The sequence below is a fragment of the Serpula lacrymans genome (genome assembly GCF_000218685.1).
Source record: "Serpula lacrymans var. lacrymans S7.9 unplaced genomic scaffold SERLAscaffold_1, whole genome shotgun sequence".
In the NCBI taxonomy this organism is placed as follows: domain Eukaryota; kingdom Fungi; phylum Basidiomycota; class Agaricomycetes; order Boletales; family Serpulaceae; genus Serpula; species Serpula lacrymans.
Window position 1 is genome coordinate 2,424,461 of NW_006763290.1, and position 142,766 is coordinate 2,567,226.

A 142,766-nucleotide genomic window follows, 5' to 3' on the forward strand; every position below is an offset into this window, starting at 1 on the left:
TATGCATGACCTGAATGGGAGATTCTTATGCAACCATGTCCAATATTTGAAAAAACAAGAGATTGAGACCACTGCTAGTGACAACGGTGATGAGGTAAAATTTTGCTTTTATCATTTATTTTAATGGAATACTCAATTGCTTGTGGTATCCTTATAGTTTAATGGCTATGATCTTGATGGACTGGCTGAAGTCCTTAATAGAAATGAGGACGGAAACAGTATGGATGAAGATGAGCCCCAGGATGAAGAGATTACTAGAAAGGAAAGATCTCTGGTAAGTAGTGCGCTAGCATACAATAGTGGCAGGTCAGCTGATGCCTGTCTGCAGGTTCCTGCAGGCAGCCAAAAACCTATGGCATATAAGGTAAAGCTGTCTAATGTTTTAGCCTTACACCTGATTCAGCAGCCATCCCACAGGAACCAGCCACAATAGTCCAGAAATCCAAACAGAAAACTCATACTATTGGTGAGAAGCGTAAGGCTGAGAAAATAGATAATGAACCTCCGAGTCCTGTTATTGGCAGATGGAAGTGTCACCATGTGATAGTAAGTTCATTTCTAGGCCTGTGTTCCATAACAGAACTGACTACCACTATATATCTCTAACCAGGAATCAGATAACGAGGATGAAGACTTGGGTATCAATAATCTTGCCTCTCAGTCCTCGGTCAGAGTTCCTGATGACTTAACAGCCACTACAGTGTCAAAAAAAAAAGTCAAAGACTCGGATGATGCTGTTCAAGTCAGTAATGGTGTTTCAGATGTATCTGAAATACCCATAGTCTGTCCACTAGATGGATGCAAGTATATTGTACCCGCTAACCCACCTCAGGAACTGGTCAACAAATTTAGCAAGTATGGAGAGCTGAAATGTACTAGAAAGTCTAATACTACTGGGTTTCTACAACTCAAACTAGAGCTTTGTGGGGATATCAAGCGTGCACAAGACCAGCAATATCACATTTGTCTGTGCACATATCAAAACTGGCCGCTGGTAGTTGACTGGCATGCTTTTTGTTGTCAAATCATTGCTATGAGGGATGAACTCGAACAGGTCACTCTTAGCCAAAAAAAACAGGTAGGGAATGTTGTTTACAAGTACCTCTTGGATAACCTTGAGGCTGTAGGCCTTGGATGTGATTTTAAGAAGCTTGCATCTGTGCCTACACTTCAGGTGTGTATGAATTCACGGTCTGACTAGTAAGTAATATAAATATATATTTCCGCACTGACATCCTGCCAGCATATTGACAACTATTTCTAACACAATTATGGTGCCAAAGGCAGCTCAATAATTGAATCAGTTCTAGTGCGGATCATAGACCTCAAAACTACTCTAATTCACAGCTTTCAGCCACTCAGTCTCTCACTGTTCACCCACTACTTTCTTGTTCCCTTTGTTGCTTGTACAGGCCAAAACATTCATCCATATGAAGGAGAGAATGATAAGCAACTAGACAAAATCTCCAGGGCCGAGTTTGACATAATGATGAAAGAACATACTGAGATTATTAGCATGCGCCGGAAGGAGCTCGAGGACATTGCTGAGGACTGTTTTTTGGAAGAGGCCACAAAGGAAAAGGTGGGTAAAAGTTTGCATTATGTCTTAAAATGAAAGACTGACGCACTGGGTCATACTATGGAGACTCGGACCACACCACAAGGCTCGGACACAGCAAAGCTGTCAAAGGTCAAACCCAAGGTGAACATAGGTTATCCATACCTGCCCTGTATACTATTTACTTATGCTTCTTGAGGCTCGGATGGTTAAAAAAGCAGAGGTTACTCTAGTGCATCACATATTGTACAGATTGTCATCTGGCTTCATATCTCATACAAAGGAGCCTGACATCGAGGTTACAACAAGTACTAGGCCACACAGAAGTTCAACAGCAAAAATAGTTTGTGCCTGTGTTGCTTATTGTCTAAATCTATAATTTATATACTAACCCAAACCCAAACATGTGGTACGCACAACTAGAAAGCAGAGCCACTCACAAAGAAACCAAAAGTAAGTCTGAATTCATCTCCGAGTCCATGACACAACTCACAAGACTGCAAGTTCGCATCAAAAGCCAAAACCACAAAAAAGAAAAGCAATATCCCAGGCCCTCCTATCGCTGATCCCTCAAAATTCTCTGGTGCATTGGCGGTGAGTCCCACACATATGTGTACTATCTTATGTAAAAACACCTCACGACACTCAGCTTAAATTGGCTGACGACATAATTCCACCCAAATTGCGACTACACAAGAAAATTTGAAAGACCTTCTCACTCAGACTTGCCTTTATTTTTTTGTTGTCGCATTCTTCTCAACTAGCCTGTTAATATTCCAAATTCCTACTCTTTGCTCTTTGTCCATCAATGTGGTCCCAGGTCTCATTTTTGCTTATCAAGTTCATATTGCTATATTCATGTTGTGCTTGCTTGTGACTACATTATGTACCACACTGCTTATTTTGATACTAGTTGCTAATAAAACAGTGTATTTGGCAAGTGATTGTGATACTACTAATCAGTGAGATTCTTCAAAAGTAGTCGGTGTATAGTGCACTGAAAGTCAAAATATAATGCACTAATGCTCAGATGGGGAATAGTCGGTTTCATTGATTTATATCACTGAGATTTTCATTGGCAATTCGCTCATTTACAGTGCATCTGCCTCCTAAAATACAGTGATTTTGATCACTATATTACAGTGACAGTACTACCCACAGTGTTAAGATTTGTTTGTGTTTACCCCAGAGTCGGGGATTGGCGCTAGGCGCCGCTACGATTAGCTGTAACGCTGGTGTTGAACAAACCCGTTGTCTGAGTTTAAGTAAAGTGACTGACACGTCGCGTCACACTGTGGACTTATATAAGCCCAGCTTATATGCTGAAAATATTCAATTTTAGCAGCCAATCAGAATGCAGATATCCAATATCTTCAGCATATAAGCTGAGCTCATATAAGTCGATCCCCACAGTGTCAGCCACTTTACCTAGACTCGGGATAGCCAGGTGGCAGAACCATTCCAAAAGGTGTGTCGTCGTTTCGGTTTCGTTCCGCTGCCCTAACGCCTCAAATTCTTGCTTATTCTTCTACATAGACAGCTAGAAAACTAAAAATTCTATCTACTGGTCAAGTTCCGACGGTCTCAAGCTCAACGACTGGTGAGTCATTCAACTTCTCCCCAGACCAATTGCACCTATTGTCCAACGATAGTATGTGGGGATTTTCGGGACATTGCGACGTTGCATAATCCGAATTTTTTTTGCAGTTCCAGAACTGTTTAGAGCAAGAGTAGCATTGACCCTGGTTTTGCCTCGCGTTTTCTTTGACCACGTTCATTTTTACCCTTTTCACTCTCAGTTGAAGGATACATAGCGAAGTTCGTTTTTTCACTGTTAATTCAGGGTGCGTGCCAACATTTGACTTTTCTCTCTTTCATTATTGGCTGACTTATTTTTCCTTGTTCGTACTAACAACCGCCTCGACACTGCTCTCGTATTTACGGCTGCCCCACTCCTTCTCCTGTCTTGCCTTTCATTCTTGTCTGTCGTCCGCGTCTCCATTTTACGAATCCAGCCCTTCTAGGTCTTCACCTCTTCGCTGATCCCGCTTTTACAGAAAAAACGGAAGCAATGATCGTCGCCAAACATCGCCTCACATTCTTTTTCTCTTTTGCACTCTTTCTCGCATTCACCGTCGTTGCAGATGCCAAAACACTCGACCAATCCGCACCATTGCGTCGCGATCATACTAGGATCAACCGTATTGTCAAGAAGCGTTCCCCAGTCCCACAAGGTTTAGGCGGGCTCTTTGGGGGTGATGGTAGTGGTGTTGTTAACGCTGGAGCAAACCCCCCTACGGTGACTCCGACGAGCTCAACAGCAACTACTTCAAGCACCATTGCGCCCTCGACCGATAAATCTACAGACACGGCATCATCTGCAACTCCTAGTAGTCCCTCCGCTTCAACAACCGCTTCCATATCCCTATCGGTATGTCTTTTTCTGATATATTCTTGTCTTATGTGCTGATCATGTTTTACTTTATTTTACAATCAGAGTTCTGCTTCTGCAACTAGTAACAACCCACTGGGAGGCTTTGTCAGTTCACTATTCTCGCCTGCTAGTAGCACTGCTTCTGCTAGCACAAATTCCCCATCGTCAGCCTCTTCCAGTCCTACAACCGCTTCCGAGTCTGAAACGTCTACCACACCAACCCCGACACCAACCACGCCGCCAGCTGTGTCTCAATCGGTCAGTAGGGATGGGTCATCGGGTGTTACAGTTGTTGTCACAGGTTCACCTACATCAAGTACCGCTTCGTCTACTTCTACTTCCACATCATCAGGCACAATAGCACATACCACGGAAGTTGCCTTGATCATCATTGGCGCCTGCATTGTCGGTGCTGGCATCATCTGGACCATAATTCGCAAGTGGAAATTCAGACCGTCCGCGAATTTTGAAGACCGCATGCAGCCTATTGACTGGCAACCCACCACAGACAGTGGTTTACCGGCACACCGTCGCAACTCCAACGCCTCGTCCTTCCACTCTGGACACTCCGAGACTAACTATGCTGGACGCGGCGGTGGAGGCAGTTATGGATCTGACCACGGCCATGGTGTCGCACCTCTTAACCCAATTCCCGATCATGACTTCACTGCTGGAACTGGTGGTCTTGCATCTGCTGGCGGATATGCTGACCTTGTACGTGGTCCTAGCCCCCAGCCCCAGATGCAGGAGGCTCTTTCCCATGGCCCAAGCATGGCTAGACCTGAGTACGACCAATATGGTGTCCCCCTTCATCATGCCGGTTATAGTTCCCAGGATCCTTATGCGAGATATTAGAAACAAATGCTGAGCGCTGAGGGCAGTGGAACTATTGAGTTTGAAGTCTTGGTTGTATCGTGGTAGCGTAAAGTTTCTAAACTATACAGTTTACTCACTTTTTTATTTTGTTTTTATTGGAATAAATACATTTACTTGCCGCTGGACGATGATGCATTTTCCGAGCTTTTTGGCTACTACGTTGTTTCTTCCCCTGCGTGTGATACTAGTTCGATCTCGTTTCCCTTACCCTTGAGGAGCTCAGTGCATTGTCAGTCACTTATCTCCCTTTGTAGATATTGACTACAATTATCTTGTAGACGCACGTCTTGTTGTATTTAAGCTATGACCTGTAATTGTGTCGAGGATGATTGGATGAACCCGAGGTCAGCTGCCTTTATTGTATGCGTGCATAGGTTAGACAGCAATTACTACAAGTGGGTCAACTCTGTAAATAGGTCTGAACGAGGTCTTTACTACTACAAGATTTGATAGCAATACCAACGATAGATAGGCACTAGCAGGGGAAGTAAACCTGCCCACCACCAAACGCGCGCATGCGACACGATCCACTTCCGCGGCGCGAGGGATAAGCCGTCAGTTTTCTGAAACGGTATTTCGTCGACTAATTTGGTATTTGCAAACAGAGTTTCGAGGCCTGTAGGATGTTCTGGAGGGAAAAATTGTTGGGGGCGCAACCACGATCCGTCGTCCTCGTCTTGAATGACTATTTTCTTTGGCTTCATAGGTAGAGAGAAAGATGGGTTGATAGAAGTCCAGTCCATTGCGTCTGCATCAGCCTCTTCACCGTCGTCATCCATCTTTTGGGGCGAATTTATAGGCTTGGTAGAAGAAGATAGAAGAGATGGCAGACCAAATATTGGGTTAATACTTGGCGAGAGCACTGGTTTGGAAGAAAGAGACAGGGAAGAGAAGAGATCAGGCCCACTTAAAGCAGCAGCGGCAGAAGTGTGTAGGGAGCGAGAGTGAGCGTCTCGGAAAATAGATTCCGGGGTGGCACGGGCAAAAGAGGGCTGATGGCTGGAAATATCAAGTAGTCTGATGGGAGGTGGCTTCTGGATATGCAATACGGCGAAGGAGGCGAAAAATACCTGGTCGATGTTATGGGGTAAGCACTGAAACAACATGTCAAACCATCACGTACAGATAACTCAAATATTAATGATATCGAACAGTACAGTTGAAGTCTGGATGATGGATAGCTTGTGATATGCAAATAGTCCCAAGACGGGTAATACCATGGGATAGTGAGAAGCAGAGCTGTGATGGACCTAGAGAGCCATGCTAGTATTTGCAGCACCTAATAGGAACACGTTACAATGAATTTTCTACGGGATCTTCACTGTACGGCTCACATTGTACTGTTTCTTTCCTTTCACACGTAGATCACGGCCTTGAATATATGCTTTCCGAAGTGAATGATAAGTCGGATCCCACACAGTCCATAGTAGAGAGAACAAAGTCAAAACCAGAAGGGCAGGTTGCAGCATTTGCACAAAAGCTGACATTTGCCAGTTCCATATACCTAACCATCAAAGAGCGGTAAGAGTCGCACGAGATCTAACTAAAGTGGATAGGACGGACCAGCAGAGTAAGAAACCCAAGTAGACATCAGCGTTATAGCCCACAGACAGCCCCGTATTTTCCATGCCATAAATTCTATCTTCAGTTTTTCTCTTTCCTCGCCAGTTTCATATACCTGTCTCCGTTTATCTTTGCCTTTAGTTTCCTTCAGCCACCCACCTAGAGCCTGAATCCGGGCCATGTGATCCTTCTGCTTAATCTCGTCTTCAACTATAGGAAGGCAATTGGTGCAAACAGGTGGATAGCGGGCATGTAGCGAATTCCTATATTCTGGAAGCAACTCTACTCGTTTCGCGTATTCTGGGTGCTGCGAAGGTGACCCAAAAATTTACGGGAGAGAAACCTGTTGAATGAGAAAAAGATGCAAAATAAGATAAACGCACTTCGGGTGGAGGAAGATAGTTTGACATGAGTTGTACGACGAGCGTCTGGTTGGTTCGACACGTGTGGCAGAATGGCCCTCTGTTGTATATGGAAGGTAGGCGGTCCTTGCTGGGAGAGGCTGTTCATACGTTGTGAGTCAATTGCAGGCAGGTAAAATATATTAGAACAGTTACCTCGCCTGGAAAAGGACCTTTTATTTAGGTTCTCGTCGTGCATTGCAGGCTCATCTGACATGATCTGACCACTCGCATCGTAACGATTCCAGCAGTTGCAGTGCGGACACCGGAAGTTCTTCAGATTTGTAGGCAAAGGGTTCACTGAACTTTGGCAGAAGAAGCAGTTGACGCAACTAAGCCTACAAAAGAGAGCAGGCATGTTCAAAGTCCAGGTGGAAACACGGGCAGAGAGAAACTAGACGATGTTTTTCATGGACACAAACAAGGAAAAATCGGCACCTATTACTCCCACACTCTGGCCTTATCATAGCGGCGCTTTGCACCAGCATAGCGCCGCATAATAAAGCCCTAAAGCCATAACCTTGTCTTATGTAAGCACGCAGAGGATGTGAACTATACCAACACAAACAGTTTGTGGAAACTATATATGAGCCTCTCATATAGTTCCAGGAAACCATACCAAGGTAAGTTAGTTTGTAGAAACTATATTATACTTTTCATACAATCATGCATTAATCATGAATCATTGTGAAAAATATCTCCAAAATGTTGCTGAAAGTACTGGTGGATATCCCCCTTCAAGGGGAATCGAACTGTTACAATACACAATTTTCGGACCTTTGAATTTCATTCTCCACTGTAACTTTCTTTCGTAGTTTTCACACACTGTGCTATGTGGCACTTTCCATTTTGTTCAATCTCCACTTTCTCGCGCTATGCTGCTTTTCTTCATTCTTAGCTACAAGTCTCTCACACAGTGGAGCTGACCACACGGGCTGTGCCCTATAACATCATCAGCCACTGCCTTCATCAACTATATAGTACACATGTATAAATAGTCTGTAGATGTATATAAACCCCAATAGACCAAGGAGACTCCTCAGCGAGTCCTCCTGTTGTTTACCCACAACTAACTTGGTCCTATCATAAGGGGTAACCACTCCCACTCACTTCAACTGTAGCTTGTCTGAGTTGTGTGCCAGAGTATACAAACTCTTGGTTGTTACATTAGGACTTGCTCTTGTTACTCTCTCACACTTTTGTGCAAACCCGGACCACAGGGTTAAGTGGAGTCTTTCGAACAGTAAGACTTTGGTGCCAGACGGTGTTGAGCATTTGCTAGCGGCGGAAACAAAGTGTGTGCCCCAATCCTGCAGGCGAGCTCCCCAGGACAAGGTATTAGAGAGAATCAAACTAAACCATACACGGCCCCAGTGTTAAGGGGAGTACTTGAGCAGTTGGTGTGGAACCACTGTTGATTAGATTTAGATACAAAAATTTCTTCTTTGCTTTCCTCTGACCAGGCCGGGCACTTGCCTGAGCCAGTCTGGAGAAGGGTTGACAGCTTTACAAGCGGACCACCCCCTGACAACTGTTCGTACCAGGGTTTCTTACATTTACATTTTATATACTTTTAAATACTATAGTATGGGTAGTCAGGGATTGAGACCTGTTACTCAGCTGGGAAGAGGTAAGTCTGCAGATAGCAAGCTGGGATCCCCACTTATGTTTTTTTTTACATTTACATAGAGAACAAGTCGATATGTCGTCGCAACCACAACCCGATGTCAACACTCTGTTGCACAACATGCATGCACAGATTTTGTTATTAATCACACAGCTTAGTGAGCTTCAGACAAACCCCCCTGAAGCAGTTGAGCAAAAATTCAACAAGAAAGTCGAGATCGTTGCTGACCGGGCTTGGTTTGCCAAATGGTGGATCAAGCTCCAGATTTGGATCAAGGTGAACTGGGACACATTCACCGATGACTTTGAGATAGCAACAGCTATGCTATCAATACTAAAAGGACCTGTGGTGAGTCGATATGCCCAAGTACAACTCCAGGAGCGCTACACTGCTAATCACTGGCTTACCTGGGACAATCTTAAGGGGGTAGGTCGAAAAATATTTCAAACCCCAAGCTGAGCATGACTGGGCGCGCTAGCAAATCTGTTCCTTCAAACAGGGAAACATGAGGACAGATGATTTTGTAACCCAGCTCCTGGCCCTCTCCATCCAAGGGGGTCTAGGTAATGGACACACAGTAGAGCTGCTAGAACACAATGTGAACTCCCACATTACAGAACAGCTTTATCTGCAGGATATGAGAAACAAGAACCTCTCACAAGCCGCAGAAGAGGTCCGCAAGATTGGTAGGGCTGTGGAGCTCTACACTATGTAATTTGGTGGTGGGTCCACCACTAAAAACAACTATTCCCAGAGGTGCCCTGGGTCATCAAACCAAGATAACAATCATTCTCACGGGTTCAAGCTATTCAGGCTGCAACCAGGGCAGGGAGCCCCTATGGATATTGGTGCAGTCCAAGGCGGACAGATGCGTAGATTCAAAGGGAACTGCTACAATTGCGGCCATGAGGGACACATGTCCCGAGACTGTAGAAACAGGGTGCAGGCTGCCCAATAAAAAAATAATCAAGGGCGCCAGGCGCGCCAATTAGAAACAGAAAAGCCAGATAATCAGCTCAGAAATACTCAGGCCAGTTGTTTGTACAACGTAATTTGAGCCTTCTTTTACAACCAACAGGCTGCTGAAATGAAAGCTCAGGGAAAAGACTTCAGAGCTTAGGTTTCTTGGGTGCCTTCACTCCTCTTAACAATGAAGTAAACCACGACAAGGTGGCCTCTGCTCTGGGGTGTTGCACAAGCAATAAAGGAAAGGGGGTGGCTCCCCAATTTGTAAATAAATTTCTAAATTTGTTATCTGAAGTGTATACTTGTATAAAATATTTATGACACTACCACTGCACCAGCATCCCCCTTGGAGCGTGGCCCCAGCAAGACAACTACTAGGGTGCTTAATTCTGGTAAAAATAAAAGAATTATAGAGAATCGTAAAATAGAAAAACAAGTTTCTCTTAACATTCAAGTTTCTTCTTCATTGGAGCTACTTCTCACAGAAATCCCAAGGTGTGTGTTGATGTGCACATATTTACTCCAAAAGGAGATCTGTTTAGACATTGGTGTAGAAAACCTTGCCCGGGGCATAGTACACCCAACCAGTGCACTGCTTGATTCAGGTGCTAATGGCATCTTCATAAATCAGGTCTGGGCGGAGCAAATTGGACTCCCCCTTGTAAAATTAGATATATCTATTCCTGTCTATAATGTTGACAGTACACTTAATGCTGGTGGCTACATTACGCACAAATGTTCTTTTGTTGTTGAGTACCAAGGACACAGAGAATAAGTCACTGCCGAAGCTACCCAACTAGGGAATATTAATTTAATCATAGGCTGGACCTGGCTATTTAAACACAATCCTAAGATCGACTGGCAGACAAGGGTTGTCACATTATCACATTGCCCTCAGGAGTGTGATAACTTGGGTAAGCCGAGTCATGCCCATCAAACTGAGCTTAATGACAGGATAAACACTGGTCACGTTTATGCCAAGCTCAGATCTTTAGATAAGATTGACAATGACAATGACAAGGTAAAACCTGAGGAAGAGATTAAGAGGCTGGTACCTCTAGAGTACCATGACTTCTGGAAAGTCTTTTCAAAACATAAATCAGAGCACTTCCCAGAGGCTAAGCCTTGGGACCATGCTATAGATTTGAAGGACACATTTAAACCTAGAAAAGGACACATGATTCCCTTCTCTGCTCCAGAAAGAGATGAGGTTTCAAGTTTCATAGATGAACAGCTCAGGAAGGGTTACATCAGACCTTCCAAATGCCCTATGATGTCCCTGGTATTCTTCATTCCTAAAAAGGATGGTAAGATGCATATTATTATGGACTATTGTTACTTGAATGAGTACACAGTCAAAAATGCGTATCCGCTGCCTTTGATCAGTCAGCTAGTAGACAAATTGGCTGGCACCAAGATCTTGACAAAGATGGATCTCAGATGGGGGTACAATAATGTATGCATCAAAGAAGAAGATGCTTGGAAGGCTGTATTTATGTGCCACCGAGGATCCTTCAAGCCCCTTGTCATGTTGTTTGGGTTGACCAATTCATTGGCAACCTTCCAAAGCATGATGAACGAGATATGGAAAACTGTGTCATCATTTACATTGATGATTTACTCTGTTGTTACATATCTGTCCAAGCTAATAAGGTTTGAGCCTCATGCACTATAGCTCTCTACCACCACTTCCAGTGGTGGCTGAGAGCCAATTTCCTATTTAGTTATCAGACATTTAACTACTATAGAAATTGTTGATTCACACTTTCTGGATACCTCAGTCCTCGTACAAGAGACTGAGTATCACTTTGTTACAGATACAAAAACCACATATTCATATTTACAAAGTCAGACGATGAGGCTGAGCATGACAAGATTGTGCAACCGTTGAGCAATCTCACTAAAAAGGACATTGTCTGGCACTGAAGTGCCAAAAAACAAGGAGCTTTTGATAAGCTTAAACAGGCATTTACAACAGTGCCCATATTAGCATTTCCCAAATTAGACAAAGAGTCCCGGCTTAGAAACCGACTCTTTTGATTTTGCTACTGGGGCTGTTTTGTTAATCAAATGCCCTGACAATCTTTGGAGGCCTTGTGCCTATTTATTACATAGTTTGTTGCCCACAGAGCACAACTATCAAATTTACGACAAGGAGATGCTGGCCATCATTAGAGCTCTAGAGCACTGGCAGCACTACTTAGAAGGTGCTAGGCACCAATTTGGAATTTGGACCAATCATAAAAATCTGGAGTATTTTATGACGGCCCAAGAATTGAACCAAAGACAGGCCCACTATGTGGTATACCTATCAAGGTTTAATTATAAATTAATTCATAAGTCTGGTACTTCTATGGGAAAAGCGGATACTTTATCTAGAAGAGGGACCAATGTGTGGAGATACTGAGGGGGAAGTAGTGAGTGAAACAGATGCAATAAAGGAGGGAAATAAAGCCGGGCATAACTTCCACATCCCCTTCTTAGTGTCATCACACAGTTTGGTGGAGGAGAAAATGAGGGAGGGCCAGTTGATCCCTCCATGATTAGCTGGGAAGATGATATAGTGGAAGCATTTGTCTGGTTTGATCCCAGGAGACAGACTCCTGAGAGGAAGGAGGCCCTTGATAATAGGTGGTGGTTGCAAAGTAAATTTGTATCTTTTTATTCTTTTTCAATTACTTACTAACTTTTTCTGTTCACAGTGGTTCCATCTCATCTGTTTACCACCCATACACCCCTGGGAGGTAAGCTCCCCATTGTCATTACTCCTCAAAGTGATGGCCAGGACCTCATAGACTTCAGTTTTATGTCCCTGGTTCCCAGCCATGTACAATGGTTGTCACCGGCCCAGCAGTGGGGTCCTCCTCCTTTCTTAGAAGAAATGGTAGCAAGGATGGAGCAAAGACAGGGGATTATTGGGTATCTTTATGGCAAGCTGGAAGATAAGGTAGTAGAGTTGAAAGTGAAGGAGGGAGAATATAATTAGAGTAGATTAGTGTTGAAGGGACTTGTATTATAAATCTCAAATTTTCTTTCTTTCTTTCAACTAGATTTTATTTGTATATACTTAGTTTCTCCTCACTCACCACTCAGTGTACAATTACTTATTTGATTCATATAAATTTGGGTTACATACATTGCGATCTCAGTGTGATAATATGTGATAAGAATAAGTCTGAGAACTCTACCCAGGGACCCATCAACATGGCCTGCTAACTTCAACTGATCAATAAGCTATCTGTAAGTGATGCCCGGAAACATGGGAACATTGCCCAGGAATGGTCTATAGCCAAGTAATCTATGATCTGCTTGTGAGTGATGCCTGGCAACATGGGTTCTAAGATTATGTAACCCTGGATGATTATAACACACACATCCTGGGGTATGCATTGTGAACATGGGGCCATCATATACATTTATTTTATTACTGTACAAGAGGTACCCTGAGGATTGACCCTGAGGATTGTAACTACCTATTATTTAATGTTAGAATATACTCTGACATACCAATACTCCATAGGATAATACCTCTGATTTGTAAGCCAGCCCAGTATGCAGCAGCTATTCTGTGTAAGACGTCCGTGGTTGCATGTCATGTTTAAGATCCTACATTGTATAACCTTGGCCATATAGCTCAATTGGTAGAGCAGCTGGCATATATCCAGAAGGTTCCAGGTTCAATCCCTGGTCTGGTCAATATCCAATTTTATCATATTCAATTGAGAACTTCTGGGAAGTGTCTAGCCATTTGCTGAGAGCTAACAGGGACAGAACTAGAGTCCAGTATGAGTAACTATATTATCAGAGAGTACAGAATGTGTACAGTACCCAGAGTCCAGTATGAGTAACTAAAGAATAGAAATACTGGACTCTGCAATACTAGTCCGAAGTTTTGTAAACAAAGGTAAAAAAATCAGCCACAAAGGCGAAATTATAGAATACTCAGTGAATACTGAACAATACAGCAAAAAGAATAAAGAGGAAAGTGATTTAGAAAGAAGGGAAAATAGATAGCACAACTAGGTGCAGAATCACCAAAACTAACATTTAACACTTCCTGGGTTTCTTTACCTTTAGCTTCTGATCTACCTTGATTATTAAGAACAAAGCTTGAAGGAAGTGTCTAGCCACTTGCTGAGAGCAATCAGGGACTGGAAACTAGAGTCTAATGTGAGTAACTTTATTATTAGAGAGTATGACAGGTATACAGTACCTAGAGTCCAATGTGAGTAACTAGAGAATAGGAAGCATTGGACTCTGCAGTACTGGCCGAAGTTTTGTAAACAAAGGTAAACAAAGGAGCCACAGAGGCGAAATAATAGAGGACACAATCACTACTGAATGATAGAGGAATAGATAAGGAAAGGAATAGAAATATATGGGTAGCACAAAGGTGCAGAATCACCAAAACTAACATTGATGTTCTTGCCTTGTTGAAGCTGCTTTACTGGACTATTACCTGACCTTGCCTCTGTGCAATGTTCCCAGGTTCATCATCTACCTCCTTATGTCCACACTTGGTGGGACTCTGCATTGCCCTCATCACCATCCTGGGTAGTGTTCTTGCCTTTTCAGGGAAGGTGGATTCCATGTTGTGTATTGCAGTGGTCATGTCCCTGTAGAATGGGAGGATAATGTCACCCACCATGACAAACTCAATGTATGATCATATCAGGTTGTCATCCTTGTCAGCAAATTAGATTGTATGAAGGTCCTGGAGCAACATTCATACCACCAAACATATCAGGGCCATAGCAGTATGGCCCTTGACACCTGTGTGGTTGTCCCAGCACCCCAGGTAATGTAAATAAGACTGCATATGGAGCCACCTCAACATTTTTTGGCTTCCATTACCTTGGTGAATTTACAATGGAATCATGCTGTGGGCATAGCCCCATGAGGCCCATGACAGCCAGTAGTCCAAGTAATCCTCTGGCTGGCCATTACTCTGGGAGCTGGGCTTGTCCTTTGGTAGTTGGTACACTGTGTCCACCAACTTCAGGTATTCCTCCTCAGTACATAATCTGGAAAGGAACCTCCTCTGAGACTTGTGTGTAATAGAAGCATGCCAGGGACTGTCCTTGTCCACTTCTTCTACACCTACAGATTGCTGCCCCGAGATAGAAGGAGCCAGGACAGGGTTGGGCATCAGTTTGGAGGGCCTGGGCCTGATTGTTGATTCCTAGAAGGCTACCGTTTGTCACTTTACAGCTGGTTCTGCATGTCAACACTGCTTTCATCATCACTTAAAATTTTATCAAGCACCTCAATCTCCTCTTGTTCCTTGTCGGTGGATTTGCTACTTGGTGCAACCATTCTCGCTCTGGGAAGGACTCTCTTCATTGCTGCTGTCTCTTTACCCTTTCCTTTATTGGCTACCAGGTGAAGACTAGATTTGAACCTGAAGGTAACTTTGGCATTTATATTGTTCTGCCAGTTGTACCAATGGTCCAACAGACCTCAGACCTCCTCCTTTGTCATATATGATAGTTCCCAGAACTTGTACCCTGGAGGTATGTATCCCTTTGACAAGTCAATATAGTTGTGCAGGCACTTTGCAAGGCTGGTCTAAGGTACTGAAGCCTTCATGTTTCCAGTGGAAATCTGGTAATATGTTGTCAGGAAACACCTGATGGTAGCCTGTAGGTCTGAAAAGGTTACCGGGGGTGACAGATCCTCATCTACAAGGATGGGATATCCATTATTGTTGAGTGGAAGCTTGACCTTTTCTTTATGCTTGTCTGGTAGGCTCTCCTTTGGCACAGATCCATCTATATCAACCACATACATTTATTAATTAAGATAGAAACTTACTAAATTGACTTTGTACATACTTACCCCAAGCCTCCCATATCTTTACATTTTGCCAGTTGGGTTGTACCTTGCTAAAAAGCTCAAACACAGCTTTGTCATTTTGCTCATGACTGCAATTAAAGCAATCAGTTTCAGTAACAACACACCCAGTTTGAGAACTGGGGTCTGTAGACTACTTACAAGGACATAGATGGTTCTATTTGTATATTTATGGGTAGTGAGCACAAAACTCAATGTTCCTAGATCCTAGCTAGCTTGCACCTGAAAGTCCTTCACTACTTTCCTACCCTTCATTTTAGCAGATCTTGAGTCACTATTTTTCTCGGGTGAGTAAAGGACATCATACTCACTTTGGTATCACTTCTTCTGATGGCCTGTCAGTATACCACTCCTTATGCTTCTCTTTGAATTTAGCCAGCTCCTCCTCACTGAGCTCAGTCAACATTACCTTCAGGACACTCTGCAGTTTACCAATATAATCTGACTGCCCTGGCTTTACTCTGTAAAGGTCCCTTATCCTTTTCTCTATCTCCTTCTTCTTGACTATATTGAGCACTTGGGTCAGACCTAAATACTTTCCATGTTCAGCAACCTTGTTCCCAGGCTCTTTGTTACCACTGTGGTTGTACAACCAACACCTGACCCACTGTAATTTTAATTGCAAACATGATGATATACTTTGACAGTTAAAAGTTATCATACCTCTTTTATGTCTGTTAATTCCTTGATGTTGGTTAGTACATGTTCCCCCAAATTTTCCCTGACTTCATTGCAGGTATCATTAAGTACTTGTCCCCATTGTAGAGAATTTGCACCCCATAACTCTTCCAAATGTGTATTGTGTAATCCAATTTGGGCATCATTAAAAGTACTTCAGGCATGATTAAATGTGGTACGAGTTAAAAAGTGAGGTGTGTGTTTGAAGATGAGCGCTTTTTTTCTCTTTTCTGTTCAAGTTCAGTTAATTGAATACCACATTCATCCATTCCAAGCAAATATTTGGCTCTTCAATCAGATCTGAGCAATAATATCATCAACTTAACTCCATACCGGGCCTTCAGCTAAGGCCCGGAATGTGTCAGGTACCTCCCAGCAAACATTTTCCCTAATATATTGCTTCCATATACAGAAATTTAGTGCCAGATTCATCAATTTAATTAGCTCCGTGAGGCCTGGGTGTCATAGAAGCTAACATAAATTAGAAGCATAGGCTCCATATCAATTACTGCCTTCTATCATAAATATCCTGTATGAGCAAACTCAAACTGGCATCTGGTTTAACAACGTCATCTTTTTTCCACAGAATTATTTAGCATGGGCTGCAGCTCCTCTTGGTGTTTGGCTCTAGTATTATAAAGAGTAGATTGGAAGGAGTTCAAAATAAGCAAAGGTGTGAGTACAAAACAAATAAGTATGAAAGACCACATATCCCAATCAACTTTGTCAATACCCCATAAAACTCCTCATAAACATGATTTGTTCCCCATCCAAGACATTGACCATCCTATCCTTGAGCCATTAGTTATACCTCCAAGGAAGGCAAGTCTATTGAGTAAGTACGTCCATCATTACTTGTCTGACATTGGTTTAGTCACAAAACAATTACATGAAACAATAGCTGGACCATTGTTCAGAGTATCTGCAAGTCCTTTTGCAGGAAGAGGGGTGGTTCCCGGGACAAACTTGCAGCCTTTGTTTAGTGAGAGAAGGAACTTGGCAATGCACAGAATGTTTGGGGAAACCAGAGTATTGCATGTTATGCTGCAGGGATGCTCACCAGAGGTTACCATCTCATAGAGTTGAGCAATGGGTGGGCACATATTTCAAGACTTCTTGGATTGATTTATAGAGCTAGCTTGGTAATTCATCTGGGCCACACTGGTAAAACATGCCCACGACACAATGATAACTATATTCTTGCAAAGAACAACTTGCCAGAGGGTGATTCCTGGGGGGACAGTACCTGCGGCAATTTTCCAGGTGCCCCATCAGGCAATGAGAAAGGAGAATTATGGGAAGATGAAGAAATAATCACAATGGGTGACATGCCCAGGACTGGCTCCATTGACATCAATGGCAACACAATAATACTTCTTATAGACAGATCTGGTGTGTATCACTTGTCTGTGAGATGGTGTAGTTTGTTTTGGCAGTGGAAAAACTTGAAATATATGTGTTGGCATGGATTTGCACATCAACACAGCTGTCACCCTTCCCTGGGGTCTCTAGCATTGTTCTGCCCAGCTTGCCCTCAGCAGGGTATCAATGTCTCACTTGATTGGAATCAACACCCCTCAGGCAGTATCAATTGGGGACTTTTGATATGGACGGAAACTTTAATGCAGAGCACATGAAGTCAAAGAACCCCTATGATAATATCCCATTTGCTGTAGACACAGCATTGTTGACAGCAAATTGACCATATATAGAGCACCTCAAAATTTCCAAAGCAAATAAAGTAGGGTTTACTTGTAATAGCCACAGAGTTGTAAGCCTGGCAAACAAGAACTGGCACGGAGTATTTTTCCCAGGTGCCATAGTGGATTTATGGAAAGGTGAACGGTGAGTGGTCCACAAATCTGAGATTGCGGCAATTGCTCACTCTTTATTGTTATTAGAGTATACTCTGACATACCAATGCTCCATAGGATAATACCTCTAATTTGTAAGCCAGCCCAGCATGCAGCAGCTATACTGTATTAGATATCTGCGGTTGCATATGATGTTTCAAGATCATATATTGTATAACCTTGGCCATATAGTTCAACTGGTAGAGCAGCTGGCATGTATCCAGAAGGTTGCAGGTTCAATCCATGGTCAATATCCAATTTTATCATTCATAGCCAAACGAACATAGACTATTTACTACGTCAGGCCGGGATTAACTCGGTCATAGTCCTCTACAATATAATGTGCCAATACAATAAACACTTCTTGAAGAGGATCCTTGAAAGTACATATCATCAAGTCCCCAGTGGTGTATCCATGTACAAGGGCATTAGATTATTTCATGTGCATGGACATCAAGACATCTGCTTCCCAAGATACGCCCCTAACTTCATCCTTGGGGCCGGGCAGGTTGATGGTGAGATATTAAAAATGCTTTGGGCTCCCCTCAATTAAGTCTCTCAAAGCACCCGTGCTATGAGCAAGTCACATAGGCAAGCTTGCATTCAAAAACATTGATTCCACTGCGTCCTCTGAGGACACAGAGCCTGGATTGCACAGAAAAAAAAGGCACAGCAAAACTGGCTGCATAAAGAAGATGCTATGGATATATACAAAGTCTCTATAGCAAAATTAAAATTATCCAGCAAAGCAGAAATCCAGCTGCATTTATTGCAACAGGAATCATGAAATGGAGTGGTCTGAGGAACCGCTATTTGGTTATCGGTGGGTCTGAAGTTGGAAGAGACTCAGTAAGTCCCCGGGATCCCAGGAATACATACCTTTTGAATACTGATTAACTCTACCAAACAGGATACAGCTGCAAATGTATGCAAAACAAATCAACAGAAAGGGAACAACCGCAGAACATCTGGAGTTAGAGGAAAGGTGTTAATGCCTGCTCTACTGTGTAGATGCTTTCAACCTCAAGGTTGAAAGGTATCTAGGCAATATTGATGTCACCAAGTTGCTTGAGGAGGTCCCGGGGTGGCAAAACTCCGATAAAGACCATGATGCAGAAGACATAAATCTGTCTGACCTCCTGGGTTCCTTTGATGGCAATGATGAGCCTATTGAGAGGAGAAAATTGGTGTTACCCTTTAACTCAGGAAAAAGCACTTGCAAAATTGAAGGCCTACACCATCTAGTAAGTCAGAAGCTTATACTCTGGGAAGGTCAGGCCAACGATGCCTTGCATCAGATACATATACTACTGGGTCAAAAGTCATTTCTGTTCAGGACAAAGGTGAGAGTGGCCTGGGGCTCTCAAAAGAAAAAGTTGAAGGCCTGGGCAGAGGTTACCCATGTGAAAGCCGACGTCAAAGTCCACTCAGCCATATATAAGAGAGCCTGGCATGCAATCATATCTCTTGGGAGCTGGGCAGAAATATTACAAAAATATCAAGAGCTCAAACCAGACCACCTCAAAACATAAGCCACAAAGCATTACAGAATAATACAGAAAAAAACAGTGACAGTAGAAAGAATGACATGTACTAGTAAAACAAGAAACAATGTAATGGTGAACGGGTAGTATGACTCTATTGTGCTGCAGCTTCAGCCTAAAAGGATATAAAAAACAGTTAGCAGCATCAAGAGAATGATAGAATAGACCTTTACCTTTTAGCTTCTGTTACAACCAAGAGTTTAGTTACTCTGGCGCACAACTCAGACAACGCTGTAAAGGTAGTAAGGGGAGTGGTTACCCTTAGGATAGGACCAAGTTAGTTGTGGGTAAACAACAGGAGGACTTGCTGAGGAGTCTTCTTGATCTATTGGGTATTTATACTAATACAGGTTGTTTGTACATGTGCACTATACAGTTGATGAAGGTAGTGGCTGATGATGTTATGGGGCACAGCCCATGTGACCAGCTCCACTGTGTGAGATACTTGTAGCTAAAAATAAAAAAAGGCAGCGCAGTGCAAGAAGGTGGAGTTTGAATAAAATGGAAAGTGCCACCTGGCACAATGTGTGAAAACTACGAAAGAAAGTTAGAGTAGAGAATGAAATTTAAAGGTCCAAAAATTTTGTATTGTAACACTACCCCCCTTCTAAGGCTCGACTTCCAGGCTCGACCAAATATCAGAGGTAGCAGTTGAATTTTTGGGCATAGGTTGAAAAAGGGAATTAAAAAGGTTTGAATCCATGCCTCTAAGCTTCCTAGGAGCCAAGGGATTCTTAGAATAAAATTCACAAACAGCATTGCGGGAATTGTCCAGATGGGCTTCTGGTTCCCATGTTCTGTCCTTGTCTCCATAGCCCTTCCATAGGACTAGGAACTCTAACTTTCCAAGCCTCAAGTGTGCATCCACCGCCCGTTCGACTTCAAATTCTTCTTCACCTTCTTGGGTGACTACAACTGGTCCAGGCCGGTCTACGCGCTGTCCCAGCAGCAGCCCTTTATAGGGTTTCACACGGCTAATATTGACTGTGGGTACTACTCATTCATTTTGGGAGTTTTACCTCCACTGCATTTGGTTTGATTTCTTTAATCTGGTAAGGGCTAATCCACTTTTTGGTCAGTTTTCTAGACTGCTGATCTTTTAATTTTAAGTGGTCGGTATCTAACCAGACCTGGTTGCCAAACTTGTAGTTAGGGGCCTTAGAGTGTCTACACTCTGCCCTGTTTTTCATCTGCTCTGCAGTTTTGAATAATGCCTTGCTTGTTTGTCTCAGACAGATTTTATGTGTTTGACCATAGTTCCCACAGCCTCACTTTTACTTTTTCTAGGTTCTACACCCATTCTAGGGAGGTATGATCTTGTAATCTCAAATAGTGCCTTCCCTGTAGCTGACAACTGTTTGATATTATAGGAGAACTGGGCTATCTTTAGCTACTTGGCCCTATCTGTCTGCCTATTATTTATAAATATACAGAGGTATTGGTATTGTTTCAACTCCTGCTGTTTGCAGATGGAACACTGTTGATGATTTAGGTTTGATGCCTAGTATCTGGCAAAGTTCTTTCATGAATTTGCTAGCAAATTGAGGTGCCCTATCAGAGATAACTGTTTCTGTTAACCTGTGGATAGACCATAGAAAATCTTTAAATAAGTCTGCCGTACCAGTGGCTGTAATAATTTTATTGATGGGAATAAATACCACTTCCTTGGAGAAGCGATCTACTACCACTATTACCGAATCATACAAGATGGATGGCCACCAAGCCAGTTGTTTACAGGGCCAGGCATGGGGCTGGGGATGGGAATGCTACCAACAAGTATGCTTTCAGGCCTTTCCATAGTAGTGGTATTTTCTGCGTACAAGACAGTATCTAGGCTACCAGGAATGACAGGAACTGTGGGGCTGTGAGAAGGAGGCTATGGAGGAAGTGGTCACAGTGGAACTCTGAGAAATGCAGGAGGTTTATTTTATAGGTTTTGGGCCGTTTGGAGTACAAAAAAAAATTTACCCTTTGGCCGGAATATCTTCCAGCAGAAGAGGATCACTTTGATCAAAGAGAGACAGACAATGAGAATGTAAGCAGTGGTGTATCAATCCAGCTTGTCACTGAGGAATTACTGCTTATGTTCATTAACAGCTTTTATATCTAGATAGGAGAACAAAAAGTATATTCAAGAGAATATCATAACACAAGAAACTTCCCACTACCACACATTATACCAGAAAAAAGCCTACCACCACAAACACCCCCACTTGCCCCAATTGAGGATGTTGAATTTTGATTACCAAGATCAGCATGCAGAATCCAGCAGCACAGAAAGCACATTCTTGAATGAAATGATGGATACTCTTCTGAGAATAGTCACACCTCACCCAAAAGAGGAGGAAATAGAGAAATATGAAAGCAGACTGAGAAGACAGTCCAAGAAACATGCCTCATATACCAGAACCAACTTGAGAGGTACTTGAAGAAGTGAGCATCTTATAGACAAGGCTAAAAGAAGTTATAAAAAATGCTTCACCACTTCCAGAAAAGGTGGAAAGAAGTAGAACAACTATGGAAAAACCAGAAAACTTTGATGGAGATAAAACAAAATCAGGCTTTTAAAAAATTCCTTTTACTCCATTTTGAAGATGATCAGGTCTATTTCAAAAAAGACAGAAGAAAACCATCTTTTGTTTTATCTTTTATGAAGAAAAAAAAGCAGCAGCTTTTCATACAGATTAGCTAGAGAACAGAGTAAATACCCAGTAATTAGGGCTAGATATGAAAGGCACATACAGGAGCTAACCTTATTTTGCAAATAAGATGGAAGAACAACTTAAGGACAGTTTTGGAAAGGAGAATGGAAAAAACAAAATTCTGACTCTCGAATAGGGAGCAAAAACAGCACAAGCTTTTTTTGAAAGGTTTGAAGAAAAAATGAGATAGACTGGTTATACCAGCAGAGGTAATGAAGAGTTCTTGGTATCTTTGTTATAATAAAACATGAACAAACCACTTATAGGCAGGATCATCTACGGTGGGCATATCCCTTGCAATCACCAAGAATAAAAACATGAACTTGTAACAACCAAGAGTTTGTTACTCTGGCGCACAACTCAGACAAAGCTATTAAGGTAGTGAGGGGAGTGGTTACCCTTAGGATAGGACCGAGTTAGTTGTGGGTAAACAACAGGAGAACTCGCTGAGGAGTCTCCTTGATCTATTGGGGTATATATACTACTACAGTTTGTTTGTACATATGTACTGTACAGTTGATGGAGGCAGTGGCTGATGATGTCATGGGGCACAGCCCGTGTGACCAGCTCCACTGTGTGAGAGACTTGTAGCTAAAATAAAAAAAAGGCAGTGCAGCGTGAGAATGTGGAGTTTGAACAAAATGGAAAATGCTGCATGGCAGTGTGTGAAAACTACAGAAGAAAGTTGAAGAGGAGAATGAAATTTAAAGGTCCAAAAATTTTGTATTGTAACAGAACTTATCCAGATTGACAATATCTGGAGAGAAAGGGAAAAGGAGAAGAAGGTGAGTAGATGACTGGCAAAGGAAAACAGCTGGAATGAAGTGAAAAGAGAGTTGAAGCTTGCTAGGATGGTACATGATATACCTATATTGGGAGTGGGGGAAAATGGAAGTAGATAAAGCAAAGTTTCACACTGAAGGTTAGTATTACCGGTGTGGAGAAAAAGAACACAAAAGCTTTGAATGCAAAGAAACAAGAGAAAAAAAGCCTCAATTGAAAATTAGGAAGCTTCTAGAAAAATGACAAGTGAAGAGAGAGAAGGTCTCAGAAAACCAAATTCAAAATTGTTTTTCTATTCTTCCTGTTGAAACCTCTAAATTACCAGAAGGTCATATAACAGAGAACAAAAACAATTTACAGTTTAATAACAAAGAAAGAAAAACAAACTGAATTCAAGGATGCAAAACAAATAAGGACATATCATCCAAAGTGCAAATGGAAGGAGAATCATTGGAAATCACAGCAAAAGCAACAAACACTGAGATACCCATACCCGATGTGGCATGCCCTATGGAGAAAAGTGCAGTAGAGATTATGGGAGACAGGTCAGGAACCCCTATACAAAACCTAGAAAAAACAACTGCCTAGACTCCAAAATTGGTAGCAGAAAGGCTTTGAGATCAAAATAAAGAACAATTGACCAGAATCTTGAATGCCTGGACACATCCCAAAAGGAGCAAAGAAGTCACAAAAGATATGATCAAAGAAATTAACGAACTGTAAATTAAAGATGTAACCCTAGTAGTTGTAGAAATAAGTTGCCCCAAAAAATACATCAGAGGAACATAACACAATCAAATGAATATCACATGTAGATGAACAACCCTAGATACTCAATAATTAACAACAATTGAAGCATTTTTGGATAGCAGATGCACAGGGAGTTTTATCAACCCCAAATTTGCGACAGATTAACAATACAAAAGGAAAAAAATACCGAGATCAATCCCTGTCTATAATGCAGACAGAACTCTAAACAAAGACAAATCAATTAAAGAATTTGTAGAGTTACTATTAAAAATCAACAGCCATTTTGAATGAATCCACTTTTCCACCACTAATCTAGGCAATGGAAGAATGTTCTTAGGACAGAAATGGCTAAAGAAACACAACCCAATAATTAACTAGAAGGAATCACAGATATCCATTGAAAGATGTCCCGAAGAATATAAACCAAGGATCCAACTCTCTGACTCAGAAAGAATTGATTTATCAGAAGAAAATCAATTGATCCAAGTCAATCTGATAGACACCATAATAAACAATCAATATTACTGCATAAAAGCCCAAGGCAAAACAGTATGATGATTAGCTAAAGCCACAAGTAAAGATAATAAAAAATGTGGATTTGAAGAAAAATTGTCCCCAGACACCTACATGAATACAAAGACATATTTGATAAAAAGGTGTTTGATATTTTACCAGAAAGAATAGAATTATGCATTTGAACTAATACCAGGAAACCATTCCCTTGATTGCAATATTTACCTATTAGCCTTAGTTAATCAAGAATAATTAGATGCATTCCTAAAAGAGAATCTTGAATCAAGACAGATCAGATCATCCAAAGCTCAATTTTCATCTCCATTTTTTTTCATTAAGAAGAAAGACAGAAAATTCCAACCAGTGTAGGATTACCAAAGGCTAAATAAAATCATAATAAAGAACCAATACCTATTACCATTCAATGAATTAGTTGACAAACTTAGTGGAGCTAAATATGTACTTCACAAAGTTAGATGACATCCCGACCTTCACAAAAATATTGAATTTGGAATGTCCTAGGATAATCCTACCTTGTAATAATATGGGATATTTTGTTAGTTTTGGTGATTCTGCACCTAGTTGTGCTATCTATTTTTCCTTCTTTCTAAATCACTTTCCTCTTTATTCTTTTTTCTCTATTGTTCAGTATTCACTGAGCATTCTATAATTTTGCCTTTGTGGCTGATTTGTTTACCTTTGTTTACAAAACTTCGGACTAGTATTGCAGGGTCCAGTATCCCTATTCTTTAGTTACTCATACTGGACTCTAGGTACTGTATGACAAAACTGGATAAACCCGGTCTCTGCCAAAGCAGCCATTGTTCTCCATGGAGCATAGCCACCACTGCATGGAGTCACCATTGTTCTCCTAGGAGCACAATTGCACTCCTAGGAGTCATTATACTGTAGCGAGTAGCACCTCCGACTATAAGTAGTAGGGGGTTTAGTATAGGAATACCTCAGTCATTTCTATAGCCTCTTGGGCAGCGGCTGAATTTCACTTATTTTTTTTAGGTTATGAGGCCGGGTGTGCAAAAGCTATGCAGAAAATGATTCTTATTTTGAAATGGCAACCTCGGAACCATGACCACAGCACACAATACATCTGCATGTCCAGTTCTCACTGGACCCAACAATTTTCAGATATGGAAACTCCAGATCATCTCAAAGCTACGTTGGGAAAAAGTTCTCCAGGTTGTTACTGGAGAGGAGCTTAAGCCCTCACCAGGAAAACCTACCTCCTCGGAGGATCCTGAGATCACCTGGATACTTAAGGATGAGAAGGCACATGAAATCATCCAGGACCACATCTCTGATGCCCTCCTAATAAGGACTGGAGACCTCACCAGCTCCAAAGAGTTATTTGATAAACTTGTCTCACTCCATCAGACGTCCAACATTGCCTCAGCCTTCTATTCATTCCAGCAACTCACCAAATTGTCGTGGGATACGACATCACCTATCCAGGACCACATTGCAAAAATCTGGACAATTGATTCACACCTCTCCGGAATGAAACTAGGAGTTGATACCAAACTCATGGCCTTTGCTCTTCTCCAATCTCTCCCATGCACTCCTGAATGGCAAATATTTCAGTCATTGGTAATCAACACGATTGAAGAAAATAAACTTATCTTTGATGCAGTTGAGATCCGGATCACTGCAGAAGTTGCACGACAGTCAGGGAAGGCCCCTGGAAGTTCCGAATCAGCACTCAAACCTGAGGAGAAGTGATGTGACTTCCACAAAGCCAAATCACATAACACCTTGGAGTGTTGAACACTTCAGTCAGCTGGAAAAGGTCAAAAGAAGAAGGGAAAGGAAAGACACAAGGATAAAGGAAAAGAGAAGGAAAAGGCAAATACGGCGGAGCAATCATCTGGATCTGACTCCGAGGAGGAACAGAGTCATATTGCATTGGATCATGTACATATTTCCAAGCCCCTTGCTAAACACATTCAAGCTTACCTTGTGTTGGAACCCAATAAGACCAAAACAACAATCATCATTGACTCCGGAGCAACATCCCACATGGTCCCTCACCGCTCCTGGTTTGAGCCAGCAACATACCATGTTCTGCATCCTCTGAGGACAATCAGTTTTGGGGATGAATCCTGTGTAAATGCCATTGGAATTGGAACAGTAATCCTACAAGCAACTGTTGGCAAAAATGACTACAGTATTGCACTTTCAAATGTCTTACTTGTGCCAAACTTTACTTTAGCAGTCGTCTCTGTCCACAAATTGTCCAAAACAGGGTTGTCAACACTTTTTCCAGCAGGGTCAAATGCTTGTGAAGTTCGGAAAAAGGAGGAACTTATCCTCACTGCCTTACACAAGCAAGGACTTTATCACATCCAAGCAAAACCCAAAATCAACCCGGAGTCAGCTTTTGCAACAGTAGATGTAAATTTATTGCACACATTGGAATAGACCACTTGCAACAAATTGTTACAAAAGGACAGCTCCAGGACATAGACACCCTTACCGGAACCCCAGAGTTTTGTGAACCTTGTGCTTTAGGAAAGATGAACTCATTTGGGAGAAGAACACTTCACACCACTGTACACAGAATTCCTCCGGAGCAATGGGGGAGGAGAATATACTGGCAATGCATTCAAAAATCAACTCCGAGAAGATGGTGTCATCCAAAAAACTACAGCTGCAGATACTCCGGAACAAAATGGCATTGCAGAACACATGAATCAGACATTGGCTACATTAGCAACCACTATGCTCTATGATTCCAAGCTCCCAAAGTCATTTTGGGTAGATGCCATGCAAACAGCTGCATATATCACAGCACGCAGCCCAGCATCAGGACTCCATGGGAAGACCCCATATGAAGTACTGTCTAAAAGGAGAGTTGATCCAACTTTGTTTCGCCCTTTCGGATGCCAAGAATATGCCTTGATTCCGATATACAAAAGGCAAGGGAAGTTTTACTCCAAGGGGCGCAAAGCCATAATGATTGGCTACACACATGGAAAGCAAGCCTACAAACTCCTAGACACTGAAAAACGGACTGTGTTTTCCAGTCGGCATGTCATATTCAATGAATCCGGAAAGGTACAAAAAGATGACACTGCTCCCTGGAACACAGACACTAGCACAGATCAGTGGGAGGGACTCATTCCAGAGAATGCTCACTATCCAGACCAAAAAACATTGGAGGAGGATGATCCTGACCCTCTGATCCGAGATCCAAATGAATTGCAAATGGAACCACATCTCCAAGGAGATGTTCCACAAGCAATGGAACCATATCAGCATGAAGATGTTCCGAGAGCAGTGGGAGCACCTGATCAGCTAAAACACCCTCCACAACAGTCTCTACAACCAAGGCCTGAACACTGGCCATCTTCAGAACGGAAAGCCAAAGTAGAGTTACAGTCAGTGGGAGGACAGCCCCTCAACATACAGCCAGCTGATGTGGAAAAAGTCCGAATTCAGCTAGACAGCCTGTCCATTGGATCAGCTTCTGGAAAGGCATACAACACCTCCGAGGAGTAATTCAACACCTCCGAGGAGTAATTCAACACCTTCAGGAGTGAGTGGGGCAACAAATACACAAATGCTGCTACTCCCTGGAGTACCTGCACAAGTCCCTAAAAGAGCAGTCATGCCTGCTGAAGTCCTAGGAGTACGCAGAAGCAGTCACCAGACCCGTCCTGCAGACAAAAACCAAGATTATCAAAGGACTCTAGATGAGGAACAGTCTCGAAAAGAGCAGCATGACAACTCCATGGAGAAACCTAACACTCCTGAGGTTCATGAAGAAACATCTGATACAGAGGAGACATTCTTTGCTGGAATAGCAAGTACTGGTCCATCTAACACAGACCTTCCAAGGACACTAAAGGAAGCCGTATCACGTCCGGATGGTGAATTATGGAAGTCTGCCTTGGAGGAGGAACTCCTAAGTCTCGATACTAATGCAGTATATGATACTGTTCCACTTCCGAAGGGAGTAAAACCCATCACATCAAAACCTGTGTTCCGGATCAAGTTTGATCAAAACGGAAACATTGAGAGATACAAACTCCGGATTGTTGCACAAGGTTTTACTCAAAGGGAGGGGATTGATTACCAGGAGGTTTTTGCTCCGGTTGCAAACTTAGAGACAATCCGAATTATTCTAGCCCTGGCAGCAAAGTACAACCTAGAACTTGATCAAATGGACATATCCACAGCTTATCTCAATGGAGAACTTGAAGAAGAACTGTACATGCTTCCTCCAGGGGGTGTTCCTATCCAACCTGGATACCGCTGGAGATTGAAGAAATCCATCTACGGATTAAAACAAGCTGGTCATACATGGAACAAAACCTTTGATTGCAAGCTCCAGGAGTTCGGTTTCACAAGACTAAATGCAGAAATATGTCTCTATGTATTCCGGGACAACAAACAAATATGCTTTGTTGTTGTCTATGTAGATGACCTCCTCCTAGGAGCTTCATCCTGAAAATTCATGGATATCACAAAAGCCAAACTCGAATCCATATTCAAAATGCGGGACCTTGGAGAAGCAAAATACATCCTCAGAATAGAAATCCAACGTGATCGTTCAAACAAAACAATATTCCTGTTGCGGCGCCAATACATTGACACAGTCCTGGAGCGTACTGGAATGAAGAACTGCAAATCAGTATGGACACCAATGGCCCATGGATCAAAACTCCTTGTAAATGCTCCAGGGGAAGATATTGTGCAACACAGGATGCATATTGAAGGGCGTCAAGTGTCATACCTCTCAATTGTAGGCTCCCTCATGTATGCCATGCTCGGAACCCGCCCAGACATTGCCTACGTTGTTGGAATACTAAGCAGGCATAGCTCAGCTCCAAGGAGCCATCACTGGGTGAGACCTAATTGTAACAGGAAAAATGTCTTCAATATTGGGGTGCCCTCCAGGAGACCTAAGACCAACCCTGGGAAAAACATTTTTGATATTGGGGTGCCATGCAAGAGGCCTAATGGCCACCATCTTTACGAAACTGGATCTACGTTGGGGATACAACAACGTAAGGATAAAAGAAGGAGACAAATGGAAAGCTGCGTTTAAAACCAGCAAAGGAGTGTTCGAACCAACGGTCATGTTCTTTGGCATGTGCAACTCACCGGCAACATTCCAAAGGCTGATGAACCACAAATTCAAAGACTACATCAATGAAGGTTGGATGATCATATACATGGATGACATCCTCATCTTTGACACCAACATCGAAAGACTCCAAATCCGAACGAAACAGGTTCTACAAAGACTACGCAATAACAACCTATTCCTAAAACTAGAAAAATGCACCTTCGAAGCAGAAACCATTGAATACTTGGGAATGATTGTTTCCCACAATCAGGTATTGATGGATCCAGCCAAACTTGCTGGGATCCGCTATTGGCCAATCCCGAAAGACACCAAAGGCGTAAGGAAGTTCTTAGGTTATGGAAACTTCTACAGGAAGTTTATCGGTCATTACTCTGACCTTTCCAGACCCTTGAATGCCTTACTAGAAAAGGATAGGAAGTAGAACTGGACCCAAACTGAAGACAACACTTTCAAATTGATGAAACAAAAATTCCTCGAATCCCCCGTAACACAAATTCCCAACTCCTCAAAACCGTCAAAGATTGCTGCAGACGCCAGCAAACACGCCACAGGAGCTGTATTAATGCAACCCGATGACCAAGGACAATGGCACCCATGTGCATTTTTCTCCAAAACTCCATCCCCCGCTGAAAAGAACTACCAGATCTACGACAAGGAGTTATTAGTGGTAATGAGAGCTTTAAAAGAGTGGAAACACTTACTTTTGGGAAGCCCCCACACAATCCAAATCCTGACAGATCACAAGAACCTGACGTACTGGCAAGAAGCCAGGAAACTCACACCGCGACAAAGAAAATGGCAGATGGGATTGTCACAATACAAGTACACCTTGGAGCACGTACCAGGAACCCACATGGTGGTACCCGATGCACTCTCAAGAAGACCTGATTTATACGTCAAAACAGAAGGAGATGACAATGACACACCAATGATACCCGCTTCAGCGTTTCTGTATCACACACGAACAATTAAAAACACAATCGAGCAAGCCATGCTCACAAACAATAATTCTCCAGGAAGAACAAAAAAAGACGATTGGAGAAAAGAAGAAGGACAGTTCTTTTATCAGAATAAATTACTGATTGACGAAGTAGAAGAACAAAAGACGATCATCAAAGATCACCACAATTCCCTGTCCGCAGGACACCCAGGAAGGCTCAAAACCTACCAGTTGATCAAAAAGGCCTATTGGTGGCCAGGAATGATGAAACAAGTGGAAGAATACGTGAAAGGATGTGCAACTTGTCAACAAGCAAAAGTAAACATGCATCCCACCACTGTACCATTAATCCCAAACCAGACCCCAAAAACCACTGAACCGATGAAGTACCTATCCGTAGACTTCATAACTGATTTACCAGAATCTTCAGGATACGACAGTATAATGGTCGTGGTAGACCAAGGACTTAGTAAGGGGGTAATCCTCTCACCTTGTCATAAAACCATCGACGTGCTCAAAACCGCACGAATCTTTCACAATTCCATCTTCAAACGATTCGGATTGCACGATAAACTCATATCCGACAGGGGACCGCAGTTCACCTCTGAAGTATCCAAAGAACTCCACAAACTCCTGAACATTGAAACCGCACTCTCCTCTGCGTATCATCCCCAGACGGATGGACAAACAGAACAATCCAATCAAGAACTGGAGATCTACCTCCGCATATTTTGCCAGAACCAACCACACAGCTGGGCAAAATACCTTACAACCGCCGAATTCTGTCACAACCAAAGACCACACTCCACAAACAACCAATCACCATTCTACCTCCTCATGGGATATGAACCCCGAGGAATCCCGACTAAACACAGATCCACGAATATCCCATCAGTGGAAAAACAATTATCTGAACTGCTTAGGGCAAGGGAAAACACCCTAAAAGCACACAAACTTGTGAGAAAAGATGATGAAACAAAACAACGGAAAGTTCACGCGATTCTCCGAAGGACAAAAGGTGTGGTTAGAGAACACCAACCTGCGAGAAAAAGCTACCAAATACAAGAAGTTCAACATGAAACGCATTGGACCTTTTTATCCAAGAAAAGATTTCCCCAGTAAACTACCAACTATCCCTGCCTCCCCATTGGAGGATACACAACATTTTCCACACATCCCTTCTCACCCCGTATATGGAGACCAATACTCACGGCCCGAACTTTATCCGACCACCACCTGACCTTATCAACGGAGAAGAAGAATACGAAGTAGAAAGTATTCTTAAACACAAACGCTGGAAACGCGGGCACCGCTACCTGATTAAATAGCGCCATTACCCTCATTCCAAAAACTCATGGGAACCGGAAGAACATTTAACCAATGCTGCGGAGATACTGGAAGCCTATAAAAAGGACCACAAGCTGCGTTGAAGAGACAACCACCCCACTACCAACAATCTGCTCTCTCTCAACACAAAAAAAAAACATGTCTACTTCCCACTCTACCGGCTTCCCTATCACCACTTATTCCGTACCCGGCAAAGCCAACATGCTAGCCAATGAACAAGTGTCCTTTGCCCGAGGGCAACAACACAACCAAGCTGACGTCTCTGACGCTATAGAGCTAATGTCAGCCAAAAACGCCTAAGTCTATTTATTTTATGAAACAGAAAAATGCTGCCCCCATGCGTACCACGCACTCTCTTCCATGCATAACTTCCTTGCCATAGACCTTGTAGCTGATGAACTGCTAAAAGCCATAGACTCACTACATTCATAGGAAAACGAGCATTTGCAGCTCTGCAGTCAGGACTCGAGTATTTGTCGGGTACTCCGGATGGAAAAATTAGTTTTGTAATCTTTGGAACAACACTTGAGGATGAACTCCTTGAATGGGCAGACGGACACGGCAAAGGCATATTTGGAATTAGGCGGGAGGACCTTGCTAACAGAGACGTGCATGCGGATAGAGTGAGACAGCTATATGCGTACTCCTCCACCCGGTTTGTCCCACCAGTCCCTATTGTACCCAGAACAGACCAGTGTTACCCCGGAGCGCACCTACCACATCGTCACCCAACATCCTCCGCCCACCCAGTCGGTGGAAAAATATATTCCAACCATCCCAACCAGCCTGATCTTGCAAGAGTCGAGCCCCTCCAGTCCCTGTCCCATTGGGTCAAACCCAAAACCACTGTCTCCCCCGTCATCTCCACCTCGACCAGTACCAAACACCCAAACCTGTCATCTGACGAACCGGCGAGGAGCCCGACGCGGCCAACAAGAAGTGATACTCCAGATCCCCGCCGCCAGAACTCCATCGGAACGGCAATCTCGTATGTCAAAGGGTCAGAAAGGCAGTCCGCCTGGCGCAACGCGCAGGCCTGAGACTGGTTCTCCCTCCAACCCAATCAATGTAGATGATGATGCAGCCATGATCGATCAGTTGTACGCAGGAACGTACACCTTAGGAGATGATGATCCAACCACTCCCCAATCCGACACCTCATCCAACACCCGACGAAAATACCACAAAGGTGTTCGTAACAACGCTCCATACTGCCAATACTGCGGTTGGAGCGATCATCGCACATACTATTGCGAAGCCTACTATTGCCCCGACTGTGACCGTCGTGCACCGGGACATAGTTTTAATTGGTGTCCCATCCGCAGGGAAGACGAGGATAGGATTCTGATGGAAAGATTACATGGAGATGTCAGCTACGACAACAGTTACAATATTGATGGCGAAGGTACTGAATTTTGGTGAAACTTGGAGCAAGTAAGGGGGTAATGTTATGATCTCTATTGGACATTTAAGGACTACTCATTTCTTTTTACTCATCGGTTATACCATCAGACCAAAGACTCATTTCCTTCACGTACACTTCCGTTCCTCTCGCATTTGCAGTACATATTATAGTATTTAGTCCTCAACGGATGGACCTGCCCTAGATAGGACCTAACTCCTTTCACTGATTCATTTTCATTATAAATACCATGTAATAGCAGTAGTATTCTCTAATACAATTCTACGCAGTTTACGCTTACAAAGCTAGACTCCTAAGATCAGACTTCTACTCAGAAGAAGACCAACTCTCGTTGGAAGAACTCCACTCAGAACTATGTTCTCGAACTTGTCTTTGGATAAGTCTCTTTACAAACCTCGACGAACCCTCAGACTTTGTTAAGCACTTTGTGCGTAACACATACTCTGCAAGCCTCCTCTTGAGACAACTCTACCCATGTTCAATAGGATTAAGATAAGGAGACTGTGCAGGCCACACCATAGTTCTAAACTCCTCCTCATCTAGCCACTCCTTGACCTTTTTGCAGGAATGCTCGGGGTCATTGCCTTGCTGAAAGATGATTTCAGGAGGATTGAAACCATAATACTGTAGGGTGTTTAGCAGCTCATCCTTAAAAATCTGAAGGTCAAGGTCCCCATCCATCCTACCATCAATTCTAGCAGCATACCCAACTCCCTCCCAAGTCATACAGCCCCAGATTATCATGGAACCTCCTCCAGACTTGACAGTTCCCTGTACCAATCTATCACTGAGCCCCTCACCTGGCTTTTTTCCACACCCACTTGTGTCCATCTGACCCCAGGCGATTGATTTTGGTCTCATCAGACCATACAACCTTCTTCCAATCCTTTTCCACTTGACCACAGCCTTCATGCCAGCATTTTTCAAGTGCTGGCAGACAGTGTTTGGGGAGAGAGGTTGGTTGATGATGTTGGTAAGAGCTTTGGTGATCTGGACAGTATTTTCTGCCTTGCGAGTGGAGATGAGATGCATGGCATGGCAGACATTGGCAGGAGAAAGCTTAGATGGACGACCTCCAACAGACTTTTGGAGCTTAGAACACTCCTTGGAGCAAAGTCTAGAGATGGTAGAGACATGGACACCAGTGGTAGAGGCAAATGAGTGAGCAGTTTGACCTGCATCAAGGAGGTTAATAATACAGTTCTTTTGAGCAGGAGAGAGGGATTTCATGATGATGGTGGCTGAGAATACAGAAGCGTGCAAACTTTTTTAAACTCAGAAACAATGGCTATACATGTATTTTTGTTTGTGGGACCAAACAAAGCCAGATATTCTATCATATTATTGTATCTCTGCTTCCAACTCAAAAGTAAAAAAACTGTTACAATGGTATTGCTCTTTTGAAATGGACATATCTTCACAGCTGCTGGGCCAAATCATATAACCTAGGAACCATTTTGTAGCCAAGACCAAGTACTTTTGTCAACCCCACCAAAGCTGAGCAAAGTTCCTACACCTGTTGGCAGTGCACTTTGCACACCACATTTAGGCCAAACATTGCAATAGTTTTTGCACTGTACATGCTGAATACCGCCATCAAGCCCCAAAAGACTTGGGAAATCTCTTCAAGCTGGTAAATCTGACAAGTGCACCTAAAGTTTTTGACAAAAAATCCCTACCAAAAGGCACACCATCAACACTCCTACCTGATCAAATTCCAAAATGATTGGGCAACCGCAGAGCTTGTCAAGCAATATTTAAGTAACCGTCACAAAAGTGAATCCTGGAAGACGAGAAATCTCCTGCCAACCAATGAATATTCCAAGAAAGCTCAGTGTATGGAGGACCTGCAAGCTGACAAGTGTGATAATGAGGACATGGGATATGATTGCAATGAAAGATATGAGGAGGATGAGGATGTAAATCACTGAAACTAAGTACTCATAGCACGAATCATTATCCCAAGGGTGTACAATTCATATACATCAACATGGACATAATTCTTATTTAACTCACTTCACTCATATATGTTTAGCCATTGCAATCCAGGCAACGTGGGCAAATAATAAATAATCACATGATGCACTACAATCTCCAATTGTTAGACACAAATAAACTGACAATGAGGTTCAACAACGGTAAAAAAAATAGGTTAAATGTGAATAAGGATAGTGTGTGTCCAACAAAGATAAAATCTTAATAGCAGACAGACATGTTCAATAAACTGCTGGAAAAGAGAAGAAAATGCTTACTTCTTATTGATACATCTAGCAACCTACACATTTCTGACTAATGCAGTCTGCATCAAGGGCCCACTAAGCATATGAGATCCAGTGTAAGGCATGTTGGAATTGTACATATTTTGTCCAGTGGGAGGCTTGCTTAATGTGTATTGTTGTCCAGCACTATGCACCATAAAGGCGGGATCTTCCCATCTTCCAGGATACAGGCACAGTGTGTGAGATGGCATAGTCTACTGACTTTACTGACCTGGTCAAGCTCCTGACAGGCTACCATCAAACAGGCCCAAAAGTTGTTGGCACAAATAAGATGGCAGCAACAGTTTCTTTCTGCACTAAGTGCAACTGCTTGCAGAGTTGTGCGTGACTGATAAGTGGCGGGTGCCAGACTTTGTTTTGTTGCACACAAAGAATTGCTATGGTCTGATGATGAGAGATGTGACCACATCAACAATACACAGTCTTGGGGCACTGGAGCATAATGAAAACAACACTCAAAAGAAGAGGAAGAGGTGGGAGTGGTTACCCATTTGGTAGGAGCAAGTTAGTTGTTGGTAGACAACAGGAGGACTCACTGAGTCCTTCCCCATGTATTGCTCCTGTATATATACTAAAATACATGAGGTACTGTACAGTTTTGAATAGAGTTTTAAAGTCCAATGTTTAGCATGTGACCGGTCACATGATGAGTCTAGACATTGGTCAGGTGTTGTGTCACATGACTGGTCATGTGACTTGGAAAATGAAAAGTCAAAGTACAAAAAGTGAAGCGTAAGTAGGTGCTGGTATGTCAATTGTAACAAGAGACAGATCTGAAGCAAATATGTTCAAGTGATGATGAACTAAAAACTCAAAAACTGAGCTTACCTTCCTCACAACATCTGTAGAGTGCCTCATTAATATAACAGAAAATGATTGATCACTTGAGGAAAATGTGCAATTGCATGGTGAGAAAATAGAAGGTGAGGACTTATCAACTGTATGCACCCATCTGTTCATGTTGATCCTTCCAGTATCCTTGACATAAGACATGTGATGATCAGATCTAGAGTGAGTAATGGACATTCTCTTTCAGTTTGTAAACATCAGAGACTGCTAGGGTAAACTGCAATTGGTGGGATCTGTTGAGTCTGCAGGGAACTTGTCTTCTTGTATGTAAAAGTCAATATGTGGGAGTGAGCCTTGGTGGTGGGATGAGAGCTAGACAAGACCCCTTTGAACATGGTTGGGGTCCTACAGCCAGAATCCTAATTTATTACAATATGTGCACGCTACCACCACATCCATGGTATCATGGTCAATATTAATATTGTTAATGTTGATGGTTAATATTTTGATCAGTACTCCTTAGATGGCATATCAGGTTTAGGACTGGTGTTTGCATTTTCAGGCTGTAGGCAAGTAAGTGTCCATCAAATCCAACCAATTGATAATTAATATTACCATAAACTGATAGATTATACTCTCCTATCCAGGGATTCTCTTGGGAGTGTTAATATAGCTAGCTATAGCTATAGGTTTGTCTTTGTCTTTGAATTCAGATCACTGATGGAAATACCACTCTAACTCAGTCTAAGAACTTCCTTTACGCATGTAGGTGTATGGATGTGGTAACAGACAATGAAGAAGATAAGTTTTTGGGTCATGTCCGTCATGGGTATTTTATGAACACATCAATAGGTGATGATAATCTTCTATTAATCTATTGATCATCCAGCTATAGGTTTAGAACTTTGAATTCTCAACAAAGATTATGCTGTGTGCTAAACTACATCAATTGGTATGTAAGTTTACCTCGTGCACAAGTGCTCTAAGGTAGCTCGATAAATCAAATGACCACTCTGTATCCCTTAATCTAGGTTCAGATCTTCACGCTCTCAAAAGACATCACTCAGTGTGTCACTTTATCCTCGTCTTCGATATATAGGCTGTTAATACAATGTTAGGGGGTGCCCATTTTCCATCATCAATTACTCATTCATCTAGATTTTTCACAGCACACATGTCACTCAGTGAGCTAATATATGTTATCTGGTGACTCAATTCGCTCAAATTAGCGAAATTGAGGGACAATGGTAGGATTGTGCAGTTTGAGAGTGAGTTGTTGAGGCTGGAAATGCTGTATGCATGCTTTAGCATATATATACATATATACCAAGCGAGTAGATTATGTCTTTGGGATTGGTAGTCTCATCTTCTCAATGCTGAACTCAAAAATGCTTGCCAGTGTTTGGTTGGTTTTTTTTCATGATACAGTCTTTGTTTGCTGCAAAATCATTTTGTACCTTTGGCCCTGACCAGAATCATGAATATGAAGAAATCACTCAAGCTTTGGGTGCCAGTCTGAGTGACAAAAAAATACAGGCTTCTATTCATGCCAAAAATCTACACTGGGGATTTTGTGACAACACCAGCGCTCGCATCTTATCATCCCAGCTTGTGGGTAGCATCTATGCTATACATTACTTGTTTACTAATAGTTTTTATGTACACTATGAGGAGGATCTACCTGTTGCTTCTGGTTTACAGCAAATATGTGGCCGGAATGATGTTTTTCTTCAAAATGACCCGTATTTTAGTCATGGAGAATGGAACTTTACAGGCTTTCACCCTGAAACATTATCCCAGCCAACTCTGATTTTGGATCACCACATATCTGGTGTTAGCGAGGGCTCCAGTTTTGATCCCAATGGCAATAATGTGTATCCAGATCATGGCTTTCACTATTCTGGCCACCATTCTGGTGAAGGTTCAGAGGCAGTTAGCCAGGGCTCTACATTTTATACTGGAAGCCATCAATCAGAACATTCCCGCTGCCAACCTCAGTGTTCTCATCAACAATTTCAGCATTCAGGTTGACCATCTCAACAATCAGATTATTGTTCTTAATATTCAGCTGCAGATTTGAGCTCTCAAGCCAACAAGGAAATAACTCCTGAACCACATAATGCTGACACTCACATAGATCTACCGCAGTGCTTGCATACTTTGGACTAGTACCGTACACAATTTTCTGACTACAATCACCACATCATCAAAGACACCCTCTTGCATGCTCAGGCAGATGACTTGCTCAATATCTTCAACCCATTCGATGGAGATTTCGCAGACAATTATGTCTATGAAGCAAACAGGCAGTGGATAGAAAGGCATCCGGGTTCAAATAGCATAGGTCCATCTTCACCTTCAATATGTTCTATTATATCTACTTATGCAATTAATTTCTTAGCTCAGGACAACACCCCCCCCTCATACAATTCATTTTGGTCTGAAAATGGCAGGCATAGGGGTAATTCAAGCATTAAATTGGTATCTGCAAACCGGCCTGGAAGGGTTCAATTTTGCTCACATATTGGATGAATTTGTATGTTTATTCACGTTTTTGGTCACGACACTGATTGTCTTTACGATGGGCAATATACTCATGCCTCTGCAGCATCCTGCATTTGAGGAGGCTATTCAAGTTATTGTTATCTTGTTCTCTGGCCTACCAATTTGGAGGGCTGCTAAACATGTTCCATTGGCTTTCAGGCCACGGGCCTCTGGGACTTGCTCCCCAGGCTTGCAGTGTTGTCCCAGATGCACTTGTACTTCTCCTAGCTGCACTTGTCACAGGATGTCCTCCACTTCTTTGTCTGCTTACTTTTGCTGATGGTGCAGGCAGGATTGTCCAGCCTGCACTGCTTGCACCCCTCCTCCATGCTCTTCCTCTGCAGATCCTCTACACCCCTGGTAATCTCTACCACCACCTTTCCCTTGGAGGTTGGAGGTGCTACAGGGTCTGGGCACTGACCACTAGATGTCCCGGGGCGTGGGCGGGTGTGCTGGGGGCGAGATGGCTTTCAGGGCCCGGGACCAGGGGGTGGGGGTGGGGAGCGCTGGGACAGAGTTGCCCTCTTTGCCCTCTTTGAACGCACCACTGTCATGCAAGCAAAGTTGCACTTTTTTTTGCCAGTGGTGGGTGCCAGGGGGCTTTCAGAACGCATGGTGGCAAAAGTACAAGGATAAGGTGGAATCATTGTGAAAAGAAACACTCAGTAAGTAATTGAAAAAGGATGAAAAAATAAAAAACTTACTTTGCAACCACCACCTATTGTCCAGAGCCTCCCTCCTCTAAGGAGTCTGTCTCCTGGACTCAAACCAGATTGATTCCTGCACTGTCTCATTTTCCCAGGTGATCAACAATGGATCTACTGCCCTTCTCTCATTCTCTGCTCTGCCAAACTGCATGATGGCAGTCAAAAAGATTTGGAGCCAGGGGGCGTGGAAGTCGTGCCCAGTCCCTGTATTGGACAAAAACCAAGGGCCAGTACATCACTGCCTTCCTGACACACTTGTTGGCCTTGTAGATCTTTTTTTGGGTGGCAGAAGACATTACAATGGTGTTGTTGGTTGGGGAGGGGTTGAAAGTCTGGTGTAAAGTGTTATGTCTGAGTGACTGAGATGTTAAAGGGTTCAGACGTGCTATACATGGATCTGGTGCCACAAATTGTGCCCATGGGAATTTTGAGAAAAATGCACATGATAAAAGCTGAACTTGGTATTTTTCACAATCAAACACCAGAAATGTTGCAAATACCAACTCCACAGTACAAATCCAGTGCCTGGGAACCATCCCCAGGTATGTCCCATCATCTCAAATATTACTCCACCACCATCTTGAAATACTTTTCTTCAGATTTACCCATGTTACCCACCATGTTACCCACTATATATGACCCAACAACCATAAATTGTAAGTTCATACATTTAATTGTACTTAAAAGGTCTGATATACATTTCATCAGCAATTTCAAGTGAGTCAACTGGCTTGTCAGACAATTTTCCATCCCCAGGGGGGTCTGACTCATCTGAATGCTCCCTGGATTCCTCCGAATGCTCCCCAGCACCCACTCTTATAAACAATATCTTTGATATTGGGGTGCCATGCAAGAGACCTAACTGTAATGGGAAAAATGTCTTTGATATTGGGGTGCCATCCAGGAGACCTAATAGTAACCCCAGGAAAAACATATTCAATATTGGGTTCTGATTGGCTAGAAAAAGCTAGAATTGAATATTTTCAGCATATAAGCTGGGCTTAAATAAGCCAAAGCCTGTAGTGTGAAGCTTGTTTCTAGCAAGAAAAAAGGCTGCATTAGCCTCAAAAGCTGAGGCAGAGAAATTTGGTACATGATGTGACTCTTAAGGGCACAAAAACCAAATACCTGTTTACAGCCACATGTAAGAGAGCAGCAACAATGTGGGCTGATGAAGAAGATTCTGACAAAGACAACTTACATGACAAGGGATTAAATTTGAATGATAATGACAATGATGCTGATAATGGCAAGAATATAATAGATCATATTTTGGATTATGCAAAAAAAATTTAGTTATGCTTAGAAATAATTATGTAGTACCTCTTTTGAAACCTTTATCAGATAAGGAGGAGGACAGTCACCCAAAATGAGTTGGGGATGATAATGAGGTAAGAATATTACTGTCTTGAGAAGCCTCTGTTTCACCAAACAAAGCATATAGGTATGAGAAATAACTATATACCTAGCTGGAAATAGCATCTCTGTGAACTCAATGGTACTGTTAGTCTTGTGACCAGAGCTAAAAGGGAACATCCTAGCATCTGGTGACTCTTGATAGGTGATGAGTGCATCGAGTCACACCTGTCGGCTGCGTTCGGCACCGTTGTTACAAGAACCGAGCAGTAGCTTACAAATCTTAGCTTATCTTATCTTTCAAACCATGATCAATCCCACTGAACGTGAGAGCCTGTCTAATTGCAATAGCGGTGAGGCTTTTGAGGACGACAACAATCCATCCGCCCCCTCAGCGGTCAATAATACACACAATTCATTATCATCCACCGATACAGAGCCCAGTAGTGACCCAGAGAACTTAAATATACACCCTGTCCAGCTACAATACACATCTCAACTCAAAACACAACTCACCGGCACTCCTGCTTCCAAAGTTTGCTTGATGCTGGAATACATGAACATGCTTGGGCTCAATCTTCCCTTATTCTTAGATTATCTCAGCTGGGGCAACTACAACTGCATCATGGACCCCAAGGTCCGCTATGAAAGGACAGCTCTCATGGTAAGTGATGAGCTTCCAGTGATACTGGCCCGCTGGCATAAACCACCCCAGACTAAGGGCACTCACAATGCACGTGCAAGTGGGGGAAAGGATGTACTCGAGGTGTTTGCCTTCTCATGTGTTAGGGAAGCTATTGAAAGAGAGTTAAATAGCATACAGGAGTTAGCAAAGTGCCCGCCCAAAGATGTCAGTGAAGAGGGTTTTACCAGCCTGCTAATTGACGACTTGGTCCTCAAACTTGATATGTAGCTTTGACCAAACATCAGCGAGAATATTAGGAATCATTGTGGCTGAAGTTGCATATACAGGGATATTGAGTGGTAGAAAGGATCACAATTGGTTGACCTGGGAATATGTAGGGCAGAAATCCCCTCCCCACTGTGAGACGCAGTGGGCCTCGTCAATGATATAGTCAAGCATGTGTCGCTGGAATGCAGGTGAGCATAACAAGCCTTTTAAACGAGGATTTTTTATAACTATTTCTGGCATTATATTTTTGCTCGTTGAGCTCCTTGTGTAAGTGCTCGTTATATGTGTCTTTGTTGACATCTGCAAACTGTATTCCCCACTGACGGAACTGTGCAGCCTGGATTAATATGAAGCAAAGGTAAGCGACTGAGATATGTTACAAAAAACTCACCTGGTCTTCCTCCAGACTTTTCAAAGGCGAGATGATGACAAGTATACACTCTTGTGAAGTAACAAAGGCATAGCAAAGGCAAGTGTCTTACCCGTGCCAGTACCCGCTATTATTATACAGTCTAATCCCAGTGTAAATGCCTCAGAGGCATCCAGCTGCCATCCATAAGGTGTCCGGTTATTGCATTGTGCTCCGACAGACTGAATCAACTTTGCGCAAGTTTCCTGCGAGGAGTAGTTGGTTTTTGCCCTTTAGGCTCCAGTGAGGAGCTTGTAGGAGTGTTTTATAGCCTCAGCATGTGATGAAGGACATGACAAGGCTGGCATTGACTTGTCGTTCACTGAAAATTGTCTCTGTTGCTTATACTACAACTCAGAGTCACGGATCATATTCTATTTGGTGTCCTAATAAGCATGATGACGAGAATCTAAAACTTCAACCCAAAAAGAGCAAAAAGCGTGACAGTGTGACTCGATGCACTCGTCCTGAGATGAAAGTCACCAGACATTTTGGGAATGCATTTGAGTTTGACTGCTTCCCAAAACACCTGGGTTTGAGACTATGGTACTGTACTCATCGGCAAACATTCAACCTAGAAGTAGAAAATGGTTGGTAATATAGACAGAAAAAAAATGAGTTCTTACTGAGCATGTCACAAGACTGAAAAATCACATCAAAAGCCAAAACCACATAAAAAAAAACCAATGTCACAAGCTCACCTATTGTTAGTCCCTCAAAGTTTTAATTTTTTGGTGCATTAGGGGTGAGTTTCACACATACATGTACTATTATATACAAGAACACCCCACAGTACTCAGCTTAAATTTGCTAATGATATAATTCACTAATGCTCAGACAGGGAATAGTTGGTTTCATTGATTTATAATCTACAAACACACTCAACATTCATTCAAACTTTTCAGATATGGATTTTCTAGCCCAATTGTTGACAAGTCTCAGTTATGAGTGTTATATTAATGACTTAACACATATTAAAACACAAACCAAAGTAAGAGGAGCTGCTGCAGATGGCTGTTTATATATACTACTGAAAGATACATAAAAACTAATAATGGATGGTTTCCGGGTACTGAATCTGCACTGGGGAGTTGGCATTTGCAACATTGCCGGTATTTAATTGTGAAAAATACAAGTCCAACTTTCATCACATGCAATCACAAGTATTTTTCTTAAAATTCCCATGGGCACAATCTGTGGCACCAGATCCATGTATAGCGTGTCTGAACCCTTTAACATCTCAGTCACTCAGGCAATACTACCTACACCACACCTTCCATCACATCCCCAACCAAAAATACCACTCCCAGTGTCTTTTGTCACCCAAGAAAAAATCTATAAAGCCAACGGGTGCAAAGGCCCTTATGCACTAGCCCCAGGTTCTTTTTCAATACAAAAACCAGTATGTGGAGATGCTGAGGGAGGAAGTAGTGAGTGGGACAGACACAATAAAGGAGGGAAATGATGCCAGACATGACTTCCACATCCCCAAACTCCTTCTCAGTGCCATCACATAGTTTGGCAGAGGAGAGAATGAGGGAGGGGCAGTTGATCCCTCCATGATCAGCCAGGAAAATGAGACGGTGGATGGATTTGTCTGGTTTGATCCTGGGAGGATAGAGGCTCTTGATAATAGGTGGTGATTGCAAAGTAAGTTTGTTTCTTTTTATTCTTTTTCAATTATCTACTGACTGTTTCTTTTCACAGTGATCCCATCTTGTGGGTTTACCACCCTCCCCATTGCAACAATAGCAGCATAGCCAGAGAGCCTCCTAGCACCCACCACTGGCAAAAAAAAACACAACTTTGCTTGCATAACAACAGTGTTGTTGAAGAGGGCGAAGACGGCAGCTCTGCCCTGGTGTTCCTTATCCCTACTCCCTGTTCCCAGGCCCTCAAGGCCATCCACACCCCAGGACATCTACTGGTCAGCACCCCAACCCCCCAGCTTTGAATCCCATAGACACAGTAGCACCTCCAGCTGACAAGTGAAAGTGAAAGGTAAGGGTGGTGGTAGAGATTACCAGGGGTATAGAGGATTTAGAGAGGAAGTGTATGGAGGAGGGATGCAAGTGGTGCAAGTTGGACAAGTCCGCCTGCACCATAAGTAGGAGTAAGCAGACAAAGAAGTGGAGGATGTCCTGCAACAAGTGCAGCCATGAGAAGTACAAGTGTGTGTGGGACAACAATGCAAGCCTGGGGTGCAAGTTCTGGAAGCCAATGGCCTCAAATCCAGAAGCATCAGAGGCTCTGGTTACTGCTCCTGACCATCCCATTAAGATTGGGCCACCACATGGAGCACACAAGCTGGTTTACCAGCCCCATGCCACAGCTGGGACCTTCACAAGCAGGATCCCCCCACCTTCATGAGCAGCCATCCCAGCTCTTGCTTAAAAACCTGGGGTCCATTATACTATGTAATAGTAGTCCAGTAATCCCTGGCTTTGTAGCAATCCACTACTCCCCAGGCTTTGTAGTAATATTCCCGGGGTTTTACTCACTCCTGGTATTCAACAACAGTGTGCCAGGTTTCACCCTTTTCATTGAGCTACTACACATAGCTACAAACTTGCAACAGTGATATACCCAGATCAAGACAGTTCTGCTACTACTCCACATTTATAACAGCATAACATATTCTCTCACCACTGCAAGACAAAACCCCATGATTCAAAAACTTCCCACTCAATGCAGCAATAGTCCCACTATCACATTTGAAGCAAAAAACCACCCCAGTGAGCTCTAATAGCCTCATTATTGTCTCCAATGCTTGCCAACATATTATATAAATTCAACTCTAATGGTGACTGAGCTGACAAATGACATCAAAACTAGATATATAACATAAATGCGACTATATTTACTGCCTGCTGGTGCTGTGCTGACAGGCAGCCCAACATGTTGGGTGGCGTTGATGGATGTTAAAATCTGATTTAATGCTGAGTAGTGGTGAGTGGAGGGAAAATTGTTGGCAATATTATTTGACTTACATCACATCACATCAACATTATCCTCCATAATAACATTATGCAAGTCTGCAGGTTCTTGGGTCCCGGGTACTGATAGGACGGCCGTGCTCACTCAGGCTCAGTATAGCATCTGTAACAAGCTTTGTAAATCACAACAAATTAGATGATGTTAGACTTACATATTTGTGGAACCTGGTCAGCAGTAAAGTTGTCCTCCATCTGAGTGAACATGATCGTTGGCAGGCCTACAAAGAAATACTCTGAGTTGCCACTGAAGTAGAAAGTGGGAAATCTGACATTCAGACATAATTTCTGTCGGATTTTTGCAAAATACACAGAGCTGGAGAATTCCTTTGAGAAAATGACATAGTGCTGCTTTCCATGTTACTGTACTAGCAATGGGGGCAAAAAGCTTAATTAACGGCAATATTGACACTAAGTCTGTTGTATGCCAAGTCGCTGCATAAATTTTGTGAATTCTTTATTTTTAGGTACAAGTATCTCACACAGTGGAGCTGGTCACACGAGCCATCATTAACTGTATAGTACACAAGTACAAACAACCTGTAGTAGTATATATACCCCAATAGATCAAGGAGACTCCTCAGCGAGTCCTTTTGTTGTTTACCCACAACTAACTTGGTCCTATCTTAAGGGGTAACCACTCCCACTCACTTCACTACTGCTTGTCTGAGTTGTGCGCCAGAGTATACAAACTCTTGGTTGTTACAAACACTGGTACCACATGTTATGTACACCCATTGATATCAATCCCAACACAATACTACTATGCTTGCAATTGCATAATCAGATCAATATTTACTTCCCATGCAAGCATCCTGAGTAACCTGCACATTAACTTTGGCAGCTTTGAGAGCAGCTTGGTGTTCCTTGATACATGAGAGGGCATTATTGTTTGAGACAGGGTAGTCGGGCATTGCTGTTGCTTGGTAGGGAAATATTTGGCTATATAACTGTGAGTTGTGGAGAACCAAATTGTCAAAAAGTAATTCCAACACTTCTTCAATTTTGTCCGGATCATTAAAGAGATTGAGAATAAAGTTATAGAAGCTTTCAGAATCAGTTACTGTATCACTTTTCATAAAAACAGGCAAGGAAGTGAGAGAAAATCTGACCTTCAGTCTCAAATTAACAATAGCAGTGAGTGACTAATCAGGAAGGTACTTACTTGAGTGTCCATGTAGGCAATTAAAGCAGATGTAGCTTTGATCATTCCATGAATTTTTGGGGCTCTTTTCTATCGACTGAACTTGGAGATGTGAAGATGTATTTATAAGCCTGTGATAATCAAGCAACCATTTAACTAGAAAGCAAATGAACACCTACTGATAAAAGCAAACAACTTTGAAAAACACCGCTCCAGGGATTATCTAGATTGTAACTGTAGCCTTGATAGATAAAAACCAGCCATTGATCACCCTGCACTGTAAGTTTGCCATGTCTGAGTTTTTCTCTAGTCAAACCCCCAATCAAGCAGAATAAATTTTACTTATCATTTGACCACTCCAGTCCAGCAGGACACAGAAGAGCTCTAATATGCTCCCGGAAGAAACCTTGGTCAGTCTTGATGTTTCTCGGTAATGGTGGATTAAGTATTTGCCCACAAGGAGTTATCCAATCTAGAATAGATTACTTCAGGCCTTTCGTGTCATCTGAGTGTGCACTTAATGCACCTTGTTGGATCTGTTTGAAAAAACTATCAGCTGATGAGAAAGGAAAGTATCATATAATCTACCAAACTGGCCACTAAGTCTGTTTCCTCACTTGAACTCTGCTGCAGACAAGCCTGCAGGCCAAGCACCAATTACAGTAAATTCTTGAAGACTGCATGCTCCCTCATTTCCCTGAGAAACGGATTAGTGTTATACACACGTGTCTCATATGAATGATACAATTTTACTTACTCAGCTGTGAGCATATTAGCATCTTGGGTATTAGTAAGTTCCTCCAAGTGTTGCATATCATTGTCAAGTAATATCAAGATGTTGTGTAAGACATGCACAGTTCTACCAAAGTGCCTCCCATGACGTACCAGAGGATTGGCAACACTGATGAGAAGAGAGGTAGGTGTCAGCTGGTTAGCAGAAAATCATGATCAGTGTTAGCCCTCACGGTCTATGTCTTGGTCACAGTTAAAGGGCATTCTCTCTATCTTGTTGGCTTGATCTAAGCTGTGGGGGATTATGCTCAACAGGAATAGTGAGCAGACAACTGTTATAAATGTACATGCTGTACACACATGTAGGCTTTTTACTGTTATGGAATTTAAACCAAGGAGCTTGCTTGCTTACACATCATCTTTTTAAGGCAATGACCATAGATGGTCGGTCCCTACTTTGTACTTAATGTTACAATTGATCTCTATTGCACACCTCTTGATCAATGTTTGGTATCTTTGGATTCAAGATTAGTTGTGCATTTGTAGATAGTTAATTAACCACCCTGACCTTGAGCTTGATCAACCAAATTCAGTGGCTAATGCGCTAATGCCAATGCTGTATCCAGCATATAAAACCTAGGTCAGTTTGCATGTACTAGAAATTAATTAGCCCCGATTTATTAGTCAAATGCTAGAGACCATACCCTCAAGCTCACCAAGCTGTTTAGAATTCAAAATGCTGTTCAACACCATCCTGCGGCCCTATCTTTGACAGATCTGCAAGCAAGAAGTCCTATCCAACGGACTGTTCCTTCACTTTGATGCTAAAGCAGGCAACCTGTGGCCTTGGTTGTGGTAAGTCCAACCACAGTATGGCCTAGAGCTACATCATTCAAACTCTATACCTTCTTTCCTCGGCCCATCTTACTTATGTGCCATGAACTCCACCAGTGCTTCTTTTCCAATGAGGACAGGCATGCTGACCAGTCCCATAGGCAAAGCCAAAGGTTGTACATTACCATCAAACATGGTGTACTCACTCCTGGATCAAATGGTTCCTGGTGCATCAAACAAATAAAGCCAGGACAGTGCATCAGGAAGAATGTTATGAGTCCAGGTAAGTACTCCACTCAAAAGTCAAACTCTCTGAGCTTGGATTGATTACCAGGAGGTTTTTGCTCTGGTTGCAAACTTAGAGTCAATCTGAATTATTCTAGCCCTGGCAGCAAAGTACGACCTAGAACATGATCAAATAGACATATCCACAGCTTACCTCAATGGAGAACTTGAAGAAAAACTGTACATACTTCCTCTAGGGGGTGTTCCTATCTAACCTGGATACTGCTGGAGGTTGGTTGAAGAGATCCATCTATGCATTAAAACAAGCTGGTCATACATGGAACAAAACTTTTGATTGCAAACTCCAGGAGCTTGGTTTCACAAGACGAAATGCAGAAACATGTCTTTATGTATTCCAGGACAACGGACAAATATGTTTTGTTGTTGTCTATGTAGATGACCTCCTCCTAGGAGCTTTATTCCCAAAATTCATGGATATCACAAAAGCCAAACTTGAATCCATATTTAAAATGTGGGACCTTGGAGAAGCAAAATACATACTTGGAATAGAAATCTGACGTGATTGTTCAAACAAAACAATCTCCCTATTGCAATATCAATATATTGACACAGTCCTGGAACATACTGTAATGAAGAACTGCAAACCAGTATGGATCAAAACTCCTCGCAAATGCTCCAGGAGAAGATATTGTAGAACACAAGATGCATATCAAAGGGTGTCAAGTATCATACCTCTCAATTGTAGGCTCCCTCATGTATGCCATACTCGAAACCCACCCAGACATTGCCTATGTTGTTGGAATGTTAAGCAGACACAGCTCAGCTCTAAGGAGCCATCACTGGGAAGCTGCCAAACATGTTTTCCAATATCTGAAAGCAACCAGGGACATAGAACTATGTTATTATGGCACAAATATTTCCATGGACATGTATTTCTATGGATATTCAGATGTAGATTGGTCTGGAGACCCAGACACGTCCTAATCAACATCAGGGTTTGTTTTTATCACTATTTGAGGAGCAATCTCCTGGACAAGCAAAAGACAAAGTATGGTAGCTTTATCTTCCACGGAGTCAAAGTATGTTGTACTGAGCAATGCTGGACAACACCTTGCATGGCTTCAGACATTTTTTGAAGAGATTGGACATGCTCAAAATGGACCTACAACATTGTACAAGATCCGCAGTTCCGTGCTCACACAAAATATATTCAATAGAAATATCATTTTATCCAAGATGACTTAGTATCAAAGGGAGAGGCAGTAATCAGATATGTTCAATCGGGAGATATGGTTGCCAACATTCTTACTAAACTGCTCACTCACAAGAAACACTGGAAATTCTCTAAAGCTATGGTACTATGGTTACACTCAAGTGGGAGTGACAAAACCAGATAAACTTGGTTTTTGCTAAAATATCCATTGCCCTCCATGGAGCACAGCCTCCACTCCATAGAGTTGCCATTGTTCTCCTAGGAGTCATTATACCTTAGCAAGTAGCACCTCCAACTATAAGTAGTAAGGGGTTTAGTATAGAAATACCTTAGTCATTTCTATAGCCTCTTGGGCAGCGGCTGAGGAATGTTACATTACATTTATTAGAGATCACCTTAAACTGACATCTACTGTAGTCTCTCTTAGGTAAATAATAGCAGCCTCTCGGGCAGTGGCTGAGTCTCTCTTACATTTATTAGAGGTAGATTATATGTTATAGTACAAACCCTGAAACACTCTGTACGCTCCGGTTACAAGAACTTAAACTCTAATTCTGGTCATGCTTTGTACATGCTGATCCAAAGTGGTTGTTGCTGTTTGGCAGTCACTGACTTAGACATATGTTTGAAATTTGAAAGAGGACATGGATTTGAAAGCACGGAGAAGAGAAATGAAGACATCTTACAAACTCTGGCAATTTTGAAGAACATCAGCCCTGATCTCATAATTAATAAATAACATTCTACTTGGTACAAGTGGTGACATCTTCAAGTTCATTGACTGTTGATTGATTGAGACTGTCAAGCAGTTGAATTTGTTGGTGCTGTAGAGCTTGTTTAGTTGCATTGCCAGGAAACTGCCAGGAAATTGCCGACATTTGGCTAGAGTTCAAGTCACCAGGATGCCAAAAAAAGCTGCCAAAATGCCATTTTCCTCACTGGGTAGGTGTGCGTCAATAAGGAGTGAGGGGATGATGTCCAAGATAGGATTGATCCATATCTCATCTTCCCGTACACCTTGAGGCATCCAAACTTTATGGCTCAATGCTCCACTCAAAGGAAGATGTCGACTAGTGGCACTGGGAAAGGTAAGAAGGCGGTAGCTACAGGGGGAAAGGAGAAAAGGGAAAAATGTGCTTGGCCTATTGAAGACACAACTGAATTCCTGAACCTCATAAAGGCCAACAAGAAGCTAGGAGGCCTGAAGATGAGCTACAAGCCAGAATTCTGGACTATGATAGCCAAGGAAATGGAGCAGCACACAACAAAAGGTGCTTGAAAGAGTGCAAGAGCATGTAAGGATAAGTGGCATAAGGTATTGAATAAGTATAGTATTATGAGGCACTCACAATTACAACAGCTCAAAACTGATTTCAAGAACATTGGATACCTCAAATCAGTGTTTGGGTTCACTTACAGTGAGAAGAAGGGTGTTAATGTAAATGAGGCATCCCAGGTTGTTTGGAATGATACTGTTGAGGTCTTTACCTTTATTTAACTGTTGATTCACACTAACTGTTGTCTTTTTGCCCTAGGGAAACCTAAAGAAGGACATCAACCAATTTAAAAATAGTGGATGGGTGTACTTTGACTTGATGCAGGAAATGATGCCGGAGCATGTAACAGGTGCATATGCCTTCAGGGCAAAGTCTTCAAGGGGGTGGCATTGAAAGAGGCCTAGTTAGTGATGAGGACAATAATGGTGCAATGGAAGGAGACAGTGATGAGGAAGTTGCCAATTCAATAGATATCAATTAGGCCAGTAGCAAGGACTCACCAGCGACTACTTGCAGTAATGAGTTTACCCTTGTCACTACCCAAAAATCCAGTCCATCTGTTAAATCCAGCACAGTCCGCCCCCCCATTAGCTTAGCTTCAAATAAACTGGTGAGAAGAGAAATATTGCATCAGTGGAAGGTTTTGCAATGGCAGATTTGGTAGTTACTGACACATCTTGTTCAAAATCTGCTCGCTTATCTGGTGCAGCTGCTCTCAATGGCCTCAAGGAGCAAATACAACATAATAATGACATCTAGGAGTCCCAGGGCATGCAATTCATCTCGATCATCAAGCAAATGACCTCAAATAGGACCATCACTCCTGCTGCCCCCGCCGCTCCCACCCCCGGCACTCATGCCCATACGAATGACAACAACCGCCCATCTATCCAAAAGAACACATGAAGCCTCTCAACAAAGTGTGCTCAGCACCTTGAGCAATGGCTTGATGATGAGCACCTGGTAGCATTCCTTGACCTGTTGCGTCTGAAGCCAGACATTGTTAAAGGATATATGGACCTTGAGGAGGGCCCAGAGTACGAGTCATTCCTTTGTTTTTGGGTGATGGAGCGTCTTCAGGAGGAAGGGTATCCTGCAGTCAAGTTAACAATGGACTAAATTCATCTGTAGTTGCCTCTTAACATTTATATCTGCCATGTATATCTTGTTGCTTGTGTTTTGTTCTGTATGAAATGTAGCATGTTGTATTTCATTAGCTCCCACTTGTGTGATCAAAAAAGTGAACAAAAAAAATGTTTACTGAGCCTCAAAATGATTATACATCCATGCTGTTCTCTATGCTAAAATCTAAGGTATGTAGTTCCCCCCTTATTCTTAACTCACACTGATAGCCATCCCACATATTTTCCGCTATCACCTCACATTTAGCGGCTCCTTGTTGTTGATCTGATTTGTTGAGAAAAGTGGTAGCAAGTGTACCACTGGTACAGATATCTAATAAAGAGTCGTTGTCAGCAAGAAGGTTCTCAATTTTCTCTGCATTGTGGGTTCAAATAAAGTTGTGGACCATGCAGAGAGCTGCGGGGATGCAAGCTTGCACATCCAGGCTGTATTTGGGGAAACTTGAAAAAATGCAAAACTATTGCTTGAGGACACCAAAAATCTGCTCAACACAGATTAAATAGTTCCTTTGGGTTTTGAGGCCTGTAAAATAATTAGAAATCGTAATAAATCAAATTAAAGAGCTTACCTTTGGCCCACTCTGCCCCACACTGCTAGATAGTACCAAACTCCATGGTAATAAACAAGCAACTGGCAGCAAGACCTGAATCTGGCATCAGCCAGATAATACTTCCCCTTTGGAATGTGTAAGTTGTGTTTGCGTGCATCATTGAACAGTGTGGTGCCATGTGCAGAGCCCTCCCAACCTGTGAGGACATATAAGTAATGCAGATTGAAAGAGCAGCATGCCAGGCAATTTTGCGAGACATTGCCCTTTTTATTGTGTGAGTTTTTGTGTTTGGCTGATGGCACATAGCATGCAATATGAGTACCGTCAATTGCACTGATAGTGTTAGAAAAAAAGGGGTAGAATCAGAATCTTGGGTTAGAGAGGATTTTGGGTGGCATAGCATCATCTTCTGTTGGAAGGTGGACATATTTTGGGTAGATGGGGGCTGAGGAGAGAGCAACAAGAATTTTCTTAAAGTACCTGTAATTGTGGTTAGTTTATATGTACAGTCTGCCAAGACCAAATTTTTCCTATAATAATGAGCCAAAAGCAGTATGTATGTAACGGGGTACCAAATATTGCCACTTTGGTTCAATATTTATGGTGTCTCATAGTCAACTGTGATGTTAGGTTCTAGGTTTGAATGGTTTGAATCTTGATGATGTAATTCTTGACCCAGTGAAAATTTCAGAAACTGGTTCCTGCTTTTGGGGTTCAAAGTAATGAAGAAATCAAAACCATATTGATTGACTATGTACATATTTCCACCTCCAATAATGTTGTACTAATCAAGTATCTTGTTGCTAGGTTTGGTCTGCTGTTGCCCAGGTTCAAGGAGAAATTGTTGCCAAAGCACGCATCATAATCAATGGTGCTTATCAAATTCCTGGTGATATAGCCCCAGTTCAAATCAAGCAGGCTGTAACGTGGCTTTTAGAGACTGGTGCATTTGCTGATGGTGATCTTGATATCAAAGTGAGCTATCATTCTCCCATGTTTATTCCCATGTTTACGCCAAATTGAACTATCTTTTCAAGGCCAGGACATCCAACAAGCAGAAGCCATTTTATCTTCAGATTTTCAAGGACTTGATTCATAATCAATAGTATGGGTGTAAGGGTGAGGGAGTACATTATCCTGAACATATCAAAGGCATTCATCCCTTTAGCTCTACCCTTGCTTGCAAAACATGCATGCATATTGACTCAACTGACCACCAAAGCAGCTGACATTGCCTTCCCAGCTTGGTCCCCGGCCCATCAGCAGGCCTTCCAAGCAATCAAGGATCTTGTTGTTAGCCCAGCTTGTCTTACGTCGATTGGCCATGATAACCCCGGTGAGAATTGCATTTTCGTCACCACAGACACTAGTGAGTTTTGCACAGGTGCACTCCTCTCTTGGGGCCCTACACAAGAAATCGCCTAACCAGTTGCATTTGATTCCATGCAGCTCAATTATCCAGTTCACAAAAAAAACTCCTCGCCATCATTCATGCACTTAAAAAATGGCCAATTGAGCTCTTAGGTGCCCCCATAACTATTTATACCAATCATTGTACACTTGATAGCTTTTCCACTCAGCGTGACCTATCCCAAAGACAGGCTTGTTGGGCAGAATTCCTGTCTCAGTATGATTTCACAATTGTTTACTTAAAAGGTGAAGAAAACACCATTGCTGATGCCCTATTGCGCTTTCCAAGACTGGATTCATGTCCTTCCACTCTCATGGCACCCGTTCTCACTATTTCTTCCGCCAACACTCTCCTTCCCTGCATCAAGCAGGGTTATTATAACGACCCTTTCTGCACAAGGCTGTTTTCTGATCCCACTTCCTTGCTGGGCGTCCATATTCAAAAAGGACTTCTCTACCTCAACAACCGGCTTATCCTTCCTCGTGTTGACAACTTAAAAGAGACTTTATTCCAGTTAGTGCATGACTCTCTTGATTATTTTGGACCTGACAAGTCTTACACACACCTCAAAGACTCTTATTATTAGCCAAAAATGTGTCACGACTTGGTAAACTCCTATTTACCATTCTGCTCAGACTGCACACGAAAAAAAGATTGCACAACACAGCCCACTGGCCCTCTTCACCCTCTACCTGTCCCTCACAATTGCTGTGATTCAGTCATAATTGATTTTGTCGGACCACTTCTGAAAGACTCTGGATTCAACATGCTGTGCACCATGACCAATATATTGAATTCCAATGTTTGTATCATTCCCTGTCATGACAACATCACTACTGAACAGATTGCTTCCCTCTTCTTCAATCACTGGTTTTGCAAGAATGAAAGAATGACTTCCCTTGGAAAGTATCTCCGACCACAATAAGATCTTTGGGCCGTGCCTCATCAACTAACCAGTGTCAAATTGAAAATGTCTTCCACCTTCCATCCTCAAACCGATAGTGCAAGTGAATGCTCCAACAAGATCATCATACAATGTCTCCGTTTTCATGTTGGGCGTAATCAAAAAAGGTGGGTCAAAGTGCTACCTTTTGTACATTTCCACATCATGTGTTCAGTCAACAAAAGTACTGGGTTTTCCTCCTTTCAGTTATGCATGGGCCGCACTCCTAGATTAATTCCCCCCATCATTTAGGATGGTGTTCCCCCGCCTGCAGAATCTGATGAAGAAGCTGCCTGCCTCTTAATAGCTCAAATGGAGTTGGATCTTTCCAAAGCTAGAGACAATTTCTTCCAAGCTAAAGCTGCCCAAGCTCTTGCAACAAACAAGTCCCATTCAAAGGACCCTTTATTTGCCATCAGTGACTATGTTATGCTCTTCACAAAAAACAGGAGACATGATTACATGCCAAAAAAGGAAGGCTGTGTTGCCAAATTCATGCCATATTTTGATGGCCTATACCGCGTCACTGCCATCAACCATGCTGCCTCAACCTACACCTTAGACCTCCCAAACTCACCATCCACCTTCCCTATCTTCCATGTCTGTCGTCTCCAAAAAGACATCCCTAACGACCCTCTTCTCTTCCCATCACACAAATGTTCCCACCCTGGAACAGTCATGACAGCTGATAGTCAACAAGAATCTTTCATTGATTCCCCAACAAGACCTTGAGGATTGTCAAGCCTTGGATGATTGGCTGGTGAGAGACAAACTTCAAAACCCGGTTACTGGGAGGGTGTAAGCCTACGTAGGCTTACTACAATTGCTCAATGCTCATTGGACACTCTTCTTTGTTTATACATCATTGCTGATGTAGATACATTGTTTGTACAGAGTAGTACTTAAGCCCCTGTTGTTTAGTTATTGCCAGTTTTCCCCCTTGTTATACATGCTCCCGTCTATTTTCTGTTCTGTTTGATCATCTTAGGGCTCGTGCGGAAACTCTGTTTTTCCTGAAACTTTTTTTTTTTCAGCCACAATCTGCCAGAATGCCGTCGGAGAGACACATAGGCATCCATCCCATGAGCTATGAATGGGTAGGTATCATACTTCCATCAACCTCATGTCTAGAGCAAAAAAATACAGGGCCTCCAGCCCAACCCTAGTCCCAGTTCCTTCACCAAAACGACTGCAATATTCTACCAGGATGAATTAAGACCTCCAGCCTGCTCAGGATGTGTTTACCAAGGTTGCAATGGACATTGAAGAAGGCAATGGCACAGGCGCCCAAGATAACAGTAGCAACAATGTCATTTAGAGTGAAGCAGAGACATTGGCTCTTATCCAGTTCATCACCACCAACAGCGCAGAGGGTGGGGACAGTTTGAATTTCAAGACTGCATTCTGGCCTAAGGTTGTGTTACATTTAGTTCCTCTTTTTACTAAGGGACCAGCAAAGAACGCCACTTGCTACAGCTCAAAGTGGGGCAGGGTACATTATCCAATCTGTTATCAATCGCTAAATATCAACCTCAAGGTTTACAGCTTCATACAAAGTACAATTTAGTGAAGCCTATCACCAACTTGTCAGGCATTCCTTGGGATGATGAGCTAGGTCTTAACATACTTGACAAAGGAGAAATAGTCTGGAAGGAACTCATTATGGTATGATGATACATTTTGCCTTTATAACTGATAGCTAATCACTACACAGAAAAATCTGGTAGCAAAGAGCTTTTGGAAGAAGGGCTTGACCCATTTTTCCACCATGCATGCCTTGTTGGGTGGAGTCCCAGCCAAGGGTACCAATGTATTTCATGTCCCCAAAGTCCCGAAGCATGCTAAGGCCCCCAAAGCCCCCAAAGCCCCCAAACTACCACCTTCCGTCAATATTCGCTCCAATCAGCCTAACACTGGTGCCTCTGTAACAAATACCATTACCACCAGCCCTGAATCATTTGGCGGCGTAAAAAGTTGGCTTGGTGGTGTTGAGTCTCCAACATCTATCCGTGCTCCCACCACCTCATCTATAACAACCATCAGCAGCAAGCGCTCAGCACGAGATGCCACACTCTCAGATGATGACGTGGAGGATGGCGCTACCATCATATCTCGCACCAAGAGTGCAGGCAACCGCAGCAGACACTCTAACAAAGCCCCACGCAACACCGCTGCCAATACTCTCAGTGGGTTGAACAACTGGTTGGGGGAAATCATCCCTATCTTCAAGGACTTCAACTCAAAACTCGACATTGGCCTTGCTCCACCTGCCTCCCCAGTTATTGCTCCTTTGCAAACGGCTTTGGTGGAAAACCGCTCCACCATGTCTACCACTGTGCCACCCATCACCACTACCTCTATTACTCCCCCTACTGCAACTGATGCCTTACAAGGCAGCTTGTCTATGCAGCCAGCCCATGCTCATTGTCGTGCCGCTATCACCCCCATGATGCAACACAACAAATATCTGGGAGTTAACAGCTCTGTTAAGTTATTACATTTATTTGAGCAAGATGTCATAGCCATGGACATGTACCTCAGTCTCCTAGAATCCGACAAACTTCGCAAGGCATATGTAAAGTCAAAGCTGGAGTAAGATAGACGATGTGAATCGACTTTAGCGTACTATATTGCATACCTGTGTTTTTGTTGTATCGTTTATCTTGTTATGTTGTAGTACTGTGTGTCTTTAATGAATCTAACATTTTGTTTTTGTTGACTGAATCTGAATGCATTCTCGGTAACAAATCACATTGTAAGGATGCGAAAACATGTAAACTAAAGTAGGCCCCTTCTACCTAGCTCCTGCTGATAATCAATCCACATAGTGCGAGCAATCTGATCACGGCAATTATTGGCGGCAGTACGGTTTGCCTCCGTTGGTGGTGTGTGAGAAAGCTCACCATTGTCGACCTCGGGAGTAGGGTTGAGGAGCTTGATGTCATTGGGAGTGTCAATGTCAGAGGGATCATGGGTCTTGATGAAATTGTGCAGTATACAGACTGCAGGTGGAACCTTGGCTTGGATGGACATGTCGTACTCTATAGTGACCCTCAAAATCCCAATTTGGCCCTTCAAAGCACCAAATATTCGCTCCACAATATTTAGGGCAGATGCATGGCGTAGATTAAAATATTCCTTGGGATTTTGAGGTCTAAAAAATGATTTTTAGTCTACTGTAACATAGTAAATAGATGCTGTACATTACCTGCAATTTCCCCGAGCATATTTGGCCAAATGATAGCGGACACCTCTGTAGGGGACCAGCAATTGTCACATGAAGGAAATCCCACATCAGCGAGATAGTAGCGATGATGAGGGATGTACAGGTCATGGGTTTGAGCGTCATGGAACAGGCTGGCATCTGCAACTGACCCTTCCTAGCTGCTAAGCACGTATATGAACTTCATATCAAAGTCATAGCACATCAAGCAGTTCTGGGTGACTGAACCCTTCCGATTGCGAGAGGCTGCACGTTCTGCGGCGGAAGGACTGCAAACAATGTGGGTGCCATCAATTGCACCAATGGCACCCACAAAATGTCAAAGCTTCGGGTTATTGCTGATGGCAAATGGCATAGGGGCATTGGCATCTGGTAGATGTACATACACATTGTAGATATTAGGGCAAGTGAAAACTTCAAGCATTCTCTTGAAGTATATAGAGACTGTGTCATTGGATTGTTGGAAATGTTCAGTGATGTGGCGGATGGACAATCCTGTCACACAAGTGTACAGAAAAATGGCAAGTTGTTCTTCAATCAACACATGCTTTGAATCTGAGTATCCATTGGCCTGCAATAAATCTAACAACTTCAAGAAAACTTCCTGCCGCACCCCAAGCTCCATCCTGATACAACGGGATGCCCATCTATCAATTCCCTGACCCATCCATAGCCTGTCAGGACCGAGTAATAAAACTAAGTGAAACTCAGCCGCTGCCCGAGAGGCTATAGAAACGACTGAGGTATTTCTATACTAAACCCCCTACAACTTATAGTTGGAGGTGCTACTCGCTACAGTATAATGACTCCTAGGAGAACAATGGTGACTCCATGGAGAACAATGGCTGCTTTGGCAGAGACCGGGTTTATCCGGTTTTGTCACCGAGTTGTGGTATGGTCTTGGTTTGGGGTGTTGCACTTGTTCTTCCACTATAGCCCGAGTAGCGTGTGCAATTGATTCAATGATGATAGAAGCTAGCTTTGACATCTGTAAATGGGCCAAGTACATCCGCTGTTGGGTGGGCATTAGCTGGTCATTAGCTACAATGTTCAAACCATCTTGCCCCTCTGAATCGAAGTATCATCTCCCTCTGTATGAGTGGCAGGGATTGGTGGCTGGGGTTCCATATAGGTGGTACAGCTGATAGCTGATGACATGGGGGTCCCTAGCCTGAGTACTATCTTATTGATGGGTCACAGAACTTTACAATCGTGTCTTTGCTAGAATGGCAAGGCTTTGGCCAGGGAGAAAAATCTCAAAAAAAGAAGAAAAAAGAAAAAAAACCTGATCCTGTACAAGCCCTTAGTGTTCCACCCCACAGTGGCTTTAGCTGAGACCAGGTTTTTGTGTTTTGTGATTTGCTTACAACAAAAATTTCCCTTCTGGCATGTACTGTACTACTGCTGCTCTTGCATTGTTACAAAGACCATGTGAGTGAACCTAAGCAAAATAACTGACACAAGGTGGCCCACACAACTTTTGGGACCACCGTCCCTTTGTTTTAGGTATGATGATATGACAAGAAAACCATAGCAAGAGTGTAGTGAGAATATTTGTCACATAATTACCATTTTGGATCTGGCTGCCATGATTCCCCCAATTGGCGGTGTAGGTAAAGCAACGGTTTTCAAGTGTGGCAGAATCTGGGAAAACACTCTGACCGCCACATCTGCCGGTCACGCCGGCCACCGCCGATATCATTTCACTGTAACTATACGCAGTACGACAATTCTGTTCCTTTCAATCTGCCGTTACAATCTTGTCTGCTTTTAAGCTTCGACGCCCTCTTCTGAACTCTTTTACGACCTATCCACGAATCTACACGACTTATTTTCGGTCTAACATTGTTCATACGTTTCTCGTGTCAACGTACAAATCAGACCGCTGCAGACTCCAACATTGTTTTTATTTCACTGCGTGGGTGAGCATGAATCCAAATTCACGATATCGTGCAGTCACTTATGCTAAATGCACGCAGTTCTCATCTTGAACACCACTAAGGTATATATATATACCTTTAATTTGTCGCTGTTCGCCCTTTCTGATAGGTGATGCCTAGTCATGGACAGTTGGAGAGTAGCAGTCCTTGGAGATGGTGGTGTAGGCAAAACTGCTTTAGCTGTACAAGTCAGTCGTGTGTGGTCTTAAGGCAGCATATTCGTTAACTGACAGAATTCCTTTTGTCAAGTTCACCCTAAACTGCTTTGTTGGTAAGTCAAATTAAATCTTCTTTTTGCCACTATACAACTCACTGGTGTTATTTATTCTTCCCAGAGGTAAATCTTATTTGCCTGTTACCCCTGAATGTTACTAATGTCTTGTTAGACTTACGACCCGACAATCGAGGATGCCTATCGAAAGCAGCTGATAGTGGACAATCGCATGTGCTTTGTGGAGGTCATCGATACCGCAGGCCAAGGTGGGTGATCAATTCTATGATCACTTTTCCAGCTCTGACACATGGACACTCCGAAGAGGAATATGCGACTCTACGTGATCAATGGGTACGGTAAGTATATTTGCTTTCGATTAGGTCGCACACTGATCCTAGATCTACAAGTGAGGGCCAAGGGTTCATATTGGTTTACTCCATTGCATCTCGATCAACGTTTGAACGTCTTGAAGTTTTCCGTCAATCGATGTTACGTGTCAAGCGACAGAAGCCAATATTCATGTTGGTTGGAAACAAATGCGATAAGACTTATGAGCGAGAGGTTTCACGGGAAGAGGGTGTTGCACTTGCCCGAACCTTTGGGTGTGAATTTATGGAAACGTCTGCCAGAACAGCCTACAATGTGGAGCGCCTATTTACAAATCTCGTTCGAGCTCTCAGGCAAACTCGACAGGCTGATGTTAGCGGGATAGCAGCAGCTAGACCTGAAAGGACACCTGGGCGGAGGTGTGTCGTAATGTGACAGACTCCGTTTCTGGATTGCGATTTAGAATTACCTCGTCTACACTTCCATGATACCTCCCTTCCCTTCCCTTGCACCGCTCGCTCTGTTCCCATGAGCGCCGTTGATTTTACAAGCTCATTCATTTATTTACGTCATTACGCATGATGTCACTTTGACATGCTTTAGGTCAAGTTGTGTACCGGGCAAAACAGAAGGAATTTATATCCCGCACTCTTCCAAGAGATTATACCATTTTCTTGAAGTATTTAACGGTGAGGAAACTTTTGGTGTTCCCAAATGTTTTGAGTCAACGCACCGCACCCTTGACAGCTCTTTGTGTAAGCTAACTAGTTTTTCACAATGACATCACCACATTGCATCATTGTGCCGTATATTGGAATCATTTACTAACTACTATATAATCCTGTTGTTCGCTGCTCTGTTTAGTAGACTAGCCATTTCTCCCTTTCTCCCAATTCCTATTACATCCTGATTCCAATTCTGCCGCTCTCCGCATAACTCAATGTTTCTACACCTCATGATGGCCTTACACCTTTTTTTTTGGAATTGCTAATCACAATCTAAATCCACCAAACTGTCCCGCCTTCCATCTGTACCCATGTTGCTTGCAACAAGAAGCTGTACCTGCCAAAATCAACAACCCATCAAAACTGTACTAACCGCCACCACATCCAAATCAGATTCTTCATCAGACTATCTAACTTGCACAACACAACATTGCCAACATGGACCCAAACAGGATACAGGCTACTATTTTAATAATCCGCAGTGGACTCAGAGAGTACAGAAAAGCAAATTGGACCAGCCGGGGATTGAACCTAGGACCTCTGCCTATATATGGTGGTGCTCTAACCAACCTACCAGCCCTTGGATACCAACACTCAATTGCACAATGTTGTCTAACAAGGCCCAGGCTTTGACCTTGACAATTCCAACGACTATTTCAAAGAGATTTAATATAAACCAAATACTCAGACTTTATGGGCAAAGCTTTGAAAATGTATTTGTGTACCTAATATAAACCAAATGCTACGTACAAAGTAAGTACATCACTAAAAACAAAGAAGGGATAAGATCCTCACCTCAGATGTTGTGGGTGAAACTCTGAGGTGGGCAATTGTTGATACAAGGGTTTTAATACACTTTCCTAGTATGGTGCCCTGCTGTAAGGCATAGATTAGATTTGATAATCATACCGTACAATTAAGGCAATTGAATCACAAACTCTTTTACATACCATTGAATATAACCAAGGTTAAATTTGGTACTGTGTGAATTGAGGAAGTGTGTGATAACCCAGAGTGAATCAATAATGTCAACATTGAGACACCCCTAACTTTCAAAAGAAAGCTTTACAGTTTTTGAATTTCATTGTATAGTGACTCCAAAAACCGTTGCAATGTTTGAGCTAAATGTGGTGCATGAAGTGCACCGCCAACAAGTGTGGGAATCTCGCTCAGCTCTGGTGGTGTCGACAGACGTACTTGGTCTTGGCTACAAAATGGTTCCTGGGTCATGTGATTTGGCCCAGTGACTGTGAAGATATGTCCATTTCAAAACAGTAATATCATTGCAACAGTTATTTCACTTTAGGTATCAAGGGAGATATCTAGGGAATATCAGTACTTGGTATAGCCTCTTTTTGCCTTGAGCACTGCCTGAATCCTCATAGGCATGCTTTCAATTAAGTTGTGACACTCTGCAACTGCTAACTTCTCCCACTCCACTTGAATCCTCTTCCACAACTCCTCCATCCCATTAGGAGGGTGTTTATACTCTGCAAGCTTCCTCTTGAGACAACCCCACCCATGTTCAATAGAATTAAGGTCAGGAGACTGTGCAGGCCACACCATAGTTCTAAACTCCTCCTCATCTAGCCACTCCTTGACCTTTTTGCAGGTATGCTCGGGGTCATTGTCTTGCTGAGAGGGATTTTGATTGAGAATAAAGAAGCATGTGAACTTTTTTAAACTCACATACAATGTTTATATCTGTATTTTTGATTTTTAGGACCAAAAAAAAGCAAATATTCTATGATATTACTGTGATCTCTGCTTCCAACTCAAAAGTGAAAAAACTGTTGCAATGGTATTACTGTTTTGAAATGGACATATATTCACACCACTGGGCCAAATCACATGACCCAAGAACTGTTTTGTAGCCAAGACCAAGTACTTTTGTCAACCCCATTGGAGCTGAGCAAAATTCCCATGCCTGTTGGTGGTGCACTTTGCACACCGTGTTTAGGCCAAATATTGCAACGGTTTTAGAGTCACTGTATGTGGTCTGATTTGGCCCATCTATTTTTGAATTTTACTGCCCCCTTTTGGCTGTAATCAAAGAATTCTGATTGTGTTACATTAATATCTATACACCATTACATGCTGTGCATAACAATATCTGAATGAGGTGAAAACATAAGCAGCTATGATATAAGTGGTTTCTATTTCACAATTATATACATATGGACCCCTAACACCTGTTATATGTGATATTACTGGGATGTCCCAGTGTATTTGTATTTGGGCTTTTGTCACTGGGATTGTCCCAAATATGGGATATCACTTGGATTTCAGGGCTATTAGCTATATAGCAATATAAAAGATATTACAGCTAGTAGCCAGGGACTGGGGGGTGACTGAAGTGGATGTATAGTCAAAAAGATTTTCTTCAAGAACAACTTTTAACACTGAGGTCCACATGTAAATGGTAATTCCACTTAACCCTGTGGTCTGGGTTTGCATAGTGTGCATGAGAGTGATGAGAGCGAGTCCTAGTGTGACAATGCCCCAAAATTGTTATACTTTGGTGCACACAGCAAGGCACTCAAAAGAAGTAGTGATGGTAAAAGTGGGTTGGTAGACTCAAAAGTAGGAGCTAGTTGATTGATGGTATTCAACGGGAGGACTCACTGAGGAGTTTCCAAGAATTGCAAGGGTATGTATACTAATAAGTAAAGTGTCTGATGTCATAGCATGTCACCTGTCATGTATCAAGTCTAGACACCAGTCAGGTGATGTGTTATGTGATCAGTCACATGACTTTTAAAAGTCAAAGTCCAAAATAAAAGAAAAAACAAAGGAAAATAACAATGGAAGTAAATGCCAAAAATACTGTTGCAATGATCACCATGATCGACCATCTGCCATCCACACCAAAAGTCACTTGCAACAATATTACAATGTTTGCAACAGATCAAATGAGCTGCAAACTTCAGTATTTTGCTGTTGACATGGCTTGCATGGCTATTTGTGCAGCCACCACCTGTGTAAATGCTACTTTCTTGATTAGCAGTGGTTTGGTTGCTGGAATTAGATATTTCAGGCTTACCTACAATGGTTTTTTTTTGTCATCCTGGCAATTTCAAAATCTTATCAACTGTAAGTGACATATATTTTCAGCAAGGTTACTATACTAATAACTACCCTAGTGTACTACTAGAAATAAAAAGGTAAGTTGTTTATGTGGCCCATATCTACTGTTTCAATAATTTCCTTATACCAGACTGACAGGCTGGCTGGCTTGCACATGGTTGCTATCAGTGTCTTCAATAATATTGAAATAACCAATATAATATTACCATCAAGAAAAACCACTGCTGCTGCTGTAGCCTCCAGGATTCATGCTGCTGTTGATTCAGTAGTACCGGGCACAATGAAGCAATGAAATAATGAGGAGAAGGGAAGGTAGTGTACATATATATAACAGCTACATTTACATACAAGAGAATTACAATGCCAGTACAAAAATATTTGTTGAGGACTTTTCATTGGTAAGTCACATCACAACCCACTGACTGCATATTGTGAAAATTAAATGGATGTCAGTTCCAATCAGTTTCTCAAGTTCTGCAGGGAATGCTACAGTATATTTTTCTTTTTTCAGTTATAGACCTTTTTCTCATACATTTTGGCACATCTAAGAGGCAGGCACCATACAGTACATTATTTTGATGAAGGCATATTCACATTTCAGGTTCTTACATTTGCTACTACATATGTTACTGTTTCATTCCATTTTATTTTCCTCACTCTAGATTGAAAATACGCTATACAAAATTCATCGCAAAATGCTATCAACAGCTTCAAAAACCCTCAAGGAACATGTTTTCAGCCTCCTACAATGACCATGTAGTTACTATAAATGGGTCAAGTAATTGCATGCAATGCAGATGGGAGCGAGAAGTTTGAGCCCATTTACATTGGGAAGTCAAGAAGGCCATACTGCTTTAAAAAGCAATCACCAGAGCAGCTTGGGATTTATTACCGGAATAATAAGAAGGCCTGGATGACTACTGCACTGTTTGAAGAGTAAGACATGCCCACATTTAGTGTCATGAGAGTGCTAATTGCAGTATACAGATGGATGAAGCATTTTGATGGAGGTTTTCAAAGCAAATATGACTTTGTTTGTGCAGCCATGTGATGCAGGCATCATCCGCTGCTTCAAGGCTGGATATAGGAAGACTTACTGCACAAAAGAACTTGACCTTGATGAAGCTGGCGAGAGGGACATTTATTCAATCAATTTACTTGCAGGTATTTTGATGGCAAAGGCTGCTTGGGAAGCAGTTACATCGACTACTATCCATCACTGCTGGGATTACAGTCAAATTCAACCGTATGTCAAGATCTGATTTTAATTGCTCTCGTTTTCAAGTTTTAACTTTTCTTTGCACAGAAATCCCTCCATTCCAACAACTATCCCATACAATAATGTACAAGCACACGCAAATCCTATTGCGTGGGGTGTTATGCGAGAATTTGCAGTCAGTGACTCTATGACATTACCAATTGCTAAAGTTTGCATCAAACAGGCCTTATCTGGGCGATATACAGATAGAGACTGGAGGCCAGCATTGAACAATGTTATGGATGCTGAAGGTGACACAGAAGCTGTGATTGCCGCAGTTCAAAGTCTTGCAAATGCAGCTGCCAGTCAAACAGGCCTCAAGATACAAATACCTGCACTTCCAAAACTGCTGCTGCAGCTCAGTAATATTAAAGATCAGCTAGAAAATGCAATTGGGGAACTCAAATCTTGAAACCGCATCTTTGGCAAGCCTCTGACAGTCAATGAATTCGTCAATCCAGCTGCAGAGAGGTTGATTGATGAAGAGTTTGCACTTGATGATAGAGAGATTGTTGCTGAGGTTGAGGTCTGAGGGTCAATGGCTAGTGAAGAGGACATGATTAGTGTGGAGCCGGACAATGAAGACAAAACACCATCACAATCATGGACTCGCGCCAAGATCATGAGCCTGTGGCAGGATCTTGAACAAGGCTATATCCAACAGGCAGGTTGGGGGGGATTGCTGGACTTGATGGGGCAGCTTTGTCACTATAGAGTAGGAGAGGACTTGTTGAGTCCTTTCCCATACATTGCTCTAGTATATGTACTACAATACATGAGGTATTATACAGTTGGTAAATAAAGTTTAAAGTCCAATATCCAGCATGTGACCAGCCACATGGTGAGTCTAGACACTGGTCAGGTGATGCATAACATGATTGGCGTTGTGACTATGAAAAGTCTGAAAAGTAAAGTACAGTGACTCCAAAAACCCTTTCCATGTCGACTCTGGGTGTCATTCATGAAGCATACCATCAAACAGCTAGAGTATTACATTTAGCTTTGGTGGAGTTATAGATAATACAATAATACATACTCTTGGCTATTAAATTGCCCCATAGGTTATGTGATTTGGTTCACATGCTATGGAGATATGGTTGATTTAAAACAGCAACACTATGGAATGGGTTTTTCACTTTTGAATTGAAAAGGGTATTTAGATATTATCAGTACTTTTTATAGCCTCCCTTTGCCCTAAACACTGCCTGAATCCTTCTAGGCATACTTTCAACCAATTTCTGGCACTCCTCAACTGGTATCTTTTTCTACTCCACTTAAGTCCTTTCCAACAATTCATGAATCACATTGAAGAGGTTTTCATACCCTGAAAGCTTCCTCTTGAGATGTTCAATAGGATTTAGGTCAGGGGATTGTGCAGGCCAAACCATAGTGTTGAATGCTTGTTCCTCTAGCCAGTCCTTGACCTTACTGCAGGTGTGCTTGGGGTCATTATCCTATTAAAAGATACTTTTAGAAGGATTGAGACTATAATACTCTAGGGCTTGCTGGAGCTCATCCTTCAAAATCTGAGGGTAAATGTCCCCATCCATTCTACTATGAATCTTGGTAGAAAATCCAAAAATCTAACTACTTTCCAAATCATACAGCCCCACATCATTAAGGAACCTCCTCCAAACTTGAGGGTTCCATCTACTGGCCTATTACTATGCCCCTTATCTGCTTATTTCCATGCCCATTTGTGTCCATCTGACCCTATGGGATTGATTTTAGTCTCAACATATCATATTACTCTTTTCCAGTCCTCCAGAGTCCAATCCTTGTGAGCATAGGCAAAAATCCAAATGAGCTTTGTGATGCCTAGTAGAGAGAAGGGGGTGTTTGGACTTTACCACATCCTTCATACTAGATTTCTTCAAATGAAGACAAACAGTATTGGATGAGAGGGGCTGCTTGATGATGCTGATAAGGGCTTTGGTCACTTTAACAGATTTTCAGCTTTGTCAGAGATAATAAGATGTTGGGCATGTCAGATATTAGTAGGTGAAAGCTTGGAAGGACGACCTCTAATAGCTTTAGGCAGGGTAAAGCACTCTTTGGAGTGAAGTTTGGATATAGTAGATGGGCTAACACCAGTCTGCTTGGCAATGGCTTCACCAGAGTAGCCAGCATCAAATAATGAAAGGACAGAGCTTTTTTGAGTAAAAGGGAGGGATTTGACCATGATGGTGGTTAAGAATCAGAAGTGTGTGAACTATTTTAAGCTCAGACATACGATTTGTATATATATCTTTGTTTGTACTAACATATAATGGCAAATATTCAATGTTTTAACTAAGGTTCTAGTCATCAGTTCAAAAGTGAAAAAACCCTTTCTGTAACAACCAAGAGTTAGTTACTCTGGCGCACAACTAGAACCAACTATAGAGATGATGATGAGGGAGTGGTTACCCTTTAAGCTTCAACAAGTTAGTTGTGAGGATACATATGTACTATATAGTTGATGAAGGCAGTGGCTGATGATGTCAGAGGGCACAGCCCGTGTGACCAGCTCCACTGCGTGAGAGACTTGTATCTAAAATAGAAAAAAAGGCAGTGCAGCACGAGAAAGTGGAGTTTGAACAAAGGGAAAGTGCCGCATGGCTCGGAGTGTGAAAACTATAGTAAAAGGTTAAAGAGGAGTATGAAAAATAAAAGGTCCAAAAATATGTTATTGTAACACTTTCCATGGTGTTTCTGTTTTGAATCAACCATATCTCCATAGCATGTGAACCAAATCACATGACCTATGGGACAATTTTATAGCCAAGAGTATGTATTATTTATAATTACACCAAAGCTAAATGTAATACTCAAGCTGTTTGATGGTATGCTTCATGAATGACACCCAGAGTCGACATGGAAAGGGTTTTTGGAGTCACTGTAAAATCAATAGTCTCGTGATTAGTCACATCACTTAGAAAATGAAAAGTAAAAGTACAGAAAATGTAAAATGTAAAATGTAAAATAGGTACTGGGGTGCCTATTGTAACAATAGTAGAGGAATTGGCATTGTTGGGTAAAGATTTTGGCTGCTAAAAGTTATACTAAGCATATCTGGAGCCTGCCTGAGCTTTATTTTTGTGCTTGAAGCAATTCTGAACACCCTCTACCGCCTTTTTGCAACTAGCAATATATTTATGGCATTTATCCTGGGTATAACTAAGTAAACCACAGAAATCACATTAAACACGAGTAAAGGTGGTGGATTGATTGCAATGATAGCAGTTAGGATGAGTGCAGGCACTATTGACAGTGATAGGCAAAAAATGCAAGACAAAATCAATTTTAGCACAATGACAACAATTGATCTCTTCAGCATGGAAAGCATTCCTAAGCTGGGTTTTATCTAAAGTGCACAGAAGCAGTAAAAACAAAGTGAAGTGGACATACTGATCAGCAAGCACCCTAATTATGGCTATGCATGTCAGCCCATTGTCCAATTTAGCTAATGTGAAGCCAGTAGGATGGAGATTTTGAATCAGATGCTGTGTTCGTCAATTCTGGTCTTAAAACTGCATGGATTCATCCTCCTCTGATGGAGAAGAAGTTGTCATAGGCATTGAATCTTGTCCCAGGCTTTTTAATAATGTGCACAGCGGCTGGTTTTTCCCAGATCTTGACAGGATCATGAATAATGCCATCAAAATAGATACACTGCTCTTTGGTGACATTAAATTATAATGCACCAGCAGCCTTTTCAGCTCTCAACTCTCATATTTCTTGTGCTTCAAAGTCAGTCACAGGGCGCTATTCAGCACCAGAGACAAGCCTCCACAGTCCCTTGGTCATCAAGCAAATTTGCATTTCACCATTCCACTGAGAGTAATTAGTGCCAGATAAGGAATTGAACTTGGGATTAGAGTCAGACATGATGGATGCTGTATAAGACAATAGAGTAAAGATAAATAATGTGGGAGACAACTATAGGCAAAGAAACTGTGGAAAAAACAATAAACAACAGTAGAAGGCGAGCAGATACAATGCTGAGGCAGTAGATTGGGGATATGGAAAGGGTCCAAAAGCACAAGGTTTGGTCCAAATAGGGTCCAAATTATGTCCAAAATGTGATCCAGGAGAGTGCTAATGCTTTCTAGTGCCGCTACAGGGTTACACCTTTGTTCCCCTTTTAATACTACACCAATATTAACAGAGAGATCACCTCAAGACAGTGTTGGTTAATAGGGCTTGTATATGAGTCAACAAAGTGGGTCTAGACATTGATCAGGTGATGTGTCACAAGATCAATCATGTGAAGCAGTTATATAACTTGAAAAATAAAAAGTAAAAGTAAAGCGTAAAAGTAGGTGCTGGTGTGTCTATTGTAACACCATGTATTGCATGATGCAATTATTGAAAGTTGGATCATCTAAGCTCATCACACCAATAGGCAAAAACAAGTGGAGGACATTCTGACAGAAAAAACTCTAGTGTACTTATTAACAGAGAATCCAGCCCTCCCAAAGTACACCGGCCCCTTTGAAATACTGGAAAGTCACAAAATATTGATGCTACTGGTAGGACTTTGTGAAATAATACTGACTCCAGCGGTCATCTTGCCTGGCCTCCCAAAGCACACAACCGGTTATCTAAAATGAAGGGGACAGTGGTCCCAAATACTGCCTGCAAGCCATATTGCATCAATTATTTCACTTAGTTTTGCTCACATGGTTTTTGTGGCAACACAGGAGCAGCAACAGGAGCAGCAGTATAGTAGTAGTGAATGCAGTGAAAATCATAGCCACACTGAAAAACTCTCATGCTTATAAGAACATTCAACAATTGTAGTGAAAATTGTGGCCATATTGAAAATTCTCACACTTAATTGTTTTTACTATGATATAGTGGATACCAAAATATTAAGAACAAAGCTTGAAGGAAGTGTCTAGCCACTTGCTGAGAGCAATCAGGGACTGAAACTAGAGTCCAATGTGAGTAACTATATTATTAGAGAGTATGACAGGTATACAGTATCTAGAGTCCAATGTGAGTAACTAGAGAATAGGAAGCATTGGACTCTGCAGTACTGTCCGAAGTTTTGTAAACAAAGGTAAACAAAGCAGCCACAAAGGCGAAATAATAGAGAACACAATCAATAATGAATGATAGAAGAATAGATAGAGAAAGGAATGAAAGTACATAGGTAGCACAAAGGTGCAGAATCACCAAAACTAACACAAAACTCACGCCTGTGGCACAATGTCACATAACTCAACCAAACAAAGCTCTTGAAGCACTGATGCAACACCATCATGGAATTGAAGCATTGGATCATACATTGCGGGATATTTTGGATAATCAGCTTCCATTTAGAGGTATTACAATGGTCTTTGAAGGGGACTCCCGCCAAACAACACTTGTTGTTCCAAGAAGGTCAAGGCAACATATTATTTCTGCCTCTCTTAGAAAGTCACAACTGTGGACAAATATCCATGTCTGCTATCTCACACAGAACATGCACCTGGACTGTACTCCAGAAAGTGAAGCCTTTGCTAGCTGGCTCCTGGATGTTGGTGGTGGTTGTGGAATTGCAGGAGATAGAACTATTGAGCTCCCCACCAACATGCTTATGCCAGAAAACACCATAGACTTATTAGGCGACACTACCTATCCTAGAATTTCAAATGGAGACCAAGATGACCATCATTTCCTCCACCGCATCATCCTCTCCGCAAAAAATGATGCTGTTAGTGACCTTAATTCAGCAATCCTCACAAAATTCCCTGGAGAAGAGTTTGTAGCTCTGTCAATTGATAAAGTGGTTGGAAAGGGGTATGAACATTATCCTATGTCATTCTTGAACTCCTTGCAAGTATCTGGCCTTCCTGAAGTGCACCTCCAAGTTAAAGTTAGATGTCCACTTATGCTCCTCCGCAATGTTGATCCCCTAAATGGACTCTGTAATGGAACACGCATGATTTTGATAGAGATGAAGAGAAGAGTATTGAAGTGCCGTGCTTTGGGAGGAAAACATGCAGGAAAGATAGCTTTTATTCCATGCCTTACATTAACTATCACTTTGTCATTTCCCTGCCCGTGTTGCCTTTGCCATGACCATTAACAAATCTCAAGGTCAATCAGTGACACAGGTTGGGCTGGATTTACATGTTCCAGTGTTTTCACATGGGCAATTTTATGTTGCATTGTCTCACTGCACTTCAGGAGAGAGAATTAAAGTGCTATTTTTGCATGGTTGAGATGGCAGACGCACTGTCAATGTAGTGTATCCTAAAATTCTGACTGGCTTTATCCGTGACTGGCAAGTAAATCGTTCCCAAATTCTTACATTTTTTACTAGAGTGTTTTGTTATCAGATCATATTATTATCCTTTACCATTTCTGGAGTCTCTTTTTTTATTTCTCATCAATTTATCAAAATAATACCACAGATTTCTTATATTACAATATGTGTTGATGTTGTAAATCATCTGCTTGAATTCAGTATACTGTGCACAAGTTTAGGGCATGCTTATAAGAACATTCAATGACAGAACAGCAAGCCAAACATGCATTGTAGGATTCAAAGACTTAATATACTTTACAGGCAACACGACTCCACTGACTTAACATTTTGATCACTTAACAGTGATTATTATTATTATTTTCATATAGCAAAAACATCGCACCACAGTAGCAGAGCCACGGGTTGGACCTCATTTCTCAGTATAGCTCAATATGGCTCAAGCCTGAAACCCAATTGGAAATGACAAAATATATGCCAAATTAGATAGAATCCTGTGGAATCAGACCATTTACATTGAATCTAATCTAATCATAAAAATTTCTCACGGTTTTAGGATGCAACTTGAATCAACAGAGTGTTGAAATTGGGTGTGATCTTGTGCATTTGTACACAAAGCAATGTACTACAGTGCCGCACATTCATGCACACATGCACCACTGTGCAATGCAATCATGCATGCACTACTGGATTCATGTGACCTCACATAGCCACCTGACCACAGGGAGTGCATAAAAACAAAGTAGACCAGCCGGGGATTAAGCCCAGGACCTCTGCCTATATATGGTGGTGCTCTAACCAACTGAGCTACCAGCCCTTTGTACTAATGTCAACTCGTGATGTATGTTATCTAACAAGGCTAACAGGCTTTGACCTTGACTATTCCAACATTCACTGCTTGCATAATCACGTGCCCATATATTTGGTCACATTTTCCACCATTTTTGATTCCATCCTTCCTTTGTTCTGTACCACCATCTCGACCACAATCTTTACTAACTTTGGTATTTCCCATGTATTGGACAGGTCTGTACTCACTTAACAAGGGATTTGGATGGATAGTGCAAATCTGTGAGGAGCAACACGGCTAACTTAAAGTGAACACCAAGGTAAGTAAATATTTTTCAGATGTCCTTTCATTACCGCTAACATATTGTTTGTGCTACTACAAGTGGCCACAGGAAAGTCAAAGACTCGAGGCCAAATCAATAGCCCTTCCTTTTGAAGCGCATTTAATGAGGTAGGCTTTTGTTTATGGCCTCTTTTTAACTGATACTTCAAACAGAAGGTCACCTCTGAGGCTGCAATGTGCGTACACAATTATTTTTGAGGCATTGTGTCTAACTATCTACCTAGAAACTTCCAGCTAAGGCTTTCAAAGTGAAATAGCAGTGCCAAAAGGGCCATTTTGGTGGATTGATGAGGGCAATTTTTGCAGGGAGCCGGATAGCTTATATGTATATGTTGTGTCCCCCCCTCTCATTTGCTTTCATTGCTACATATTGTTCATATTTGCTACCATTTGTTTTAATTCAATTTGATTTGCTGTGATTCAAATATTCTGTATATTTGTGAAGCAGATTATAAAGAGCCATCTAACTAAATTGAATGATTTCTGTACTACTGCTTGTGGTTAGATATGAACCTTTAACATTCAAAAAAAATCTAATTAAAACGGTAAAGTTAGGGCTTGTGTCTAATCACATCAAATATCCAACGAAATTTGATGTGATTCAGTATATATTTTGTCGTTTCCGACTGGGCATGTGTAACAGACGTGACCCATCACACCAAGGACTCAGCCACTCAGCTATTTGCAAACTAGGCATACTCTTGTTTATATCTCACTTAGCCGTCACCAATTTCTACACTCCTTAGCTTGTATCGGTCTTTACTTGTACTCTACCAGCTTAGCTCTGAATCCGTATATAAAACTTTCCTGTTTGTAGTTAGACGGTAGTGTTCCCAGAATTAATAGTAGACTTACCACTGTGACATTCCAGTCCGCTCAAGAGCTCTCTCAAACCTTTATCTTCTTGTGTGATGTTCTCCGTGACCGTTACATCTTTTTTCACAACTCAGCCTACAACTACTCTTCATACATGTCATCTGGCCTTGGAATGATCACCCAAATACCCGGACAACTACCATCAATCAAGGAACAAGAAAATGACAATAAGCACTCACTACAAAGGCATGTACAATCTATGTCAGTGCAGCCGCCCAATGGTTGTCGCCTGGCCTAAAGCCAGTACTGAGTCATCTCTAGTCATCTCTACCTTGCCATATTAACAGTTCCCCCTCTCAGCTAGATAATCTCCAGGGACCCGGAGTCCCTTGGCCCTTGTCCATTGCTGGTACACTTGTAAATTACTCAAGCACCACAATGAGAAGTCCCTCAGGTTGTCCAGGCGAGGATACCAAGGAGGTTCCAATTATCTACGAGACTCCTATCAGTCCCGCTAGCATAGAAAATAATAGAAGTATACCACCACATATGGATGCACCCCAAAGAATGATGCTCGGATGCGGGCAACAATTGGTTCTAAGTAATGACCAGGAGAGACTGGTCTGGCAAGCTGAATTAATGCTCACAAGTGAGCAATTAGTTAAGATTCTGAAACAACGTGAATAAGAACATACCTTGAATGACCCTGAGGAAGGGTCCAATAGGCATAAAGGACCGTCTAAGCCTAAAGGGAAGGGCCCTGACCCAAGTAATTGGGGAAACCTTTTGAATGAGTCTAATATGGACATAGACAAACAGAAAAAGGCCTTTTATACCTGGAAAGAAGCTCAGTATTGGGCCCAGGAGAAAGTAAGCGGAAAGGGACAAACCAAATATCCCTCCTCCAAGGAACCCCAGTCGCAGAAAGCTAGCACTGGGGAGAAATGAAACATTAATCTGTGAAATACCCATAAGTTCGAAGTTGAAAAAGCTAAGGAAGAACTTCCTAAACTCAAAGCCAAACTGGCAAAAGAACTAAAGAAAAATAAATCAGCGCAGCCAGATGCCTCAGTCCTTGATAGAGAAAACCCAGTAGCTAGACTTGTTGAACAAATGGTAAAACCAACAAAAGGACAGCAGACTCTTTGTACACCGCATAAATTGAATCCCAGCAATCAGATACCCGCGGCTAGCTATCTACGCAGATTGCTGGGGCACATAAAACTAAAAGGAAACAAACCCTCAGAGTTGGGGAGCTCTTTGAGTGAATCTGACTCAAGCTCTCATGGAGACTTGAGTGAATCATCTTCTGATGAAGACTCCAGAACTTCATCATTGGGCCATAAGAAAGGAACAAGAACCAAACATGCCCAGCGCAAAAGAATGAGAAGGCAGATATTAAAGCCAACTGAGCCACCTCCATATGACAGAAAACTGCACTTGCGAGAATTTCATTGCTTTGTCACTGCAGCCACAGCCTATGTTACTGAAGGACAGGTCCCTCATGCCAACCGGGTATACATGCTATCTATATTCCTGAAGGGAAAGGCATATGAGTTTTATATCCAGGAGGTGGCCAATAATCCTTTTGAATGGACTCTTCAATAATTCTTTATTGGGATGTTTAATCACTGTCTTCCAGTCAATTTCCGGTGTCGATGATGAGAACTGTTGTTAGAAAAACCACACACAAAAACAAACTAACACACAATCCTCCCAGATTCTATGGAACTTGTTTATGGGCTTTGCCTCCTAGAATAGTGGAGTGGTCTGGTTGTTTGTAGGGTGGTACATATAATGGTCCTTCAAAGTAAAACCCAGAGATGTATGGGTGTGGGTTTTGAGGAGGAGGGATAGTTGGAATATAGAGAGATAGGGGCTTTGTGGCAAGTATAGACGAGCACTACCTTGCTAATCGTAGCACAAGGTAGGTTTGAGAACAACAATATGATGAGGTTCCCAGTGATAGCAGGCTCCTGACGCACAAACTGTAGTGCTCAGAAGGACTCTAATTGAAAGGGATGACAATGACTTCAAAAGTGGGAAGTGACAATGACAGCAGTTGACAGTGGTAGCAGTGGGAAGTGTTGTGACCACACTGGATCACAAGCAGCAGAGTAGTGAACTTGAAATTAGAGAAGATTGTTCTTTACAAGGTCAAATACAGGGGTTTATATAGTAAAAGAAAAGTAGGCTATGCTATGCACAGTATAGCTGTGCAAAAAGAATGAGAAGAAACATGAAGGAAGGAATGTACGCTGACAAATCCTGCGTAGGTAGTACAGGATAAAATTGTCAAAAAAAGGAAAAGAAAGGGATAGAACAATGAATGCTGTGAGTAATGTCACAGGATTGTACAGCCATAAAGTAAAGTCCAATAGCAAAAAGAGAGCAGGAAAATCATGGTGTCATGGGAAGATACAGGTAAAAAAAGGGCAAGGCAAAACACTATCAGTATCAACACAGGTCCTTTATTGTCAGTCAGGCATTCTAAAAAATATGTGTCCATAAAAATGATTCAAAAATCAAAAATAATTGCACTGTAAATGAATGTTCTGCTGAAAAAAAGAAACTGGAGCCACCTGTCCACCACCTAGTCCAAATCCGACAGTTCCATGGCCTCACTAATGGACTGGTTGTGTTGGACCACCTGGTCAAACGAGGGAGGGAGAGGAGTAGTCCCAATTTGGAACAAGTGAGTCCCAGGCAGCATGTGGTAGGTGTAGCTGTAGCAAAGACGATGGACAAAAGATAAGTGTACCCAAGTGAATGGGACAGCAATAAACATGGGCGACGCAAGGGGATGAACCTTCTCCAGCTCAAAAACTACCCACCCACGCTCCAACCAGGCAAGACGAGCAACCAATGTTTTGATAGTATATAATGGTAGATCAATGTCATAAAGATGGACCTGTTGCCCTATTTGAACCGGCCACCGGGGCTTTGCTGATATCAGCAGTGGCACGTGGTAGTCGACGGATTGGCAACGGAAGCGGATAGGAAGTGGTGACATCAGAAATGGTGGGGGTGCAAATAAGATAAGGAGGAGGAGGGTGGAGGTGACAAAAAGGTGGATTAGAATGGGGATCCAGAAACGACTGTCAGGTGAGAATAAAAAGGAAAGGAAGGGGCCCATGGTGGGGCTAGGCAAAGGAAGGGAAGTGAAGGAAACGACAAAAATGAGGGCGCAGTGCAATGTGTAGCCAGTGGCGACGCAAAAATTTGCCAAAATGCCAAAATGCGGAAAGTACCGAATGGAAAAGCAAAGGTGAGCGTGACTGGATTGCTATTTCACGTAGCACTGTGCCTGTGTGGCGCAAAGGCGAGTCTTTTTGAATATTTGCTTCGTTATTGACACCTGTCCATGCTACCAATTAACTTTGGTGCATGACAACGTCCCAGGTGCTTAATGGGATGCCCCAGCTTATTACATGGGACATCCCAGGTGTGCTTAACGGGATGTCCCAGCCCACTACATGAGCAAAGTTTTTATCTTTCCTGTGTGTGCCAGAATATGACTTGCTCACCCACCTTATCCCATACTTCCTGCAATTCTACAAAAAGGTTTGGCAGTGGGCAGGCTGATATCAAAAGGTCTCATTGCTACTTATTTCCACTTGAAGTCTTATGAGCCTTACATCATACCACTCATTTATCTCAAATTTTCTCCAAGGCTTGAAGAGTTGTAATGCCAGACATGGGACATCCCACCCATCACAAAACAATACTCACCTGTCTACAAAATACAGAGCAGGCTTGCCAAGGATTGGTCATCTTAAAAATTTCAGGGTATTACATTTGATTTGGGCCTCATATAATATTATTTCCCTTTGGGGCATGCCTAGGATGCCAGATTTCACCTAATACAACAGTCAAAAACAGTAATAAGAAATAACAGTATGATGGAATACACAGAGGACAAAAAACATTTATGAACTGGTATGAACAAAAGTTACATGAGGCTGTGAGGCCATAAGGCAGAAATATGGCAATGTTGGGCATATATCCCCTAATTTCTCAATGCTCAGGATCTGAAAACAAGGGATCACTATGTAAGCTGGCCTCAAGTCCTCTTCACAATTATTTTTCAATCTTTGGTCAATTAATACAAAACAAAAAAGCAAAATTCTAAGACCCATAGGATTAATATTGATAAACTTCTAGCCTATCTTGTCCATTCTAGGTCCTAAATTGGCACCATTAATTGGTGCCACGGCTTGTTTGTTTCAAGCCATAGCTTGCTAGCAATAGATTAGCCAGTGGTGCCTCTGGGCTGGCAGAGGAGAAGGGGGGGGGAGGGGGGTTCTAAATATATGTGAGTTACCATTTATGGGAGTTATCCCAGGTTAAGCCCTTGGCTGGAACTCAGCTTATTATAGTACGCTATGGGGTAAACCAGAACCTGAAAGGGCAATGGGTTTTATGATGTTCTATTTAGTCAGCTAACCATCTGGCTCAGTATCCCAACTACATCAATGTTAGTAGCAAATTTGTAGGCATAGTTAGCTTATTTATTTTTGAATTTTATTTTTGCCATTTGGGTTTAATATAATTCCCAGTTCTGTTGTATTACTATCTGCACTAAGTCGTGACATGACAGCATCTGAAATGGGTGACCAAATAGTAAAGCCTAATATAAACAGTTTCCATTTCACAATCCTCTAGATATGTGGACCCCTGACACCTGTTACATGTGACATTAGTGGGACTGTCCCATGGGACATCCCTTGTATTTCAGGGCGATTAGCCACATAGCAATACAGAAGATATTACAGCTAGTAGCCAAGGACTAGGGGGTGACTGAAGTGGCTAATGCTGAAGTTGGATTCTTCACAATCATCTTCTTCAAGCCCTAAACAATGCAGGCACGGACAAAGTTGCTGAGATATATTGCAACCTGAAGCAATTGGCTGAGATTATGTGGATTAGGCTCATATATTGTGTAACACGCAATCCAGAGTAGCTAGAAGTGTTCAGACTCAATTCCATTGTCTGAAAGTGCAAGGTTAGAAAGCCAAAATATCAAATACGTACGGTAAAGTCTTTAAATCCGCCACATAATTAATGTTGTCACCCCATAGCCAATTTTCTGCTTCAATAGATGCCAACATATCTTCATGATTGATGGTAGTGCCTAAAAGTTGAGTCAATTCACCTAAATCCATGCTGCTGCTGTTATTGTGCTCCAGGTTCAAGTTATGTGGTAGGCGACGAGGATGAGCGGCCAGTGTCAAATGCCAGCTATTAGGTAAGCAAGCTTCTTAGCAGCACCACAGATTGAGGTTGTAGAGACAAAGAGTCATGTGCTGTGGGGCGTATGAACACCCCCATGACCAACAATAGTCATAGTAGTGTTTTCAATATAGCTGTGTACATAGTAAAAATGGTGGGTGGGTTGATAGGTTGATAAAATGCACTCACTGTTTTATCTGTCTAAATGTATGGATGGGTGACAAGCACATGGATTCAACATGACTTAGCTATCCTTGAGAATGAGCTGTAGAACACTGCGTGAAAAGAGATAGCCTTGCATCCTCGGCAAGGACAGGGGAGAAGCCAAGGAGCTTAGAGCATGTGTAATGGCAGTGTGAAGATACCGTGTCAATACAAAATGAATGTGTGCCAATGGACATTATGAAACAGAGTAAAAACTGTAGATGTCCATTAGCATGTTAAAATCCGTGCAAACCTGCATGAAGGTGGTCCATCATACCGATATGGGACAACATAGGAGTCTTCATGGTACATTGTATACTACCTTAGCAGTGATATTGAAGTGCTATGTTGTCAAAAAAGTTGGGTGTGTATATTGAGGTAAGATGTGTTTGAAGATAGCTTTATTGCAAAATTACCATGTGTAGATGTTGTCGTTAAAATTGGGTGGTCCATTGTACTGATATAGGGCAGCATAGGAGACTCTGCGGTATGAATATTGAAGTGCTGTGACGTCAAAGAAGTGGGATATGTACCTATGTGAGAATATTTATGAAAAGAAACATGATCATAAATGTACTTAGTATGCTATGTGGGACAGATGTGGATAATAGGTGGCACATATTCACCTTCTATGAAAAAGAGTGATGTTTGCTGGGTTAATATTAGCATGATGGACTAAGTCTGGAACTTGGGAGCATACCTGGCGGTGATATTGGAGTAGTGCCAAGAGGCCACTGGAATGATGATAGGCAGATTATAAAAAGGACAGTTATTTCACAAATTTGAATGAATTGGAAGGTGATATAGTTACAAATGGTAGAATAATCACCATGTATATGGATTTTGAGGAACATTGTATACTCTGTGGTACATGTTGATAATAAGGCAGGATATGTCAAAACATGTAACTTACCTAAACCATATTTATTTCCTTATGTACCCTCATTCAACTTTGCATAGTCATCGACCATACCAGCTCTCCTCAAATGGGTCAGACCACCCGTACTGCATGTAGGCGCCAACAGTGACTGGGCACATATTCGGCCAAATGAGAAGAACTGTGGTTGAACGTGTATACCCAAAAGTAGGATTTTGTAGAGACATGCTAGAGAGGCTTGCAAGTAGTTGGTGGGAGCTCAATCCATTCTGAGGTATGCATGTTCATGTATGACCGTAGGTTACAATACTGGCAATGCATATCAATATTTGATATGGAAGCACACGTGACTGCTGTTGCATATGAGTCAGCCCCAACAGTTAGACACATTAAGTTCCCACCTGAGCTTGTATTTACATAAAACAAACCCACACATTGGTCAGTGCCTGTAAGCCCACTCCACTGAACAGTAATGAATTTGTCACCACCATTGGACATGCATATGCCCGCTGGCTGCCATGAAAAACTTCACCAACCTAGCCCTCAATATGAGTCTTGTCAGTATACTAATCATCACACTCTTGAAACTACAAGGGTGAAATGTTGGGCACAGTCAATTCCTTCATTGCTATCCCCCATCTCCTCAACACATCCCTATAAATGTCTTCCAAAAACTCCTATTTCAAATGTCCCATCAAGACATTTGTTTGGTGAAGAAGGTGGTAATAATGTTGACACGGAGGAGAGTCTGTTGTTTGAGCTTCTCAAAGTCGCTGAAGACCTTACTGGGCAGGTGAGTATCATTCAAATCATATGGGAATTATGGTTACTTGCTTGTAACTCTTGTTACAGGCAATATTGGACTCTCATCAAGCCAAGAGAAGCCTAAACACTGTGTACAAGTTGCAGGATACTATACAAACTGTCGCTATTAGTGCAGAGCAAAAATGGCAGTGGCATCTTATACAGGCAAATAACTACCAAGGCTATAATATCTGCTGCCAATTAAGAGCTCAATAGTGTCCGCCGTGAAATCAGCAGGTTGTGTACTATCACTTGCTGTGCATGTATCCTGGAAGATGGAGACTTGATTATGCCTCATGAAATATATAGCATGTCTGGGGAATATAGTTGTCAAGTTCTCACAAAGGCATTTGCATAAGAGGTCTTTTTTCCACAATTGGTGGGCTGTAAATTCACTTTTAAAGGGTGTTGGACTGAAAATGGAAATTTCTAGGGTAATATAATATTATATGTCCTTGGTACTTATCATTATGTTTTTGTTCTTGTAGACATCCATGTTTCAATTGTACAGATTGTACAATTATTTCGTCTAGTTGTTAATAAACACATGTGACATTAGCTGTTTATTCAAATTCATTTGTTTGCCTACTACTTGTTTAATTTGCTTCCACTTGATGATGATCCTGACTGCCTTGTGAGAAATCATCATCATCTTCTTCCATCTCCAATTCATCAACATGACGAGGCTGTAACAACCAAGAGTTAGTTACTCTGGCGCACACAGGAACACACTATAAAGGTAGTGAATGGGGAGTGGTTACCCCTTAGGCTGCAGAGAGTTTGTTGGTTAACAACAGGAGGACTCGCTGAGGAGTCTCCTGGATTTATTGGGGTATATATACTAATACAGAGTGTTTGTACTTCTGTACTGTACAGTTGGTAAAGTTTAGTGGCTGATGATGTCATGGGGCCTAGCCTGTATGACCAGCTCCACTGTGTGAGAGAGTTGTATCTAAAATAAGAAGAAGGCAACGCGGCGCAAGAAAGAGGAGTTTGAACAAAAGGGGAAGTGCTGTGTGGCACCATGTGTGAAAGCTAAAGTGTACAAGGTTAAAGCGGAGAATGAAAAAGAAGGAAAGGTCCGAAAATTGTGTTATTGTAACATATACAGTATATGATTGTTGTCCACAATCCTGTTGTTGCTTTGTTGGCCCAAACACATCCTTAGAAAGATGCAAAATATTGCGATATGATGATTACAAGAGACCCAGGCAGAAATTTGTGTACATACCATTATTTCCTCAATTGGTGGCCATGTTCAAAAATGCGGAGCTTACTCAAAAGATGAAATATTGAAGTTCTGAACATCGCCACACACCTGAATCTGTAACAGATGTAATGGATGGAATGGTATACAGGCAACTTCTAGAGAGATGTGTCATAGTAAATGGTGAGGAGTTGGCACACCATTATTTTTCAGACCCCTTCCATTGGGGCTTTCCACAGACAGTTTTGCTCTATTCCGACGCCGCAATTTGACTGCATGGCCTATAATCATTTATTATTATAATCTTCCTCCAGACTTGTGTTTCCTAAAGGATTATATTTTGTGTCTGGGTGTGGTTCCGGGTTATAAAAAGCCGAAGGATTTTAACTCCTGTTTGTGGCCTTTTGTGTTAGTTTTTGGTGATTCTGCACCTTTGTGCTACCTATATATCTTCATTCCTTTCTCTATCTATTCTTCTATCATCCACTATTGATTGTGTTCTTTATTATTTCGCCTTTGTGGCTGCTTTGTTTACCTTTGTTTACAAAACTTCGGACAGTACTGCAGAGTCCAATGCTTCCTATTCTCTAGTTACTCACATTGGACTCTAGGTACTGTATACCTGTCATACTCTCTAATAATAAAGTTACTCACATTGGACTCTAGTTCCAGTCCCTGATTGCTCTCAGCAAGTGGCTAGACACTTCCTTCAAGCTTTGTTCTTAATATTTTGTGGAGGAAATGATCAGATTGGCACTCGGGGTTTGCATGTATGATGTGCTTCTTGCAAGTATTTTTTGTCTCCATGCATATTTAGTTGTTGCATCCGGCAACATTCCAGCAATGTTGATGATTATGAAGATGAAGGGACACAACAGATATTCACTTTGTGGTATCTGCAAAATAACTGGTGTTTTATTTTCAGGTGGGAGGAATACGACCTATTACATTCCAGATAACAGACGGGAGGACCTGAATGGGAGTACTCCTGCAGGGGTTCCATTATCTAGGAATAATAATTTTGAAATAAATCCAGCTCACCTGCCACTATGAACGCACAACGAGATCATAGCACAAGGAAAGGAAGTCCAGCTTGCAGGCAATAATGCTGAATCAGAACAGTTATCAAAACTTCAGGGAATAAAAGGCTTACCAATCCTCAGTCACCTTTCATCCCTATCATTTCCTGCATCTTTTCCATACGACTTCATGCATTTGATGTGGGAAAATGTGATCCCTAACCTAGTGATGCTTTGGACAGGCGGATACAAAGGTCTAGGGGAAGGTACCGGTTGTTACAAACTAGAGAAAACTGTCTGGGAGGCTGTAGGACAGTTAACATTGCAGTCATCCCTTCAGAATATGTGCCAAGCCTCCCCAACATAGAAAAAGACCTATCAAATTGTACGTTGGATTCATGGTTGTTCGGGACATTATATTTAGGCCCCATACTCTTACATTGAAGGTTTTGCCATCACCAATACTACAATCACTTTGTTGATCTTGTGTGATTGTTGCATTTATGTCTTCAATTTGAGCTCTCAGCGCAAGACATTGAAACAATCTGTACGGGCTTTATCGACTGGGTTGCTAAATAGGAGTGGTCAGTATATCAATTTCTGAAGTAAGACTGTTCACCAATAACAAGAAATAACTTACAGATATTACTACCAGTTTAATTCTGAGAGTCTCAGTGCATGCCCAGTAACTATACATGCACTGCTGCACATAGCCAACAATATAGAATGGACGGCCTTTCTAATGCAGAGGTTCTGCACGTGATTGCAACAGGTGATTAAAAGCAGACAACATCCATATGCTTCTATGGCTGTGTACCTAGTCAATGATGCAAGGCTAACACACATAGAGCTTGCTTACAATATCAAGTCAGAGCTAAGTCTCAAGCCTTTGAAACAGATTGCTGGATGTTTTAGCGATAATGCTTGTGAGCTTTTATTTATGCATTAAGCTAAAAAAAACTAAAAATGCTTACAGATCCAACCTGCATTCTTTTACCCCCTTGTTGTAAATGTGTGGTAGAGATGTCTTTGCAAAAGAAAATTATAGCCGCCTTGGCCACATGATTCAACATAACTTCATCAATGATGAAACAGTACTATCCTCTCGCAACACTATCATTATGGGGGAAATTCAAACATCTGGAAGGGGGAGATATAATGGTTGCTGCGGCGTTGACAAAATCACGGCCAGATATGCGGGATGCCACTTTCATTCAAGTAAGTGAACTCTGGGATTGATGGCAAAATTGACATATGTTAAAATAACATAGTATGAAGCTCTGGCAGATAAATTTGCTCACCAGCGTCGTTGAACCCCCAAGTATGAGAAATGGACATATTTTGGGCAGCTCCAATACATCATTACAATAATTTTCCCTGCAGTTGAGGAATTACAACTCTCAAGACCTCCCAGTATAATTCTTGTGGCCGTCAAAACATGCCATATTGAAGCAACAGATTCATTAGATGTGCCTTATTTTTCGAACTGTAGCGTGATAGAGGTCATGGACATGACCTGTGTTCAATGTGTTGTCGGGAGGGTGAAAGTTGATAACAGATGGGCTACAATTGATAGGAGTGGGAACTTAGCCCGAGCCATCTATGATGTTGACACATCTGTGGACTAAATAAGCTATAGGACGGTAATGCAACTTGGTATTGATGGCAGCATTGAAAATTTGAGTTCTTTGCCGCCGGTAGATGATCTGATTGCAAGCGATGAAATACATACTATGAGCGGTGTATTTTCACCACAAATAAAAAAGTGTCATACCAGGATTCAGTGTAGTTATTTGACAGAATCCTGCGGAGTATTTTCACTTGGTACTATCATTGGACACCGGATGCAACCAGTTAGAGATATGCACTTGGCCTCCAGAGGCTCAACAATCACTGTACAGGTAGCTAGAAAATTGTCAGACGTAGAATATAGTATAGAGAATATAATTGTGAAAGAATTTAGTGAATAGCTTATCTGTAGCAACAACAACAGACCTGACACTATGCTCTTGAACTCCAGAAGTGTGAATTTTGAGGGAAAGATGGCCAGATTTGACCAGATCTCGTGCTGGGAATATTGCAATATCTTTCTAGAAAACGTCAATAGGTAGGCCCCTACAATGCCAGATACTTACTGAGCTGATTGGGGCCTCAAAGCATTTGGAGAAACGAAAACAATGATGGAGTCGTGACTAGGTGACCAAAACAGGCAATCACACACCAAGATAATCAATCAAGGACCACTAGCTCTGCTTTGGTACGTACCGCAATACCACCAGCGTCAGGACTTGGTGACCTGGTGGAATTTGACTGGTAAGCTCCGCCTGATTTGGTCTGTGAGTGCCATTGTGACCCAGTGTGACCAGAAATTGCAGAACCATTCCAAAACATGTGTTGTCTTTTCAGTTTTGTTCAGCTGCTCCAATGCTTCAAGTTCTTGCTTATTTTTCTACATAGGCAACTAGAAAACTAAAAATTATATCTACTGGTCAAGTTCCAACAGTCTAAAGCTCAACGACTGGTGAGTTATTCAACTTCTCCCCAGACCAATTGCACCTATTGTCCAACGATAGTAGTGCGCAGGAATATATCCTGAGAAACGATGACAGGTGATGACTCATAATCACCACTTACATAGTGAATGTCATATTTCACCACATTTTCAGGGAATTACTACTGAATTTGGGCCTGACAGTGCCCTAAAACACGTTTCAACAGATGTGACTATTTGCTTGTTGGAACTTATTTACAAATCCCTGGAAATTTTTATTTACAATGAAAATCAGCACTTTTACATTCATTGTCCAACAGCCACATTTATTCGCTCAGATATACAGGCGAGGAAATGCATCATAACACGCTCAAACTCTTTCGCTGATGTAGGATACCCAATGCATGATAATGACTCGATACAAATATTTATCTTTGAGGTTATAATTATAACTAGTTGCTGATCATTAGCAATGGGAAAAAGGCCCGGGTTTGTCAAGTGGCAGAGATTGTGGGTCGCTCTGAATCAAGTTGATTTTCAGAGTGTCAGAGTGTTCATCGACGTTCATCGATAGGGAAGCAAACACTGCTGCTTTGTCATAGTAGCGATCACCGCCGGGACAAGGGCACGTTGCGATCAACGTTGCATTGGGCTGCGCCTCACCTTTACCTCGCTCCTTCTTGAACTCATTCCACGAGCTTCCTAAGGTCCAAACCCTCAACCTAGCCTGGCCACGTTCCAACTTGAATTCAACACGCGACTGAAATCCTCACGACCTCCTTGCACCCCACTTCCACCCTCGACTCTCGGACTTGCCTGTGCTCTCCTTGCAATTCCCAAATCTTTCTCGAGATCAACACGACCATCTATCTACTCGTTAACGTCGTTTCCTTGCGACTCCTTTTTGACCATCCTTCAAATAACATCACAACAGCTTGCTTAAATTTTGCGCGACGACAGCTCTCTGTTTCCAAAGATAGCAGTAAGCAAAGTGTAATATTTTCTGTTGCACAGGTTTCGCACCAACACCAACATTCAGGACTTCTTCCTATTCAAATTTAAATGCACCAAGTGGTCACACATATTACAGCCAAGAATACACTGTTTACGGTTTCAGAGGACTTGTCTTCATCAGTATCAGGTATATTGAAATCAATTGACCCTCTTCCCTGGTCCCCAGTCCACGTTTTCCAAGGGCGCAGGACAATCAACCCAGAGGTACGATAACTGTCTTTCCATGGGGTCATTGCTTACACATCAACGTTCATTTTCAGATCTTAAACCTCCCTGAGTGCCCATTAGTTAACTTTCAGACGCAAGCCTTGTCATCCAATATGCCTATTCGTAATACTAGCCATCCTAAATCGAGCCGCTCTGTGGACCCCATTAACGGTATAACAGTAAATCCTCGTCGCTGGCACTTGAATGGCAACGGTCAGCTTGTTGACTCCGAAGCAGCCCATGGTGATTGGGATCTTGCTCAAGAAATTGCCGCACTTAAAATTAGCTCTACCGGCGACCTGAGGAGTGATGGTCATGCTCAGCTGAGAACTCCTCAGTCCAAAGTGGCCGGTTCTGCTATTGTACAACGCAATGAAGCAAGCCCTCTGGAAACATCATCAGATGCCAGTATTGAGTCATCTCCCCATCAGTATGACCATCATGTTACTATATCGCATTCACGAGGCTCTTCAAGTGACACAACGCAATCTCAAGAGTCTTTTATATCTTCTGCGAGTCACACCATGCATGTCCACCCATTGATGAAGGATAGCTCGCGTGAAGAGCCAAAAGAGCGTCCCCATTCGTACAGCGGTGGGTTATCGAGTGCTGACTTGCGTCGTCTGCAGCATGCTGAAGATAATCCCGCAATTAATTTGCGGGCGGTTTCTGGTGCTCAACCCCAGCAATGGACCCCTTCCCAGTTCCGGGAGGTATCGGTAGATAATGAAAGACCATTTCCCCCGGAGCAGCCAACGTACCCTTCATTAGCACCAAATGATGGTATTTTCTCTCGCTCCCCCCAACATCAGGACTACGCGACCCAAATGATGGCCAATCTTCCTGCCGTTTCATCTCATGAGTACACCATGCAGCCAAGAACTTTTCTGGCTCAAGCACCGGACTCTGGCGCTAATGCAGTCCCACATTATATTGCCGGTCGTCCGAATGGTGTACCGTCTGTCGGATACCGCCATCCCATGCGAGGTTTTCCTCCCCAGAATATAATGATCGGTTCCAGTTCTGCCGGTTACCCTGCGAGTCATCTTACCCATTTGTCGATGAGTAACGCACAGCAGCTCTATGACGTGGTACTCGCACATCCGGACCACGTTCATCGTGGTCAACAACCTCTTAATGTCTTCCGGGGAACACATCATCATTCTACATCTGACCCTTCCACCCTGCGAGAAGTTGCGACCCTTGCGCTCGCCAACAATCCAGCTTTGACATCTAGCCATAACATTTACGCGCCAGCCATTCCTACACCAGCCATAAACCTCTATGCTAATCATTTTTTTGGCACACAAGATGGGTATCCTCAAATTGACATGAATACCATGCAGGGTATGTCTATCGGCTCGCAGGGTCACTTCGCAGGGCCCTATGGTAGGCCAGCAACGCAAGTGGAGATGGACATGACAGGCTCAAGTTCGCAAAATGGCAATGGACCAAGTGCAAACAATCGCAAACTGGGCTTGTATAAGACTGAGCTATGCAGGTCCTGGGAGGAAAAAGGATCTTGCCGATATGGGTCTAAATGTCAATTTGCGCATGGGGAAGAAGAAATCCGCAAAGTCGCTCGTCACCCAAAGGTTTGTCTTACAGTTGTTCCCGTAGAATTGTTCTGGCTAAACTACGCTCATATCTAGTACAAGACTGAAATCTGCAGGGTTAGTGTCCATCACTCACTTTTCCGTGAACAAAGTAATAACGTGTCAATAGACTTTTTGGGTATCAGGAGCATGTCCTTACGGGAAAAGATGCTGCTTCATTCATACAGAGCTTCCTGTACCGGGCATTATACAGGGCTCTGATGGTGTTCCTCCTCCGCAAGTGTCAAATGGGCGCCCAAGATCCTTGAGTACCAATAGTGATCCGAACGAGACGTCTGTCTCTCTTCTTACTCGTATCCAGCGTAAAAGCGAGGCGACAGCTCATACCAGTGTTGCTCTACCAGTAGAGGCCGCACAGTCTCCGAGCCGCTTATTCAACTCACGGCCACCTACAGGTTCGCTGCGCGTGGATACTTCCGCTTTGAACAGTGTGGCAAAACAAAATAAATCCGCATACCCTACGTTCACAAGTAACGGGTTGTTACTTCGTGCTTCTGAACAGACCTCAATCAAATCTCCCGTCCCTCTCACGGCAGGTCCTGATTTGGGCAGGTCTAACAATACACGGCTTGATATCATGGGATTTAACCAGGTATGTCGGAGAGCAGTTAGAAGAATTTTTCATGACGACGGTTTCATTTATTAGCGGCTCAGGAGTGTTGCTCAAAACCCTGATATATTCCCTTCGTTCGACGGGCCCGAAGTGAAGGGTGATCTTACAGCACCGTCCTCACCTACGGGCTCAAATCAGCGCTCATCTTATAGAATATCTTCTACCGATTACCGCTCCAACATGTATAACGCTCCGCACTCTCAACACGTAAGATCCGGGAGTGCCGGAAATTGGGTCAGTTTCAACCAGAGTAGGCATGTTGCTACACCTTCATACCCCCTTCCATCTGATGGTAGCGGAGAAACCACCTCCAATGTTCCTTGGTCTACTTCAGAGTTGGCTGTTGGCTCCTCTCGACTTGATGATAAATCGTGGGTTTGAATTGGGGTGCGGACTGGAAAATACGTCCCCATTTGAATATCACAAGTCCGGGAGTCCGGACAGTTTCTATATAATCTATTGTCGCATATGTTTACGTCGGAAGAAAGTGGTTCTATATACCTTTAAGCGCAAATACCTTTGTTATGCTCGAGTACCTCACACTACATTTGATTACATCATCGCTTATTATATTCCGCCTGTGACTTAGTCTTGTCCGAACTAAGGTGGCGTGCAGGAGCCCCCATTCGGTACCAATAAAGCTTGATCTGAGTGGTTGAACAGTCCGCTTGGGGCGGGACACAGACACTTCGACATATATAAGTAAACAGGTAAATGTAATAAACCCTGGTCTGAATGGCTTGTCAGGGGGTGGTCTTCTTGTGAAGGAAAGTTAAATAGCAGAATGAAATTTAAAGGTCCAAAAATTGTGAACCATAACAGGTGGTTGGTGGAGCCTGACTCATCAGGACAAATACTTTAGCTATATAGGCTAGGCTCTTATAGTACTATAGTTGCAAAATAGATGTCATAGTGGTTATAGCTGTAATAGAAACCCCAGCATCTATTCAGGAAAAATATTCCCTTATAGTTGACTATAGTTTCAAGAGACTCATATAGTAGCATCAATACTGTAGACATAGCACTTACAGCACTCATAGCACTCATATAATACCTTGATACTATGATAGCATTTAGGGTAGATATCACACTCACTGCACTTGTTACAACAATATAATATAGGATACATAAATAGATAGAAAACAAGGAATGCTATCAAGCAGCTTGCTCAACAACAGTGACAGTACCTTCCAGGGCTTCAAAATCAATACCAAAATCCTCTATCAATCCCTAGATAATGAAGATTGGCCAAATTTCTGTTTTGATAAATCAGTAGTGGTAAAAGAAGCATTGATACTTACAAAATGTCCTGTTACAAGCTATCTCTCATTTTCTTCATCAATGTAGGACTTTTCCTCTGAAGAACAGACAACTTTTTGGAATAATGTTCCCACCCAAGCAGCATTTAAAACAAGTCAAGGTAAATATATTTCAACTTACCTGGTTTTGAAAACATTTTCTGAGGACTTCAGTATGTGTTACAATACACAATTTTTGAACCTTTAAATTTCATTCTCCACTTTAACCTTCTTTTGTAGTTTTCACACACTGTGCCATGCAGCACTTTCCATTTTGTTCAAACTCCACTTTCTTGCGCTGTGCTGCTTTCTTTTATTCTTAGCTACAAGTCTCTCACACAGTGGTGCTGGTCACACGGGCTGTGCTCTATGACATCATCAGCCACTGCCTTCATCAACTGTATAGTACACATATACAAATAGCCTGTAGATGTATATAAACCCCAATAGATCAAGGAGACTCCTCAGCAAGTCCTCCTGTTGTTTACCCACAACTAACTCGGTCCTGACCACTCCCACTCACTTCACTGTAGCTTGTCTGAGTTGTGTGCCAGAGTATACAAACTCTTGGTTGTTACAGTATGGCTTCATTGCCATTCACATATGCTCTTAGTGAACATTTGTGGAAATACCCCAAAGTTTGTATACTCTAGTGCACACACAAAGGAACTCAAAAGTATAGTAATGAAAAGTAGAGTTGGTAAAATTAAGTTTATAGGAACAAGTTTGTTGATGGTATTTAATGGGAGGACTCACTGAGGAGTCTCCATCTATTGCAAGGGTATATAAGCTAATATACATGTTGGTACTGTATAGTTAATATAAATAAATGTAAATGTTCTATAGTGTTCCATTATATTCTATATGATGTCACTGGTTGTTATGATACACAATTTTTGGACTTCTTACTTTCAGTCCCCGCTTCAACCTTCTTTCTTTTTTGGGACACTTGTACCATGCGGCACTTTCCTTTTATTTCAAACTCCACTTAGATTTTGACTTTCTTGTGCTGTGCAGCCTCCTTTTATTTTTAGATACAACTCTCTCACGTGGTGGAGCTGGTCACAAGGGCTACTATATAAATCCCAATAAATCAAGGAGACTCCTCAGTGAGTCCTTCTGTTGTTTACCCACAACAAACTTGGTCCTATCCAAGAGAGATTATCCTCTCCTCCACTCACCCTTCTCTGCTTCTTCTTGTTTTGTGCCAGAGTATACAAACATTAGTTGTTACATTAGGATTCGCTCTTTATTACTCTCTTGCACTTTGTGCAAACCTGGATTATAGATTTCCTTTGCAATCTGCAAGGGCAGCTATAGAGCCATTGACTGACATCTCACAGTTTTTTTCAGTGAAAGAGACCTGATAGCCCTTGTTGACAAGGCAAGAAATGGATAAAAGGTTGGTGTTTAGATTAGGAACGTAAAAAATATCCTGCAAAATTTTCTGACATGCTGTGTTTTCAGCCACAACTACATCAAGGGCAATCACAGCCAGCATAACCAAATTTTGTCACACCCACAATTAATGAAAAAGCTTAGAAGTAGTTAACATATTTGATTATATTTTGGACCTACAAGATTTTGTGAGAATAATGTACTTTGGTTGACATATTTCCATAAATACTATGTTTTGTGTGGAAAAATAGAAATATGTTAACAAAAATACATTATTCTCACAAAATCTTGTAGGTCCAAAATACAATCAAATATGTTAACTACTTCTGAACTTTTTCATTGATTGTGGATGTGACAAAACTTGGTTATGCTGGCTGTGAATTACACCTATGCTGGTTGCTTGGATTTGTCACGATCATACCCATCTGATTCAGCTTTCTTATCTAATCAAGAGATAGAGACTCTTATCTCACCTTATCTAATCTCCTCCTGATCTAATCTTATCAAGTATCACATGATCTATTAGTAATACACATTACCAATCAGCCTCACTACATACACATGTTCATTACCAATACGCTACGTCATACCTCACCGTAGCCTCATGCCTTTGTCTATATAACTAGTACAATATCCATGTACATACCCCAGTTGTAGATTTACTCTGTAATACTTGCTTGTCTGAACACTTGTTGTTAAGATTTAAGTCCTACGCTGCTCGGGTCACCGGCATACAGCTAGGGTCTTTACACAACCTACAACTTGGTACGACACCTGTTGATGAGCAAAATCATAGCTATCCTTATCATCATCCTATTCCCCCTCATCACACTTATATTCTTTGGCATCGCCAAACTCTACGTTTACCTCACAAAAACTACCATCACATCACCTATCACTCGACCCAACACCATCATCTCATTTTTTCCTGCCAACGTTTCACCCACAGAAACGTTTGTCGACATCCCTCTCACTCCCCCTTCCAACCCAGTAGCTAGAACCCTTGACGGCGTGGAGCCCGATAGGTATTACTTAGTTTAGATAAACTTCCATACCCTTCTGACCAGGCCGGGCACTTGCCTCCGCCAGTCGGAAAAGACCTGCACGCGGTTACTCGCTGGGTATCATTGGGACAACCGTTCGGACCCCAATTACTATACAATTAGAACACCGATATCTCCGAACTAGATTAGTTACGTATATAGTCAGTGCGGGACAGAAGAGGAACCGCTTGGCTTAAAAGAGAAACGATAGTCTGGTTGATCTTATTCGAGAAAGTGTTGATCCGATTTATCATCGGGGAACTCTCTTATATGCAACCTGGTGATTTCGAAGAGTGGTTAGCAGAACAACGCTTCTACTCCGAGAACAGAATAGCCTGGGAAATATATTTTACATTCCCAGAGATAGAACCAATCAGAACACGCTACCACACCCCCTACCCAGACCAACATGACAACGGCAGCATTCGGAGAGTGGCGAGGTCCGCCAGAAGGGCAGGACACACCAGAAATGGGGATGGGAGAATTGTCGGGCGCGCTCCCGCCTTTAGAACCCCAACCCCCGACATCGCAGGAAGCTGGACTGGAACAATACGTTCAGACCAGGATAGAGCAGGAGCAGAGGAGGCTCCACGAATTATACGAAACCCAGCTGAAAGAGGCCAAAGAAGAAGTAGACGAATTGCTAGCCAAGCTGAGGTTAGTTACGTCGAGTTCTTCTACATCCGCACCACCGCCGCCCGCTACGCAGCCGAAGCGCGTAGACAGAACCAGAACGGCTCTCCAGAAGCCTGAGAACTTCGATGGAGACCGTAAGAAGTATAAAGCTTTCCGCGAAGCTTTGATGCTTAATTTCGAAGATGACGAAGAGTATTTTGCGGACAAAAGAAGAAAAATTGCTTACGTACTCTCTTTCATGACAGGAGGAGCAGCGGCAGCTTTTAGAACAGAGTGGATGGAGACCAAGATGGAGAAAAGGATGCGAGGGGAAAGCATCAAAACCACTTACGAGAATTTCGAGTGGTTCGCAACAAAGATGGAGACGCGGTTCAAAAATGTACACGAACAACTCGCCGCTCGCAACGACATAATGATCTTGCGACAAGGAAAGAACACGGCCGAGAAACATTTTGAACATTTTGAAGAACTGAGGAGGGAGGCTGGTTACCTCCAAGTAGCAAACGAGGACTTCCTCATTTCACTTCTACGTAGGAACATGAACGAACCCCTGGTCAATCAGGTAATATACGGCGGTCGAGAACCAGCCAACTACGAAGGGTGGAAGAAGGAACTAATCCGTGTCGACTACTTATGGCGTCATCGAGAGGCGGAAAAAGAGAGCTTCAGGAGTACAGAAAGGAGGAAGCAAGACGGAGGAGGAAAGACAACCGAACCAAAGGTCGAGAGAAAGAAGGATGCAACCGGGTACCTATATACCCAATCCGGTGACCCCATGAAGGTCGACAAAGCAGAGTACCGACAAAAGGGACTTTGCTACCGGTGCGGTGAAAAGGGACATCGGTCCTTCGAATGCAAAAAGGAGGCACAAGCAAAGCCTCAATTTAACGTGAGAGAATTCCTGCAGAAGATGACTGCAGAAGAAAGATCAAAAGTCCTTCAGGGTTTTTGAAGAGGCCAGCGGTGACACATCAACCGGCTGCCCCTAAGGACAAAAGTTTTGTAAATAGTTTCTCCTCTCTTTCAATCGAAGATTCTTGTCTGCCGTCTACCACGAGTTGTATTAGTATAGATCATGAAAATGATATTGCATTGGCAAAAGACGCAGCAAATCTAAGATTAAAAGAGAAAGAAACAAAAAAGGATGTGAACCTGAACAGGGAACGGGTTAGAAAGATCCCTAAATCAGAAACAACAGAACCACAGAAAGCAGTGACTCAATTGGGAAGCACTGATGTTACTGATGGTTCGACCAGTTCTGAAGAAATCACGGCGCGCTCGAAAGAGAAAAGCGCAGTAAAAGAATTTGTGAAGGAAGTGACTCAATCGGGTAGCACTTCATTGGAAACAAAAGAACCACAGAAAGCAGTGACTCAATTGGAAGCACTGATGTAACTGATGGTTCGACCAGTTCCAAAGAGGTCAGGAACACCTCTAATAAAAACCTAGACCACAAAGAGAGACAGAGACTGACAGCGGCATGGACGCCACTTTGGGTTGCAGAAAGATTACGAGACCAAAAGGAAGAAAGATCCATTGGTATTCTTAACATCTGGACGCACCAAAAAAGAAGTAGAGAAGTCACGATAGAGACAATACGAGAACTGAATGCATTAACACTGCACGAAGCGGAACTTGCTCTATTAGAGTTACACACCCCGAAAAAGTACATTAGGGGAACGCAAGGAAACCAAATGAACATTTCTTGCAGACTTACAACTCTTGACACGAACCGATCAACGACGATCGAAGCTCTCCTAGATAGTGGGTGTACAGGGAGCTGCATAGACTCTACGTTCGTAAAAGAACAAAAATACGAAACAAAGAAGATACCGAGACCAATTCCAGTATACAATGCTGATGGCACGCTTAACAAAGACGGTGCTATCAAAGAATTTATAGAACTACGGATGAGCATAGGAGACCACGAAGAAAACATTCACTTCGCCGTAACAAGCCTAGGGAGTGGACGCATGTTCCTCGGACATGAGTGGTTAACGAAGCATAATCCCACTATAGATTGGAAAAAGTCGGAGTTGAACTTTGATAGATGCCCGAAAGAATGTAAACGACAGGTCGACTTCCTTGATCCGGAAGAAGACCCTGACACATACTTTTCGGAAGTAGATCGCTCAGATGGGGATCAGCTGATCCAAGTGAATCTAATGGACTATGAGGATGCTTCTATTGATGATCATTACTACCATATCAGGGCGCAAGGCACAACAGCTCAGAAGCTTGCCGAAGCCGCCGGTAAAGATCAGAAAGAAGGAGGATTTGATAAGATAGTTCCCAAACATCTCCACGATTACAAAGACGTATTCGATAAGGAGTCGTTCGATGCACTGCCAGAGAGACGCCAGTGGGACCATGCCATAGAACTCATTCCAGGCGACCACACTCTGGACTGCAAATGCTATCCATTAGCTTTAGGTGAACAAGAACAACTGGATGCGTTTATAAACGAAAACCTCGAATCAGGAAGAATTAGACCTTCCAAGTCACAATTCGCATCACCGTTCTTCTTTATCAAAAAGAAAGATGGAAAACTAAGACCTGTCCAAGACTATCGGAAATTGAATGACATTACCATCAAGAATAGATACCCACTACCTCTGATAAATGAACTTGTAGACAAGCTCAGAGGTGCGAAATACTTCACAAAGTTAGATATTAGATGGGGATACAACAATATCCGTATCAAGGATGGAGATGAGCACAAAGCGGCCTTCAGAACGAATAGGGGGCTCTTTGAACCGTTAGTGATGTTCTTCGGACTCACAAATTCACCAGCAACATTTCAAACGATGATGAATGCGCTGTTTAAAGATTTGATTGATGACGGAAAGGTAGTGATATACCTCGATGACATCATGATCTTCACAAGAACGATTGAAGAACACCGCGCAATGACGCGCAGAGTGTTAGACATTCTAAGGAAGAATAACCTTTATTTGAAACCCGAGAAATGCGATTTCGAAGAGACCTCAACAGAGTACTTAGGTCTCATTATCTCAGAAAATGAAATCCGCATGGATCCGGTTAAAGTAAAAGGAATTATGGAATGGCCAGAATGCAAATCCAAAAAGGAAGTACAAGCATTCTTGGGTTTCGTAAACTTCTATAGAAGGTTCATCGAAGGCTTTGGGTTGATCGCCAAGCCATTGACTAAATTGACCAGGAAAGTAGAATTCGTGTGGGAACAGGAACAGATCGACGCCTTTAACGGATTAAAAACCCGTGTCGGATCGACTCCCGTACTTGCCCTACCTACCGATGACGGACAATTTAAAATTGAAGCTGATAGCAGCGATTACGCGATGGGAGCAGTTCTATCACAGATGCAAGATGGGAAATGGAAACCTATTGCATATCTCTCAAAAGCGCTAAATCCCACAGAGCGTAATTACGAGATCTATGATAAAGAACTCCTGGCCATAATGACTGCCTTAGACGAGTGGAGACATTATCTTGTTGATGCAAAAGAGGTGTTTGAGATCTGGACAGACCACCAGAATCTCCTATATTACAAACAACCTCAAAAGCTCAACAGACGACAAGCTAGATGGGTTATGGAATTGAGCAACTACCACTTCACGCTCCACCACATTCCAGGAACAAAACACATCAAAGCAGATCTTCTCTCGAGACGAGCAGACCATGAAAGGGGGGTGGATGATAATGAAAACGTAATCGTGCTAAAAGCAGAGCACTTCCGTATGATGATTTCACACACTGAAAGACAACGCATGGCAGAGCAATCAGCCGATGCAGTGGAATTGTACAAATGGATTTGCAAAAGAATGATGAACGTAGATGAAGTAGTGCGGAAGAGTTTGTGAAGAGGATGGAAGAAACGAGGAAAGAAGCAGAAAAATCGCTGGTAAAAGCAGCAGAAAACATGAAAAAACAGTATGATAAAGGGAAAAGAGAGGCTATCATCTACAAAGAAGGTGACAAGGTATATGTTGAAGCAGAACATATTACTACCGATAGACCTGCAAAGAAGCTCGACGACAAAAGATACGGACCCTTTTCCATTGAGAAGAAAATAGGTGAAGGAGCCGATAAACTAAAACTTCCTGGACGATGGAAGAATATACATCCTGTTTTCAACGAAAAACTGCTGACACCATTCCGAGAACCAGAATTCGAGACGCAAAGAAAACAAAAAACCGCACCACCGGTGATAGTGGACGGAATTAAAGAATACGAAGTAGAAGAAGTTCTAGACTCACGATTGAAACGTGGGAAACTAGAATATTTAGTACACTGGAAAGACTTTCCTAAAGAGGATCGCACATGGGAAACCGAATCAAACCTAAAACATTCATCGAAACTCGTAAAACAGTTTCACAACAAGAACCCCAGTGCACCTCGAAGGATAGAATTTACTCTAAACTATCAACCCTTCGAAAACTTTACTATTCCAACAAAAATTCGAAAAACATTATACAATTGGGAAACGGGTAAACTAGATCCTCACTTTCGGGACGAAAGTCCTAAGGAGGGGGTAATGTCACGATCATACCCATCTGATTCAGCTTTCTTATCTAATCAAGAGATAGAGACTCTTATCTCACCTTATCTAATCTCCTCCTGATCTAATCTTATCAAGTATCACGTGATCTATTAGTAATACACATTACCAATCAGCCTCACTACATACACATGTTCATTACCAATACGCTACGTCATACCTCACCGTAGCCTCATGCCTTTGTCTATATAACTAGTACAATATCCATGTACATACCCCAGTTGTAGATTTACTCTGTAATACTTGCTTGTCTGAACACTTGTTGTTAAGATTTAAGTCCTACGCTGCTCAGGTCACCGGCATACAGCTAGGGTCTTTACAGGATTGTTCTTTCGTCCCCTAGGATTACTTTTTGAGGAGGATTTAAGCTTTGGTATGAGACAAACAGTTCTTTACAAGAGCTCATACTGGCTGATGCCCTGGAGTCAATAAGCCAGATATTCTGCATATTTAAAGCGGCCAAGCAAGTCATTGCCATAGACAACTGTATAACATGGTCCAAACACTCATTCTCAGCTGACTTAGCTGCTTTGTTGGCTTTCTTCTTTCTGCAATCTTTTTCAATGTGTCCTATTTTGCCACAAGATGTGTAATGATACTTCTTTTTCTTCACATTGTGTTGTTGTTTTCCTTTTGATACTAGCTAACTTGAGACTTTTGTTGCCAGGGCAATTTGAGTACTGGAGTCTTTGTGGGACTTCTCTTTAATAAGAACCTGGGCAAATACCCCACTTGTGGTAAGTTTGTCTTTGGTAGACATCAGGATAGTGCAAAGGGTGGCATAGGATGGTGGGGGGTGAGATGACCATAGCTACAGCCACTAATGAGTCATTTAGTGGTGGTCCAAGCGAGGCCAATACATGGGCTTTCTGTTGCATCCCATTGAGTTGGGATTCTAGTGGCTAATATTTTGGTAGGATACCCCAGAACATTTCCCAATGAGGTAGGCTATTATCTGTTTGTCTTTTCCTTCATACCACTCACAAACTTTGGTGCCAGTCTGGTGTTGAGCACTTGTCAGCCAGCCGAAGCAAAGTGTGTGCCCCAATCCTACAAGCAAGCTCTTCAGGATAAGGTACTAGAGAGATCAGAACCAAACATTACATGGCCCCCAGTGTTAAGTAATAAATCTAAGTGAAACTACAGTTAATGTCAGTTTAAGGTGATCTTTAATAAATGTAATGTAACATACCTCAGCCATTGCCTGAGAGGCTATAGAAACAACTGAGGTATTCCTATACTAAACCCCCACTACTTATAGTCTGAGGTGCTACTCTCTAAGGTATAATGACTCCTAGGAGAACAATGGCCACTTTAGCAGAGACCGGGTTTATCTGGTTGTGTCACTCCCACTTGAGTGCAACTGTAGTCCCATAGCTTTAGAGAATTTCCAGTGTTTTTTATGAGTGAGGGGTTTAGTGAGGAATGTTGGAAACCATATCGCCTGTAGGAACATATACATATCTGATTACTGCTTCTCCTTTTAATACTAAGTCATCTTGGATGACATGATATTTCCGTTGAATATGTTTTGTGCAAGCACAGAACTGTGGATCTTGTGTAAGAATGATAGCTGCTTGATTGTCACAGTGCAATGTTGTAGGTCCATTTTGAGCATGTCCAATTTCTTCAAAAAAATGTCCAAAGCCATGCAAGGTGTTGTCCAGCATTGCTCAATCCAATATACTCTGACTCCGTGGAGGATAAAGCTACCATGCTTTGTCTTTTGCTTGTCTAGGATATTGTTCCTCGGCTGCTGATAAAACAAACCCTGATGTTGATCAGGATGTGTCTGGGTCTCCGGACCAATCCATATCCAAATATCCATAGAAATCCATATCGATGGAGACATCTGTGCCAACATAATGTAGTTCCATGTCCCTGGTTGCTTTCAGATATCAGAGAACACATTTGGCAGCTTCCCAGTGATGGCTCCTTGGAGCTGAGCTGTGTCTGCTTAGTATTCCAACAACATAGGCAATGTCTGGGCGAGTTCCGAGCATGGCATACATATGTTGGACACTGGACTTTAAACTTTATTTATCAACTGTATAGTACCTCATATATTATAGTATATATGATGGAGCAATATATGGAGAAGGGCTCAGTGCAGTGAGTCCTCTCCTAGTATCTACCAATATTAGTGAAGACAACCTCCCTCCTTTGATACATTGTATACTTCCTATTCTTCCATTGAGCTGTTGTTTGTGTTGTGCTCAAGTGCCCCAAGATAGTATTTTGTTGGTGTTATCACACCTGTTGTTTACCCACAACAAACTCGGTCTTACCCTAAGGGAGATTATCCTCTCCTTTACTCACTCCTCTTTGCTTGTCATTATTGTGCACCAGAGTATAAAAACTTTGGCTGTTACAAGTTGCATGTTGAGTCTAGACAGTGGCCAGATGATATATCACGTGATTAATCACATGACTATGAACAGTCCCAAAAGTAAAGTAAACAAAATGGTCATGTGACTTGGAAAAAGCAAAAATACAGTAAAAGTAAAAGTAAGCGCTAAGATAGGTGCTGGAAGTGTCTATTGTAACAGTACCAGTGGCTGTGATAGTCTTATTTGTGGGTATAAATACTGTAACAACCCATGTTTTTATACTTTAGTATACAAGTATAAAAAGCAAAGAAGGGAAAAGGAAGGAGTGGATAACTCCCTTAGGGTAGGACCAAGTTAGCTGTTGATTGACAACAGGAGGACTCACTGAAGAGTCTCCTTGATCTATTAGGGTATATATACTACTACAGGTTTGTTTGTACATATGTACTATACAGTTGATAGATGTGGTTGCTGATGATATCATAGGGCAATGTAACAATACCCAAAGCTTGTAGACTCTGGTGCACATGCAGAAATTCAAAGGAATGGTGGTGAAGTGATAAGAGACTTAGTAGACTCAATGGATAAGAACAAGTTAGTTGTTGGTATACAACAGGAGGACTTGTTGAGGAGCTTCTGTCTATTGCAAGGGTATATATACCTAAATACATGTGGTACTGTATAGTGTAACAACCAAAGCTTTTATACTCTGGCGCACACAACAACAAGCAAAGAGGATAGAGGAAGGAGTGGGTAAACCCCTTTAGAGTAGGACCGGGTTAGTTGTGGGTAAACAACAGGAAGACTCACTGAGGAGTCTCCTGAATCTATTGGGTTTATATATTTATGCAGAGTGTTTGTACTTATTGTTCAATTGAGAACTACTGGGAAGTGTCTAGCCACTTGCTGAGAGCTAACAGGGACAGAACTAGAGTCCAGTATGAGTAACTATATTATCAGAGAGTACAGAATGTGTACAGTACCTAGAGTCCAGTATGAGTAACTAAAGAATAGGAATACTGGACTCTACAATACTAGTCCTAAGTTTTGTAAACAAAGGTAAACAAATCAGCCACAAAGGCGAAATTATAGAATGCTCAGTGAATACTGAACAATACAGCAAAAAGAATAAAGAGGAAAGTGATTTAGAAAGAAGGGAAAATAGATAGCACAACTAGGTGCAGAATCACCAAAACTAACACTTATATACTATACAGTTGATGAAAGCAGTAGCTGATGATGTCATAGGGTGCAGCCCATGTGGCCAGCTCCACTGCGTGAGAGACTTGTAGCTAAAAATAAAGAAAAGCAGTGTGGCATTGTCATGCACTAAAGTTGATTGGTATCATGGACAGGTGTCAATAACAAAGCAAATATTCAAAAGACTTGCATTTGCGCCACACAGGCACAATGCCACATGAAATAGTAGTTAATATTGCCTTTTTTGAACTTGTGGCTAATCCGCACCCACCTCTATTAGGCAATCAAGTTGCGTTCACCTTTCCTTTCAGTACTTTCCGCCTTTCAGCATTTTGGCAATTTTTTGTGTGGCCACTGGCTACACATTGTATTGCACCCTTGCTTCCTTACTCCTTCATTTACTTAGCCCCACCATGGGCCCTCTCCTTTGCTTTATTTTCTCATCCACACCTCATGTCATCACTCTCCATCCGCTTCCATTGCCAATCCATTGACCACCATATGCCACTGCTAATTTCAGCAAAGCCCCAGCGGCTGGTCCACATTGGGCAGCTGGTTTATCTTCATGACATTGATCTTCCATCATATACTATCAAATTATTGGTTGCTCGTCTTGCCTGACTGGAACGTGGGTGGGTAGTTTTTGAGTTGGAAAAAATCCATCCTCTTGTGTTGTTGCCCATGTACATTGCCATCCCATTTGCTTGTGTATATTTATCTTTCATCCATCGCCTTCGCTACAGCTACACTTACCACACACTGCCTGGGACACATCTGTTCCAGATTGGAACTACTCCTCTCCCTCCCTTGTTTGACCAGGTGGTCCAATACAACCAGACCATTGGTAAGGCCATGGAACCTTCAGATTTGGGCTAGGTGGTGGACAGGTGGCTCCAGTTTTTTTTTTTTCAGCAGAACATTCATTTGCAGTGTAATTATTCTTGATTTTTGGATTATTTTTATAAACACATATTTTTTTAGAATGCCTGACGGACAACAAGGGAACTGTGTTGATACTGATATTGTTTTTGCCTTGTTTTTTTTTACTGCATCTTCCCATGACGTCATGATTTTCTTGCTCTATTTCTGCTATTGGAATTTATTTTATGGCTGTACAAACCTGTGACATTACATACACAGCATTCATTGTTCTATTCCTTTCTTTTCCTTATTTTGACGATCTTATCTTGTACTACCTATACAGGATTTGTCAGTGTATATTCCTTCCTTCACATTCTTTCTCATTCTTTTTGCACAACTATACTGTGCATAGCCTTCCTTTCTTTTACTATATAAACCCCTGTATTCTACCTTGTAGAAACAACAAGAAATCCAATCCAGACTTCTTCTCTAATCTCAAATTCACTACTCACTGCTACTTGTGATCTAGTGTGGTCACAACACTTCCCACTGCTTCTACTGTTAACTGCTGTCATTGTCACTCACCACTACAGAATTCACTGCCATCCCTTTTGATTAGAGTCCTTCTGAGCACTACAGTCTGTGCGTCAGGAGCCTGCTATCACTGGGAACCTTATCATCTTGTCATTCTCAAACCTACCTTGTGCTACAATTAGAAAGGTAGTGCTCGTCCATATTCATCTATATTCAGTCAAAACCCTTATCTTCCAACTTCCAACTATCCCTCCTTCTCCAAAATCCACACCCACACATCTCTGGGTTTCACTTTGAAGGATCATTATATGTACCACCCCACAAACAACCAGACCACCCACTGTTCTAGGAGGTAAAGCCCATACACAAATTCCATGGAATCTGGGAGGTTTGTTTATTAGTTTGTTTTTGTGTATGGTTTTCTAACAACAGTTCTCATCATCAACAGCGTGAGAAAGTGAATGTCTGAACAAAGGGAAAATGCCGTGTGGCCCAAGTGCGTGAGGACTTTGAGAAAGAAGGTTGTAAGTCCAAAAATTGTGTATCATAACATATAGTAAATATTCTGTGGTTTTCCATTGTATTCTATATGATGCCACCACTGAGTAAGTGAATCTATGATGTTATAGCATGTGACAAGTCACATATTGAGTCTAGACACCAGTCACGTGATCAATAATCAGTCATATGACCTTCAAAAGAAAAAGTCAGAAAAATAAAAGAGAAAGAAAAATAAAATACAAGTAAATGCTGTTGTAACAGGTGTAGCCCTTGTGACCAGCTCCACCACATAAGAGGGTTGTAACCAAAAATACAAGGAAGCTGTGCAGTGTGAGAAAGTGAGATAAAAAGAAAGTGTCACATGACACAAGTGTACAAAAGAGAAAGAAAGTCAAATAGGAGGATGAAATTGAAAGGCCTGGAATTTGTGTATCATGACAAACACAACTTCCTTGGAAAAGCAAACCACAACCACCATTACTGAATTGACTTGGGCAGATCTATCATGAAATCAACTGATATATCCTGCCAGGGTCCTACTGGAATTGGATTAGGTATAAGTTTATAAGTTTACTGGCTGGTAAGAATTCTTTGCCATGACACAGTGAAGACAACGCTTTATGTATTCTTATATGTCTTTGACCATACCAGGCCATATATAGTTTCTGGAGATCAACTCCATTTTTTGTTGCCACCCAGGGTTCCCAACCACTGGTGTGTCATGATGTCTATATATTGCCTTGATCTATGCAGATTCAGGCACATCCTGTCTTCCCATAAATAGTGTTCATTGCCATCAAGGTATGCCTTTTCTTCTGATGAGATATCTTTCCTGAAGATTTTCTAGAAGATTGTGATCCTGCTTGATTAGAACATTGACTGTTACAACCAAGAGTTTGTATACTCTGGTGCACAACTCGGACAAGCTTTGAGCGAAGTGAGTGGGAGTGGTTACCCTTTAAGATAGGACCAAGTTTGTTGTGGGTAAACAACAGGAGGACTTGCTGAGGAGTCTCCTTGATCTATTGGGGCATTTATACATATGTACTACTACAGACTATTTGTACATGTGTACTATACAGTTGATGAAGGAAGTGGCTGATGATGTCATAAGGTGCAGCCCGTGTGACCAGCTCCACTGTGTGAAAGACTTGTAGCTAAGAATAAAGAAAAACAGTGCAGCGCGAGAAGGTGGAGTTTGAACAAAATGGAAAGTACCGCATGGCACAGTGTGTGAAAACTACAAAAGAAGGTTAAATGGAGAATGAAATTTAAAGGTCCGAAAATTGTGTATTGTAACAGCTACACTGGATTGATCTAACAGGGTGACACCTTTGTTGTCATCTTTGATACTGTTGGCATGATCTTCTCTTCTAAATAAAGCATCTGCCTTATGAATTAATTTATAATTGAAGCTAGAATGATATACCACGTAGCAGGCTTGTCTTTGATTTAGGTCCCATAAAATACTCCAGATTTTTATGATCAGTCCAAATTTCAAAATAGTACCTAGCACCTTCTGAGTAGTGCCAACAGGATTGCCCAGAGGCAGAGGGTGATTTTTTGTGTAGTTTTGAATAGCATTTTGATCCAATTAAGTTTTTTTCAGTGGGAAGTACTATGACCAATTTTTCATGATTTTCAAACACAACCACGTGACTTGCTTCCAGTCTCATGAGTTGTGGCTCCCCTGCACTGGTTCCGCACCCCCAAACCCTTCATTCATTCATCTAAAACCACGCTTGTATCAAAGGAATGACTACCAGCTCTCCTGATGGGATATTGTGGACATCTACCATTCGGGCTTCAATGATTGAAGCCTCTTGTCGTCAGGCTTTCAAAGATCAGATACAAGATCAAGGATTCAACTATCTGGACGACTATTTCAGAAGCATCCTGGTAGCGGTATCACATGAGTGAGCGGATAGTCTCTCATTTTTATCTGCAGTACTCACATACAGTATCATCATAATCATAGCTCTATGATCGACTTTGTAAAAACTCCTGGTCGGAAAATTGATAAGCGTAGGAAGATGAAAGCTGTCTTGAATATTCGAGTCAATGTAAGAATCCCTCGCTCTCTACATCCGACAGTTAATGTTAAGATCAACAATTATGGCTTCCTCTAGGATGATGACATAACGAACGAGAACATATATCCCTCTCGTAGTTTAAGCCAGGTACACCTTATGAAGGACAAGACAGTGGGCCTTCATAGCTTTGTTTCGCAAAATCATCCGAAGGAGCTGTTGTCCCACCAATTGTCGAATTTGGCTAAGCAGCCTGAACATCAGAACATACCCTATACTAGAGAAACTAGTGAAAACGCATTGGACAGCTACTCCTTACAGTCCCAAGCATCGTCCGGTGTTGCCGCAAACTCTATGCAAGATCTAGGGCACACTCGGGGCCACCACACACTTAGTCTCCCGACCTCAGCACTAACTACGAAGCTGTCTGTCATCCAGGAAGGGGCAGAACCTGCTGAATATACTACCTCTCTGCAGCCTCTAAGTCCCAACGCCAGTCCCTTAGTTGACTTAAAGGTCAGCAGGTCACACGAATCACAGGTGCTACAAAGCCTATCGCCCACGTATGGTGTAGTCCACGCTCCTGGTAGACCTTCATCTACGATTTCGTCTCCTGAAGTGGCTCGTGCTCGGTTAAATCCATCTTCTGATTGTGTCTGCGGACTTTCGAGGCTCCCCCTTCCGGTTCTGGCATCACCTTCTCCTCTCTCAGCTCCATCGCTCATGGGTATGTCGAGCATTTCTGCCACCAGCACGTCTCAACCATTGATGCCTCAAAGTGTATTTCCCTTCCCTTCCCTACCTGCGCCATCCCCATTACGTAAATCAGTACGAGGTCTCCGCGATACGTCTACGGGTCTAGCGGAATTATCGCTTGGCATTACTGTTCCAGCTTTGGGAAAGCGTACATCTTGGCTTATGAAGGCGAGAGAAGTTAAGGCAATGGAGACCATTGTCACGAAGCAAATCCCACTCGAGAATGATTCATATGGAGCCAATGGCACGACGACCCAGACAGGCGTGAACGTCGGGCCCAAGCTCACGAATGGAGAGGCATTTGATATACCCGCGTTAGATAATGTTGATCAAGACCGAGATGGAAGCGAACACAGGCTAAAAGCAATCAAGGCGCATTCCTTCGATACCGTTGCTTCTAACCTCGATGGCGAGGTGAATTGCGTGCATATTGGCGAGGGTTCACTCCATACCGTAGGTGCCACCGCGGTCACATTAGCGGAAGCTCGAGCAGCAGCCGAGACTCGTGTGGCTGAAAGGAATAAACTACATGAGGATATGACAATCACATCCTTTAATTCAACCCAACATAAATCCTTTCAGCCCCATAGCTCCACCACAATACTACTACCTGCCAAGCGCAGTGAACAATCCACATCTTTACCGCATGGTTCTCAGCATAGTTACTCTTACTATTCAATTCGCGGTCAGGCAGCGGAAGTGAAAGAGGACGACTCTTCTAAGCAAAAGAAGGAACTGCTACTTCTTCACAAAACTCCAAGCAGAGGCAAGCAATATACGGCGGAAGGTGGGCTCGGCTCTGAGGGCACGTGGCTATACTCTCGTACGCGACGAACAGCCGTGGAACACGATACAGCATTGCATCAACCTCTTGCATCAGCTGTCTCGACTTCTGAAGCGTCTGAGCAGGTCTTGCTCCCCATGGTGGATGATCGCTTCTGCTTGCCTATTACAGCAGCTTACTCATTGCCGGGACAGCTACTGCATGGGGTGCCAGACCGTACATCTAGTCCGCCACATACACTTCAGGCAGAATCAGAAATCTATGACACCACGCTACCGGTGCAGCCCCATTGTACCTTGTTCGACGCTCGTCATGAAACGATAACGCCCAGATGGCAAAAGCAAGATACGTCTCTTACGCAGAATCGCCTGTCGTTCGATAAAAGAAACAATGGTTTGGGCGGTGATTGCTTGCCTGTGGAAGACCAATTAGCTAGAAATCAAGAAGTTTGGACGCCATTCAACTTCGACAGAAAAGACAATAGTATGGCTTGGAGTACATTACCTACGGAACCGCCCCCAGGAGACCCAGGAATTATCAAAGATGATGTATGCGCTACTGGGGAAGGGAAAGCTCTGGATGAACGTAGCCCCACTAGTTTGACACATCCGTTTAATGTCCATGGTTCCGGAGGGAACCAGTCTTACTACTCGGATATCGCAGGTGAAAGAGGCTTGGCTACCCCTGACTTTCTGAAACCAGACTGCGCTACAAGAGGCACTATCGCTCTGGATCGCATTGAGGTACAAGTCAAAAACCCATCACAAATTCTTTCCGCTCTCGCTGACACTTTCCCTTAGGATCTCGAGTCAGTAATAAGTAATCAATCTAGGGCTCAACATTCCAACCAAACATCTAAGGTATTCGATAATACTTTGGGTGGGAGTAGGAACGGCAGGCATGAACTAAAGAGTTTGCAACTTGCAGCAGTGGCTGCTAAAAGGGTAAGTTACTTTTTGATATTCTCAAGCGGTTTATAGTATGCTGAGAATAAACTGTAATCACAGCAACAAGAGGAGCAAGACAAGAAGATGGTGCGTTTGAAGGAAATGGAGAACAGGCGTACACAAGCTCAACAAAGGAAGATTTTGGACGACAGGGCACATGCGTTAGAACAAGAAAAGAAAATGAAGGAAGACAGCGAAAAACGGAAAAGGGGAAAGGATGAGCAGAGCGATGGAAAACTACTCAAGAACACAGTCACCAAGAAAACAGATCAAGGTGCCATCAAAAAGCGAAAGGCCGATGCAGATATCGCAAAGAAACAGGTCAAAAAGCCTGCACCCAAATATGATCCATCGTCTTCGGAATTAGGTGTAGTGGTATCGACAAGGGCCGAGCCCCACCCAAAATTCGGCCGAGCAACTGGTGTTGCACAGTGCGGCTTCCTTACGAAGCTGGCTCCAGTAGTCACCGGCGAAAGCTCTCAGATGCAAGCAACGAAGGAGTCTCCCAAACCTGTCGTCTCAAGTGAAAATATCGAACTTCCAGATATTAACAGCGAATATTCGGACTCGGATGATGAGGATCGTCCACGCTCATTTGATCTTCCTGAATGGGCTCACACTCCAGAGCTTAATGAAGCTCTGCAGGTTCAAAGCAGACTTAACCCGGATGATGTTTTTGGCGTTATTCGACCCTTGAGGATGGAGGAAATGTTTCGAACAAAACAAAGCCGATTCAGGGCTAGGACCAGCTCCGCTAATTGGTTTGGCACAGATAAGTTGACCCTAGACGAAGAGAAGGAGTATGCAAGGAGGATGGGGTTCAGATAACGATTATTTTATGTTGGAGTATGAACATAGATTGGGCAATATAACACACCGCTCATTGCCCCAAAAAAAAAGATAAATCATTACCCTCAGTACAAACAAAAAGTCGGCTAAAGTCATGTGAAAGTCAGGTAACAATCGAGTGAAGTTGTGCAAAGTCTACCTTTAGTAAAGAGTTTGAATTGTTAGTCATATCACAGTCAAAGTCAGTCATAGTCGGGTTTTGGTCAAGCGTTAGTCAGACTCGGTTTGCACCGAGAACCTACTCACTGCAAAAAAGCTGAGATTATGAATCATGAAAATGTCCCCAAAAACCCGGTCATTTCCAGCACATTCCAAGCAGATTTTGCCTGGATGTTCGGTTGTGGAGGCCTACACAAAACCTGTAGGTTTCCTGCACAAATCAACTAGATACTCAAGAAGGACTTAATTGCTTGACTTCCATCAACATGATTGATTATTTTACTTACTCAAGACAAATTCAAACAATCTGAAATATCCACTCAACTCATTGTTACGATAACACAATTTTCGGACCTTTCCTTTATTTTTATTCTCCACTCTAACCTTGTACTTTAGCTTTCACACATGGTGCCACGCGGCACTTCCCCTTTTTCCAAACTCCCCCTTCTCGTGCCACGTTGCCTTTCTTCTTATTTTAGACACAACTCTCTCACACAGTAGAGCTGGCCATGCGGGCTAGGCCCCATGACATCATCAGCCACTGTCTCTATCAACTGTATAGTACACATGTACAAACAACCCTGTAGTAGTATATATACCCGAATAGATCCAGGAGACTCCTCAGCGAGTCCTCCTGTTGTATACCAACAAACTCTCTGCAGCTCAAGGGGTAACCACTCCCTCATCATCTTCTCTATAGTGTGTTCTTGTGTGCGCCAGAGTAAATAACTCTTGGTTGTTACACTCATCCTACCAGGACATAGATTTGAATATCAATCGGACGAAGATAGCAAAACCTTATCACAAATCCAGGCACAGAGCCTCAACTTTGGCTATCACTCCAAGTGCAACTTGTCCAGTACTCCAAAGCATTTCATCATCTTGCTCTTTCTCCACCCTCTCTGAAGAGGGTTGTCATATCCATGCCACAGGCTATGATTTCCGGACCTCCAAAAGGTCAGAGACCCTCAAGTCTGAACTCTTGAATCTACACTCCTTGTACTCTGCTGTTAGCCCTGTACCTCACCCCCACATGGTACTCCAGATACACTGAGCAATAAAACTGTCCCAATGTTAGCAATGTTTTGATTGTTGAGTGAATAACTCATGCATCATTGATGCTAGACCCTAAGCCCATGTATTATTAGACAGCCCTGATCAAGAGCTTTCTAATGATATATACATTACTTAGGTAATTCTTGTTATACCGGTCATAACTCAACATTAATCCACTATACTTATTGGGACAGCTTTGTTGCTAATCTCACATAACATAAGAATCAAGTATTATGTCAGCATTTGATCATGTGTCATATAAAAAGTTCAACATAGTATAAGCAAATCAAATAATATCACTTATTCTGCATCCATCATTGTAAAATCTCTCTCTATTAATCAAATCAACCACATCATAGCTTTCTTGGAATCTGGCCATTCTACTCATCAAATCTTTGCTACTACTGGTTTTGGCCACTCTACTATTCATAGAATATCTGCCCAACATTGCCTCAACTTGGCCAAATCCTCTGGTGGTTGTCCATCCATCATTACTCCTACTGACACACACTATTTGTCTTATTGGAATTGGAAAAGCTGAAAATGCTGTATGTTACGATTCAAATTTACTCTCACTTTATCCTTTGCCTTTTCCTTTACTTATCGGACTATATTCCTTTATCTAGTGGTTATCACTCACCACCATCTTTGTATTCCCATACATACACTTTCACATCTTATTCCTCTATCTTTTTGTACACATTTCTCCTTATCTTATCCTTCCTCTTCCTTTCTTGGACACACAGCCTTAGCCCTATACCTTGTGATCTGAGTTCTTCCAAGGATACTCCTTATAGCTATATTATGGTCACAAGTTCTTGATCTATTCTTGTTATTTCCCCAAAGAATACTCCTTTTGGACTACAAACCTCTCGCCCTTGACCCTGGAGGTCTTTACACTATTGGCTCTTACAAAGCCAGCTTGGAGCTGAGCTTGGATTTACTACCTATTCAGTATATAAACCCCTGTATAACAGTAGAATAGGACAAGTTGAGTCTACTCTACAATTCCCTACTATCATCATGAAGGAAGGACCTCAGCCCTATCATCTGAGGAGAATATAACATCCATAGGCATTTTCCAGAAAAATTAGTGTTAACAATCTAGAAACAAAATCCTGACCTACATTCACTTCCACAATTAAATCTGACATGTGACCTAAGGATTCTGCTACACTGAAATCACTTCAATGATCCAAAAAATGCTTACTCCTTATACAAACCCAAATAAAAAAATTTAGTCAAAATTCAATTATGAGTAATAAACAACACACCTACAAACATCCCGACTGCCAGTGAAATATTTTATATTTTACTGCCAAAAGATCTAAAGTTTCGAATCTGCAAGAAATATCAGTGTATGGCCAAATAGTTTCACACTAAAGAAAAAAAAGAAAGAAAATCTGAGGCTTACAAATAATAACTTGAAGCGGCTGGACTTGAAGATCCTCGTAAAAAACTTAAAGATATTGGTTCTGTTAGTTTGTAAATATTAAAGGCCTGTAAAAACTCTCATACATAATTAGTATGTTTTATCAAAGCTAATAATAAACACACTTAATTGATGCCAACTAGCAACTTGATTAATGTATTTAAAAATATCCTATGTTATAATATACTAACCCAAAATTTAATACCACATTTATTATCAATGTCATATCTAATGATAAAAATAATCCTAACTATAGGCAAATATGTAATAAACTCAAATATATCAGCCATGCTCCACATTACAACATTCAAACCAGGATAATAGTGGAAAAACAGGGCTTGTTTTCAGTGTTGGTGCTCCATCTGTGACAGAGAAAGTAAAAGAGAGCACAAAGACAAATGACTTTGACCTGGGTATACCAAAATTCAAGTAGATAATTGTATTGCTATGTGTAAATGTATACCTACAGATGTCTCGTGGATGCCTCAAATCCATCAGGACCTTAGAGGGCAAAATTGTCAAGATTTAATAATAGCTCAGATATCTATCAAGAGTGGAGGCAAGGCTACACTGCATCTCAACAATCTATTGCACTCCTTGCCACTCATCATCCTGTGACCCAGCCAGGTTGTCTAAGTTGGGTGTCCTCTCACCCAGCTAGGTCATCTTCAATGAGCACCCTCTCACCCAGCTGGATCATTTAAGACAAGCACCCTGTAATGTCCTGACCCAGCCGGGTCATCTTGGATGGGCAGCCTCTTACCCAGCCTGGTTGTCAAAGATGGGCACAATAAAATCACATTTAACATGGCCCGGCTGGCACACTCCGCCAGACTCCGCTGGCCCCATCTATATAGTAATATTATCAGGTAATAATGCCACGTCTAAGACCAAAGGTTATTACTATACTATGTGTCCCAGAAGCTGAGGGATTCTTAGAATAAAATCCTCAAACAGCGTCATGGGAATTGTCCAGATGTGCTTCTGGTTCCCACGTTCTGTCCTTGTCTCCATAGCCCTTCCATAGGAATAGGAACTATAATTTTCCACGCTTCAAGCGTGCATCCACCACCTGTTCGACATCAAATTCTTCTTCACCTTCCTGTGAGGCAACGATGAACTATAACAAAAACTAAACCTATCTCCTTCTGCACTTGCAGGGAGTAAGGGTTCAATGAGCTTGAGGTCGACAGACGCTAGTAAATATAGCGAGTAGAGGACTTTGAGAGGTAAGCTTCAAAGGTTCTTGTTGAGGAGTAAAGCGGGTAAATTCAGTAATAGAAAGCTAAGGAGCCATACATGAATAGGTACGGCTTTATATAGGGAACTGTCCGTTCCTCAGACCGAAAAGAGAATATACGAAAAGTGGTCTGAGGAATTAATCAACCAATAAGAAAAAGGGAGAGTAACTATCGTACGACTTCTGACTTGATTAATCAGCAGGTGAGAGACTTGTACTAATAATAGAAGATTGTCACGCGTGGTCAGGAACCGTATCCTCATGATGAGGTACGATCCTAGATAAGGCGTTATTAGTATTACCAGGCTTTACTGGGGCTTGGAGCTGGTTGGCGAGATGCCTACTACCAGTCCCTACCCAGTTTGCTGGCTGGCTGGGAGCGATGCCCAGTCTCTGATCTGTGATATACAATGGTAGCGATGGTTAAGAAAGCCTGTGAGGGCTATGAGAAGTAAAACTGCAAACAATACCTCTAGCCCTAGAGCCAGAGGCGTAATGGGAAAAGTGTTCGAGAACCAAGACATAGCAAAGATAAGGAAATAATAAAACGGTCCTTACACTTCCTGGGTGACTGCAACCGGTCTGGGCCAGTCTATGCGCTATCCTGGCAGAGGCCCTTTGTAGGGGTTCACATGGCTAATATTGACCATGGGTACTACCCTCATTCATTTTGGAAAATCCAGCTCCACCACATTGGGTTTGACTTCCTTAATCTGGTAAGGACCAATTCACTTTTCAGTCAGTTTCTAGACTGCCAATCTTTTAATTTTAAGTGGTTGGTATCTAAAATTTCCAGCTTTTGATGATGTCCTTTGTACACCAGGGACCCCTATGTTAAAGCCTGAGGGCCCAGGTATCTCTACTTTTGTGCTCCCAGGGTTATTACAATTAGGTCTCTTGCATGGCACCCCAATATCAAAGATATTGTTTGTAAAAGTGGGTGCCAGGGAGTGATCTGAGGAGAGCCCCAGGGAGGGAGCAAAGGAAAGCCCTGGGGAGCATTCAAATGAGTTGGAGCCCCCCAATGGCAAATTGTCTGATAAGCCAGTTGGCTCACTTGGATTGCTGATGTTTTTTAAGTACAAGTAAATGTATGAACTTACAATTCATGGTTATTGGGTCATACATAGCGGGTAACATGGTGGGTAACATGGGTAAATCTGAAGAAAAGTATTTCAAGATGGTGGTAGGGTAATATTTGAGATGATGGGACATACCTGGGGATAGTTCCTGGACACTGAATTTGCACTGGCAAGTTGGCATTTGCAACATTTCTGGTGTTTGAATGTAAAAAATACAAGTCCAACTTTCATCACGTGTATTTTTCTCAAAACTCCCATGGGCACAATTTGTGGCATTAAATCCATGTATAGCATGTCTGAACCATTTAACATCTCAGTCACTCAGACATAATGCCCTACACCAGACTTTCAACCCCTCCCCAACCAAAGACACCATTGCAATGTCTTTTTCCACCCAAGACAAGATCTACAAAGCCAACAAGCGCGTTAAGAAGGCTGTTATGTACTGGCCCCTGGTTTTTTTTCAATACAGGGACCAGTTTGTGGAGAGGCTGAGGGAGGAAGTAGTGAGTGGGACAGGCACGATAAAGGAGGGAAACAACACCGGGTATGACTTCCACGTCCCCCGGCTTTTTTTGACTGCCATCACGCGGTTTTGCGGGGCAGAGGGTGAGGGAAGGGCAGTGGATCCATCATTGATCACCCAGGAAAACAAGATGGTGGAGGAATCAGTCTGGTTTGAGCCCAGGAGATAGACTCCTGAGAGGAGGGAGGCTCTGGACAATAGGTGGTGGTTGCAAAGTAAGTTTTTTTATTTTTTCATCCTTTTTCAATTACTTACTAACTGTTTCTTTTCACAGTGGTTCCCCCTTGTCCTCGTCTTTTTGCCACCATGCCCATCAAACCAGCATGTTCTAAAAGCCCCCGGGCACCCACCACTGGCAAAAAAAAGCACAACTTTGCTCACGTAACAGTAGTGCCTTCAAAGAGGGCAAAGAGGACAGCTCCGTCCCAGCGCTCCCCCTCAAGGCCATCTTGCCCCCAGCACACCCGCCCTTTCCCCGGGACTTCTAGTGGTCAGCGCCCAGACCCCATAGCACCTTCAACCGGCAAGGGAAAGGGAAAGGTGGTGGTGGAGATTACCAGGGGTGTAGAGGATGTGCAGAGGAAGAGCATGAGACATCCTGCAACAAGTGTAGCTGGGCGAAGTGCAAGTGCATCTGGGACAACAATGCAAGCCTGGGGAGCAAGTCCCGGAAGCCAGTGGTCTCAGAGCCAGAAGTGCCAAGGGCTCTGGTCACTGCTCCTGACCATCCTATCAACATTGGGCCGCCCCGGGGAGCACCCAAGCTGGTCTACCAGCTTCATGGAATGACTGGGACCCAATTCACAATCAGGGTCCCCCCACCTTTGATAAAATTGGATAATGACCAGACCAGGGATTGAACCTGGAACCTTCTGGATACATGCCAGCTGCTCTACCAATTGAGCTATATGGCCAAGGTTATACAATGTAGGATCTTAAACATGACATGCAACCACGGACATCTTACACAGAATAGCTGCTGCATACTGGGCTGGCTTACAAATCAGAGGTATTATCCTATAGAGTATTGGTATGTCAGAGTATATTCTAACAACCTTCACAAGCAGCAATCCTGGCTCCTGCTCACCATACTCCCCCATCTGCTGCACACCCTTCACGCCCTTTTCCCCCTCCACATGTGCAAGCCACGTCCCAGGAATCAAGGAGGCCTCCCCAGGTGTCCTATACAGAGCCTGGGGAAATGGGTGCCAATGCAATCTGTCCCAGCCCTAAGTGGATTGCCAGGATGAGGGAGGCTATCCCCTCACCTGCAAGGGAGGTTTTGGGTGCTGTGGCAAGGCTGCCATTGCCATCCTCCAGCCCACTTCCTATTTGTCCCCAGGAGGCTGCTGACATCCCCACAAACATCACACTCCCTTGCCCCAACACTCCCTTTGACTTGATGTCCCCACCTTTTCACCCTGATCTCTTCTTCCAACTCTTCCAACCCATTCAGGCGGGAAGAAGCGCCTTTGGATGTTCCCGGAACCCCTCATCTGTCCCTTGGGCCTCCTCCTTACTGGCCATTTGAGGCCCCACAAGGGGATTTACCTCAGCCACGGAGGCCTCATACACCCCTGGGAGGTGAGGTCCCTAGTGCTGTCACTCCTCAAAGTGATGGCCGGGACCTCATAGACTTCAGCTTTACATCCCCAGTTCCCAGCCACATACAATGATTGTCCCTGGCACAGCAGTGGAGTCCGCCTTCTTCCTTGAAAGAAAGGGTAGCAAGGATGGAACAAAGGCAGGGGATCATTAGGGATCTCTATGAGAGGATTAGCCAGCTGGAGGATGAGGCAGCAAGGTTGAAAGCAAAGGAGAATGAGTATAATTAGAAGAAATCATAGTTCAATGGACTTGTGATATATATTTCATTTTTTCTTTCTTTTTTTTCAACTAGATTTTATTTCCGTATACTTAGTTTCTCCTCACTCACCACTCAGTGTACATTTAATTACTTGATCCATATAAATTTGAACTACCTACATTACAATTTTAGTGTGATTATGTGTGATAAAAAACAAGTCTAAGAACTCTACCCCGGGACTCATCAATGTGGCCTGGGACCTGTCTAACTTCAACACATTGATAAGCTATCTGTAAGTGATGCTTGGCAACATGGGAACATTGCCTGGGAACAGTCTATAGCCAAGTGATCTATGATAAATTCAGCCCAGGATGTAAGATCATGTAACTGACAAATTATGACATTCATTTATAGTATGAGAAAACATGCATTGACCAGGGCTTGAACCTGGGACTCCAGCTTTCATGGTCTGGTGCTTTACCAACTAAGCTACCAAGGTGTACTTGGAAATCATACTGATTGGTTGCATGCCCAGAAGGTCCAGAATTACTGTACACGGGTGCGGATCTCATTGTGTTGTGATAGTAACCCGGGATGACTATAACGCTCACATCCCCGGGTACACATTTTAAACCCAGGGCCATTATATACATTTATTACATTACTGTACAAGAGGTCGGTTTACCTACTATTCAATGCCTCCTGGGTTTCTTTACCTTTAGCGTCTGATCTACCTTGGTGTCCTTGGCTTGTTGAAGCTGCTTTACTGGACTATTACCTGACCTTGTCCTGTGTGCAATATTCCTGGGTTCCTCATCCATCTCCTCATGCCCACATTTGGTGGGACTCTGCATCACTCTTGTTACCATCCTGGGTAGAGGCCCTGCCTTGTCAGGGAAGACGGATTCCAAGCTATTTTGTATTGCAGTGGTCATGTCCTTGCAGAATGGGAGGATAGTTTCGCCCACCCTGGAAAACTCAATGTATGACCACATCAGGTTGTCATCCTCATCAGCAAACTGGATTATTCCTCCTCAGCATATAATGTGGTGATGAACTTCCTCTGAGACTTGTGTGTAATAGAAGCATGCTGGGGACTCTCCTTGTCCACTTCTTCTATACCTACAGATTGCTTCCCCAAGATAGAAGAAGCCAGGACGGGGTTGGGCATTGGTTTGGAGGGCCCGGACCTGGTTGTTGATTCCTGGAAGGCTACAATTTGTCACCTTGCAGCTGGTTTGGGGGGCCCGGGCTGGTTTTGAACGTCAGCACTGTGTTCATCATCACTTGAATTTCATCAAGCCCCTCAAGCTCCTCTTGTTCCTTGTTGGTGGATTTGCTTCTTGGTACAACCATTCTCGCTCTGGGAAGGGCTCTCTTCATTGCTTCCTTCTCTTTATCCTTTCCTTTATTGGCTACTGGGTGCAGACTAGATTTGAACCTAAAGGTAACTTTGGCATTTATATTGTTCTGCTGGTTGTACCAATGGTCCAACAGACCCCGTGTCTCCTCCTTTGTCATATGTGATGGTTCCTGGAACTTGTACCCTGAAGGTATGTACCCCTTTGATAAGTCAATATAGTCACCCAGGCACTTCACAAGGCTGGTCCAAGGTACTGAAGTCTTTGGGTTTCCAGTGGAAATCTGGTAATATGTCATCAGGAAAGACCTGAGGATAGCCTGTAGGTCTGAAAAGGTTGCCGGGGAAAACAGATCCTCATCTACAAGAATGGCCTTGTGCATACTTGCCCCAAGCCTCCCATATCTTTATGTTTTACCAGTCGGGTTGTACCTTGCTAAAATGCTTAAACACAGCTTTGTCATTTTGTTTATGGCTGCAATTAAAGCAATCAGTTCCAGTAACCACACACCCAATTTCAGCCTTAGGTCCATAGACTACTTACAAGGACATGCAAGTGGTTCCATTTGTATCTCTATGGGCAGTGAGCACAAAACTCAACATTCCCAGATCCCGGCTCACTTGCATCTGCAAGTCCTACACTATTTTCCTACCCTTCATTTTAGCAGCTCTGGGTATCTTTAGTCACTATTTGTCTTGGGTGAGTCAAGGACATTATCCTCACTTTTGTCTCACATCCTCTGATGGCCCATTGATATACCACTCCTCACGCTTCTCTTTTAATTCAGCTTGCTCCTCCTCACTGAGCTCAGTCAATGTTGCCTTCAGAACACTTTACAGTTTACCAATATGACCTGCCTGCCCCAGCTTGATTTCGTAAAGGGTCCACATCCTCTTCTCCGCCTCCTTCTTCTTCACTATGTTGAGCACTTGGATTAGACCTAAATACTTTCCATGCCTGGCAACTGTTACAACCAAGAGTTTGTATACTCTGGCGCACAACTTAGACAAGCTTTGAGTAAAGTGAGTGGGAGTGGTTACCCATGGCACAGTGTGTGAAAACTATAAAAGATAGTTCAAGTGGAGAATGAAATTTAAAGGTCCAAAAATTGTGTATTGTTACAGCAACCCTTTCCCTGGGCTCTTTGTGTTACAATACACATATTTACAGACATTCAACTTTCTTTCTCCACTTCAACTTTTTCTTTCAGTTTTCACACAGTTGCGCTGTTACGATAACACAATTTTTGGACCTTTCCTTTAATTTTCATTCTCTGCTTTAACCTTTTTACTATAGTTCACACTCCGTGCCATGCGGCACTTTCCTTTTTCGTTCTAACTCCACCTTCTCGTGCAGCGCTGCCATTATTCTTCTTTTAGACACAAACTCTCTCATGCAGTGGAGCTGGTCACACGGGCTGCGCCCTCTGACATCATCAGCCACTGCTTTTATCAACTGTATAGTACATAGGTACAAACACTCTGTATTAGTATAAATACCCCAATAGATCAAGGAGACTCCTCAGCGAGTCCTCCTGTTGTATACCAACAAACTCTCTGCAGCTTAAGGGGTAACCACTCCCTCATCACTACCTTTATAGTGTGTTTCTGTGTGCGCCAGAGTAACTAACTCTTGGTTGTTACATGTGCCATGCAGCACTTTCCCTTTGTTCAAACTCCACCTTCTCACGCTGCACTGCTTTTCTTATTTTTAGATAAAAGTCTTTCACACAGTGGAGCTAGTCACACGGGCTGTACCCTATGACATCATTAGTCTGGTCCAAAGTATGGACCTTTGGCAGGAACCCCCACTTTGGTAGTAATAGAGAAGGCACCATGAGCGGCACATTTGGCTTGGACTCAGCATTTTGTGGCTAGTCACACCAGGAAAAAGCACATAAATGTTTCAGCTGAAACAGCTACTGTAGAGAACAAATGTACATGATCACTACTATTGTATCACAGCTACAATAATTTATATAGCACCTTGGACCTATATGACTTTGAATATCCCATTTCTTCTTGCCCATGTTTTGGTTCAGGTGTGTCTGCAATTTGTAGTGGCGTTTTAATTGGAGTGGCTGACGGTTTTATTATCTCAATGACTCAGCATCTGTTTGGGATGGAAGAAAATCTTGAAACTAGTGTTGTTCATCATCTGAAAGCTTCACTATCAACTCTACCAATTCACACAAAGGCTAAGTGGTGAGTTATGCTGGTTAAAGCAATAGATAGCCTTTACTGTGATGCTCAGCCATATTCAATTGGGGCAATTGAGCTTAAAATCAAGGTGCAAAAGAGCTCAATAACTGTGTTATTGGCACCAAAGAGGGGTTCACGCCAAATGGTCTTACTTTGGTGCAGACCTTATTTACAAGATATTGACTCATCATATATTGAATTAGGTAAGCAAGGGAGACTATGACATCATCAGCCACTAATTTATCAAATTGTATAGTACAACATGTACAAATAACCTGTAGTAGTATAAATACCCCAATAGATCCAGGAGACTCCTCAGCAAGTCCTGCTGTTGTATACCCATAAATAACTTGGTCCTATCATAAGGGGTTTACTCACTCCTCCATTTTCCTACTTGCTTGTCACTGTGTGCGCCAGAGTATTCAAACTTTGGTTGTAATACTTTGTTACCACTGTAGTTGTATAATCAATACCTGACTCGCTGCAATATTAATTATAAGCATGTCTGTTAATTTCTTGATGTTAGTGAGTACATGTTCCCCCAAATATTCCCAGATTTCATTCCAGGTCTTATCAGGTACACATCCCTGTTGTAGAGAATTTGCACCCCAAAACTCTTCCAAATGTGGATTGAGTATTTCAATCTGGGCGTCATTACAAAGTACTTTAGGCATGATTAAATGTGGTACAAGTCAAAAAGTGAGGTGCGTGTTTGAAGATGAGCACTATCTTTCTCTTTTCCATTTGAGTGTAAATTTTCAGTCAATTAAATACCACATTCATTCATTCCAAGCAAAGATTTGGCTCTTCTGTCAGATCTGAGCAATGATATCATTGTCTTAACTCCATACCGGGTCTTCAGCTAAGGCCTGGAACGTGTCAGGTACCTCCCAGCCTATGCCTTCCCTGATATATTGCTTCTTATAAGGAAGTTTAATGCCAGGTTCATCAAGTAAATTAGCCCTGAGAGGCCTGGGTATCATAGAAACTAATATAAATTAGAAGCATGTGTTAGAATATACTCTGACATATCAATACTCCATAGGATAATACTTCTGATTTGTAAGCCAACCCAGTATGCAGCAGCTATACTGTGTAAGACATCCGTGGTTGCATGTCATGTTTAAGATCCTGTATTGTATAACCTTGGCCATATAGCTCAATTGGTAGCGCAGCTGGCATGTATCCAGAAGGTTCCAGGTTCAACCCCTGCTCCATATTGACTACTGCCTTCTATCATAAATATCCTATATGAGCATCTTCAAACATCATTTTTTCTCTGCAGAATTATTTAGCATGGGCAGCAGCTTCTCCCAATATGTGGCTCCAATGTTACAAAGAGTAGATTGGATGAAGTTCAAAATAAGCAGAGGTGTGCAAACAAAACAAATAAGTGTGAAAGACCACATATCCCAATCAATTTTGTCAACACCCTGTCAAACTCCTCATAAACATAATATGTTCCCCATCCAAGACATTAATCAACCTGTCCTTGAGCCATTGGTTATACCTCCAAAGAAGGCAAGTTCATTGAGTAAGTACATTCATTATTATTTGTCTGACATTGGTTTAGTCAAAAAATAATTACATGAGACAATGGCTGGATCATCATTCAGAGTATCTGCAAGTCCTCATATGAGAAGAGGGGTGGTCCCTAGGACAGACTTGCAGCCTATGTTTAGTAAGAGAAGGAACTTGGCAGTGTACAGAATATTTGAGAATACCAGAGTATTGCATGTCATGCTGCAGCAATGCTCACCAGAGATTACCATTTCATAGAGTTGAGCAATGGGTGGGCACACATTTTGAATCTTCTTGGCTTTATGAAGCCAGCTTGGTAATTCATCTGGACCACACTGGGAAAACATACTTGGGATGTCATGACAACCACAGTCTAGCAGAGGACAACTCACAGGAGTGTGATTCTTAGGGGGACGGTACCCAGGACAATTTTCCAGGTGCCCCATCAGACAATGAGGAAGGAAAATTATGGGAAGATGAAGAAGTAATCACAATGGGTGACATGCCCCAAAGGACTGGCACCAACATCAATGTCAACACAATTATGCTTCTGGTAGACAGATCCAGCATGCATCATTTGCCCATAAGATGGTATAACTGTCTCAATGCTTCTTGCTCAGATGTTCAGCCCTTGTCCAATAGGTTGTACCCAGCAAGTCAGAAGAAGCCTCATACAGTATTCACCTTTTCTTTTCTTGATGACTTTTTAATCAATAACAAAGAATGTAAAACTTCTGCAATGACTTTCTATTCCAAGATATGGTGGATGACAAACATTGCGTTCCCTCACAAGGTCCCAGTGCATCCCTCAGTTTTAGACTTCCCGGGAACCTCAATAATATTTTCCCCCTCTAGAATAGATATCAGGAGTTCATGAGGGTGTCCCAGCAGTGGAGACATTTGGAATATATGCATTTGGATGGATTTGCACACCAACCCAGCTGTCACCCTTCCCTGGGGTCTCTAGCATTGTTTTGCCCAGCTTGCCCTCAGCCGGATATCAATGTCTCGCTTGATTGGAAGCAGAATCCCCTCAGGCAGTATCACTTGAGGACTTTTTTCATGGACGGAAACTTTAATGCAGAGCACATGAAGTCAAAGAACCCCCATGATGATGTCCCATTGGCCAATGACACAGCATTCTTGACAGCAAACCAACCATACATGGAGCACCTCAAAATTGCCAAAGAAAATAAAGTGGGGTCTACTTGTAATAACCACAGAGCTGTAAACCTGGCAAACAAGGACTGGTAGCACCTTGATGCTATTTTGCCCAGGTGCCATAGTGTGACAACACCAACAAGACACAGTCTTGGAGCACAATGAAAACAACACTCAAAAGAAGAGGAAGAGGTGGGAGTGGTTACCCATTAGGTTTCAACAAGTTAGTTATTGGTAGACAACAGAAGGACTCGCTGAGTCCTTCCCCATGTATTGCTCCTGTATATATACTAAAATACATGAGGTACTGTACAGTTGTAAATAGAGTTTAAAGTCTGATATTTAGCATGTGACCAGTCACATGATGAGTCTATACATTGGTCAGGTGTTGTGTCATGTGACTATGAAAAGTCAAAAATGTAAAGTAAAGTAAATGGTCACATGACTGGTCATGTGACTTGGAAAAATAAAAGTAAAAGTGCAAAAGGTAAAGTGTAAGTAGGTACTGGTACGTCAATTATAACATATAGTGGATATTCAGAAAGGTGAACAGTGAGTAGCCCACAAATTTGTGATCGTGGCAATCGCTCACTCTTCATGGCCAAATGAACATGGACTATTCCTTGTGTCAGGCCTTGTCTTCATTGGCCGAGATTGACTCAGTCATAGTCCTCTACGATATAATGTGCCAATATGGTAGATACTTTTTGAAAAGGGTCCTTGAAAGTCCCTATCTTCAGGTCCCCAGTGGTATATCCTTGTACAAGGGCATTAAATTATTTCATGTGCATGGACATCAAGACATCTGCTTCCCAAGATATGCGCCTAACTTTATCCCCGGGACTGGGCAGGTTAATGGTGAGATATTAGAAACACTTTGGGCTCCCCTCAATGAAGTCTCCTGAAGCATGGGCTATGAGCAAGTAACATAGGCAAGAAATATTAGATGATCACATGAGTGATTCCAATTGGAAGAAGCTTATATGAATGGGTAGGTCCCGGGCTTCAATAGCTCACCCATGTTCATGACTAAGTGCATGCCTAGTTATGGCACTTTGCAAGAAATTCAAAGTCGGAGACAGGTTTAGCTTTTGTTATATTTTGATGTTGCCTCACACAAATCAACAAAAAGTGCACAGCCACAGAACAACTGGAGTTAGAGGAAAAGTGTTAATGCCTGCTCTCCCATGTAGATGCTTTCAACATTTGTCATACTAATGTTGGTATACACTAGAAGAGGACTTGCTGAGTCCTTCCCCCATGTATTGGTCAAGTATATATACTATAATACATGAGGTACTATACAGTTGATAAATAAAGTTAAAAGTCTGATGTCCAGCATAAAACCAGCCACATGTTGAGCCTAGACACTGGTCAGGTGATGTATCACATGATCAATCATGCAACTTGGAAAATGAAAAAATAAAATAAAAGTACAGTAAAAGTAAAGTAAGTGCTAAGATAGGTGCTGGAAGTGTTTATTGTAGCAAGTTTCTTTTGTAGTTTTCACACACTGTGCCATGCGGCACTTTCTATTTTGTTCAAACTCCATTTTCTTGTGCTGCACTGCTTTCCTTTATTCTTAGCTACAAGTCTCTCACACAGTGGAGCTGGTCACACGGGCTGCACCCTATGACATCATCAGCCACTGCCTTCATCAACTACATAGTGCACATGTATAAATAGTCCGTAGTAGTATAAATACCCCAATAGATCAAGGAGACTACTCAGCAAGTCCTCCTGTTGTTTACCCACAACTAACTCGGTCCTAAAACCTAAAGAAGTTTATCCACTCACTCACTCACTCCTCTCTGCTTGTTTTTTCTGTGCGCCAGAGTATAAAAACTTTGGTTGTAACAATTTCAATAGTGTAACATCTTGATCACCTTTTTACAAATGCTGTTATGGCTTGATGATAACCAAAAGGGTATTTTACCACCGTCAGCATGTTGGAATGATCACAAAAGCCCCTGTCACAATAAATCTTACACAAGATAAGGATGTAGGTTAGAACACATAATCTGGATCTGGTTAGTGGTTGCCAATACATCCATGCTAGGTATGCCACATTTGTTGCTAAACCCATATATATTATGATTGTTGAATTGATTGGACTTAGAGAAATGTCCATGGTTGTAATAAAACTAAGTGAAACTCAGCCGCTGCCCAAGAGGCTATAGAAACGACTGAGGTATTCCTATACTAAACCCCCTACTACTTATAGTCAGAGGTGCTACTCGCTACAGTATAATGGCTCCTAGGAGAACAATGGTTACTCCATGGAGTGGTGGCTATGCTCCATGGAGAACAATGGCTGCTTCGGCAGAGACCGGGTTTATCCGGTTTTGTCACTCCCACTCGAGTGCAACCGTAGTCCCATAGCTTTAGAGAATTTCCAGTGTTTTTCGTGAGTGAGGGGTTTAGTGAGAATATCGGCAACCATATCTCCTGTAGGAACATATCTGATTACTGCCTCTCCCTTTGATACTAAGTCATCTCGGATAAAATGATATTTCCGTTGAATGTGTTTTGTGCAAGCACGGAACTGTGGATCTCGTGTAAGAATGATAGCTGCTTGATTGTCACAGTGCAATATTGTAGGTCCATTTTGAGCATGTCCAATTTCTTCAAAAAATGTCCGAAGTCATGCAAGGTGTTGTCCAGCATTGCTCAATCCAATGTACTCTGACTCCGTGGAGGATAAGGATCATCCTCCTCCAATGTTTTTTGGTCTGGATAGTAAGCATTCTCTGGAATGAGTCCCTCCCACTGATCTGTGCTAGTGTCTGTGTTCCAGGGAGCAGTGATGTCCTTTTGTACCTTTCCGGATTCATTGAATATGACATGCCAACAGGAAAACACAGTTCGTTTTTTAGTGTCTAGGAGTTTGTAAACTTGCTTTCCATGTGTGTAGCCAATCATTATGGCTTTGCGCCCCTTGGAGTAAAACTTCCCTTGCCTTTTGTCTTTCAGAATCAAGGCATATGCTTGGCATCCGAAAGGGCGAAACAAAGTTGGATCAACTCTCCTTTTAAACAGTATTTCATATGGGGTCTTTCCATGGAGTCCTGATGCTGGGCGGCATGCTGTGATATATGCAGCTGTTTGCATGGCATCTACCCCAAATGACTTTGGGAGCTTAGAATCATGAAGCATAGTGGTTGCTAATGTAGCCAATGTCTGATTCATACATTCTGCAATGCCATTTTGTTCCGGAGTATCTGCAGCTGTAGTTTCTTGGATGACACCATCTCCTTGGAGTTGATTTTTGAATGCATTGCCAGTATATTCTCCTCCCCCATCGCTCCGGAGGAATTCTGTGTATAGTGGAGTGAAGTTTTCTTCTCCCAAATGAGTCCGGAAGAATGTTTGGACATCTTCTCTCCATTGCTTGTATTGTTCCATTGCTTGTATTGTTCCAGTGCTTCACTTTTATGTTTTAGGAAATATATCCATGGAAATTTGGAGAAATCATCTACAATGATAATCCAGTACCAAAAACCCTCCCTGGAAGTTGGTTTGATTGGTCCTCCAACATCTGTGTGCACAATTTGTATGGGGCACTTGGCTCGGTTTCCTCCAGTGGACTTGAAAGGTAATTTCTTCATCTTTCCTAAAGCACAAGGTTCACAAAACTCCAGGGTTCCGGTAAGGGTGTCCATGTCCTGGAGCTGTCCTTTTGTAATCATTCATTGCAAGCGGTCCATTCCAATGTGTCCCATTCTCCTGTGCAATAAATTTACATCTACTGCTGCAAAAGCTGACTCCAGGTTGATTTCGGGTTTTGCTTGGATATGATAAAGTCCTCGCTTGTGTAACGCAGTGAGGATAAGTTCCTCTTTTTTCCGAACTTCACAAGTGTTTGACCCTGCTGGTAAAAAGTGTTGATAACCCTATTTTGGACAATTTGTGGACAGAGACGAGTGCTAAAGTGAAGTTTGGCACAAGTAAGGCATTTGACAGTGCAATATTGTAGTCCTTTTTGCCAACAGTTGCTTGTAGGATTACTGTTCCAATGCCAATGGCATTTACAGAGGATTCATCCCCAAAACTGATTGTCCTTGGAGGATGCAGAACATGGTATGTTCCTGTCTCAAACCAGGAGCGGTGAGGGACCATGTGGGATGTTGCTCCGGAGTCAATGATGATTGTTGTTTTGGTCTTATTGGGTTCCGACACAAGGTAAGCTTGAATGTGTTTAGCAAGAGGCTTGGAAATATGTACATGATCCAATGCAATATGACTCTGTTCCTCCTCGGAGTCAGATCCAGATGATTGCTCCGCTGTATTTGCCTTTTCTTTTTTTTTTCCTTTATCCTTGTGTCTTTCCTTTCCCTTCTTCCTTTGACCTTTTTCAGCTGACTGAAGTGTTCGACACTCCAGGGTGTTGTGTGATTTGGCTTTGTGGAAGTTACACCATTTCTCCTTGGATTTGAGTGCTGATTCAGAACCTCCAGGGGCCTTCCCTGACTGTCGTGAAACTTCTGCAGTGATCCGGATCTCAACTGCATCAAAGGTAAGTTTATTTTCTTCAATTGTGTTGATTGCTGATGACTGAAATATTTGCCATTCAGGAGTGCATGGGAACGGCATCAAAGATGACAACAAAGGTGTCACCCTGATAGATCAATCAAGGGTTGCCAATGTTAGAATCGGGCAGGATTCCAATCTTCTAGAAATTTTCAAAAAAGACATCTCCTCAGAAGAGAAGGTGCGCCTTGATGGCAATGAAAACTATTTATGGGAAGATGGGCTCTTCTATTTCAAAGACAAAATCTATGTGCCTGAGTCTGCAAGGATTAAGGCAATAGACAGATAATGGCTGGGCACCCTGGGTGGCAATGAACAATGGAGTTGATCTCCAGAAACTATATGTGGCCTGGCATGGTTAAAGACATACAAGAATGCGTAAAATCCTGTCTAAGATGTGCCATGGCAAAGAACTCATATCAACCGCCGGCCAGTAAACTTATCCCAAATCCGATACCAGCTGGTCCTTGGCAGGATATATCGGTTGATTTCACGATGGATCTACCTGAATCAAATGCATATGATTCAGTAATGGTGGTAGTGAATTGCTTCTCCAAAGAAGTAGTATTTATTCCCACCAACAAAACTATTACCGCCGCTGGTACAGCAGATCTATTTAAAGATTTTGTATGGTCTATCCATGGATTGCTGGAAACGGTTATCTCCGATAGGGGACCACAATTCGCTAGCAAATTTACGAAAAAGTTATGCTGGATGCTGGGCATCAACTTTAAATTATCAATGGTGTTCCATCTGCAGACTGATGGACAAACGGAGAGGCTCAATCAGGAAATGAAGCAATATCTCCGGATATTTATTAATGACAGACAGACAGATTGGGCCAAGTGGCTAAAGATAGCCCAGTTCTCTTACAATATCAAACAGTCGTCAGCTACAGGAAAAGCACTATTCGAGGTAACAAGATTGTACCTTCCCAGAATGGGTGTAGAACCTGGCAGAAGCAAAAACAAGGCTGCTGAGAACATGGCTAAAGACATGAAGTCAGTCTTAGACGAAACGCGCAAGGCGCTATTCAAAACTGCAGAGCAGATGAAGGACAGGGCAGAGCAGAGACGCTCCAAGGCCCCTGACTACAAGGTCGGCTACCTGGTCTGGTTAGATACTGACCACTTAAAATTGACAGATCGGCAGTACCCACGGTCAACATTAGCTGTGTGGAACCCTACAAAGGGCCACTGCCGGGACAGTGCGTGGACCGGCCTGGACCGGTTGTAGTCACCCAGGAAGGTGAAGAAGAGCTCAAAGTCAAACAAGTGGTGGATGCACGCTTGAAGCATGGAAAATTAGAGTTTCTAGTCCTATGGAAGAGCTATGGAGATGAGGACAGAATGTGGAAACCAGAAGCCCATCTGGATAATTCCCGCGATGCTGTTCAAGAATTTTATTCTAAGAATCCCTCAGCTCCTAGGAAGCTTAGAGGCATGAATTCAACACTTTTTAATTCCCTTTTTCAACCTATGCCTGAAAATTTAATTACTACCTCTGGTACTTGGTCTCGCCTGGGAGTGAGTTGAGCCTTAGAGGGGGGTAGTGTTACAATACACAATTTTTGGACCTTTGATTTTCATTCTCCTCTTTAACTTTCTATGGTAGTTTTCACACACTGTGCCATGCGGCACTTTCCATTTTGTTCAAACTCCATGTTCTCGTGCTGCGCTGCCTTTCTTCTTATTTTTGGCTACAAGTTTATCATGCAGTGGAGCTGGTCACACGGGCTGCGCCCTCTGACATTATCGGCCACTGCTTTCATCAAACTGTACAGTATATAAGTACAAACACGCTGTAGTAGTATATAACCTCAATAGATCCAGGACACTCCTCAGCGAGTCCTCCTGTTGTTTACCCACAACTAACTCAATCACATCTTAAGGAGTAACCACTCCCCATCATCACTCTTTGCTTGTCTGAGTTGTGCGCCAGAATAACTAACTCTTGGTTGTTACAAGCCATACACCAAACCAAAAAAGGTTATATTCCAGCGGAGCATTCCAGTTGTCCCCGAAACTATGCTAGATGATGCTTCACCACCGTCCGGTTTGAGTAGAACATCCAGTAAGTCTGATTCAGACTCAGAGATTGAGCTATTCCAAAGCCTCTAGGAGAAGTTGCTTGCCCTAGTTGTGGAGGCTGTAATATTGAAAGTGCTCTAGGCTGGAAACTTAAGGAGTTTAATAAACTAATGGTATGTTTGTGAATGCTCACTGATCTCCATCATTGATTGACCATACAACCTAGAAAAGTGTGCATAGCTTGATTGATGAGCACCTAGACACAACAAAGTCTTACTCCAAGCAGGACTCCAATTTGTTGAGAGTCATGATTAACAAAGTAAGTGAATTAGCTCTGGATTTTGGTTATACTGACACCACCATAGGCTCTACAAAATCATCCACAGATCCACAAGTATGATCATTATTGGTCTATCACAGATATCATGAAGATTTGTTTGATTTAGTTGTGCAGCAAAACAGGCTGCAGTGGCTTCCGCTTCCCGGGTTCAGGTGTCAAAAATCAGCCGGATATGTATGTCTGCTAGCATCAATCTGATATTATAGACTGATGCAGTTGCAATTCACAGAATCAGGTAACTAGTCTAGGGCTTGGCAGAATGTATGATTACACAGTTTGATAGCTATTTTTGTACATTGTATCATAGGATGTATACCACAAACTATCCTATTTACAGACTCTGAAAGGAACCCATTGACCCCAAACAAACCTGTCCGTGTGTTTCCAGATTCACCAATACCCTATATAATTTAATCCCACGTCCTGGCCTATTAGGTGGTTGTTTGTTCACCAGTACAGATACCAGATATCCTAGTTCTGACCCTTCACCCTCTATGGTCAGGTTTCTCATTCTTCTCATGCAAATTGTCCCTTTACTATTTGCCTTATATTCTAAGCCAGCCAAATGAAGGTGGAGCAACAAGAATTTACTAACAAAACACCATGTAGTTTGTAGCTTTCCCAAGGTACTTTACGACAAGGATCGGCCGGATAACCAAAGCACCAGCTATCGCAAACTGACTCTGCAGGTATTGAGGGAACAGTTCAGATGGTTCAAGGTTAGCGCGCAGGGTGTAACTTATACGTAGATGTATATACTATGGTGCCATGAAATATCCTTATGGTTGAATGTAAGGCCCCCCTACTATCACATAAAAGTAACAAGGGTGTTGACCAAGGTGAAATAACTGGACGGTGGCAAAAATGAGCCATAGCAGCAGCATCTGGGAGGTAGCAACACCCCAGATGACCTAGCACACAACAAACAGCTGCCCCACAATAGCTCGGATAATTGACATGGGTAGTGCTCTCCAATTTGAGATTGCAGTGGTCCTGGGCCTAGGTTTATCATCCACAAAGAATATACAACTGGGAGGTAAAAACCCCCCAGTTGCATTGAGTGATGGCAGCAACAGTGATCCATAAAGAACATACGACCGGGAGGTAGACACCTCCCAGTTGCATCGTGCAATGGCAGCCGCCAGTGCTCTAAAGCTTTAATGATGACTAGCATCTCTTTATCATAAATCTAATAGTTGCACTCTGTAAGTGGCAAACTATGTGATAAATATGAAACAGGCCTCTAAATCATCTTGGCATTTGAGTGATAAGGCTGCTCCTGTAGTAACATCTGAAGCATCAGTTTCTAACCAAAACTCTTTATTTAGCTCTGAAAAGGCTAGAATTGGGGTTGTCATAAACACCTTTTTAAGCTTATCAAAAGCTTTCTGTTCTTTGTTGGTCCATCACCAAATAACATATTTTTTGGTGAGATCATTCAATGGTCTCACAAACTTTGCAAAGTCTTTCATAAACCTTTGGTAGAAGTTACATAGACCTAGGAAGGCCCTGACCCCTTTGACATGAGTTTGCTCTGGCCATTACAGAATATATTTAATCTTCTCAGGGTCCATCCTGATTCCATTTGGCCAATGATCACACCTAGAAAATGAACTTCTTTTACTCTAAAATATCATTTCTGAGGTTTTACAAATAGGTCCTGGTCCTGTAAGCATCAAAGGACTTCTTGCACAATCTTGTCATGCTCAGTCTCATTGTCTGACTTTGTCAATATAAGAAGATCATCAATATAAATAACAATACAATTCTCCATATCAGGAAAAGATTTCATCCATCATGCTTTGGAATGTTGCAGGCAAGTTTGTAAGTCCAAAGAACATAATAAAGGGGGCTCAAAGGATCCTTAGTGGCATATGAACACTACATTCCAAGTATCTTTTCCTTTCATGTGTACATTGTTGTAACCCCATATGAGATCCATCTTTGTTTCAAAATTTGGTGCCAGCCAATTTCTAGCTGCCCAATTAGTGCTAGTGGATAAGCATTTTTAATTGTGTGTTCATTTTAATAGCAATATCCATTACCATACACTTTTACCATTCACAAATGCTGTTTGGGGACTCTTGGAAGGTTTGATGTACCCTTTCCTGAGTTGCTCATCAATAAAGCTTGAAACCTCCTCTCTTTCTGTGGCACAGGGGGAATCATATGTTTTTTTTTTGGTTTAAAAGTTTTTTTTTAATTCTATAGCATAGTTCCAAGGCTTAGCCTCCGAGATATACTCAGATTTGTGTTTTGAGAAGGCATTCTGGAAGTTATGGTGCTCTGGACGTACTGGTCTCTTGGTCTTCTTCTCAGGTTTCACCTTACTATTATCATCACCTACATTTTTTATAGGTCTGAGTTTGGTACAAGCATAACCAGTGTTTACCCTTTCTTCAGCCTTAGAATGACGTACATGACTTTGTTTACCTAATTTGTTACACTTCTGAGGACAATGTGATAGGCACACAAATGAGGTCGGCATAAGTGATGGCAAGAAGTAATTCAGCTGTCAAGCTTTGGGGCCAATTTCACCGCCCCTGATTGCCAGTCTATCTCAGTATTGTGTTGATGTTCAAAGAGACACTTTACTTAGTATTCCATCTGATTAGGTGACAACAATGTTTATATTGTTTTCCTTTATTTTTCTTCTCCTCAGTTAGTTCTCTGACAACTGAGAGTATGTTTCTTATCTGTTTTCTTTTTTCTTCACTTCTGATATACTACATATAGATCTTATGTCTAGGTACTTTGTACTTAACCAATCTTAGTTGGTTCTCTGAAAACTGAGGATGTTATGTCTAGGCTTTCACAGATTGTGCTTGAATCACCAGGGCTAGCCCAGTATTAAATTATTCTTTCCCAGTTGAGTAGCCTCCACTGTGACATGTCCTCTGTGTTCTTGGTACTTGACTGCCGAGAAACATTTGTGCATCGTGCATCCACCGGCATTCACTGTGCCATCAATATTGTAAACAGGAATAAATGCATCTAATTCTTGGAGTGGGAGTCCAGCCTTCTCCGCCCAGACCTAATCTATAAATATTATGTTAGCGCCTGAATCAAGCAGTGCATTGGCTGGGTGTATAGTCCCTTGGGCAAGGTTTTCAACCGTAATGTCTAAATAGATTTCCTTTTGGAATAAAATGTGTGCATCAATGCACACCTTGGGGTTTCTGTTGGCAGTAGCTCAAAAAAAATTCTACTATTGAAAAAAACCTGTTTTTGTGTTTTGTCCTTTTGTAATTTTTTTTGTATTTTGTGACCAGAATCAAGCACCCTAGTTTTAATCCCGCCGGGGCCTTGCTCAAATTGGGACGCTAGTGCAGCGGTTACATTGGTACCATAAATATTTCATCCATAATCATCTGAATCACCTGTTATACATCCCTTAAAGGGTGAGAAGTGATTATAATTTGAAGAAAATCTGGGAGCCACCCCATATCCTTTATTTCTTGTGCAACACCCAGGATCAGAGGCCACCTTGTTGTGGTTTACTTCATCATATTGAGGAGCTAAGGTACCCAAGTCACCTAAGCTCTGAATTCTTTTCTCTGAGCCTTCATCTCAGCTGCCTGCTAATCATAGAACAAGGCTTTGGTTTTGTTGTAAGAATAATCAGACGGGGTATTTGGCCAATTATCAATTATCCTTTTACTCTGTTTCTAATTGGAATGCCTGGCACCCCTGGCTTTGGTTTTGGGGAGCCTGTTGCCCAATTCTGCAGTCTCAGGCCATGTGTACTTTTTTGCTGCATTGGTAGCAAAAGCCCTTGAATCTGCATCTTTGTCTCTCCTGGACTGCACCAATATCCATAGAAACTCCTTGCCTCAGTTGCAGCCCATACGGCCTAAATCCTGTCTGTTGTTTTTGTTGGCATTGTGGGCCCACCACCAAATTGCATCTGATAGAGCTTTTGGGCCCTACCAATTTCTTAAACCCCTTCTGCTGTGGCCACCGGATCTTCTTGTTGTTTCCCTTGCAAATAAAGTTGCTGGGCAATAGCTGGTGTAATATTCTGCTCCAACAACTCTACTGCATATTCATTCCCAAGCCCCCCTTGTATGAGAGAGCTGGGAACCGGGTCAGAAAGTCATCTGTCCTCATATGTCCTTGTGTGAAGGAACAGACCTGCTGGTGTGCCCAGTCATATTTGACTTGTGGTTTGAAATATTTCACAATCTCTATCTTAAGATAGTCCCAGGTTTGCTAGTTGCCTGACCAGTAAAACTCCTAGAGTCTAACTTGGGCATATTGTTTTGGGTATATTGACCTGCCACTGGCCATTTTAGTCTTGACATTACCGCTGTTGTGGCTTTATAATCATCTGAGAAAGCATCCCAGTTTGCTTTTATCCATATTTTCAGGTTGATCCATCATTCTGCAAACTTGTTCTCTCCATTAATTTGACTTTTTTTGAATTTTTTTTCAACTTGCTGAGGGGGATTTACCTGCAGCTTACTGAGTTACACTGTCAACTGCACAATTTGCTGCCCCTTACAACAACATGTTGACTTGTTCAGTATGTAAAGTACAGTAAAAAAAAGTAACTGGGGGTCCCCACTAGCTATTTTGCGGATCTACCACTTACCAGTTGCATATTGAATCTTAATCTCCAAATATCCACACATATAGTAAAGAAAAGGTATGTAAAAGTTATAGTACAAAACAGGGGTCTGAACAGTTGTCCCTGGTTGACCTGCTTGTCAAGCTGTCAGTCTCTCTCCAACTGGCAGAGGCAAGTGCCTGGCCCTGTCAGAGGTATCTGAAGATGAAACTGTTTCTACTGCTTAAACAATGATGGTTCAACACCAATTTCTGTGACTATATGTATTAAGAACAAAGCTTGAAGGAAGTGTCTAGCCACTTGCTGAGAGCAATCAGGGACTGGAACTAGAGTCCAATGTGAGTAACTATATTATTAGAGAGTATGACAGGTATACAGTACCTAGAGTCCAATGTGAGTAACTAGAGAATAGGAAGCATTGGACTCTGCAGTACTGTCCGAAGTTTTGTAAACAAAGGTAAACAAAGCAGCCACAAAGGCGAAATAATAGAGAACACAATCAATAGTGAATGATAGAAGAATAAATAGAGAAAGGAATGAATATATATAGGTAGCACAAAGGTGCAGAATCATTAAAACAAACACTCCCCCCTGATGCTGCACCTCCCAAGCATCAGCTCCCCCCTGATCTAATAAGTCCCATCATCTTCCTGAACACTTCCACTTTAGGCTTGGCAAGAGCCTTGGTCAACAAGTCTGCAGGCATTTCAGCAGTGGGAACAAAGGTAGGAGCAATCTGCCCAGAGTCAACAACATCTCTCAAACAATGCCATCGCAGATCAAGGTGTTTCATCCGACCATGGTGCTCAGGGTTCTTGGATACAGAGATGGCAGATTGGTTGTCAATATGAAGGGTGGAAGGAGAGGTGATAGGATAGCCCATTTCCTTCAACAAATTTCGCATCTAGCAAATCTCTTTGCCAGCCTCAACAGCAGCAATGTATTCTGCTTCAGTGGTGGACAGAGCAACAATGTTCTGAAGCTTGGAGCTCCAGGAGACAGCACCAGATCCCATCTTGACAATATAGGCACCAGTAGAACGACCAGAGTCCTTGTCACCACCATGATCAGCATCAGAGAAAGTGGTGAAGAGTTCAGTGGAATTGGGATCAGGATTAAGGACAAGGGAATGATCAAGGTGTTAGTTTTGGTGATTCTGCACCTTTGTGCTACCTATATATTTTCATTCCTTTCTCTATCTATTCTTCTATCATTCACTATTGATTGTGTTCTCTATTATTTCGCCTTTGTGGCTGCTTTGTTTACCTTTGTTTACAAAACTTCGGACAGTATTGCAGAGTCCAATGCTTCCTATTCTCTAGTTACTCACATTGGACTCTAGGTACTGTATACCTGCCATACTCTCTAATAATAAAGTTACTCACATTGGACTCTAGTTCCAGTCCCTGATTGCTCTCAGCAAGTGGCTAGACACTTCCTTCAAGCTTTGTTCTTAATACAAGGGTGCCTTGCAAGTAGCGGAACAAGTGCTTGACAGCGCTCCAGTGAGTAAGACCAGGATTAGAGTTATATCTGGCAAGGACTCCAACAGTGTAGGCAATGTCAGGACGAGTGGTAGTGGCCAGATATATCAGAGCACCAACAGCAGCAAGGTAGGGAATGTCCTTCATCAAAGCAGCATCACTGGATGTTTTGGGAGACATGTCCTTGGTGAGGCGCAAACCAGGATCCATGGGAGTGGACACAGGCTTGCAGTCCTTCATGCCAAAGCGCTCCAGAATGTCCAGAGTGTACTGATGTTGGGAGAGGGAGATGGTGCGATTACTTAGGTCTCTAGTGATGGAAATGCCAAGTAGGTAAGAAGTAGGGCCAAGATCACGAAGCTTAAAGTGCAGGGAGAGGTCCTTGACAGCTTGGTCAAGTGCAGAAGTAGAAGTGGATGCCAGTGTCATGTCATCAACGAAAACAGGCAGGATAATGTGCACATCAGCTCTGTTAAAGACATAGATGGCAGAGTCTGAATAAGTACGCTTGAATCCGAGTTTTTCAAGCACAGTGTGCATCTTCTGGTTCCACATTCTGCCTCCCTGCTTTGTCCCATAGATGGCCTTGTCCAACTGGCAAACAAGATTGCGAGAACCCTGATGGAATCCCTTTGGCTGATGCATGTAGATCTTGACATCCATGACTCCATTCAGGAATGCATGGGAAATGTCAATGGAGCGCAAATGGAGGTTGTGGATTGCTGCAATGGCAAGGACAACTCTGATGGATGATATGCAGATAGTAGGTGCAAATATTTCGAGGAAATCAAAGCCAGGGCGCTGGTTATAACCTTTGGCCACATATCTGGCCTTGTAGCGCTCAACAGTGCCATCTGAGTTGCGCTTGATCTTGAAGACCCACTTGCCACCAATAGCCTTGACTCCAGGAGGTAGTTCTACTAGTGACCAAGTACCATTGCGCTCATGAGCACAAAGCTCCTCTATGGCTGCCTCTCTCCATTTATCTGCATCAGGACACTTCATTGCATCTGCAAATGACCTAGGCTCAGCAGAGTCTCCAAAGTATGCCACTTCATCATCAACTGCCTCAGAATCACTGTCATCACTCTCAATGGCAGGAGTAGGTTGTCTGTGTTGAAGCCACCATGGTCTAGGTGGTCTCCTAGCCCTTACAGGGCATCTCAGTGCAATAGGCAAGTCAGGAGAAGGTGAGCCATGAGGAGGGTGATTTGGAAGCTCAGGAGGTTGATTCACAGGTGGTTTTGCATCAAGGTCCAAATGAGGCCCATTGTCAGGCAATGGCTGAGGTTGCTGAAGCGCAGCTGGTGGGCCCATATCTCCCCCTGGACCTAGTGCAGGGACATCCTCAATCAGGCCCAATGGCATGGATAGCGAAGGTGGAGTGGGAGGTGGAGGCGGGACATTTTCAGAAGACCTCTTCAAGCCAGGGAAGTAGCACTCATCAAAATCAGCTCTCTCAGAGATAACAGTGCACTTGGTGGTAGGATTGTAGAATTTCCATCCCTTGTATCCCTCAGGGTAACCAATGAACACACATTTCTCCATATGAGAGCCAAAGACGCCTCTTTTGTCCTTTTGCACATGCACATAGGCAGTGCAGCCCCAAACGCAAAGGTGAGACATGTCAGGCTTGCGTCCATACCACAACTCAAATGGAGTGGCATGGGCCACTGCATCAGTGGGACACCTGTTCCAGACATGCACCAAAGCGGACAGACATTCACCCCAGAAGCTGTTAGGCAATGCAGACTCTGATAACATGGCAGTGATACACTCAGTCAGAAGTCTGTTTGCTCGCTCTGCCACACCATTCTGCTGAGGACGATTCCTGGTGGTATGCTGTCTGACAATCCCATGGTCATCTGTGAATTGCTCAAATTCCTTGGACATGTACTCTCCCCCTTTGTCATTGCGCAGAGCCTTGATTTTATGCTCCAATTGAGTCTCAGCATAAGCCTTGAATCTCTTGAAAGCATCAAAGACATCTGACTTGGCCTTGAGAGGCACAACAACACGGAATCGGCTGTGATCATCAATGAAGGTGACCCAGTAGCGATAACCAGAGAATGTGGGGGAAGAGACTTGGTGTACATCAGAATGGATGAGGTCCAAAGGATGAGCAGAGCGAGTATCAGATGAGGGGAATGGATTGGCATGCATCTTGCCAGACAAGCACGGTTCACAGACAGGATCAGGAGCAGCCTTGGATTCCAGTGTAAGCCCAGTGACCAGATCTCTCTGTATCAGTCTCTTGACATCAGCATGATGGTGGTGAGCCAATCTGCGATGCCAGAGCATCAAATCAAGTGGTATAGTTGCAGTAAAATGTCCCAATTCAACACAAGCAGCAGTAGATCCATCAAGGAATGCTGCATTGTTGTCATTGATAGTTGCAGTGAACAAGAGAGTATTGTCACGCATAAAGGACATGGAATGAGACGAAATAGTGACATTGAAACCACTTTGACGAGTTAAATACAAGACTGAGAGGAGATTATTTCGAAGATCTGGTACATGGAGCACTCTAGAGAATTCCACAGCCCTAGCCACTTTGCCATTCATCACAGGATTAAACACCACAGTTACCAACACCAGCTGAATAGACAACAGTGTGATCAGCCAGCTTGATTGGCACACAATATGGGGTATAGTGGTGCACCCAATGACAATGAGGTGTCATATGAGAAGTGGCGCCTGTGTCTGCATTCCAATCAATGTCAGCATCAAGTTGGAGAGGACAATGAGGATCAGAGTGATGAATGGAACGAAGACTTGCATTTCCAGCTGATTCAGTGACCACAGTAGATGAATTGGCATTGTTGGGCGAAGATTTGGGCTGCTGAGAGGTATTCTGAGAGTTGCTGGAGCCTGCCTGAGCCTTATTGCCACGCTTGTAGCGATTCTTAGCACCCTCCACTGCCTGTTGGCGACTAGCAATGTATCTGTGGCATTTGTCTTGGGTATGACCAAGTAAACCACAGAAATCACACTGAACGCGAGTAGAGGTGGTGGATTGGTTGCAATGATGGCAGTTAGAATGGGTGCAGGTGCTATTGGCAGTGGTAGATGAAGAATGCAAGGCAGAATCGACTTCAGCACGACGACGGCAATTGACCTCTTCAGCAAGGAAAGCATCCCTGAGCTGGGTCTTGTCCAAGGTGCCCAGAAGTAGTAGAGATGAAGTGAAGTGGGCATATTGATCAGGAAGCGCCCTAATCATGGCCATGCATGTCAATTCATCGTCCAATTCAGACAATGAGAAGCCAGTAGGACGAAGATTTTGAATCTGATGCATGCCTTCGTCAATTCTGGTCATGAGAGACTGCAGGGACTCGTCCTCCTTCTTTCTGATAGAGAAGAAGTCGTCATAGGCATTAAATCTCGTCCCAGGCTTCTTAGAGACGTGCACAATTGCCAGTTTCTCCCAGATCTTGACAGGATCATCAATGATGCCATCAAAATGGATGCACTGCTCTTTGGTGACATTGAGGTATCATGCACCAGCAGCCTTTTCAGCTCTCAACTCCCATTTCTCTATTGCTTCAGTGTCAGTCCCAGGACACTTTTCAGCGCCAGAGACGAGCCTCCACAGTCCCTTGGTCATCAACCAAGCTTGCATTTCACCACTCCACTGGGGGTAGTTAGTGCCAGACAAGGGATGGAACTTGGGATCAGAGTCAGACATGATGGGTGTTGTATAAGACAATAGAGCAATGATAAATGATGTAGGAGACGGCTATAGGCGATAGAATAGTGGCAAAGACAATGGGCAACAGTAGGAGGCGAGCAGATAAGATGGTGAGGCGGTAGAGAGAGGATATGGAGAGGGTCAGAAAGCGCAAGGATAGGTCCAAATAGGGTCCAAAAAGTGTCTAAAAGCGATCCAGGAGGGTGCTAAGGCTTCCTAGTGCTGCTACAGGGTTACGCCTGTGTTCCCCTTTCAATTCCACACTGATATTAACAGAGAAATCGCCTCGAGACAGTGTTGGTTAATAGGGCTTGTATATGAGTCAACAAAGTGACTTAAGCTCCCCAAACACCGCAGACTGAGAGAGGCTCTAGGCAACAGCAAACTGAGGCAATGCAGGCGAGCTTCACAGTCTATAGGCTTGTTCTATCTGATAATGGACAGAGTAGAGAAGATTGGAGCTTTATGCACACACCAGATATGCCAAAAAGCGAAAAATAGGGCAAAAAGTCGAAATTGATGCAGAGACAGATAAGATGGATGGATTGCCACCAAATCAGAGGTATAGGGGACATTTTTATAGAGTAATAGATGGCCCAAATATCACAAGAAGTGAAGCACAGGATGTGGAGATATGCAATAGGAGTCCAATAGGGGTGAAAGTGCCAAAAATGCGAACTTCACAGAGGATGATGGAGTGGATGGATTGCCCCCAAATTGAGGGTGTAAAGTGCAATAGTATAGGGTAGTAGATGGCTCAAATAGGGCCAAGATCCGAGCACAGGATGTGGAGATATGGAATAGGGGGCCAAAAGGTGATCAAATGATGATGAAGGCTCACAGAAAGATCCAGCTCAAATCCAACCGCTCTGACAGGTCTCCTAGGGTTATTTAGGCCGTAGAAGACGATGGTAGAAGTTACAGGACGATCAGATAAGGATTGGGCGAGATATGGTGCAGATAAGACCAAAAAAGCGTCCGAAATGGGGGTAACTTGCAACAAGGAGTTGTTGTTGGAGATCAAGATGAGATCAGAGTAATCTGAGGTGATGGATGAGATAATAAGAGTCCCAGAAGACAATGGTTACGATGGATAAGCAGTAGGACACTTGGATGGTGAGATATGAGGTCAGGAAGATGGCTAGAGCACAGGGCTGATAACCTATTAAGAACAAAGCTTGAAGGAAGTGTCTAGCCACTTGCTGAGAGCAATCAGGGACTGGAACTAGAGTCCAATGTGAGTAACTTTATTATTAGAGAGTATGGCAGGTATACAGTACCTAGAGTCCAATGTGAGTAACTAGAGAATAGGAAGCATTGGACTCTGCAATACTGTCCGAAGTTTTGTAAACAAAGGTAAACAAAGCAGCCACAAAGGCGAAATAATAAGAGTCCCAGAAGACAATGGTTACGATGGATAAGCAGTAGGACACTTGGATGGTGAGATATGAGGTCAGGAAGATGGCTAGAGCACAGGGCTGATAACCTATTAAGAACAAAGCTTGAAGGAAGTGTCTAGCCACTTGCTGAGAGCAATCAGGGACTGGAACTAGAGTCCAATGTGAGTAACTTTATTATTAGAGAGTATGGCAGGTATACAGTACCTAGAGTCCAATGTGAGTAACTAGAGAATAGGAAGCATTGGACTCTGCAATACTGTCCGAAGTTTTGTAAACAAAGGTAAACAAAGCAGCCACAAAGGCGAAATAATAGAGAACACAATCAATAGTGAATGATAGAAGAATAGATAGAGAAAGGAATGAAAATATATAGGTAGCACAAAGGTGCAGAATCACCAAAACTAACAATATGTCCCCTTGGTACTGGAGGCCGTGCATAATGCTTTTTCCTGTGTTCCAACTGTAACTGATCTCTCTAGTACCCCAGAATGAAGAGTTTATGACAAACCTGGGGTACATGCTCTTGATCTACTGGCTAGCAAAAGCTTAACACCATTTTATGCCAAGTCTTATTTTTTGAAAGACTCCTCTTAACTCTAAGGTTTGGGTATATGGTTTGTTCCACTTAACCCTGTGATCCGGGTTTCATAGTGTGCAAAAGAGTGTGATAGAGCGAGTACTAGTGTAACAGCACCCAAGGTTTGTATACTCTGATGCACACGCAAAAGGACTCAAGAGGATAGTGATGAAGAAGATATAGATAGGAGTTGGTAGACTCAATTTGTTGGGAACACAGCAAGCATAACCAACTTTTGTCATACTCATAATTGATGGAAAAGTCTGAAAGTAGCTGAAATATTTGATTGCATTTTGGACCTACAAAATGATGTCTTTTTGTTGACATATTCCCATAAATACTATATTTTTGTGTGAATATATATTATTATAGGCAAGATACTATAAGTGCTCTTATAGCCTATAGCAGTCTACATAGCTCCTATAGCTGTAAAGGTCATAGTTGTAATATAGTTCAAGGTGCTTAAAAGGGCTAATAAATCATCCAGTATCAATTGATTATGTAGCCTGTATTAGTGAAATAGTAGTTTGTATCCCTAATACTCACAAAATAAGAATAATGATTTATCCAAATATAAGTAGTGACAATGAGTAAAAAAATAATCTAAGTCCATAAAAGGTCAATATATAACACCTGTATAATATGTTTTATAAGCTTTCATGGTGTAGTGGATAAATGTGATGTGTGGCTGTAGGTTGCTTAGTCACCCAAGAGCTGACTAGCAGGTTGAGAGTTCAAATCCTGTTTGTGTTAATTTTTTTTAATCAGCCACACAACAATTTCCAACATCTATAAGAGCATTTATAGAACTATATGAGGCTCTATAGACGGCAGAGGTTCTATAACAGGTTTGACCACTATAACAGCTTTATGAGTACTTATAGTGCTATAGAGCTCTAGATAGCTACCCCCATTTTTCCTGATGTAATTGAGGTCGTTGACATGGAATTACAAGTATACTTATGGTGATGTTCTGATCAATGTCTACGCATGGTTTGTTTGAGGTCCGAAAAACATCTATATTGAACATTTGAGAGATGCTACAAATTTGGCCACGGTACAATCAAGACTGTAAATATTATATAGATGACAACCATACATCCCCAATACCATCCAAATACCTCTCGCAGACCTTGGATCTAATGCCCCCATAAATACCTGTGCCACAACACATTATTGAGGTTTGATTTAATTATTCGGTGAACCCCGGACCAAGGGTCTGGCCAGGCTTACTGCTGATAAATGGCTTAGGATTTTTGTCAATCATGGGTAAAGTATGAGACAAATTTAGCGGTGTACTTGGGCGTATTTGGAAGCAGAGCGTTGATAGAAGGAACAACTGTCTTCCTTCTAAATGGTATGCCTAGGGGAGACTACCTCATTGTCAAGTGTAGCTTGTAATACTCTCCTTCATGTTCACTCTAGCTTACTTAGAAACTCCCTTCCTTTAGTTAGCTATTCTCAGACTTTATGCTTCAGGACTTGTAGTTGTAGGGCAGTGTCTTACTGAATAAATAGTAGACTTAAAATTGTCATATTTGGAACGCTCAAGAGCTCACTTAATACCCTCATCTTCCAGTGTGACCATTACACTACTCACAGTAACTTTGTCACCTAAGCCGCCCAGTGAGTCAGCCTTACTATAGTGGGTGATCACATCTCTCACCCACTATTGTTAGGCTTGATTTTGCAGAAGGCTCAATGCCAGCGTTAAAGATTGCCCCAAACATGGTGCTAGCCTTTTCTCCAGCATCGTTGCTTAGCAAAGCGGCATGCTCAGCACTGGCACCAAACACTCAGTGTCCGATTCTGTCTAAGTCTGCAAGTCATATATATCTGAAGCCCTTAACCACCACTACCTCGTCATCACCATCGTTGTTCTTGTTGTTCTTGTTGTTTCCCAACCTGCCATCATTGCTGTTGTTCCTTTTTTATCTTGTGCACCTCTATCTCATTGATCATGGAGTGTCAAGACAGGTTGCAGGTTTGTCAAAATCCACAATTTCTCATGGATTTAACAGGTTTGTCCGCTACTCTGAGATCTGTACCTCTGAAAAGCAGGCAAAATGCGTGGAAGAGGCTGATAATAAATGTCAGGCAGAAATACTAAGTATAGATTTTATGATTTGCTGTTTTACCCATTAATCACATATTTTTAGGCTTATCTGCGGAGGATCGTGATGTTGTGGAGAACATGGTAAGTGACTCTGGCATGGAAACTAATAACTATCAATACACAGTGC

General features: G+C 42.5%; 24 protein-coding genes across 24 annotated transcripts in view; 18 read left to right on the forward strand and 6 right to left on the reverse strand.

Annotated features, from left to right (window-relative positions):
- The window catches only part of SERLADRAFT_404664 (uncharacterized protein), a gene marked incomplete at both ends in the record, with an annotated part of 3,234 nt that extends 970 nt beyond the window's left edge, over positions 1-2,264 (forward strand). Inside the window, 12 exons of the mRNA XM_007312360.1 lie at positions 1-94; positions 158-274; positions 329-364; positions 418-546; positions 611-742; positions 806-994; positions 1,055-1,174; positions 1,355-1,582; positions 1,646-1,702; positions 1,982-2,011; positions 2,063-2,152; positions 2,208-2,264. The exon at positions 1-94 is cut by the window's left edge and continues 20 nt beyond it. Coding sequence (XP_007312422.1) covers positions 1-94; positions 158-274; positions 329-364; positions 418-546; positions 611-742; positions 806-994; positions 1,055-1,174; positions 1,355-1,582; positions 1,646-1,702; positions 1,982-2,011; positions 2,063-2,152; positions 2,208-2,264 — 1,279 coding nt within the window. The remainder of the gene's footprint in view (positions 95-157; positions 275-328; positions 365-417; positions 547-610; positions 743-805; positions 995-1,054; positions 1,175-1,354; positions 1,583-1,645; positions 1,703-1,981; positions 2,012-2,062; positions 2,153-2,207) is intronic.
- Positions 2,265-5,160: 2,896 nt separating this feature from the next.
- SERLADRAFT_454848 (uncharacterized protein) lies at positions 5,161-7,258 on the reverse strand (the record flags this gene model as incomplete). Its single annotated transcript, XM_007312361.1, is given in 7 exon segments — positions 5,161-5,607; positions 5,623-5,938; positions 5,992-6,147; positions 6,203-6,372; positions 6,432-6,738; positions 6,815-6,933; positions 6,989-7,258. 7 exon segments carry the CDS (start codon positions 7,188-7,190, stop codon positions 5,306-5,308), a joined length of 1,572 nt encoding a protein of 523 aa, XP_007312423.1.
- A 4,706-nt stretch (positions 7,259-11,964) lies between these two features.
- Positions 11,965-12,411, forward strand: SERLADRAFT_404667 (uncharacterized protein; the record flags this gene model as incomplete). The annotated part of the gene is made up of 2 exons (XM_007312362.1): positions 11,965-12,070; positions 12,128-12,411. The coding sequence occupies 2 exons, from the start codon at positions 11,965-11,967 to the stop codon at positions 12,409-12,411; spliced, it is 390 nt and encodes a 129-aa protein (XP_007312424.1).
- A 2,474-nt stretch (positions 12,412-14,885) lies between these two features.
- SERLADRAFT_404668 (uncharacterized protein) lies at positions 14,886-16,120 on the reverse strand (the record flags this gene model as incomplete). Its single annotated transcript, XM_007312363.1, has 5 exons — positions 14,886-14,948; positions 15,003-15,196; positions 15,264-15,349; positions 15,590-15,856; positions 16,029-16,120. The coding sequence occupies 5 exons, from the start codon at positions 16,118-16,120 to the stop codon at positions 14,886-14,888; spliced, it is 702 nt and encodes a 233-aa protein (XP_007312425.1).
- Positions 16,121-18,592: 2,472 nt separating this feature from the next.
- Positions 18,593-19,341, forward strand: SERLADRAFT_404669 (uncharacterized protein; the record flags this gene model as incomplete). Its single annotated transcript, XM_007312364.1, has 4 exons — positions 18,593-18,658; positions 18,727-18,794; positions 18,846-19,053; positions 19,108-19,341. The coding sequence occupies 4 exons, from the start codon at positions 18,593-18,595 to the stop codon at positions 19,339-19,341; spliced, it is 576 nt and encodes a 191-aa protein (XP_007312426.1).
- Positions 19,342-31,636: 12,295 nt separating this feature from the next.
- SERLADRAFT_432117 (uncharacterized protein) lies at positions 31,637-32,920 on the forward strand (the record flags this gene model as incomplete). The annotated part of the gene is made up of 3 exons (XM_007312365.1): positions 31,637-31,779; positions 31,914-32,121; positions 32,189-32,920. The coding sequence occupies 3 exons, from the start codon at positions 31,637-31,639 to the stop codon at positions 32,918-32,920; spliced, it is 1,083 nt and encodes a 360-aa protein (XP_007312427.1).
- Positions 32,921-40,899: 7,979 nt separating this feature from the next.
- SERLADRAFT_454851 (uncharacterized protein) lies at positions 40,900-42,336 on the forward strand (the record flags this gene model as incomplete). Its single annotated transcript, XM_007312366.1, has 5 exons — positions 40,900-41,109; positions 41,669-41,697; positions 41,743-41,776; positions 41,846-41,978; positions 42,046-42,336. The coding sequence occupies 2 exons, from the start codon at positions 40,904-40,906 to the stop codon at positions 41,670-41,672; spliced, it is 210 nt and encodes a 69-aa protein (XP_007312428.1).
- A 994-nt stretch (positions 42,337-43,330) lies between these two features.
- Positions 43,331-44,288, forward strand: SERLADRAFT_404670 (uncharacterized protein; the record flags this gene model as incomplete). The annotated part of the gene is made up of 5 exons (XM_007312367.1): positions 43,331-43,348; positions 43,436-43,557; positions 43,626-43,637; positions 43,743-43,845; positions 43,920-44,288. 5 exons carry the CDS (start codon positions 43,331-43,333, stop codon positions 44,286-44,288), a joined length of 624 nt encoding a protein of 207 aa, XP_007312429.1.
- Positions 44,289-51,633: 7,345 nt separating this feature from the next.
- Positions 51,634-51,852, reverse strand: SERLADRAFT_375763 (uncharacterized protein; the record flags this gene model as incomplete). The annotated part of the gene is made up of 1 exon (XM_007312368.1): positions 51,634-51,852. A coding segment is annotated over one exon (219 nt), but the record flags the coding sequence as incomplete, so codon positions are not given.
- Positions 51,853-55,659: 3,807 nt separating this feature from the next.
- Positions 55,660-56,854, forward strand: SERLADRAFT_404671 (uncharacterized protein; the record flags this gene model as incomplete). The annotated part of the gene is made up of 5 exons (XM_007312369.1): positions 55,660-55,713; positions 55,753-55,896; positions 55,950-56,069; positions 56,119-56,739; positions 56,798-56,854. 5 exons carry the CDS (start codon positions 55,660-55,662, stop codon positions 56,852-56,854), a joined length of 996 nt encoding a protein of 331 aa, XP_007312431.1.
- A 344-nt stretch (positions 56,855-57,198) lies between these two features.
- On the reverse strand, positions 57,199-57,437 carry SERLADRAFT_432122 (uncharacterized protein; the record flags this gene model as incomplete). Its single annotated transcript, XM_007312370.1, has 2 exons — positions 57,199-57,212; positions 57,272-57,437. The coding sequence occupies 2 exons, from the start codon at positions 57,435-57,437 to the stop codon at positions 57,199-57,201; spliced, it is 180 nt and encodes a 59-aa protein (XP_007312432.1).
- A 1,849-nt stretch (positions 57,438-59,286) lies between these two features.
- SERLADRAFT_454853 (uncharacterized protein) lies at positions 59,287-60,777 on the forward strand (the record flags this gene model as incomplete). The annotated part of the gene is made up of 8 exons (XM_007312371.1): positions 59,287-59,348; positions 59,403-59,549; positions 59,607-59,629; positions 59,688-59,755; positions 59,817-59,838; positions 59,952-60,047; positions 60,104-60,137; positions 60,189-60,777. The coding sequence occupies 5 exons, from the start codon at positions 59,690-59,692 to the stop codon at positions 60,541-60,543; spliced, it is 573 nt and encodes a 190-aa protein (XP_007312433.1).
- A 4,168-nt stretch (positions 60,778-64,945) lies between these two features.
- Positions 64,946-65,590, forward strand: SERLADRAFT_404673 (uncharacterized protein; the record flags this gene model as incomplete). The annotated part of the gene is made up of 3 exons (XM_007312372.1): positions 64,946-65,166; positions 65,227-65,314; positions 65,363-65,590. 3 exons carry the CDS (start codon positions 64,946-64,948, stop codon positions 65,588-65,590), a joined length of 537 nt encoding a protein of 178 aa, XP_007312434.1.
- A 6,872-nt stretch (positions 65,591-72,462) lies between these two features.
- SERLADRAFT_375766 (uncharacterized protein) lies at positions 72,463-72,917 on the reverse strand (the record flags this gene model as incomplete). Its single annotated transcript, XM_007312373.1, has 3 exons — positions 72,463-72,525; positions 72,583-72,724; positions 72,773-72,917. 3 exons carry the CDS (start codon positions 72,821-72,823, stop codon positions 72,509-72,511), a joined length of 210 nt encoding a protein of 69 aa, XP_007312435.1.
- An 885-nt stretch (positions 72,918-73,802) lies between these two features.
- On the forward strand, positions 73,803-74,972 carry SERLADRAFT_432125 (uncharacterized protein; the record flags this gene model as incomplete). The annotated part of the gene is made up of 3 exons (XM_007312374.1): positions 73,803-74,013; positions 74,053-74,234; positions 74,340-74,972. 3 exons carry the CDS (start codon positions 73,803-73,805, stop codon positions 74,970-74,972), a joined length of 1,026 nt encoding a protein of 341 aa, XP_007312436.1.
- Positions 74,973-83,790: 8,818 nt separating this feature from the next.
- SERLADRAFT_432126 (uncharacterized protein) lies at positions 83,791-84,020 on the forward strand (the record flags this gene model as incomplete). The annotated part of the gene is made up of 2 exons (XM_007312375.1): positions 83,791-83,925; positions 83,979-84,020. The coding sequence occupies 2 exons, from the start codon at positions 83,791-83,793 to the stop codon at positions 84,018-84,020; spliced, it is 177 nt and encodes a 58-aa protein (XP_007312437.1).
- A 2,884-nt stretch (positions 84,021-86,904) lies between these two features.
- Positions 86,905-87,730, forward strand: SERLADRAFT_454856 (uncharacterized protein; the record flags this gene model as incomplete). Its single annotated transcript, XM_007312376.1, has 1 exon — positions 86,905-87,730. A coding segment is annotated over one exon (786 nt), but the record flags the coding sequence as incomplete, so codon positions are not given.
- A 55-nt stretch (positions 87,731-87,785) lies between these two features.
- Positions 87,786-89,244, forward strand: SERLADRAFT_454858 (uncharacterized protein; the record flags this gene model as incomplete). The annotated part of the gene is made up of 4 exons (XM_007312377.1): positions 87,786-88,014; positions 88,072-88,092; positions 88,145-88,627; positions 88,682-89,244. 4 exons carry the CDS (start codon positions 87,832-87,834, stop codon positions 89,027-89,029), a joined length of 1,035 nt encoding a protein of 344 aa, XP_007312439.1.
- Positions 89,245-106,604: 17,360 nt separating this feature from the next.
- On the forward strand, positions 106,605-107,702 carry SERLADRAFT_454862 (uncharacterized protein; the record flags this gene model as incomplete). The annotated part of the gene is made up of 4 exons (XM_007312378.1): positions 106,605-107,302; positions 107,360-107,503; positions 107,567-107,593; positions 107,659-107,702. Coding segments are annotated over 4 exons (819 nt in total), but the record flags the coding sequence as incomplete, so codon positions are not given.
- A 17-nt stretch (positions 107,703-107,719) lies between these two features.
- Positions 107,720-108,405, forward strand: SERLADRAFT_375774 (uncharacterized protein; the record flags this gene model as incomplete). Its single annotated transcript, XM_007312379.1, has 1 exon — positions 107,720-108,405. One exon carries the CDS (start codon positions 107,990-107,992, stop codon positions 108,332-108,334), a length of 345 nt encoding a protein of 114 aa, XP_007312441.1.
- A 3,869-nt stretch (positions 108,406-112,274) lies between these two features.
- Positions 112,275-112,801, reverse strand: SERLADRAFT_375775 (uncharacterized protein; the record flags this gene model as incomplete). Its single annotated transcript, XM_007312380.1, has 1 exon — positions 112,275-112,801. The coding sequence occupies one exon, from the start codon at positions 112,764-112,766 to the stop codon at positions 112,596-112,598; it is 171 nt and encodes a 56-aa protein (XP_007312442.1).
- Positions 112,802-114,156: 1,355 nt separating this feature from the next.
- SERLADRAFT_432130 (uncharacterized protein) lies at positions 114,157-115,526 on the forward strand (the record flags this gene model as incomplete). Its single annotated transcript, XM_007312381.1, has 4 exons — positions 114,157-114,545; positions 114,822-114,859; positions 114,918-115,254; positions 115,307-115,526. 4 exons carry the CDS (start codon positions 114,157-114,159, stop codon positions 115,524-115,526), a joined length of 984 nt encoding a protein of 327 aa, XP_007312443.1.
- Positions 115,527-120,537: 5,011 nt separating this feature from the next.
- SERLADRAFT_364516 (uncharacterized protein) lies at positions 120,538-122,888 on the forward strand (the record flags this gene model as incomplete). The annotated part of the gene is made up of 5 exons (XM_007312382.1): positions 120,538-120,550; positions 121,298-121,539; positions 121,596-121,967; positions 122,555-122,759; positions 122,839-122,888. The coding sequence occupies 5 exons, from the start codon at positions 120,538-120,540 to the stop codon at positions 122,886-122,888; spliced, it is 882 nt and encodes a 293-aa protein (XP_007312444.1).
- Positions 122,889-127,235: 4,347 nt separating this feature from the next.
- Positions 127,236-127,571, forward strand: SERLADRAFT_339368 (uncharacterized protein; the record flags this gene model as incomplete). Its single annotated transcript, XM_007312383.1, has 1 exon — positions 127,236-127,571. A coding segment is annotated over one exon (336 nt), but the record flags the coding sequence as incomplete, so codon positions are not given.
- Between the last annotated feature and the right edge of the window lie 15,195 nt (positions 127,572-142,766).